The 144,179-nt window shown below is 42.7% G+C and overlaps 2 protein-coding genes and 2 pseudogenes across 6 annotated transcripts; 1 reads left to right on the forward strand and 3 right to left on the reverse strand.

The window, feature by feature from the left end:
- The first annotated feature begins 1,441 nt into the window (after positions 1-1,441).
- C14H2orf42 (chromosome 14 C2orf42 homolog) lies at positions 1,442-43,959 on the forward strand. 5 transcript variants are annotated; one of them, XM_073791278.1, is made up of 11 exons: positions 1,476-1,492; positions 14,120-14,415; positions 19,143-19,420; positions 20,219-21,053; positions 21,768-21,878; positions 23,839-23,943; positions 26,565-26,669; positions 29,659-29,766; positions 33,332-33,432; positions 34,757-34,919; positions 42,807-43,959. In XM_073791278.1, the coding sequence occupies exons 4-11, from the start codon at positions 20,231-20,233 to the stop codon at positions 43,013-43,015; spliced, it is 1,725 nt and encodes a 574-aa protein (XP_073647379.1). In that variant the 5' UTR covers positions 1,476-1,492; positions 14,120-14,415; positions 19,143-19,420; positions 20,219-20,230; the 3' UTR covers positions 43,016-43,959. The 5 variants fall into 5 exon arrangements, with proteins under 5 accessions (XP_019798768.1, XP_073647379.1, XP_019798767.1 ...); XM_019943208.3 differs by lacking the exon at positions 1,476-1,492 and adding an exon at positions 10,680-11,329; XM_019943209.3 differs by lacking the exon at positions 14,120-14,415 and having other exon boundaries at positions 1,442-1,492.
- LOC117307849 (small ubiquitin-related modifier 1-like) lies at positions 16,256-16,594 on the reverse strand (annotated as a pseudogene).
- Positions 43,960-96,815: 52,856 nt separating the features above from the next.
- On the reverse strand, positions 96,816-98,496 carry PCBP1 (poly(rC) binding protein 1). The gene has a single exon (XM_004324089.4). The coding sequence runs from the start codon at positions 98,266-98,268 to the stop codon at positions 97,198-97,200; it is 1,071 nt and encodes a 356-aa protein (XP_004324137.1). The 5' UTR covers positions 98,269-98,496; the 3' UTR covers positions 96,816-97,197.
- An 18,977-nt stretch (positions 98,497-117,473) lies between these two features.
- LOC101328117 (histone H3.3-like) lies at positions 117,474-118,563 on the reverse strand (annotated as a pseudogene).
- Between the last annotated feature and the right edge of the window lie 25,616 nt (positions 118,564-144,179).

Consider the following 144,179-nt stretch of genomic DNA (forward strand, 5'->3'; position numbering starts at 1 on the left):
ATCACTTGGTACTTAAACAATCATAAACACAACCAGGCATTGAAACCCCACAGTATTACTAGGTGATCATCTAGATGATACAGGATATACTGATGATCATTTAAAACCTTATAATTGAAATGGAAAGACAAAATTGGAAAAATTTTCTGGAAAAAAATGTGCCCGTCTCCCCCTACCTCCAGTTTAAGAAACAACATAGCAAACCTTAATCATGAAAGGGACCACTTCTCTTATTAACAGTTGAGAAGACTACGGTTCTACCAGCTAAAGAATGTCACTCACCTTCTGGCTCAACAAGGATTAAGTCATTAGCCACTGCAGTCACTGACCTTCAACACACCCTGAAAGGAGTTCAGGGTGGAGATCAGAAATGGGGCACTCCATGCTCTGGGAAAACTGGCAGAATAGGACTTCATATAGATATTTTCGGGAGATTTTATGAACCCAGTTTCTTGCATCTTCCCATACTTAGAAAAACACTGAAATCATTATCTGTGCCTTGTGACCAGCAGCAATCTTCTACCAAGCTGTGTGCTTGATTACACATACCCCTTCTCCAAAATCACAGATGTACTAACCTCTCCCCATACCTCTTCAGATCACTTCTTCAAAGCTATCTGAGAGGTTGTCTCCCTGACTATAGTCCTAAGTAAGTCCCTGAATAAAACTGAAACTCACAGCTCTCACATTTTTTTTAATTTTAAATATTTTTATTATTTCCGTTGACAGTTCTCAGGCAACCAGCCCACAGTGCCACCACTAATAAGTATCAGGATGAAAGCTAAAGGTGCAGGAAATCTCATTCCAGAGTTTTCCAACACACACACACAGGCCTCACCCTTAACATATTTGTACTCAGGAGCACAAATTTATTTATTTGATTAGACTTATTTATTAGACTTATTCTGTGCGATTCCAAGGACCAAAACTAGGTCATACCAGAACCCAATTCCAACGCCTAATACGGGAAAACGTTCAAGTAATATGTCAGAGTATAATTAAGGGAGAAAAAGATAACTTGATGCAAACACACAAGTGATAGAAGCAGCAAATACTTTGGTGGACAAGATCCCCTTGACAAAACACTAAATCGCAGCCGGCATCTGCTAATAATGTAGAAAATCTAAGTTGATTTTTGCATCAATGACCAATGGAATTCTACTCAGAAATAGGACTCACTCAGGCCTGAAACAGTGATGACCAGCCCTAGAGTTGTCTGTGCCTTCCAGTACCAGCAGGGTTGGCCAGAAGCACTCTTTCCACAGCAAAGAACCTAAGTAGTACTACCGCCAGGTAGACGCAAATTCCACCACGGGATTCCCCAATTGTCAGCCGCCTCCAGGAGGAGGAAACTACAACTCCCGTCAGACAACGCTAGCTGAGGTGGGCGGGCTCTCGCCGCGCGTGGGCGGCTCTGACCAATAACGACTGTCGTTACAGAGAACAGTTTGGCCGCGTTTGTAAAAGGCCGTGGCAGGCGAAGAGAGAGGAGGTGAGGGCGGTCATCAGCTGGGGGCCTGGGACGGCGGGGTGGGGGGCGCAGGGCAGGTAAGGGGGCTGTGTTGACAGAAGGCGGGGGCGGCAATGGGACAAGGGCGTAGAGCTGGGAATCCCGGCGGATAGCGTTTCCCAAGAGCAGGGTGCCAGGCAGGTGATGCTTCTGCTTGGGCCTACTTAGGACCGGAAGTGAGCGGTCGCGCGGGGAGGATGCCGGGAAGCAGGTCCCCGGGTGGGTGCGTCCGGGGGCTGGCCGCATCCCGGAAGCCAGGTGGGAGGTGCGGGTCCCGCAGGCCGGATGACAGGGGTCTTGTCTGCGTGGCCCCGGAGGCCTTTCTCCACTCTTCCGAGGCAGTGCGGGGCAATGGAAGCACCCTGGACCTGGAGTTGAGAGTCCTGGCTTCTAGTCCTGCCCCTTCCTCTCACTTGTGGTTTGACGGAATCCAGCAGATTCCAAACTCACGTTAGATTATCTAGAGGCCGGCTGAGAGACATTAATCAAATCACTACTTTCTCTGAGCCAGTTTCTTCATCTCTAAGATAAAATAATACCTACTTCACAGGATCGTGGTGAGCATACATGAGTAAATGCATGGGAAAAGCTTACTTGTACTCAGTAAACGTTAGCAAGTTTATGTTTTATTTATGGTGATCGTTCTCTTCACTTACTGTGCTTCACAAGCCTTAAACAGCATTCACCAAACTGTATATAGCTCTACAGCCGAATAGTACGGGGCTGAAAACCCAGCACTACAGGGAGTGTTCGTGGGGTAGCTCTTCCAGCACCAGTCCGTTTACACCATCTGAGGAGGCTGTTGAGTAAACTTGCCAGGGAGAGGAGACGCTTTCCTAGGCAGGATTCAAAAATACAGGTTCTTTATGAAACTGCACTCCTTCTTGGGTGGGACCCAACCAAAACTCAGACCAGGACTCCAACCCCCCTGCACCTCACATTGGGAATTGAACCCACAATCCCTGACTTAGGAGGGGACTCGAACCCACTGTCTTTTAGTTGAAACTGCTCACCTGGTGTCAGGACTTACTGAAGCTCAGAGAATTCAGCGTGAGGCAAAGTGGCAGGTGAAGAGTGAGTTTATTAGCATAGGAGGCTTGTGAGAGATACGAGCTGGACAGCAGGGGAGCACAGCCCTGAGAACAAAGAGGGCTATATTTTTATAATCAAAGAAAAAGTGGGGAGAGGAGACCACCACCTTCTTCCTCAGTCTTGGGCAGACGTCAAGGCTTACATCATCGGTTCCTCCTTTGACCCTATCTGGTCTAACCCGGACTGCCTTGGCGCTATTTAAATCATATGTATATTAGCAAAAGGGTGGTAAATTATACTAAGATATGGTAATCCATCTCAAGTTTTTGTATAATGTCCCCTCTCACCTAGTTTCTTTCCCCTTTCATCTATATTCCTGTCTTGGCTACATGCAGAAATGCTACTCTTCAAGGATCATTAACTCCCTGACTTCATGTAACAAGATTCAGACCCCATATCTATTGTCTTGTGTTGTAACTACCAGGATTTGTGGCTTGAGTGTGTCTGGTGTTTGGATGCACCTGGTCTTCCTTCAAGATAGTGTGGACTGTTGCTAGGTTACTGGATTCTTTTCTTGAGTGGTCATTAGCTTACATCAGTCTCCCAAACTCCCTTAAAATTCCCTTTCTCTCTTTAATCCCCTAGTGGGATTTCTAAACTAACTAATCCTACTCTATCCCTGTCACTTACAAGTTGTGTTACTTGTTTATGTATGCTTTCAATATAGAATCTGTAATAAGTGATACTAGTACAAGTTTAAAATTCAAATCGTATGGAACAGTGAAATGTGTATCTCCTTCCCACTTTCTGTTTCTCAAGTCCCCAGTCCCTTCCTCTGAGGCAACATATTCTGTATGTGTGTATCTCCCCTGTCTTTTTTCTTTTTTAAACCAAGAGTATCACATTGTACACGAAGTATTATACCTTTTTTTACTCCACAGTATATCTTGATATTTGTTCCTTATCAATACATATAAATCTGATTCGTTTTAGGGGCTCTATAGTAGCATATTGTATGGTTACACCATGATTTATTTAGTTAGCTCTTAGGCTGCTTCTGTTCTTGTGCAGTTATGGACAGCCTTGCATGGAGTACCCCTGTACATATTTTGTGTTCATGTGAGACTAGAACTCATGAAATCTTAAAAGTGGAATTGCTAAGTCAAAGTGTGTTTTAAGTTTTTTATTTACATCCCTTTAAAGACGATATTGCAGTTTACACGCCCACAATAGTGTACAGTGCCTATTTCTCCACATCCTCATGTGATAACATTTACCTTTTGTGTCACTTTGCTGAAGTCTTGTTTTCATTTGCCTCTTGCTTATTGTAAGGTTGAATTTGGGACGTTTAAAATCGTTTTTCGGGAATTCCCTGGGAGTCCAGTGGTTAGGACTCCGTTCTTCCATTGCTGGGGGCCTGGGTTTGATCCCTGGTTGGGGAAATATCTCACAAGCCACATCGCCAAAAAAATCATTTTTTTTTTTTCATAAGCTGTCTTTTTATGCACTTTGCTCATTTTTTCTAGTGGGTTTGCTTTTTTCTTATTGTAAAAATTCTTATTTTAGGAAATTAACCCTTTGTTATTTGTGTTCCAAATATTTTCCCTTTATTTTTAATGACAGATTTATTGAAACATAAATCACATAACATAAAATTCACCCTTTTAAAATGTTACAATTCAGCGATTTTTAGTATATTCACAGAGTAGTGCAACCTTTCATTACCCCAGAAAGAAACATCACACTCAATGGCAGTCACTCCCAGTCCCGCCTTTCAACCCTAGCAACCACTCCTCTTTCTGTCTCTGTGCATTTGCTTATCCTAGATGTTTCATTTAAACGGAAGGTAAGGCTTTTTATGTCTGGCTTCTTTCACTTAGCCTAATATATCAAGGCTCATTCATCCATGCTGTAGCATGTATCAGAACTTCATTCCCTTTTACGGCCAAATAATATTTCATTGTATGGATATATCATATTTTGTTTACCCATTCATCAGTTGTTGGACATTTGGATTGATTCTACTTTCTGACTTTTATGAATACTACTACAGTGAACACCAGTACAAATTTTTGTATGTTTTCAATTCCATTGGGCATATATAGATATAAATATAGATATAGATAGATATAGATAAAGATTCTCTTGGGAGTCATATGGTAACTCTGACATTTTGAAGAACGATCAGTTTTCCAAAGTGGCTGCACCATTTTGTAATACCATCAACAATGTATGAAGGTTCCAGTTTTTCTATACCCTTGTTATTGTCTATCTTTTCTTAGTCATCTTAGTGGCTGTGAAGTGGCATCTCACTGACATTTTGATTTGCATTTCCTTAGTGACGTGATATTGAATATCTTTTCGTGTGTTTATTGGCTATCTGTATATCTTCTTTGGAGACGTATCCATTCAGATCATTGGCCCATTTTTATTTTTTTGAATTTTATTTTATTTTTTTATACAGCAGGTTCTTGTTAGTTATCCATTTTATACATATTACTGTATACATGTAAATCCCAGTCGCCCAATTCATCACACCACCACCACCACCCCCGCCACTTTCCCCCCTTGGTGTCCATACGTTTGTTCTCTGCATCTGTGTCTCTATTTCTGTCCTGCAAACCGGTTCATCTGTACCATTTTTGTAGGTTCCACATATATGCATTAATATACGATATTTGCTTTTCTCTTTCTGACTTACTTCACTCTGTATGACAGTCTCTAGATCCATCCGCGTCTCTACAAATGACCCAATTTCATTCCTTTCTATGGGTGAGTAATATTCCATTGTATATATGTACCACATCTTCTTTATCCATTCATCTGTCGTTGGGCATTTAGGTTGCTTCCATGACCTGGCTATTGTAAATAGTGCTGCAATGAACACTGGAGTGCATGTGTCTTTTTGAATTATGGTTTTCTCTGGGTATATGCCCAGTAGTGAGACTGCTGGGTCATATGGTAATTCTATTTTTAGTTTTTTAAGGAACCTCCATACTGTTCTCCATAGTGGCTGTATCAATTTACATTCCCACCAACAGTGCAAGAGGGTTCCCTTTTCTCCACACCCTCTCCAACATTTGTTGTTTGTAGATTTTCTGATGATGGCCATTCTAACTGGTGTGAGGTGATACCTCATTGCAGTTTTGATTTACATTTCTCTAATAATTAGTGATGTTGAGCAGCTTTTCATGTGCTTCTTGGCCATCTGTATGTCTTCTTTGGAGAAATGTCTATTTAGGTCTTCTGCCCATTTTTTGATTGGGTTGTTTGTTTTTTTAATATTGAGCTGCATGAGCTGTTTATATATTTTGGAGATTAATCCTTTGTTGATTCACTTGCAAATATTTTCTCCCATTCTGAGGGTTGTCTTTTCATCTTGTTTGTAGTCTCCTTTGCTTTGCAAAAGCTTTTAATTTTCATTAGGCCCCATTTGTTTATTTTTGTTTTTATTTCCATTACTCTAGGAGGTGGATGAAAAAAGATCTTGCTGTGATTTATGTCAAAGAGTGTTCTTCCTGTGTTTTCCTCTTTTTTTTTTCTATAGTGTCCAGTTTTACATTTAGGTCTCTAATCTATTTTGAGTTTACTTTTGTGTATGGTGTTAGGGAGTGTTCTAATTTCATTCTTTAACATGTAGCTGTCCAGTTTTCCCAGCACCACTTATTGAAGAGGCTGTCTTTTCTCCATTGTATATCCTTGCCTCTTTTGTTATAGATTAGTTGACCGTAGGTGCGTGGTTTTATCTCTGGGCTTTTTATCCTGTTCCATTGATCGATATTTCTTTTTTTTGTGCCAGTACCATGTTGTCTTGTTTTAAAAAATTTATTCATTTGTTTATTTATTTTTGACTGTGTTGGATCTTCATTGCTGCGCACCAGCTTTCTCTAGTAGTGGCGAGCGGGGGCTACTCTTTCTCATTGCGGTGGCTTCTCGTTGTGGAGCACGGGCTCTAGAGCACAGGCTCAGTAGTTGTGGCTCACGGGCTTAGTTGCTCCGAGGCATCTGGGATCTTCCCGGACCAGGGCTCAAACCCGTGTCGCCTGCATTGGCAGGGGGATTCTTAACCACTGTGCCACCAGGGAAGTCCATATTGTCTTGATTAGTGTAGCTTTGTAGTATAGTCTAATGTCAGGAAGTCTGATTCCTCCAGCTCCATTTTTTTCCCTCAAGACTGCTTTGACTATTCGGGGTCTTTTGTGTCTCCATATAAATTTTAAGGTTTTTTTAAGACACAGACCTACTAGAGAATGGACTTGAGGATATGGGGGGGAGGAACGGTAAGCTGGGACAAAGTGAGAGAATAGCATGGACATATATATATTACCAAACCTAAAATAAATAGCTAGTGGGAAGCAACCGCATAGCACAGGCAGATCAGCTCAGTGCTTTGTGATGACCTAGAGGGGTGGGATAGGGAGGGTGGGAGGGAGGGAGACGCAAGATGGAAGAGATATGGGGACATATATATATGTATAGCTGATTCACTTTGTTATAAAGCAGAAACTAACACACCACTGTAAAGCAATTATACTCCAATAAAGATGTTTAAAAAAAAGATATTTTGTTCTAGTTCTGTAAATAAAACACCATTGGTAATTTGATAGGGATTGCATTGAATCTGTTGATTGATTTGGGTAGTATAGTCATTTTCACAATATTGATTCTTCCAATCCAAGAACATGGTATATCTCTCCACCTGTTTGTATCATCTTTAATTTCTTTCATCAGTGTCTTATACTTTTCTGCATACAGGTCTTTTGTCTCCCTAGGTAGGTTTATTCCTAGGTATTTTATTCTTTTTGTTGCAATGGTAAATGGGAGTGTTTCCTTAATTTCTCTTTCAGATTTTTCATCATTAGTGTATAGGAATGCAAGAGATTTCTGTGCATTAATTTTGTATCCTGCAACTTTACCAGATTCATTGATTAGCTCTAGTAGTTTTCTGATGGCATCTTTAGGATTCTCTATGTATAGTATCATGTCATCTGCAAACAGTGACAGTTTTACTTCTTCTTTTCCAATTTCTATTCCTTTTATTTCTTTTTCTTCTCTGATTGCTGTGGCTAGGACTTCCAAAACTGTGTTGAATAACAGTGGTAAGAGTGGACATCCTTGTCTTTTTCCTCATCTTAGAGGAAATGGTTTCAGTTTTTCACCATTGAGAATGATGTTTTCTGTGGTTTGTCATATCTGGCCTTTATAATGTTGAGGTAGGTTCCCTCTATGCCCACTTTCTGGAGAGATTTTATCATAAATGGGTGTTGAATTTTGTCAAAAGCTTTTTCTGCATCTATTGAGATCATCATATGGTTTTTATTCTTCAATTTGTTAATATGGTGTATCACATTGATTGATTTGTGTATATTGAAGAATCCTTGAATCCCTGGGGTAAATCCCACTTGATCATGGTGTATGATCTTTTTAATGTGCTGTTGGATTCTCTTTGCTAGTATTTTGTTGAGGATTTTTACATCTATGTTCATCAGTGATATTGGTCTGTAATTTTCTTTTTTTGTAGTATCTTTGTCTGGTTTTGGTATCAGGGTGATGGTGGCCTCATAGAATGAGTCTGGGAGTGTGCCTTCCTCTGCAGTTTTTTGGAAGAGTTTGAGAAGGATGGGTGTTAGCTCTTCTCTAAATGTTTGTTAAAATTCACCTGCGAAGGCATCTTGTCCTGGACTTTTGTTTGTTGGAATATTTTTAATCACAGTTTTAATTTCATTACTTGTGATTGGTCTGTTCATATTTTCTATTTCTTCCTGGTTCAGTCTTGGAAGATTTTGCCTTTCTAAGAATTTGTCCATTTCTTCCAGGTTGTCCATTTTATTGGCATAGAGTTGCTTGTAGTAGTCTCTTAGGATGCTTTGTATTTCTGCAGTGTCTGTTGTAACTTTTCTTTTTTTCATTTCTAATTTTATTGATTTGAGCCCTCTCCCTCTTTTTCTTGATGAGTCTGGTTAATGGTTTATTAATTTTGTTTATCTTCTCAAAAAACCAACTTTTAGTTTTATTGATCCTTGCTATTGTTTTCTTTGTTTCTGTTTCATTTATTTCTGCTCTGATCATTATGATTTCTTTCCTTCCACTAACTTTGGGTTTTGTTTGTTCTTCTTTCTCTAGTTCCTTTAGCTGTAAGGTTAGATTGTTTATTTGAGATTTTTCTTGTTTCTTGAGGTAGGCTTGTATTGCTATAAACTTCACTCTTAGAACTGCTTTTGCTGCATCCCATAGGTTTTGGATCTTTGTGTTTTCGTTGTAATTTGTCTCTAGGTATTTTTTTATTTCCTCTTTGTTTTCTTCAGTGATCTCTTGGTTATTTAGAATGTACTGTTTAGACTACATGTATTTATGTTTTTTATGTTTTTCTCCCTGTAATTGATTTCTAATCTCATAGCGTTATGGTGAGAAAAGATGCTTGATATGATTTCAATTTTCTTAAATTTACTGAGGCTTGATTTGTGGCCCAAGATGTGATCTATCCTGGAGAATGTTCCGTGCACGCTTGAGAAGAAATTGTAATCTGCTGTTTTTGGATGGAATGTCCTATAGATATCAAATAAATCTATCTGGTCTATTGTGTCATTTAAAGATTGTGTTTCCTTATTAATTTTCTGTTTGGATGATCTGTCCATTGGTGTAAGTGAGCCGTTAAAGTTACCCACTATTATTATGTTACTGTCGATTTCCTCTTTTATAGCTGTTAGCTGTTGCCTTATGTATTGAGGTGCTCCTATGTTGGGTGCATATATATTTATAATTGTTATATCTTCTTCTTGGATTGATCCCTTGATCATTCATTATGTAGTGTCCTTCCTTGTCTTTTGTAACATTCTTTTTTGTTTTTTAAAGAAGATGTTGGGGGTAGGAGTTTATTAATTAATTAATTAATTTTTGCTGTGGGGTCTTCGTTTCTGTGCGAGGGCTTTCTCTAGTTGTGGCAAGCGGGGGTCACTCTTCATCGTGGTGCACAGGCCTCTCACTATTGCGGCCTCTCTTGTTGCGGAGCACAGGCTCCAGATGCACAGGCTGAGTAGTTGTGGCTCACGGGCCTAGTTGCTCCACGGCATGTGGGATCCTCCCAGACCAGGGCTCGAACCCATGTCCCCTGCATTAGCAGGCAGACTCTCAACCACTGTGCCACCAGGGAAGCCCATCTTGTAACATTCTTTATTTTAAAGTCTATTTTATCTGATATGAGTATTGCTACTCCAGCTTTTTTTTGATTTCCATTTGCATGGAATATCTTTTTCCATCTCCTCACTTTCAGTCTATATGTGTCCCTAGGTCTGAGGTGGGTCTCTTGTAGACAGCATATATATGGGTCTTGATTTTGTATCCATTCAGCGAGCCTGTGTCTTTTGGTTGGAGCATTTAATCCATTCACATTTAAGGTAATTATCGATATGTATGTTCCTATTACCATTTTCTTAATTGTTATGGGTTTGTTTTTGTAGGTCCTTTTCTTCTCTTGTGTTTCCCACTTAGAGAAGTTCCTTTAGCATTTGTTGTAGAGCTAGTTTGGTGGTGCTGAATTCTCTTAGCTTTTCCGTCAAATCTGAATGAGATCTTTGCCAGGTAGAGTAATCTTGGTTGTAGGTTCTTCCCTTTCATCACTTTAAATGTATCATGCCACTCCCTTCTGGCTTGTAGAGTTTCTGCTGAGAGATAAGCTGTTAACATATGGGAGTTCCCTTGTATGTTATTTGTTGTTTTTCCCTTGTTGCTTTCAATCATTTTTCTTTGTCTTTAATTTTTGTCAATTTGATTACTCTGTGTCTCGGTGTGTTTCTCCTTGGATTTATCCTGCCTGGTACTCTCTGCACTTCCTGGACTTGGGTGGCTATTTCCTTTCCCATGTTAGGGAAGTTTTCGACTATAATCTCTTCAAATATTTTCTCGGGTCCTTTCTCTCTCTCTTCTCCTTCTGGGACCCCTATAATGCGAATGTTGTTGTGTTTAATGTTGTCCCAGAGATCTCTTAGGCTGTCTTCATTTCTTCTCGTTCTTTTTTCTTTATTCTGTTCCATGGCAGTGAATTCCACCATTCTGTCTTCCAGGTCACTTATCTGTTCTTCTGCCTCAGTTATTCTGCTATTGATTCCTTCTAGTGTATTTTTCATTTCAGTTATTGTATTTTTCATCTCTGTTCTTTAATTCTTCTGGTATCTGTTCTTTAATTCTTCTAGGTCTTTGTTAAACATTTCTTGCATCTTCTCGATCTTTGCGTCCGTTCTTTTTCCGAGGTCCTGGATCATCTTCACTATCATTCTGAATTCTTTTTCTGGAAGATTGCCTATCTCCACTTCAATTAGTTGTTTTTCTGGGGTTTTATCTTGTTCCTTTATCTGGTACATAGCCCTCTGCCTTTTCATCTTGTCTATCTTTCTGTGAATGTGGGTTTTGTTCCACAGGCGGCAGGATTGTAGCTCTTCTTGCTTCTACTGTCTGCCCTATGTTGGATGGAGCTAAGAGGCTTGTGCAAGTTTCCTGATGGGAGGGACTGGTGGTGGTAGATCTGGGTGTTGCTCTGGTGGACAGAGCTCAGTAAAACTTTAATCTGCTTGTCTGCTAATAGGTGGGTCTGGGTTCCCTCCCAGTTGGTTGGTTTGGCCTGAGGTGACCCAACACTGGAGCCTACCCGGGCTCTTTGGTGGGGCTAATGGCGGACTCTGGGAGGGCTCATGCCAAGGAGTACTTCCCAGAACTTCTGCTGCCAGTGTCCTTGTCCTCACGGTGAGCCACAGCCACCTCCCGCCTCAGCAGGAGACCCTCCAACACTAGCAGGTAGGTCTGGTTCAGTCTCTTATGGGGTCACTGTTCCTTCCCCTGGGTCCTGAAGCTCACACTACTTTGTGTGTGCCCTCCAAGAGTGGAGTTTCTGTTTCCTGCAGTCCTGTCAAAGTCCTGCAATTGAATCCCATTAGCCTTCAAAGTCTGATCCTCTAGGAATTCTTCCTCCCATTGCCAGACCCCCTGGTTGGGACCCCTGACGTGGGGCTGAGAACCTTCACTCCAGTTGGTGGACTTCTGTGGTATAAGTGTTCTCTAGTTTGTAAGTCACCTCCCCAGCAGTTACAGGATTTGATTTTATTGTGATTGCGCCCCTCCTACCGTCTCACTGTGGCTTCTCCTTTGTCTTTGGATGTGGGGTATCTTTTATGGTGAGTTCCAGCGTCTTCCTTTCGATGATTGTTCAGCAGTTAGTTGTGAATCTGGTGCTCTCGTGAGGGGGAGTCTCATTGGCCCATTTTTAAATTGGGTTGTTTGTCTTTTTATTGTTAACTTATAAGTCCCTTATCATATATATGACTTGCAAATATTTTCTCCCATTCTGTAGGTTATCTTTTCAGTTTCTTTTCTTTTTTTTTAATTTTATTTATTTTTTGGTTGCATTAGGTCTTCATTACTGTGTGCGGGCTTTCTCTAGTTGTGGCGAGCGGGGGCTACTCTTTGTTGCAATGCACAGGATTCTCATTGCGGAGGCTTCTCTTGTTTCGGAGCATAGGCTCTAGGCACGCAGGCTCCAGTAGGTGCAGCACGCGGGCTCAGTAGTTGTGGCATGTGGGCCCTAGAGTGTGCGGGCTTCAGTAGTTGTGGTGCTTGTGCTCAGTAGTTGCGGCTTACGGGATTAGTTGCTCCACGGCATGTGGGATCTTCCCAGACCAGGGATCAAACCCATGTCCCCTGCATTGGCAGGCAGATTCTTAACCACGGTGCCACCAGGGAAGTCCCTATCTTTTCACTTTCTTGATGTGTACTTTGAAACACAAATGTTTTTAATTTTGACGAAGACCAATTTTTCTATTTTTTTTCTTTTGCGACTTATGCTTTTGGTGTTATATCTAAGAAACCATTGCCTAATCCAAGGTCTCGAGGTTTATTTGTTTATTTATTTATTTAAAAAAATTTTTTTTTAATTTGTTTATACATTTTGGCTGCGCTGGGTGTCAGGTGCGGCATGCGGGATCCTTTAGTTGCGGCACTGTTTTTAGTTGTGGCATATGAACTCCCAGTTGTGGCATGCGTGCAGGATCTAGTTCCCCAACCAGGGATTGAACTCGGGCCCCCCACATGGGGAGCGTGGAGTCCTCCCCACTGGATTACCAAGGAAGTCCCAGTCACGAAGATTTATGCCTGTGTTTCTCCCTAAGAGTTTTAGCTCTTACATTGATGTCTATGATCCACTTTGTTAATTTTTATATACAGTGTGAGGCAGGGGTCCAACTTCATTTTTTTGCAGGTGGCTATTCAGTTGTTCCAGCACCATTTGTTGACAGGACTGTTATTTTCCCATTAAATGATCTTGGTGTCCTTGTTGAACATCAATTGACCATAAATGTGAGGGTTCACTTTTGAACTCTCAGTTCTCTTTCACTGATTTGTATATCTGTATGTCTAAGTCACATTGTCTTTTTTTCCTCCAGCTTTTTTGAGATGTAATTGACATATAACATTGTGTAAAGTTTAAAGTGTGATATGCTTATATTGCAAAATGATTACCACCATAGCATTAACTAACGCTTCCATCACATCACATAATTACCATTTCTTGTTTGTGGTAAGAACATGTAAGATCTACTCTTAGCAACTTTCAAGTATAAATGCAGTATTGCTAACTATAATAACTATGCTGTATATTAGATCCCCAGAACTTATTCATCTTATAACTAGAAGAGTTTGTACCCTTTCACTAACATCTCCCCATTTCTCCAATCCCCTAGTCCCCTGGCAACTACCATTCTATTCTGCTTCTATGAGTTTGGCTTTTTTAGGTCCTACATATAAGTGATGTAATACAGTATTTGTCCTTCTCTGTCCACATTGTCTTAATTTGCTTTGTAGTAAATTTTGAAATCAGGAAGTGTAACTCCTTCTACTTTGTTCTTTCTCAAGATTGTTCTGGCTCTTCCAGGTCCCTTGCATTTCCCTATGAATTTTAGAATCATCTTGTCAATTTCTGCAAAAAACGGTATCTGGGCTTTTGACAGGGATACATTACATTGTATCTGTAGATCAATTTGAGGAATAGTGCCTCTTAACAATATCAAGTCTTCTGGTTCATGAACATGAAAAGATGTTTTTCCATTTTTTAGGTCTTTAATTTCTTTCAATTATGGTTTGTAGTTTTCATCATACAAGTGTTGCACTGCTTTTGTTGCTTAGTTTCTTTTCATCTTCGGACTTAGTTTAAGGTACCTTTTTCCATGCAGAAAAATTTCATTTTTATGTAATCAAATATAATGAGTCATAATTTTTAAATGGGCCAAATATTTGAATAGTTATTTCCCCAAAGAGATAGACATATGGCTAAGTAAGCACGTGAAATTTTGCCAACATCATTATTCATTAGGGAAATGCAATAAAAACCAAGTGAGATACCACTTCACACCCACTATAGGCAAATGGCTATAACCAAGGAGACAGTAACACGTGTTGGCCAGGAAATGGAGAAAGGAACCCTCATGTGTTGCTGGTGTAAATGTATAATGGCACAATCACTTTGGAAAACAGTTTGGCGGTTTCTTAAAATCTTGTACGTAAACTTACCCTACCACCCAGTAATTCTAATTCTAGGTATCTACCCAAGAGAAATGAAGACATTTGTCTACACAAAGACTTGCATGTTAATGTTCTCAACAGTGTTCGTGATAGCCCTGAAGTGGAAACAATCCAAGTATCTATAAGGTGGTAAATGGATAAACAAAATGATACAACCATACAGTGGAATACTGTTCAGCAATATAAAGGAATGCAGTACTGATATATGCTACAATGTGGTCGCACCTTGAAAACATCATGTTGAATGAAAGAAGGCAGACATAAAAGGCCACATATCGTATGATTCCATGTATATGAAGTGTCCAGAAAAGGTAAATCTATAGCAACAGAAAGTAGATTAGTGATTGCCTAAGGGTGGGCATGGTGATTGACTCCAGAAGGCAAGAGGGATCTTTCTGGGGTGATGGAAGTGTTCTAAAACTTAATTGTAGGGATGGATACCTAACTCTATAAATTTTATAAATATTATTGAATTATACACTTAAAATGGGTGAATTTTATTGTATGTAAAATATACCTCAAAAAAGAAGTTTAAAATAAAACCACTGAAATAAATAGGAAAAAATTAATCATTTCTGGATTTAATATTTTCTGGATTCTGGGTTTTGTGTCATTTAGGCCATCCTCAATCTGATATCCTTAAAAAATATTTTAAGAAAAAAATTCTCTCCTTTTTTTTGTTCTACTGCTTTAGCAGTTCCATCTTTTGTAGTTGAATGTTTTATCTGCCTGGACTGTATTTGAGTATAGAAAGTGAGATAGGATGAAGAAGATATATTTAATGATGATAATATTTTTAGAAGTAGAACTTTTTTCTCCCAATAAAATCTTATTCTGTACCCAATAAATTAAGAAAACTAAAAACAATGTTCAGAATCTTTTCTACTGAAATATTTGCATCTATGTACTGAGGTCAATGTTTAGGATGTTCATTGCAGCATTGTCTAGAACTAAAAACCCACTGGTAGAGCTGGTTCAACTATGGTCTATTCACACTACAGATTACTGTTCAGCAGCTAAAGATGGTGTTAAAGCCATTTGTGCTGACATGGGAAGAAATCTATGGAAAAATGTTAAGAAGGCAAACTTCAGAACAATGAGTATAATATAATTCAATTTTTATAAAAACAAAAACCCACATCCATACATATATGTATTTATTTATTTATAAAGAAAATAATCTGATGGATATATGGCAGCCTGTATTACTGCCAAATAACTGTATTTACTCTTGAAAAGTGAGGATTTTGGGGGGCATGTAGGGATAGTGGTAGTGATAATAGTGGGGCATAAAAGGGTCTTTAGCTTTCTAGTTTGCTTTTGCACCGTTATTTTGTAAGATGACTTGTCTTTTAACATTTTTTTCAATTTGCATTTTTGAAAAGATCATAGATTTACATGATTTTTTTGTTGTTGTTTTTTTTACAAATACTTTATTTATTTTAATGAAGCTGGTACAATGTCCATTTAAAACCCATATCCCAGGCCAAAAAGTATAAATAAAGTCAAAAAGAGCAGCACTCTGCTGTATACACTTCTGCATGAATAACTTTAACTCCTAATGAAAATTAGAACTTTTCTGGGATCTTCTGACAAGATTTTTCTTTCATCTTAAAATGCTTTCTCTTCAGTGAAGCCATCTTTGGAGTTAGTCATTATTTTCACCACCTTGACTCCAACCTGCTATTCCTCTTCTTTTGGTCCAGACCCTCAGATTTTAAAAGTAGCTTCAAGTTAAGGAAAGGTCATTTTTCCACAGTTCAGTTCTCTGAAAAACTTCCATCTCCCACGGAAAATCACAGTCCAGGAGTGAAGCGATCACATGCTAGAACTTCAGGGCCAATTGGAAAGTCATTATGAGCACTCGCATTAGTCAATCTTATTTATCACAAGCCTGTAAATGCACAGTCCTGGAAAAGGCGGGCTCTCTGTGCACACATGTAATTTTTAAAAAGGAGAGGGCGTTATGAACTGGGCTGAGGTTTGATCACCAAAAATCAGCACAATGAAAACAAACAATAATGAATAATGGGCACTAGAATTCAAATTATCAGATGTTCTAAAGAGATGGGGTGCCAGTTTTCAATTCTGTTTTGAACACCACATTACAAACGAACTATTTTTAAAAATAAAAAGGATTAAGGGAAAAGAAAAAAATAAAAATATCTAAATCGTTGAACGACCCCCTGCTTGTTCCTGATAAACTTCAATCACATCTTCTTCCTCCATTCCCAGTTCTTTTGGAGTGTTATTATCAGCAATTCAAAGAGAAACCTGAGTGAATTCATGGGAACTCCCTGTCTTTGACAGTATGATTCTTTGAGTTTCTTGAGATGTGTTGTCATTTTCACTTTGAAGTGAATCTCACAGCTATCCTGTCTGATGACTTTGAGTTTAATATATTCTCCTTCCTTCTTATCCCCCAAGTCCTCAGTTGAAGGTTTTGCCTCCTGGTCAGACATGGTGACTGTGGTTTCCCCTGGGGTCTCCGCATAGCAGCGGCCTCGGGTAGGCAGAACCTTGCTCTGGGGTCTACAAATCCGTCTCCCTTCCCCACAGCACAACACAGCGGCTCTACATGATTTATTTACAAAATAAACTATAACTGGCAAATAATTCCTCCCTTAATGAGCAAAGTTGTTCTGTTTTTACACTTTAATGATGATATGACATCATCATCATCAGTGTAATTTTAAAATTGAATTATATGGACTTCCCTCGTGGTCCAGTGGTAAAGAATCTGCCTTACAATGCAGGGGACGTGGCTTCAATCCCTGGTCGGTGAACTAAGATCCCACATGCCACAGGGCAACTAAGCCCACGCGCCACAACTACTGAACTCGTGTGCCTCAACTAGAGAGCCTGCTGTGCCGCAAACTACAGAGCCCGTGCACTCTGGAGCCCGCGCCACAACTTGAAAAGAGAAAACGCCATAACGAGAGAGAAGCCCATGCGCCGCAACGAAAGATCCCACATGCCACAACGAAGATCCCATGTGCCACGACAAAGACCCGACTCGGCCAAAATAAAATAAATATTAAAAATAAAAAGGGTTTTAAAAAATTGATTTATATATAAAACAATCTGAAGCTCAGAAGTTAAAAGACTTGGTCACAGAGATAATTGACTTTGGAACAGCATTTTCTTCTAAGAACTCATGTTTGGCTGAGTGACAGTACCTATCAAAGAAGTTTATTGACCTAAGAAGGAAATGCTGTGTAAACAGGCTAATGTCTCTAGGTCAGTGGTTTTTAACAGGTGATTTTGCCCCCAGGAGGACATTTAGCAATATTTGGAGACATTTTTGTTTTTTTACAACTTGGGGAAAGTGTGTTGACTGCTACTGGCATCTGGTGGTGGAGACCCGGGATGCTACTAAACATCCTGTGATGCATAGGATAGCCCCCTGCAACAAAGAGTTACCCAGCCCTACATGTCTGTAGTGCCACGGTGCAGAACCCTGCTGTAAATCATATTTCACAAAGCTTTATTCACTCAGCAGATATTACAGTTGGGGGATTAGTTCATAGCCAATGAGAAGGTGGGCCTTCTTAGGCTTTTTTTATTTGTACTTTCCAGTTTGTTAATCAGTGGACTATAGAAGACGTGAAGGGAGAGTCTTTTATCAAGACCATTCTTGGGACTTCCCTGGTGGCGCAGTGGTTAAGAATCTGCCTGCCAATGCAGGGGACAAGGGTTTTGTTGTGGTTTTTTTTGCGGTACGCGGCCTCAGTGTTTTGGCCTCTCCCGTTGCGGAGCACAGGCTCCGGACGCGCAGGCTCAGCGGCCATGGCTCACGGGCCCAGCCGCTCCGCGGCACGTGGGATCCTCACGGACCGGGGCACGAACCCATGTCCCCAGCAAGAGAAGCCACCACAATGAGAAACCTGCACGCCGCAACGGAGAGTAGCGCCCGCTCACCGCAACCAGAGAAAGCCCGTGCGCAGCAACGAAGACCCAACGCAGCCATAGGTAAATGAATGAATGAATGAATGGAATCCGCCTGCCAATGCAAGTTCGAGCCCGGGTCCGGGAAGATCCCACGTGCCGCGGAGCAACTAAGCCCGTGCACCACCGCTGCTGAGCCCGCGTGCTGCAACTACTGAAGTCCACACGCCTAGAGCCCATGCTCCGCAACGAGAGAAGCCACCGCCATGCGAAGCCCGCGCATCACAACGATGAGTAGCCCCCACTCTCCGCAACTAGAGAAAGCTCGCGTGCAGCAACGAAGACCCAACGCAGCGGAAAAAAAAAAAAAAAAAAGACCATTCTTTGGGGTCAGGGAGGAAAAGCAAAGCTTTTCCCTACTTCAAAATCACAAGCAGATTTACCTTTCTAAAAAGCATTAAAACTATTAAACTTTAGTTAATAATATGCATGTCGATCTGATACCTGTAACTTACTTTGAAAGGCATTAAAATATGAAAGGGATTGATAGATGGAGAAAGGGTTGGATAGGTATGTAATAAAGCAAATATAGTAAAATGTTAATTGTAGAATCTAGTGGGTGGGTATATGAAGGTTGTATAATTCAATTTTTTTATATGTTTGAAAATTTTCGTAATATTGGGGGAAATCAAAAACAGATTCGCACTCTTTTTAGCAGACACTGGGTTAGTAGGAACCACATTGCTGATTTTGCTGGGTGGCCTCAGGCAAGTTACTTAACTTTTTGATTTTCATCTGAAGAGCAATTGTTTGGCTCAAATAAGATACTAATATGGCGAGATTCAAATGAAATAATGAATGTGAAATCACTTTGAAAAGCATAAAGTACTCTAAAAATGCAGTGCATTACTATTAGGAAGGATGAGTGTTCAACCAATTATATACCATGGCTCTAGGTGTTCTTGACAACTCCCTGTGTAATGACATTAACACTGTTTTACCTTCTTGCGATTCAAAGTATAAAGCAACTATAACAATTTCTATCAAATATTTCTCAAGTATTCTTGAAAGACTTAGATTCCTTTTCTGGGAGGAAAGAATCATCCTGTCTTTGTATAACTTTAATATTTTTTTCCTGTTTTACTTATAGACTGCCAAGGTCTCCACTTAGGGCAGTGAGAATCTTTGACTGTGGAACATTGGACATGAGCTTTGCCATTGGCTGGTTGAGAAGGAGAAGGCAGAATGTCTGCACTGTTACAACACAGAGCTCAAACTTCAGAAGACTTTGAGTTAAGCAGTGTCATTTACCATGCACATGATTATGTCTTCGTCTGTCCTATATGATCATCACAAACTAATGAAACACCTTTTAGGTCTTATGAATTCAGCTCACACTTTTTCTGGATGCTCGGGCAACTGATAGAGGTAGGATTGGGCCGGGTTTTGTGGGGAATGGTGGAAGGGAAAGAACTCATCTTTCCCATTCTCCAGTCTTTGCTCAAGTCAAACATCTGTGCATGTAAAGATTAGGTTAACTAGGGAATTCCCTGGTGGTCCAGTGGTTAGGACTCTGCGCTTTCACCGCTGAGGATCCCCGCAAGACACGTGGCGTGGCCAAAAAAAAAAAAAAAAGATGTAGGTTAACTAATCTAGGTTGTTGTATAGAACAGGACTGAATCTAGAAAAATGCTTCAGTTATTACATTAGGACTTAAAAAATAGAGAGAGAGGGCTTCCCTGGTGGTCCAGTGGTTAAGACTCCGTGCTTCCACTGCAGGGTCAGCGCAAATTCGATCCCTGGTCAGGAAAGTTCCACATGCCATGAGATGTGGCCCCCCCCAAAAAAATTATATATATATATATATATATATATATATGTAGAGAGAGAGAGAGAGAGAGAGAGCGATGTGAAATGTGAAAGGCAAAGTTTCCTCCACTTTTTTTTTTTAAACAACTTTATTGGAGTATAATTGCTTTACAATGGTGTGTTAGTTTCTGCTTTTATAACAGAGTGTATCAGCTATACATATACATATATCCCCGTATCTCCTCCCATTTTTATTTTGCTTGAGGGTTTAAGTGGATGTTCTCTTTGAGGGTACAATTTGAGAATAGTGGATAGCTTCTTACATTTTACTTTGTATACTAAATATCATAAGTGATTTTAACTTCATGTGTGTGTGTGCATGTATACTCATGCTGATGGGCTTATTGCCTTTTCTAGGACCTGTGAAAAATGGAACCAAACTCTCTAAGGACAAAGGTCCCAGCTTTCTTATCTGACTTGGGGAAGGCCACATTGAGGGGAATCAGGAAGTGTCCCCGCTGTGGCACATACAATGGAACCCGGGGACTGAGCTGTAAGAACAAGACATGTGGAACCATATTCCGGTATGGTGCACGGAAGCAGCCTAGTGTTGAAGCTGTCAAAATCATAACAGGCTCTGATCTGCAAGTCTACTCGGTGCGGCAAAGAGACCGGGGCCCTGATTACCGATGCTTTGTGGAGCTAGGTGTTTCAGAGACGACCATCCAGACAGTGGATGGGACGCTGATCACTCAGCTGAGCTCTGGACGGTGTTACGTCCCCGCATGCTTGAAAGCTGCCACCCAGGGTGTTGTGGAAAACCAGTGCCAGCACATCAAGCTGGCCGTGAACTGCCAGGCAGAGGCCACCCCTCTGACACTAAAGAGCTCGGTCCTGAATGCAGTGCAGGCCTCCCCAGAAACCAAGCAAACCATCTGGCAGTTGGCCACGGAACCCACAGGTCCCCTTGTACAGAGGATTACTAAAAACATTTTGGTGGTGAAATGCAAGGCAAGCCAGAAGCATAGTTTGGGGTATTTGCATACATCGTTTGTGCAGAAAATCAGTGCCAAAAGCTTGCCTGAGCGCCGTTTCTTCTGCTCCTGCCAGACTCTGAAATCACAGAAGTCGAATGCCTCCAAGGATGAGGCGGTCCAGAGATGCATTCATTTCTTTGCTTGCATCTGTGCCTTTGCCAGTGACGAGACATTGGCTCAGGAATTCTCAGACTTCCTAAATTTTGATTCCAGCGGTAGGTGGTGTCGTTGACACAGTTACTCTGTTTTTCTAAAATGGCAATGAAAGTGTCCCACTGGTGGCATTTGGAGATTGTCCTAGCAACCTTCAGAAGCAGTTGCTAGATAAATCAAATGAAAAGCATTCCTTCTTTTAATCCCAGTGAGCATACTTGCATAAAGTTTGGTTGGTTGGTTAGTTGAAATTAATGATCAAGAGACTACTTGTGCATTTTCATTGAAACAATGAATCTAGCAAAGTTAGCTTTGCTTTGATTTTTTTACTCCACAGATGCCCCATGTTAGTAAAAACAAAGAAAAAACAAACAAAATCCCTTTTATTTTGTCTTGCTTGCTTGTTTCTTATCTTTGAAGATGGGGAAAACTAGTACCTTGCTCAAAAGATCTTTAAATGTTTCTACATCATCTTATGTTTTTAACATTTTTATCTTGTAGATGCTTTTCGTTTTCATTTCTGAACGATCTTTAGTTGGCAGCAGCTCCCAACTTTTTAGTTTTACATTTCTCTGTAGAGCCTTTTATCGTATTAATGGTCTATGAACAAAAACATATGTTTGGGAGAGTTCTTTAAAGGAACTGATTTTAAAGCAGACAGTCACTCTATAATTTGTTTTGGGGATTTGGATTTTTAGAAATTAATTTTCTCTAGATAGGGACCCATACTTACTCTTGGGTAGTATTAATAATTCAGATATTTTCTTATATTTTAGGTCTAAAGGAGGTTATTGTGCCCCAGCTAGGTTGCCACTCAGAACCAACAGTATCAGCTTGTGAGTCTTCTGCCTCTAAGCCAAAGAAGAGGAAGAAGGAGGAAGTATCTGGTGAGAAGCTGTTTGGTTTGTTTGTTTGGTGGTGTTACCTTTAGAGGTGGTTTTGCTGTGTTTTATGTGTTTCACTGAATCTCAGCAAGTATAAGAAATAATGTTGTTGTTTCCTGAAAAAAGTTTTACTCTCCCTTGATGATTCTTTCTCAAGTGAAGCTAAGAGTCGGTTCTACTGGCCAAGTATAAGATCTGACCAAACTCCACTTTTAGTTTGCTCATCCCTTAATCAATCAGACTAGTCTTACACCTTACTCTGCCTTAGGACAGTGTTATGAAATTTTCATCAATAGATATATTTTTTTAAATTTGTGACAATGGTTAATTATATTTTCCACGATAGTTTAGCAATATAGTTTGTTATCTGCATCTTCAGCAGGTCGCTCCATATACGTATCTTTTTTCTTTTTAAATTCAAATATATCAGTGTCAGTTAAAGACTCATATAAATCAGTATGAAAATGCTGACGTGTCCTAGTCGGTAAGTGTTAAAAGACCTAGGCTCTAGGGACTTCTCTGGTGGTCCAGTGGCTAAGCCTCCACGCTCTCAATGCAGGGGCCCTGAGTTCGATCCCTGGTCAGGGAACTAGATCCCACATGCCTCAACTAAGAATTAGCATGCCACAGCTAAAGATCCCACACGTGGCAACGAAGATCCCACATGCCACAACTAAGACCCAGCGCAACCAAATAAATAAATCTTTTAAAAAATAATTTTAAAAAACGACCTAGGCTGTAAACAAAAGGAAAATATTACCAGTCCGCACCTGAGGACCAAACTCCAAATATACTAGTGAAGAGAGAAATGCAAGCATTTTATAAATGCAGAGTTAAAACAAGATACTTTGGGATACCAAATCAGCAAAGATATTTAAGCGATGAGACCACAGGCAAAGGTAAAATCGGTGTTCTTCAGCATGGCTAGTGTAGTGTAAGTTGCTTTAATCATTTGTAGTATCTGTTAAGAACCTTACAAAATGTTCCTACCCATAGAGGGAGTATTGCTGCAGGTGGGTCAGATGGTCAGGCACAGGCGTTCAGGTGCTGGGAAGCTGGAGAAAGATGGAGAAACGAAGCGACGTGGTTATTTCTGTGTTTTTGAGGGGTAATTCTGGCAGCAATAAAGAGCAGAGATCATGGTTAAATGTTTGATTATGGGTCTTTCCGAGGAAAATTTGAAATTAAAAAAAAATTTTTTTTACCCTCTAACTCAGTAATCCCACTTCTAAATAATCTTTTTTTAAGGAAATAATCCTTTGTACAGGAAAAGCATTTTGTCCAGAGATGCCTATTGTGTAGTTATTTATAATATTGAAAAATTAGAAACAACTAAGGGCCAGCCACTGGGGATAGTTAAATGACCCGTGATAAACCACTTGATAGAATACCAGGCAGCCATGAAAAATGACTCTGAAGGGTTTGGAGAAATGTTAGCTCACTCGGGTAGCCAGATAGAGTACATAATGCCCAGTCCAATTTGAATTTCAGATAAACAGTGAATAATTTTTTGGTATCAGTACTTCCCATGCAATCTTTGCAACATATTTATACTAAAAAATTATTTGTTTGTTTCAAGTTCAAAAAAATTTTTTTTTGCTAAATCTGACAATCCCAGTATATTTAGAGCTACTTAAAGCACAAAACCAGCAAAATAAACTATTTACAAACAAGAAAATGGACAGTAGTTCACCAGAAAATTAATAGTGATTGTCTGAAAGGTGGGAACAAAGGGTGAAGTTTTTTCTTCCTTTCACTTCTAGTCCCCCCACCAACTTCCTGTAAAGAGTGTGAGACATTTAAAATGTTATGTATAAAGGCTAATGCTAATTCTTTCTAGAAACTGAAGCTAACTTAGAAATTAGCAAAGACTTTTTATATGTTTTAGACTTCAGAAATTAATATTGAATCGATTTATATTCTGTAGACATTTTATTAAACACTATAATGATTTGTGGTTTAGGTGCACAGACGAACAGTTCACTGCTGCCTCAAGATGCAGTGAGCAGTAATCTAAGGAAAAGTGGCCTGAAAAAGCCTGTGGTTGCTTCTTCATTAAAAAGGCAGGGTAAGTTTCTCTTCCCCAGGATAGGCTAAAGAGTTGGAAAATCATCCTGAAGAAGCCCAAAGAGGGGACTTCCCTGGTGGTCCAGTGGTTAAGACTCTGCGCTACCAATGCAAGGGACATGGGTTGGATCCCTGGTCAGATCCCACAGGCTGAGCAGAGTGGCAAAAAAAAAAAAAAAAAAAAATGATGCCCAAAGCAATATAATCAAAAGAAATGCTGCATATTGTCCCCCTAGATAAATACTAGCAGGCACTGAGGCCAAGATCTGTGCTGTCAGTCCCACTGGTCTCAAATCAGTCTCAAAACCAAATTGTCTTTTTTTTTTAAAGATTTACTTATTTTATTTATTTTTGGCTGCATCGGGCCTTAGTTGCGGCACCTGGGATCTTCGTTGAGGTGTGCGGATCTTTCGTGGCAGCGCGCGGGCTCTTCGTTGTGGTGTGCAGGCTTCTCTCTATCTGTGGCGCACAGGCTCCAGGGCGCGTGGGCTCTGTAGTTGTGGCATGTAGGTTCCAGAATGCATGGGCTCTGTAGTTTGCGGCGCACGGGCTCCCTAGTTGACGCTCGCGAAGTCAGTAGTTGTGGCACCTGGTCTTAGCTGCCCCGTGGCATGGGGTATCTTAGTTCCCCAACCAGGGACCAAACCTGCGTCTGCTCCATTGTAAGGTGATTTCTTTACCACTGGACCACCAGGGAAGTCTCCCAATTTTTTAATTTTTTTAAAAAAATTTTTTGGCTGTATTAGGTCTTCGTTGCTGCACACAGGCTTTCCCTAGTTGCGGCGAGCGGGGCTACTCTTCATTTTGGTGCGCGAGCTTCTCATTGCGGTGGCTTCTCTTGTTGCAGAGCATAGGCTCTAGGCGCACGGGCTTCAGGAGTTGTGGTGCACGGGCTTAGCTGCTCCGCGGCATGTGGGATCTTCCCGGACCCGGGCTGGAACCTGTGTCCCCTGCATTGGCAGGCGGATTCTTAACCACTGCGCCACGAGGGAAGCCCCCCCCGCCCCAAATTGTCTTTAAATAACAAATGCAACAAAAATTACTGACATATTTTGGCAGCACGTATTTTGTAAAATATTTTCCTTTTGTTGCTGATTACGCATATGCAATTTGGTATAGGGGTTCCAAATTGAAGAAGAAACATATCTTACAATTATACTGATAAATATTTGTTGAGAAAGACAAATATAGTCTGTTCTCCAAAGTTAGTGAACTTTGAAAACACCTAAAAGCAGTAACATTTAAGAGACAGAATGACTTAATTTGAATATAACTTATAAATTTATATATGTCAATTTTCTACTCAGAATAGTTAAGCTTGTATGTTTGGGGGTCGACATTTTCTTAACTTTCATATAATATGGCTGGGTGATTAAAAATTAGACATTATTCCTGCCCTCATACTCTGGTTTTGAAGACAAGACCGATACATAAATAGCAAACAATACAAGACCAAATCTTAATTAATTAATTAAGAACTTACACAGTTCAAGAATAAATGTTTTTGGAAGGTCAGGAAGTAAACAAATCAAAAGTATCTGGTAGGGCTTCCGTGGTGGCGCAGTGGTTGAGAGTCTGCCTGCCGATGCAGAGGACGCGGGTTCGTGCCCCGGTTCGGGAGGATCCCACATGCCGCAGAGCAGCTGGGCCCGTGAGCCATGGCCGCTGAGCCCGTGCGTCCGGAGCCTGTGCTCCGCAGTGGGAGAGGCCACAACAGTGAGAGGCCCGCATACCGCAAAAAAAAAAAAAGTATCTGGTAGAAGATTTTAAACAAATTTTTATCACTTTGGTGCAAAGAAAAAAGAAAATAGCTTTTAATCCAAATTAGCACTATATGCATTTGTTTACAGACAGTTAGAATTGTAACTTAAATGAATAGTAGTTTTGGCATCATTAGCTCTTCATAAAAAGGGATAGGGCTTCCCTGGTGGCACAGTAGTTAAGAATCCGCCTGCCAATGCAGGGGACACGGGTTCGAGCCCTGGTCTGGGAAGATCCCACATGCCGCGGAGCAACTAAGCTTGTGTGCCACAACTACTGAGGCTGCGCTCTAGAGCCTGCGAGCCACAACTACTAAAGCCTGTGCGCCTAGCGCCTGTGCTCCGCAACAAGAGAGGCCCCCGCAATGAGAAGCCCACGCACCACAACAAAGACCCAACGCAGCCAAAAATAAAATAAATAAATTTATTTTTAAAAAAATAATAATAAAAGCGGATATATACTTCAGTCATATGAAAACATTTCAGGAGAAGAAATAGAATAGAATGGTAGGTCATTGGGTATATAGGCATATTCATCAGGAATAGGGCCAATTAATGGCTCTAAAACAGCCATTCTACAGGCCATTCTTCAATTTGCAGTTTGATGTGAAAGGCTGCAAATTTTTTGTGGTTAATAATCTTAAACCCATTAGTCTCTCAGAGCTTTCTATTCCTTTTTTTTTCTAGTTGGATTCTTTAAAAGAATCCTGCGATATTCCATTTCACTTATTGTATCTACTTTCTTTGAATTTCAGCTTGTTCCTCTTTTATGTATAAACTCCTTAGCTTTTTCAAACTTCAATTAACTGTTAAGTTCTGTAAGAAAAACGTTAATGAAGAGTTTTGTTTTGTTTTTCCCTAGGCTGTAGTCAGCTGTTAGATGAGGCACAAGTGACCTTATCCTTCCAAGACTGGCTGGCCAGTGTCACAGAACGCATCCATCAAACCATGCACTATCAGTTTGATGGTAAGTATTGGTCATCCAACTGGGCTATTGCTGAAAGTCGGAGAAATTAAAGTAATTGCGTTATAGTTCTACTCTGTTTTGATAGAAAAAGTAATTGGGCTTTAGTCTAGAGTGCACCGGGCCGCAAGAGAGTAGAAATCGAAATGAAATAAAGGAATGATCACATAATCAAAATGCAGGAACAGCAAAATGAATTTAGAGATGGAAGAGAAAAACCACAGCAAATAATAAGTAAAGGTAGAGAGCCTTGGTCTTGGGGTATGCATGGGTGTGTATTTGGTAAGGGAGATACCAAAGCCTTAGAAGATCATTCTAATCCTCAAACTTAAAGCAAGGGAGGAAATAGTTTAGAAAAAATCTAAGCCTGTGAGACTAAGACAGTCATATAAAATTACACAGACATGCTACGGAAGATTGGAGAACACAAGCTGGATTTGGGTTGATCGTGATAGCCTCATAGAACCTCAGCAGTTTCAGAGGTGGATCATCCACCCAAGCCTTGCCCATTGCCTTAAAAGCATCCCTGATGGGTGGTTTTCCAGGCTTTGTGCAGCGATGAGCAGCTCACTGCTTTTGGAGGCAGCTCATGACATTGTTAGACAGTGAGAACTGTGAGGAAGGTCTTCCTCATACTAAGTGGAAATGTTTGCTGATAATACTTCCTGTTGGTTCTAGTTCTGTGCTCTAGTCACATGGAATAAGTCTGTTCCTGTTTTCAAATAACAGTCCCTGCCCCTGCACACACCCTTTGCTCTGCCTGACAGGTCTTCTGTTTTCCAAGCGATACATCTCAGGTCTTCAAACACTCCTCGTGGCATATTTACAAACCTCACATCATTTTGATGTTCTTTGCTGAATATGTTGAAGTTTATGAATATCATTTTAAAAATAAAGCACCCCAAACTGAATAGTAGCCCAACAGCAGACACTCAGTAGGAGGACATGAGTTTTGAAGGATTAGATCAGTTGTGGCTTCATGGTGAAGAAAGGGACAAGAATGGAGGTGTTGAAATACATGCTTAGTTTTATTTATATTAATTCAAAATAAATAAAACTTCAGAAGTTACTTTTTAGAAAAACAAAATAAGCTAGGGAAGGTTAAAGAGAAAGTCTATGTTTTTCTTTTCTTTTCAAAATTTATTTATATATTGTTTTAAATAATATAATAAATACCTACTAACCCACCTCCCAGAATTTAAAATAGAACATTGACAATAATGTAAGCTATAAACTGTGGTCCTTTTTCATCCCATTCCTTGTAACACCCCCTCTCACCATCTCCATTACCACCACCTTTGTCAAAGTCACCATCAGCTCTCTCCTGGACTGTGATTCTGTGTCTTTTACAAGGGCTTTTCAAGAATAATTTACCTAAACCCTAGCATCCCATCAGCTGAGTTGTGGTAAGTTAGCAGTTTTAGAGTTGTAATGATCTCTGCAGATAGCCCATAATCTAATTTCAAGATGAAAGATTTTAAAAACCTTTCTGTAGTGACTTCTCTAAACTGCCCCGATATTAATATTTTAGTGGCTTGGGACTTCCCTGGTAGTCCAGTGGTAAAGAATCTGCCTTCCAATGCAGGGGATGCTGGTTCGATCCCTGGTCGGGGAACTAAGAACCCACATGCCGTGAGGCAACTAAGGCCCGAGCCCCTCAACTAGAGAGCCCACACGCTCTGGATCCCGGGCGCCACAACTACAGATCCCACACGCTCTGGAACCCATGCGCCACAACTAGAGAGAGAAAACCCGCACGCCACCACTAGAGAGAAGCCTGCACACTGCAATGAAGAGACCGCGCGCCGCAACGAAAGATCCCGCGTGCCGCAACTAAGACCCGATGCAGTCAAAAATAAATAAATAAAAATTAAAAAATAATTTTAGTGGCTCAAAAGCAGTGACAGTTTTGTCATTGGCATTCTGCATTCAATTAAGTAGGTAAAATCAATTGATAGAATGTAAAACCTTAATATGGAATTCTAGAAAGCCTTTCATTTTCATTTTTCTTGGCTTGATCTTTATTTCAGAAAGGCAGGTGAACTGTCTTTAAGAACTACACCTTCTACACGCAGGTGGAAGTTACATGTTAAGCCATGTGGTTCTGGATGTTTTCCCTCTGTTGGAGCTTGCTTCTTGGGCAGAGTTTTTAAGGAAAACTCTGAACTCTTTCACCCTCTCCCCTGAACACTCTTTCTGTTGACCTAGTGTCTTGCAACTTTTTTTTTTCTTGCTACTTTTTAAAAGAGATTTGTTACGTATTTTCAAACAGTTTGCCTGTCTTCACATCAGAGAGGAGACTGATGCTTATTGGATAAAGTGTCCTAACTTTGCAGTCTCTGGCATTGGCAGTCCTGACCATCTGAGAAAATGAATGCAAACAGCAGGTGCCTGGGATAGTGAGCAGCAGTGAATCAAGTTTACCTTCTCATCTCAGCCTCAATGTTCTCATCTCATTTCATGTCCTCTTTAAAGGGAGAAGTCTGTGCTGTGGCAGTGTTTACAAAATTAGGGATTTGAAAAGTTATCTTTGGTAGATGACAAGAGTGTGCTGTATTTGTTATAACTGCAAGGGATCAAGAGCAGGGCAGGCGACAGTGCTTGACTCATAAAGGTCAATCAAAGCCTTCTTTTGCCTCTGTATAAAGTAATCTCAGGGCTTCCCTGGTGGCACAGTGGTTGAGAGTCCGCCTGCCGATGCAGGGGACGCGGGTTCGTGCCCCGGTCCGGGAGGATCCCACGTGCCGTGGAGCGGCTGGGCCCGTGAGACATGGCCGCTGAGCCTGCACGTCTGGAGCCTGTACTGCGCAACAGGAGAGGCCACAACAGTGAGAGGCCCGCGTACCGCAAAAAAAAAAAGAAAAAAAAAAAAAAGAAATCTCAGTGGTATCTTTAGTTATTACTACCCATCAATTCCATTTCTTCCACCTTCCCCTACACACCAGAAAGCCCACTGAGCTTCTTTAAATGAGCTTCTTCTTATTTCCTATAGGCAAACCAGAGCCACTGGTGTTCCACATTCCTCAGTCCTTTTTCGATGCCCTGCAACAGAGAATATCCATAGGAAGTGCAAAAAAACGGCTTCCCAACTCTACCACAGGTATGGGATGTTTCCTCTGGAATAGCAATAGATGTCTTGACCTTAGAGAATAATGTTTGGAAAAATTGTGTGGAATTTTCATGATTAGGACTTCTAGTTACATGCTCAGAGCATGAAGCCTTAGCCCATCAGCTCTTAGAATAATGATCACACTCTTCAAAGGCCCCACGCTTATGCTAGTAAGAGTTGATGGAAAGATTCCGGAAGCAAAATGTTGGTAAAAGGATCACCGATGAAGCACAATGAAGGTGCCCACCAAGAAGTTGGATATTTTCTAGATATGAACCAATTTCAACAAAAGCATTGCAGTCTCCAGTTGTTGTTTGGGCTGGCTTCTTGGAAGCATATTACAGTATGTGTCAAAAACTAAAACTTGTTTTTCATGATTCCCCATTTATGATGAAGGGAGATTTTATTTTTAGAGTGATTCTCAGGCTTCGAACATTTTATAATTACAGTATTCTGATACTTATTTCTTGGTTTTATATAATATCTTTCTACTAGAGATCTCAAGATACTTATTTGGTAGTGTAAGGAAATAAGGGAGAGAAAAGGAGAAGGAAAAGATTGCTCAGGGACAAATAGCCCAAGAGTATCTACAGCTAGAAATCAGAGCTATTTCTTCAGTAAATTGTTATTTGATGATGTAATAGGGACTGAAGTGTTTCTGTTTGTTTGTTTTTTGGCTGAGCCATTCAGCATGCGGGATCTTAGTTTTTGACCAGGGATCGAACCTGTGCCCCTGCAGTGGAAGCTCAGAGACCTAACCACGGAACCTCCAGGGAATTCCCAGGACTGATGTTTAATTCTGTCTTTTAATAGTACAAGCTGTGAATCTCTCTGTTTAGGGCCATAAAAATCTCTGTCTTTACACCTTATCTTATCTATCTGACTTTTGAGACAGAATTTTTTTTTAAAATAAATTTATTTATCTTTTTTTTTTTTTTGACTATGTTGGGTCTTCGTTGCTGCACACGGGCTTTCTCTAGTTGCGGCGAGCAGGGGCTGGTGGCTTCTCTTGTTGCCGAGCATGGGCCCTAGGCGCGTGGGCTTCATTAATTGTGACACATGGGCTCAATAGTTGTGGCTCACAAGGTCTAGAGCACAGGTTCAGTAGTTGTGGTGCACAGGCTTGGTTGCTCCGCAGCATGTGAGATCTTCCCGGACTAGGGTTCGAACCCGTGTCCCCTGCATTGGCAGGTGGATTCTTAACCACTGTGCCACCAGGGAAGTCCCTTGAGACAGTGTTGATGCTTCCAGTTTAAACTTTAGGCCTGGAATTTCCTAGCAGTCCAGTGGTTAGGACTCCACACTTCCACTGAAGGGGCATGGGTTCGATCCCTGGTCGGGGAACTAAGATCCCGCATGCTGAGTAGTGCAGCCAAAACAAAAACAAAAACAAACCATTTTAGGCCTAATACATTAATTTTAACCCATTGCTTACATCTTTTTGGGTCCTTCAGTGGAACCCCTTTATAATCTGGGAGGCAGGGCAATAGATTGGCAACCATGTGAGCAGGCTTAAACTCTATGTAGTTATTTTAAGGACTATGATTTGACCTCTGACTTATCTAAAGTTGTAAGAGGCTGTTTTATAATAGAGTCCTCTGTGTGTAGACTTACCAAACAAACAAGTTGCCAAGATGTCAAAAATCAGTAGTATCTCAAAAGAAGCATCAGAGACTTTTTATAGCAGAAATCCTTATCATTTGATTCATCACATTTCTGCCAAAACTCTATTATAGATTTGCTTCTAGAATTCCTTTTTTAGGGAATTCCCTGGCGGTCCAGTGGTTAGGACTCAGCACTTTCACTGCTGGGGCTAGGTTCGATCCCTGGTGGGGTAACTAAGATCCCTCAAGCTGCACAGCACGGCCAAAAAATGTATATATTGGGTTGGCCAAAAAGTTCCTTCGTTTTTAAAATAAAAATAAAAGACACATTTTTCATTTTCACCAAGAACTTTATTGAACAATATATTCACCCTTTTGTTCCACTACCTTCTGCCATTTTTCAGGCAACTTCATAATCCCACATCTTCCCAAAATTTTTACCTTTTTGAGCAAAGAACTGTTCTAGGTGTCTTTTACAGTCTTCCAGGGAATTGAAATTTTTTCCATTAAGAGAATTCTGTAAAGACCGAAATAAATGGAAATCCGAAGGTGCAACGTCTGGTGAATACGGCAGATGAGTCAGAACTTCCCAGCCAAGCTCTAACAGTTTTTGCCTGGTCATCAAAGAAACATGCGGTCTTGCGTTATCCTGATGGAAGATGAAGCGTTTTCTGTTGACTAATTCCGGACACTTTTCACTGAGTGCTGCTTTCAGTTGGTCTAATTGGGAGCAGTACTTGTTGGAATTAATTGTCTGATTTTCCAGAAGGAGTTCATAATAGAGGACTCCCTTCCAATTCCATCACATACACAACGTCACCTTCTTTGGATGAAGACCGGCCTTTGGTGTCGTTGGTGGTGGTTCATTTCACTTGCCCCATGATCTCTTCCGTTCCACATTATTGTACACTACCCACTTCTCATCACCCATCACAATTTGTTTTAAAAACAGAACATTTTCATTACGTTTCAGTAGAGAATTGCATGAGGAAATACAGTCAAGAAGGTTTTTTTCACTTAACTTATGTGGAACCCAAACATCAAAGCAATTAACATAACCAAGCTGCTGCAAATGATTTTCAACGCTTAATTTAGATATTTTGAGTATGTCGACTATCTCCCGCGTGGTATAATGTTGATTGTTCTCAATTAATGTCTCGATTTGATCGCTATCAACTTCAACTGGTCTACCCAACTGTGGAGCATCGTCCAGCAAGAGATCTCCAGCACAAAACTTCGCAAACCACTTTTGACATGTTCGATCAGTCACAGCACCTTCTCCATACACTGCACAAATCTTTTTTTGTGTTTCAGTTGCATGTTTACCTTTCTTGAAATAATAAAGCATAATATAAAGAAAATGTTGCTTTTTTTCTTCCATCTTCAATATTAAAATGGATACACAGAAATTCACCAATTTTGATAAGTTTTTTTTAAATGCAACTGATATGACAGTTGTCACAATACAATCTAACAAGATTGTTTCAAATGAAGTTAAAGACCACTAAGCAGGGCTTCCCTGGTGGCGCAGTGGTTGAGAGTCCACCTGCCAATGCAGGGGACGCGGGTTCATGCCCCAGTCCGGGAGGATCCCACGTGCCGCAAAGCGGCTGGGCCCGTGGGCCATGGCTGCTGAGCCTGCGCGTCCGGAGCCTGTGCTCCGCAAAAGGAGAGGCTGCAGCAGTGAGAGGCCCGTGTACCACAAAAAAAAGACCAGTAAGCAATACTAGAGCCATCTTATGGAAAAAAACGAACAAACATTTTGGCCAACCCAAAACGTGTGTGTGTGTGTGTGTGTGTGTGTGTGTGTATAAAATACCTTTTTTAGAGGACTGAGATTCTATAAGGCAGGAATATCACTTCACTGAACTCTCCAGAAACTGGATAACAAATTCAGTGAAAGAGCATGTTATTTTTCGATAGTCTAATTTTACCCCCTTTTTACCTTGAAGCTTTTGTTCGCAAAGATGCTTTGCCACTGGGAACCTTTTCCAAGTATACCTGGCATATCACGAATATCCTGCAAGTTAAACAAATCTTAGATACCCCAGAGGTAAGAGTTTATTTCTACAATAGTGGGAGGGCAGAGAGGGGAAGAGAGGGAAGCAAGTGCGGGAAGTATGTTTGCACCAGCTCCTTGAGTCATGGATACCAAAGAGTATTCCTTTTTTTCATACTAAGAGATTATTCAGAAATATTCATGGCTTTATTGTTCCAACTCTGATTTTAATAGGTATTCCCTGTAGCTGGAGGATGTATCTTAAATTGGAGTATCCTTTTTTCTTTGCCTTTGGGATCAGAAAACAGGGATGCTCTTTCTTGTAAATTAAATAATGATCCCCTACTAGCCATGGTGAGCCCTAGGTTAACTGGCAAGCAGCTAGAAAGTATATATATAATTTGAGATGATATACTATTTGTGAAGTCCGTGGGTCCAGCACAATTCAGTGTTCCTCTCCAAACTGCAATTTAGCTCTCACTAGAGAAATGATTCTTAAGTAGTTTGTGTCCTTTCTCACAGGGGCAATATTAGACATTTTTTTCAAGCAGATCCTAAAAATGTGAGGATTTTCCCTTCCTATGATAACGGAATAGTGTGGAAAACTCAGCATCATGTGATTTAATACATTAAGATTAGCTGAATTGCAAGGCACTGTTACGTTCAGAAAAATAAATTGTTTGGTAACTATAGAACTTACATGGGAACTTTAGGAAAGGCCTATGTTCACACTTGAGGAACTTCTTTAAATGGAGGATGTCGCAGAAACGGCTTCTAGCCTGAAAAGGGCGGGGTTCAGGGAGGCACTGCAGCAGCCCCAGAGCAAAGTCAAGTCGTGGAGCCTCTGTGATGCACGTTACTTACCTGTATCACCCCATTCAATCTCACAACCATGGACTGGTATTAACAGTATTTTGCAGATGAGAAACAGGCTATGAGAAGCTCAGCCTGCTGTTTAGTGGCAAAGGCAAAATTCAGTTCAAGCTCTGGCTTAGTCTCAAGGGTGGTGGAAGCACACAGGATGTGAGGTCAGCTATAGGTGCTGTTGGTAGGGTTTTTAGGAGAAGATTGCTGCCAGCAGAGCAGTAGGGGAGGGAATAAAACTGATTTTAGAGCAGGTCTGTGCCAGTAGCAGTCAGGTAGCCATGAAGGTATTAGGCGTTCAGTTCAGTATGGTTTGGTAAGGGTTCAAATGAAAGTTACAGAGAGAAAAGGAAAGGCAGAACTGTTGAAAAAATTTACTTGAAAATACAAGGGGAAATTTTAGTTAATTTGAGTGTACTTAGAAAAGAATGACTAAAATCTGTTGTCATCCAATGTTCGTCTACTTTGAAAGTTTTTCCTTTCTCACCTTTCTTGGTATTGTCTCCATATGCAGATGCCTTTGGAAATCACCCGGAGTTTTATCCAGAACCGGGATGGGACTTATGAGCTGTTTAAATGCCCTAAAGTAGAAGTAGAGAGCATAGCAGAAACCTATGGCCGTATAGAAAAGCAACCAGTGCTGCGACCCTTGGAACTAAAAACTTTTCTCAAAGTTGGTAAGTAAATTGGTGGTTTCAATAGCACACCTTCCTTTGAGGGTCACCTGTGTGTATTACGCTGTCCTCAACTTTGGGGCTTGACCTTGAACAAAGAAGACACATTCACACATTTTGTAAAGGCAGTCATGGGATAAGTTGTTTTGTTTCATCTGAGCCAGTACTTTAAAAATAAAATTAGAGGGCTTCCCTGGTGGCACAGTGGTTAAGAATCTGCCTGCCAATGCAAGGGACATGGGTTCAAGCCCTGGCCTGGAAGATGCCACATGCCACAGAGCAGCTAAGCCCATGTGCCACAACTACTGAGCCTGAGCTCTAGAACCCGCAAACCACAACTATTGAGGCCATGTGCCACAACTACTGAAGCCTGCACACCTAGAGCCCGTGCTCCGCAACAAGAGAAGCCACCGCTATGAGAAGCCCACGCACCGCAACGAAGAGTAGCCCCAGCTCGCCGCAACTAGAGGAAGCCCACGCGCAGCAATGAAGAGTAGCCCCCGCTCGCCGCAACTAGAGAAAGCCCGTGCACAGCAACGAAGACCCAACACAGCCAAAAATAAATAAATTTATTTTTAAAAAAATAAAATTAGAGAAGTAATACCTGTTCATTATACAGAAATCATAGATTTCATTATAGAGCATAAAGGAGGAGAAAAATAAAAACCACCTGTAATCCCACCCACTATAGATGACATCATCATTAAGATTTTGGTGTATACCCTTTCAGACTTTTTTTTCTGTGCATGAAAAGGGTTTCTAGGGGCTTTCCTGGTGGCGCAGTGGTTAAGAATCTGCCTGCCAATGCAAGGGACACGGGATTGAGCCCTGGCCCGGGAAGATCCCACATGCTGCAGAGCAACTGAGCCCGTGCACCACAACTACTGAGCCTGCACTCTAGAGCCCGCAAGCCACAACTGCTGAGCCCGCGTGCCACAACTGCTGAAGCCTGCGTGCCTAGAGCCCGTGCTCTGCAACAAGAGAAGCTACTGCAATGAGAAGCCTGCGCACCTCAACGAAGAGTAGCCCCCACTCACCGCTCAACTAGAGAAAGCCTATGCACAGCAACAAAGACCCAACGCAGCCAAAACTAAAAACAAACAAATAAATAAATTTAAAAAAGAAAAGAAAAGAAAAGAAGAAGAGTTTCTAAAACATGGGATCATATCTTAGCAGCTTTTTTCACTTAAAAATATATCATGAACAGCTTTCCATGTCTGTCTTCAACATTATTTTTTAAACTTTTTTTATTATTATAAAACATGTAATATAAAACTTAACATTTTAAGCATAAGGTTTTCTGGCATTAAGTACTTTTGCATTGTTGTGCAACCATCACCACCATCCATCTCCAGAACTTTTTCATCTTTCTCAACTGAAACTACCCATCAAATACTAACTCTGCATTCCTGCCTCCCCCCAGACCTGGTTGCCATTCTACTTTCTGTCTGTATGAATTTGACGACTCAAATTAGAATCATACAATCTTCGTCCTTTTGTGACTGGCTTATTTCACTTAGCATAATCTCTTCAAGGTTCATCCACGTTGTAGCATGTGACAAATTTTCTTTCCTTTCTAAGGCTGAACAATATTTCATTATATGTATCTACTACATTTTGTGTATCCATTCATCTGTTTGGATACTTGGATTGCTTCAACCTTTTGGCTATTGTGAATACAACATTTTTAAACAGCTTCATAAAATTCATTCATTAAGTTATCTCACTCTAGTCAATCCTGAATTTAAGTTGTTTCAAACTTTTTGCTATTATGAACAATGCTTCCTTTTATAATTAACTTCCTTTTAGACAAACCTTTTATAACCTTAATTATTTCCTAATTTATTTAGGATATTCTTTCGGGTAAATTCTTAAAAGTTAAACTGGAGGGTCAAAGATTATGTACATTTTTAGGACTTTTGATTGTTTTTGTCACACTGCCCTCCAGAAAGATTGTAATATTTCTGCAGTTTACTCCTGCTAGCCATGCATGAAAGAGTTTCTCTTTTTTATTTTTTTATTTTTTACTTTTGGCTGTGTTGGGTCTTCATTGCTGCCCATGTGCTTTCTCTAGTTGTGGCAAGCAGGGGGCTATTCTTCATTGCAGGGGGCTACCCTTCATTGCGGTGCATGGGCTTATCATTGCGGTGACTTCTCTTGTTGTGGAGCATGGGCTCTAGGTGCGCGGGCTTCAGTAGTTGTGGCATGTGGGCTCAGTAGTTGTGGTGCACGGGCTTAGTTGCTCCGTGGCATGTGGGATCTTCCCGGACCAGGGATCGAACCCATGTCCCTTGCATTGGCAGGCGGATTCTTAACCACTGCATCACCAGGGAAGTCCCCAAGAGTGTCTTTTTTTAATCTTTATTGATTTGATAGCCAAAAAATGTTCTATCATTCTTTTAATTTGCATTACCCTCAAATGTTAATGAGAGTAAATTTTCATATTAGTCATTTGTATTTGATGAATTGCTTTTTCTTTGTCTATTTTTAACTTGGGTATAATAATTTAATAATAATAATGACAACTATAACAAGTAGCACTTAATGAGCACCTACTCTGTGCCAGCTGTTATTTTAAGTTCTTTACCTAGATTAATCCATTTAATGCTCATCAGCCCACTCAGAGGTAGATTCTGTGATCCCCATTTACAGATGAATAAACTGAGGTGAAGATAGGTGCAGTAACCTGTCCAGAGTTACACAGCTAGTAAAGTGGTAGAGCTGGTCCTCAACTCCAGGCAGTTTTGGACTCCAGAGCCTTCACTCCTAGCCATCCAACACTCACCTGTCTTTCCACTGACTAGGCTATAAGCACTGTCAGGGCAGTGAACTGTGTCACCAAGAAATTTAGAATTTATAATTATTTTGTCAAATTCTTGTGAAATATATTTTTGGCTGCTCTTGGGAATAAGATATTTATCATGTGTTTAACTTGTTACTGCCAATGTATGGAAAGCTCTTGATTTTGATATAGTTACTATCAAATTGCCCTCCTTAATGAGTTCCTAGTAGCGATGATAGTTGTTTACCTATTGTTTCTGGGAAATCAATTATATCACTTGAAAAATAATGATAATTTTGTTTCCTATCAAATGTTTATATCTCATTTTTTTTTCTTGTTAAATTAGCTACAACTTCAAGAGCAACAATGAATAATAGTAAAGCTAGCAGCTGAGATTTTCATTTTACTATAGTAAAACTATCATTTTTACTATAGTAAAAACTCCTCCAGCATAGCATTTTCCAACTCTGTCTTGAAGAAGAGATAGTGATAAGTATGCTGTGAAAAAAGTGTTCCATGATCTGATAAGTTTGAGAAATGCTACATACTGTATTTCTTTGATTCTAAGACTCTTGATTCTAAGACTCCCTGAACCCTTGTTCAGTCAATTTTGTAATAACTTTTTTGCTGGGAAAAGAAACTTGGCCACATGAGAACTTCCCTGGTTGTATGATATACTCAGATCGCAGATAATGTTACAACTGGAGTAGGGAGGCAGTAGGGAGTAGTGTCTTAGAATATAATGTATCCCTCTTAGTAACTCATCCTATAAATTTGCATATTAAAAAGATCCTGAAATTAAAATACGTGTTGAACTTTATTTAACTTAAGTTTTCCCCCGGCTTATTTGACCGGTCAACACTTTTCAGGGGAATACCATTAGCATTTCATAGAATTTTTCTGGGAAAAGCTGCTCTGTGTTTCACTATTAAATAATGAACTATTGGTTATTGATTTCAGATAAAATTTTTTATTATAACAGCATATCATATTCTTGGTTTATTAAGTATTTTTATTAGGAAATAGAATTGATTTTTTTTAAGGTAGTTGTTTTTTAAATTATTTTTATTTATGTATGTATTATTTTTTGGCCTCACCACATGGCTTGCGGGAGTTCCCCAACCAGAGATTAAACCTGGGCCACAGCAGTGAAAGCACCGAATCCTAACCACTAGACCACCAGGGAACTCCCTAGAATTTAATTTTTTGAAATACCTTTTTTTTTTTTTTTAATTTTTGGCCACACCCCGCAGCACGTGGGAACTTAGTTCCCCGACCAGGGATCAAACCTGTATCCCTGCATTGGAAGGGGGAGTCTTAACTACTGGACCACTGGGGAAGTCCCTTGAAATCCCTTTTTACCATCTTTTGAGAAACCTCAAAAGATGAACTGTTTTGACCCAAGTGCAATGAAATTTATTTATTTTATTTAAGTATAATTGATTTACAATGTGAGTTTTATGAATAAATGTCTAATATTGAAGTAATCTTGCCTTTCTGGAATAAATCCTGTGTGGTCTTTTTTATTTTGATATGTATTATGTAGAGTCTATTTGCTAATACTTTATTTAGGATTTTTTATTATTGATTCATAAGTATTAACTGCCTACAGTTTCTTTTTTGGAGGCTATCTTTTTTGGGGTTTTGTAATAGTTATATAGAAAATGATTTTAGAAAGCTTTGGACCAAATTAAATATCTTGGGGGGAAGGGTAAATTGGGATTTGGGGATTGACATATACACACTACTATATATAAAATAGATAACTAATAAGAACCTACTGTATAGCACAGGGAACTCTACTCAATTCTCTGTAATGACCTATATGGGAAAAGAACCTAAAAAAGAGTGGATATGTGTATATGTATAACTGATTCACTTTGCTGTACAGCAGAAACTAACACATTGTAAATCAACTATACTCCAATAAAAATTAATTTAAAAAAATAGCTTAGGAAATATCTGTTCCTTGAATGTTTGAAAGAATTTATTCTCTTGGACCTAAACTTTACTTGCAGGCAGTTCTCTAAAAACTTGTTTAATTTCTTCTGATTTATATTTGTACTCACGGTCTCTACCTCTTCTTTAGAAAATTTTAATTGTTTTTTTCCCAAAAAATTCTCCTGTTTTCATCCAAAATTTAAATTGTGTACATTTTTATAATTTTTGGTATAGAGGATGATCACATAACTTTTAAAACCTAGGTCTATAGTTATATACTCCAAGAATTTTTTGTCTTTTTCAAGGAACTGGCTCTTGTATTTGTCTGAATGTCTGTTTTAAACTATTTTATGCTTTTGTCTGTAAAAATTTCTCCTAACTCTTTAAAATTTTTTTCTAACACTTTCTTGGAATTTTTAAATTTTTATACCTTTTGAAATTATCAGTTAATTTTTAAAATTCATATTTGATAATAAGAACATTTAAGGTTCTTCTTCTTATTAATATCTAAATAGTCTCTAATCATAGTTTAGTTTCTCTGTGTCCCCAACACTTTGTATTTAAAATTTCCAGTTGGTTGAGTTGGTTTGATTTTTATATTCTTAGCTATCAATTTCTACTTTTATTATTTTGAGGTCAGAAGATGTGCCTTTTCAATTTCTATTTATTTTAGGGATTTAAAAATATTTTCTCACTAACCTAATGTATGATATTACTTTGTGCTAGCAAAGATGTTATTATTTATCCAATGTAAAGTCTTGTATAGCTTTAAGACTTATACAACTTAGCAGAGTTGTGAGACAATTTCCTACTACAGTTATGTTTCTCTAAATGTCTTCTGATATTGCAAAAAGCCTTTGAGTATTGTAATGCAATGTTTTTGGTACATCAGAGTTATTGACAGATGTCAATGTAAATATATTGTCTAGTCCATTTGGGCTGCTATAACAGAATACCATAAACTGGGTGGCTTACAAACAACAGAAATTTATTTCTCACAGTTCTGCGGGGTGGGAAATCCAAGATAAAGGCACCAACAGATTCGATGTCTGGTGAGGGCCTGCTTCCCGGCTCAAAGACGGCCATCGGCAGTCTTCACTTTGTGTCCTCACATTACAGAAAGGGCAAGGATGTCTCTGGGGTCTAAAATAAGGGCACTCATCTCATTCATCTGCCCTCATGACCTAATCACCTCTCAAAGCCCCCACCTCCAAGTACTATCACATCAGGGATTAGGTTTTCAATTTATGAATCTTGGGAGGATACAAAATTTGGGAGAAATTTTGGGAGAATGTAGATTCAGTATATAGCAATACTTTATCAATGTAAAAATAACATTTGCCCTAAATTCATCTTTGTTCAATATTACAACAGTGACACCAGCTTTCTTTTGTTTTACATTTTTCTGATGTTTGCCATCCTTTTAACTTTTTTGTGACACTTTGTTCTTATTGAATCTCTTATCAATATTATATTGTTGGTTTTGATTTTTCTCCAATTTCAATAGTTTTTCCCCTTTATTATAATTGATAGAGTTGGTCTTCTGTCTCCTTGTTTTGTTCTTCTGTTTTTTGCTAAATGGACTATGTTTTCTATGCTTAATTGTCTCCATAGTTTTGAAGGTGATACCATATGCTTATTTTTAATTCTGCTAGTATTTTACATTTTTTCAAAAGCATTCTTTAACCTGAGTTTTTCACGTTTAAATCTTTGATCTTCTGGACTTTATCTTGATGTAAGTTATGAGGTAAGATTCTGCCTTTTATTTTCTTCCAGATAATTATGTAGTTGATGCACACCATTTGTTATAAGAAACACTCGTGGGTTTCCCTGGTGGCGCAGTGGTTGAGGGTCCGCCTGCCGATGCAGGGGACGCAGGCTCATGCCCCGGTCCGGGAGGATCCCACATGCCGCGGAGCGGCTGGGCCCGTTGAGCCATGGCTGCTGAGCTTGCGGGTCCGGAGCCTGTGCTCCGCGGCGAGAGAGGCCACGGCAGTGAGAGTCCCGCGTACCGCAAAACAAACAAACAAACAAACAAAAACACTTGTATTTCTTGTACTAATTGAAAATGCCATTTTTACCTTATTTTAAATTCCTGTTCTTTTTGTATCCATTTTGGATCTTTCTGTTTTGTTCTGTTAATCTGTGTAGACATATGCCAGTACCATACTTTTTTTTTTTTTTTTTTTTTTTTTTAGCGGTACGCGGGCCTCTCACTGTTGTGGCCTCTCCCGCTGCGGAGCACAGGCTCCGGACGCGCAGACTCAGCGGCCATGGCTCACGGGCCTAGCCGCTCCGCAGCATGTGGGATCTTCCCGGATCGGGGCACGAACCCGCATCCCCTGCATCGGCAGGCGGACTCTCAACCACTGCGCCACCAGGGAAGCCCCACACTCTTTTGTTACTATGGATTTGTAATATGTTTTAGAACCATGTAGATTTTAAGTCTGTTTCTTTCTAGTTTCCTTGAAACCTTGACCTTTTCTTGATAGTCTCCCTTTTTAACCTCATCCAGCTGTCTTTTCCTCTTAGTCTGGCTGGGCTCTCCTTGTGATTCTTTTGGCCCTATTTTCATAAAAGCTGGGTCTTATTTTATTTGAGGATGCCAGACAGCTCCCTGAAACTTTGTTTTGGATAGGTACAGCAGTGGTCACTTTTCCCTTCCCTTGATTCTTCTTGTTGGCCCCCCGCGCCTTTTTTTTCCTCATATAGTTTTTTTTTTTAACTTCTTTTTCATTTCCTTTTAAAATTTGTGAACAGGGTAAGATCTGTCCAGACTCAATTTTTTAAAAATTTTATTTATTTATTTTTGGCTGCATTGGGTCTTTGTTGCTACGCGCGGGCTTTCTGTAGTTGTGGCGAGCGGGGGCTACTCTTCATTGCAGTGCGCGGGCTTCTCGTTGTGGTGGCTTCTCTTGTGGCGGAACACGGGCTCTAGGCACACGGGCTTCAGTATTTGTGGCACGAGGGCTTAAGTAGTTGTGGCACACGGGCTTAGTTGCTCCACGGCATGTGGGACCTTCCCGGACCAGGGCTCGAACCCATGTCCCCTGCATTGGCAGGCAGATTCTTAACCATTGTGCCACCAGGGAAGTCCTGTCCAGACTCAAATTTATTTTGGAATTGTACTAATCAGTCTTTTTTCTTTTCTTTTTTTTTTTCTTCAGGCAACACTTCCCCAGATCAAAAGGAGCCAACACCTTTCATCATTGAGTGGATTCCAGATATTCTTCCCCAATCCAAGATTGGCGAGCTGCGGATCAAGTTTGAGTATGGTCACCACCGCAATGGGCATGTGGCGGAGTACCAAGAACAGCGGCCCCCCCTGGACCAGCCCTTGGAACTGGCCCCTCTGACCACCATCACTTTCCCTTGAGGCAAAACAAGAGAGTCTTTCGCTGCTAAATTTGCACATCCCCACCCTTTGACAACTTTAAATACTAGTTAGGCACTTAGATGGCTCTGTTCCTTAGTGAACTACTCTTAGCTAAGATGCGGTTTCTCAACACATTCAAGTGGATTCTGTTGAAGAAAAACTCTTCTTGTACATATAGCCCTTTTGGTGCTGCTGTGTATAGTCTTCATTATAAATTGGGTGGTATTCCTGGCTAGTTTTTGAAGGAACAAAAAGAAAACCAGCCCACATACCTTCTCGAAGGACTCACCTTTAGAGTTTGTTTCAACCTTTTCCTAATTCTCTAAGAAGTTAGCAGCACTTGCCTTACACCAACAGTGTTGGAAAGTTAATATTACCCTGGTTAGGGCAGAATGTTGATGATCATCCTGGCAGAATTCCAGTCATGCCCTTTTATTCTCTTCTCAAAGCACAGTGTCACTAGTTTTTCCAAATTATATCTCATGTTGGCCTAATTATAAAATTATAAACCTTTCGGGAGATTCAGGTGATAGTAAAACAGGAAAAAGAGATCCAGGTGTCAAGGCAGTATTTGACATTTCAAACTAATGCTTGTAATTGCTTGCTTTCTTGATATTTCTTTCCTTCTTTACTCTCCAAAAAGTTTAACAGGTGGTAGAATTCAATTCCTATTTTTTTAATTCATTGATCACAGAATGGAGATACACTGAAAGACACAGAATGAAAGCCTGCCTTTAAGGAGAAAAGAAGGGAATGAACATTTCCTGTTTGCCTACTACATCCCAGGCATTTTCATTTAGATTCTCATTTGATCATTTTTCTCATTTAGTCCTCATCATTCTTTGAGTTTAGCCATCACCCCTTCTTTTATGAATTTAAACAGTCTCTTTGAGATTAAGTATCTTGCTGGAAACAGCATTAAAAATGTTTCATTTTATTCCAAAGTGCATGTTCTTTCCACTGTGTCATGTTGCCTTATAATATAAATTCCTTATAATTCACTGTCCTTGGGAAGACAAGAAAAGTCCTTAGGTAGGCTTTTTGTTTGCACATAACAAAAACCCAACTCTAACCAGCTCAGGCAAAATGCGAACGAATGACTGGTTCATGGACATTAAAATAGGGCTAGACAACCATCCTGGGGTGGAGCTGGGGTGTGGCTAGGCCTCAGAACCCCTGCAGCCAGGGTCTATCTGACCCATCTCCACCTCTCCTGAGGCTTCACTCTCAGCACAGAGCATCTCCTTCTGGTAGGAATTCTGGCTCCTAATGCACCTGAAAGTATGGCTTTCACTTCCACACTATAGAGCAGGACTGACTGCTCTACTCTCCCTGATCCAACGTCCAAAATCCCCAAAAGAAAGGCTCTGCTGGGCCTAACTGGGGTGGGGGTGGGGGAGTCTGTGATCATTTTTGGTGAAAGGGGGAGCTGTGCCCCTACAAGAGGGGGATGGGTAGGGAAATTAAGGGTTGTCTATCTACGATTGAAGAGCTAGCCTGTGTGGAGAGCTCCCAAGTGCTTCTGACAATGGGGAAAATCCTTGAGGACAGTCCGGAGGTCCATGGAGAATTAGACCTGTGCTGGGCTTTAAAGGAGAGGAAGGTGGGGATTCCCTGGCAGTCCAGTGGTTAGGACTCCACGCTTCCATTGCAGGGGGCATGGGTTTGATCCCTGGTCGGGGAACTAAGATCCCACAAACCGTGCCACATGGACAAAATAAAATAAAATAAAGGAGAGGAAGGGCTTGGATAGGTATAGAGAAGAGGAGAAATTAAAACTAGGTGCGGCAGAGTGTTTGCTTTAAAAGCAAAAACACCCGAGGAAACACAGTGGTTGGCCTATTCTGAGAAGTCTTTCAACCTCAGTACTTTGAGGACATCAGTCACAGCTTTTTGATCAAGCCAAACCTGTGAGTGACAGGCAAATCCTGGCTGGGTCTAGCAGTACTTGACTCCAACCACAGGGGCCAGAAGAACCACAGGAGCCATAAGACACATGCCTGGGGCAAATAATTCACCAAGAGGCCCCCGCTCAAGCGCCAAGATCTTCCACCCAGGACCACCCCAGCCCACCAACACAGTTCATCAAAATCTGAAATGGGGTTCAGAGTTACATTGACCTTTTCTACATTGATACCCTCTCTACCAGGTCAAGCATGGTCCTAGGAGTACCAGTAGGGTCGCTACACCCACTCCCAGCATCCAGACACCTTTGGGACACCATCAGTATTGACCTCATTTCAGACTTGCCCCATGCCAGAAGAGTAGAGTGGTCCTAGCTACTCCCAACGGTCCAGTGTTCTTCAAACCCTGCACCCACCCATACATGCTCCCATCTGTACCATCCACTGCACACCTCCATTAGGCGTTGGAATCTCCCAGCTCTGAGGGCTGCCCACCTGCTGCTTTCCCACGCTGCAGCCACTATTTGTGTTCTGGAGTGAGCAGCGCAAGACCCTCCAGGTCCACACAGCCTCCTGTCTACTGCACAGACAGACGGACCGTCCTCAGACTGAGTGTATTGATGGGTCTGAGATGGATGGCATCTTAACTCCCCCTCCAGGCAACATGGCGGGGGGCCCTAACATGATGGGCATCATGAGAGCAGCTTGCTATTCCTACACCCAGAACACTTTGGTTCACACCTGCCTCTACCAGAACTGCTATCATCTCAACAGCTTGCTACTTACTATTTAGAGGAGCGATAGGCCACTCAGAGGCCTCCAGAAAATCTGACTCCAAGAAGCACCCAAGTGGAGTTCTGTAGGCCTGCCACCTGGCTCTCTCAAGGTACCAGATGTCATCAGCTCTGTGACTCTCTGGGCCTAGCAATTTCCAGTCGCATATGTCCACCCCATCTTTCACTGATTCTTGTCATGTCTGATCTGCCAATCACTTCCCTTCCCTCCAGCCCACATGTGCATACACATGCACCCACACCAGCCCCCAGGCCTGGCCGCTTACAGAGTACAACCTGTATATGTCATCCAAGAAGCACTCTGCTGTCACTGCCTGGTGTCCCATGTCAGAAACAGGCCAAAATTTGCCCTCCACTAGAATTCAGAGAAATCCCACTCTATGTGCTGAAGGTGAGGGAATGGGCAGGGACTGCCCTCCTCCAGCCCTTCGAGTGAATGGACCCTCTCAGGCAAAAGTCACAGACAACATAGAAAAGTCAGTCACAGAGAACAGCCCTTGTGTCTATTTTTTTGGTGCATTTTCCCAAGATGGACCTGCTTCCCCCCTCAACATACTCTTTTTTGTTTTTTAATCTCCCAGATTCTGATTTCCTAGTTTTCTTCCTTCACATCTTGTGAGATTTGCTGATACTCCGTATTTGATCCTCTTTTTAGACCCCCTTACAGGGAGTTCCCTGGTGGCCTAGTGGTTAGGATTCCAGGTTTTCACTGCCGTGCCTTGGGTTCAATCCCTGGTCGGGGAACTGAGATCCCACAGGGCACGTGGCACAGCCAAAACAGAAAACCAAAACCTCCTCCCTATCCCAGCCCTCCCACCATCCAGCGCCACAAGCTCCCTTCACATCTTTCTACCATCCCACCTGTATCACCAAGGGAGCAGGGTGACATGATAACAACAGTTCTTTAGTGTGCATAGGAATCACCCAGGGATCTAGTTAGAAAGCATATTCTCATTCAGAAGTTCCAGGGTAGGGTCCAAGACTCCGCATTTGTAACATCAAGCTGAATAAAGAAAGTTGATGGACTGAAGAAACACTGCTGGACTGCAAGCCTCACTTTGAGTTGCAGGACCTAATACCTGAGCAGGTGCTGACCCCCACCTTTCATTGGCAGTGCTGGAGGTCGGTGACACTCTGCAACTAGTGGCCCTTGCATATAGCCAGGTGTTTCAAGGCAGCATATTAGTCTGGGCTGCTTTACGGCACGCTCCTGCAAACCTGATCCAACTGATGGAGGCAGTAGCCATGTTCCTAGGAACTAGTTCCCATCGACAGTTACAGAAGTACAAAGCCAGTCTGCTACCATATATGTTCCCTGCCGTTTTTCGCCCTTCTCCCTAGACCACCATCTTAAGGTTCAGATTTTAACCCCTGGGTTCAAACTCCCACTCTGCTACCCGCTTATTAACAGTGCAACCTTGGGCAAATTATTTAACTCTCTGAGCCCCAGTTTCCTCGTCTGGATGATGTGCAGAGTAAATAAGATAGTCTGTTAAACGCTTATTAAATACTATTACCCTTTCGTCTCGCCTATTCTGCACTTCTCTCTTCTACCGTGTTTTCTTATTTATTTACTTTTGGCTGCATGGGGTCTCCATTGCTGTGCGCAGGTTTTTTCTAGTTGTGGTGAGCGGACGCTACTCTGTAGCCGTGCACGGGCTTCTCACTGCAGTAGCTTCTCTTGTTGCGGAGCACAGACTGTAGGTAAGGCAGGCTCAGTAGTTGTGGCTGGCAGGCTTAGTTGTGGCGCACAGGCTTAGTTGCTCCGCAGCATGTGGGATCTTCCCGGATCAGGGCTCGAACCCGTGTCCCCTGCGTTGGCCGGTGGATTCTTGACCACTGCCCCCACCAGGGAAGTCTCTACAGTGTTTTTCTAACTTGGCTTTGCTGCTTTTTGTCCCTCCTTAAGAGCTTTTGTACTTACACTGACATACAGCAAGATTAAAGTAAAAGAAAGTCTGGGAGTAAATATGAAAAGGGGTACTGCTATTCCTTATCTTCATATCTTTTCCTTTATTTTTCCCCCCCAAATTTTCTATAGCAATATAACTTATGTTGATAAGTTTGAGAAAAGGCGAGGTTTTAACCTTAAAAGAAGGGGCATAATAATCAAGCTTCCACACTGTACTAAAAAAAAAGAGAAAGAGAAAGGCTCCCGGTGCCGAGGGCGGGGGCTGGTCACGCGGCAGCCGCCCCCTCGGCTCCGCGAGCTGATGTCAGTCACGTTCTCCTCTCGCCCGCTCCGCCTTTTCCGGCGGGTTTGGTGCTTTTCTTCCACCAGGCGGCGCCGCAGGACGTTCTGTTGCGGACGTCTCTTGCGCAGCCGCATTAAACCCCAGGACACGTCACCACCTTCGCGTCTTTTCTGGAGAGCGCGGGAAGGCGAGAGCTGGAGGACGGTGACGTCACCGGGGTTCCCCGCGTGGCTCGCGGGGGCGGGGCCGGGGACGTGGCGCGCGCCGGGCGGCGGCGGGGGCGGGGGTTGGCGCCGAGCGCTGGCCCGGCCGGGACTGACCGGGCCGCACCCGGCGACGAAGCTCAGGCGCTGCCTCGTGACCCACTGTGGGGCTGGGGTGGGCCGGGCTGCGGGAAAGGTGCTGACGAGGCGAGCTGGGAGGGGAGGGGTGCCGGCGGTCCGGCGCGAGGCCTTCCCGAGGTCGTTAGCCGGCCGGGCCCCCAGGCGTGCCCCAGGTGCCTTCAGATCAGCTCTGAGGTCGGGCACCGACTTCCTGGCACCCTCGCGCGGGCGGGGCCGATCCTGGACTCCTGCCCACGGGTCCGCCGGGGCGGCGGGGCACGTGGGGCCGGGCCGCACCCTGAGCTGCAGACCGCGCGGCTCTGCAGGGAACGAGCAGCTGCGCCCGGGGACCCGGGCCCCTCCCGTTTTCCCGGTATTGGCCGAGCCTCACCCTGGCTGTCTTGCCAGGTGGGGAACGAGAGGGAGCGTGGGCTCTAGCCAGCCTGTTTGCCCTGAGCGAGTCGTTCATATCTCTGTCGCTTTTCTCCTTTGCAAAATATCCACTCCACAGACTCACTAGTCTGGTCTAGCACGTGGTAGTCGGTCAGTCAAAATATAAAAATTGCTTTTCCACTTTTTCTCACCGGGTCCTTAGAGCCACTTTTCAGGGCCATTAATCCCAGGGTAGTCCTTAAAACAAAAGGCTTTGTGTGGTTCCCTGTACTGATTTTTAATGGACAGAAGCTTCCCTTTTCCTAGCATTAGCTCCACAGCCTGCCCAGTGCGTTTGGAGGAAAAGGCAGAGGGTTCATCCATGATCTGATGAGTTGAACCTGGGGTCTGGTCAGAATTTAGGGAAGGGTGGTTGGGGGGATTTTCTCTGGGCCCAAGCATCTGTGATACTGCTGAAGTGAGAAGCCGCAGGATTTCCTGCTGGGAGCCCTGTCTAGGGCACACTCTGCCTTGTGGCACCCTTCTGTTGTCTTTCTCCTCTAGCTGCCCCTTCCTGGAATTTTTCATCTCGTGTTACACTGTTATGGTCAAGACATCTTTCCTGGAATGGCCCGAGCCCTGGGGACAAGCTAGCCTCCAGTAGTTTATAGGAAGTTGGTCTGAGTAAACAGAATGCAAGACTATCTCCTGGAAAGAAGAAAACTAATGTATCCTGGAGTGCTTATTTAGCATGTATCGGAGGCTGTATTTGCCTTTTCACACAAGTTATCTCATTAGATTCCCACAGCTGGTCGTGTGAGCTAGGTGGAATTATCTCTTTATATAGAGGAGGTTCAGCAGGGTAAATGGCATCACATCTTACAGCAAGAATGCATCACATCTTACAGCAAGAATATGGTAGACGAAGTGCTCTCAGAGGCCATACTAAAGTTCCACTGCAGGACTCCGACAGGAAAGCGGCAGTACCTAGTCAGCCCTTTTCTGGGGTATGAGAAGCTCAGGACCATCTAGAAGGTATGAGTGAAGGCATATTACACTAAAGGCTTCCTCTCTATATCCCCTGTCTCTTGGCCACCCCTGCCATTTGTATCAAGGCAAAACCAGGTTAAGCAATGGAACACTTAAGGTACCCTTTGAGACTCTAGAAGCCCCAAAAGTCAGAGAAAGACCAACCCCACCCACACACTTTGCCTTGGTCATGGATGGGTTAATGGAAGGACTCTTGTGTATCAGACTTGGGCCTTTTTTTAGCACCATCTGGCAGGAGCCACCTCTCCTGCACCTGCTCTATCTACAAACCATTGCTCATTTGCCAGTCAATGGTGCGAAGGGCAGAAATGTGGTGCCTGTGTAAGTTAGATTCACTGTTACCTCCAGGGGGGTCTGTGTTCTCTGTGTTATGTCCTGAGAATGGCAGCCCATACTCACTGCTAAGTTGTATGTGAAACTGCAAGAGACAAAAGAAAGACAACAAACACGGAAGTCCCCTTTCCATTTTCTTTTCTTTTCTTTCTTTTTGTAAATTCTTGAACTTGGCTAGAGCAAAAGATAGAGAAATTCCCAAGATAAGGTAAACTAATAAGGGCCCAGGTATTTTGGAGTCATTCCTCAAAACCCAGCACTTTGTAGGTACATACTCTTTGGTTTTGAGCAAGGCAGATAGCTTTTGTGTTTTAGATCAAGAGAGCAGATGGGGGCTTCCCTGGTGGCGCAGTGGCTGAGAATCTGCCTGCCAATGCAGCGGACACGGGTTCAAGCCCTGGTCTGGGAAGATCCCACATGCTGCGGAGCAACTGGGCCCGTGAGCCACAATTACTGAGCCTGCGCGGCTGGAGCCTGTGCTCCGCAGCAAGAGAGGCCGCGATAGTGAGAGGCCCGTGCACAGTGATGAAGGGTGGTCCCTGCTTGCCACAACTAGAGAAAGCCCTTGTACAGAAACGAAGACCCAACATAGCCATAAATTAATTAATTAATTAATTAATTTTTTTAAAAAAAGCAGATGAGCCTTGTTAGTTCACCCTGGGCCACTTTAAATGGAGGGTGTTTTTTTTCTTCCTCTTTGCTGCCAAAGCAGTCCTTTCTATACTATCACAGGAACTTGCTGAAATCTACAAGGCATGGGCCCTCAGGTGCTTATTTGGAGAAATGTCTTCTATTTTGTCAATGTAGCTTGTATACCTAAGTGAAAGGAAATAAGTTTGCTTTCAGACCAGTAAAACCCACATGTAATGGATGATTAGCTCTCCATGAAAGTAAACCTAGAACGTGTCTGTAAATTTGTTGCCCAAATGTTGGAGGACACTCTGAACACTAATCAGGTGTCTGGGAGCAATCTCAGGAAAGAAGGGCTGGAAAGTGGTTGTAATTTAGGTTAAGTTATAAAGCAGTTTGGAGAACTGAGCAGAAGGGACTTGGCCATCCTCTGAAGTAAAGAAGTGGGCCTGGTACTGCCTGAGGAAGGGCAGGTCTTGACTAAGGGGACTTGAGCGCTGTGATTGCCTTGGTCAGACTGCTCCTGTAGCAGGGAAGGGGGGCCCTGCCGTAAAGGAGAGAGGTGACTTTAGGTCGGTTACTTTTGTTCTGAGTCCCTGTTAACCAAGCACTCTTTAGCCCATGAGGAACAGATCAGCTAGTCAGGCTAATTCAAGCATTCTAGTCCATAGAATGTCCATTGTTCCTTGGTATGCATCAGTACACTGGCATTTGGTTTATATGCCCTGCGACCTCTGTGTGTACTTGGTTAATAGGTGTTTGAGAGGTGGGTCCCTTCACATGGGCCAGCCTGAAAGTGTAAGGCCCAGATCTGGGTCCTTGTTCAATTCAGCAAGATAAGCACTGCTAAGTGGGGATCTGTGGGAAAGAGGTAGAAGGAAGGGGAGCAGGGGCAGGAAGCCAGCTTTGCCAAGGAAATACTACCCTTGTCTTATTGTTGACCTTCCTGTTGCAGTCACATTCAGGAAAATTATATTATCAGCATAAGGCAGAAGGTGCTAAATTCTAGATGAGTGATGCAGGCATTGAGTGCTGTGGTTTCAGAGGCAGGGGAGATTACTGTAGGAGGTTAAAGGATGGTGCTACAGAAGAGTTCGGTAGGACTTGACAAATGGATACGATTTCAATAGGTGGAGATGTTGGAGGTGGAGAAGACATACCCACTGCCGTTTCAGTGAAGTTCCCCTCTAGAGCTGATATAAAGTACATGGTCATCTGATCTCTTAGCTGTTAGATAAAAAACACTGTTGTGGCAGAAGAGGGAGTGGTAGGCTCCAGAGAAAAGGAAGGAAAATCAACTGTTCATTCAACAGTTTGTTCGTTTAACATTCATCGAGTTTCTACTATGTGCCAGGCGCTGAGCTGTGTCCTAGGGATATAGAAATGAACAAAACAGACAAAAGCCCTACCTTCAAAAAGTTTACATTCTAGTGAGGAGAAAGAAAGACTATGAAAGGAAGGAAGGAAAGAAGAGAAGGAAGGAGGGAGGGAAAGAAGGAGGGTTAGATGAAGGGCTATACAGTATGTCAGATGTGCTGTGGAGAAAATTAAAGCAAGGGGTGGGGAGGTTGGAGGATGTGCTGAGGTGTTTTTCTTCTAAATTTTTAATGAATTATGTGCAAGCTAATATAAAAGTAAAAGTACACATAGTCTTTGATCATTTTCTGTGAGTTGGGGGAGCTGACCAAGTTGTGACCGAGGAGATAAAATTTGTCTGTGAATATGACCCACCGCCTGCGGAAAAATAAGCCACGATCTGTGAATGGGACACTTCTTCTGAAAGCCAGAAAAACCAGGTGCAATGATAGAGGAAAACAGAATTGTACCCTAAACCCCTAAATATGGTTCTAAGAACATAGGTGTTGACCTCGTGAGACGTGATAGAGCTAAGTGGGGAAGAGGAAAGAGCTAAAGAAGCACCTTCTCTGCTCTTTTTCCTGCTCAGGGGTTGGGGGAGGGGAGGGGGGGAAGTCAGGTCTTGAGACAGGGTGGCTGTGGAATCTGCAGAGACCACATGTGTTTCCTCAGGAGGTTCCTTGTTCACAGATGGGGCTGTGAGGCTGGAGATACGAAGTTGAGGAGGGATCTCAGCCTGCCCACCTTGTGTGTCACAGCACTGTTTTCTGACCGAGGCTTTCAGAGCTATAAAGTTTATCATACTCCTTCTTGGTGCCACGTGTGAAATTGGGACGAAAATATTGGCATTCTGAAAATGTTTTGATGAGCATGATAAGACAGAATAGTCAAGGAAGTAGAAGCTTGTGGTTGAGGAGGGAGAGCTCAAAGGTGGATAGTGTGACTACGAGTGTTAACAGACAGTACCCACTGGAACAAGGCTGAGGGATGTACAACAGGGCCTCAAAAGTCTGCACCGACCTGCAAGTGTCAAAGTCCGTAGTCATCTCTGTTCTCTTTGAAGCTGGGGAAGTGGGTGTGGCCCGTAACTGAACTTGGCTCAGCTTATGTTCCTGGCTTCACCTCTCCCCTCCTCTTCCCCCCTCTGTTAATGATAAGGTTGGGGGAAAGTTAAAGGACTTCCTCTATTGGGCGGGGGGGGGCCGAATGGGGATGACACTTGTGTTCTTGGCTATCTCTGTTCCTCTCTAGCTCTGGCCTTGGGCAAGTGTCTCTCCCTCTTGGAGTTCTGGCTTCCTCTTCTGTGCGAGAAGGACTTGAATTGATCCCTGTTGTTCCCTTAGACATTCTGTAAAGAGATGGAGGCCTCTTCATTTATAACCCAACCTCTTCATGTGGACAGAGGTTGGTCACTTAAAGATAATTAGGTGTTCTTCTTTTCTGAACAGTGTTTTCCCTTTTTGCTTCCTCTGCACAGAAGAGGCAGTGGGTATAAGCACAAGAGAAGTTCTGTGGGGACCTGAGAAGTGGCATCTCACCCAGACACAGCAATGGGCAGTGGACACCACCAGCTTTATAGTCTCAGTCTCTGGTTTTGAAGAATCTTCAGGTTGACCAATGATTTCTGCATGTGGTCTGGCAGTGCCCATGAGACAAGATAAATATATCCATACTCTTTGATCTAAAACCGGCAGCCCCCTCTCTCCTGTATGATGTACCCATCCTGTGTCCACCCATTTCTTTCCACTCCCACTGGTATTACCTTAGTTCAGCCCATTTTCGTCTCTTACCTCAGTCACTGCAGGTGCGTCCATGGTCTTCCTGCCTCCACTCTAAGCCTCTTCAGGTCTTCCCCGGAGATGCCTGTCTCCTATGCAGACCTGGTCATGTTACTCCCCTGCTTAAAACCCATCAGCGGCCCCTCATTGTCTTCAGATATTTATTGGCAACTAATATGTATCTACCAGTGTCTCTGAGCCCCATGGGGGACAAAACAAACGTGAGACCCAGCCTCTGCCTAAGCATGACAGCAAGAGCCTTGGTCACCTGGTTCTAATTTCCTCATCCACCCTCGTCTCTTCCACCCCACCCTCTCTTCTCCTTGCACACAGCCATGCCTACTCTCTCTCTTCTACCTTTGCACATGTTGGTCTCACTGCCTGAACATTCTTTCCTTCCCTTGCTTCCCACGGCTGGCTCGTATTTACTCTTCAGGTTTTCAGCTCGAGCATCGCAGTCTCTGATCACTCTTTCCTAACTCTCTTTGTGCCACCACGTTTGGAACAGGGCAGGCACACTCTGTGCAAACATCCACATACTGCCTTACTGTTAAGTGTTGGTGTTCTTGGCTCTCCACCATTTAACCGTAAACTTCTCAAAGACAGGGATCTGGGTCTTATGCACCTTTGCATTCCCAGTACCTAGCATAGTGCTTGCAACCTCAGAGGTGTTCTATAAATGTTTGTTGAATGAGTAACTGAATAAATTAATTAACGTATGAGTGCCCTGTGTAATCCGGAGCTTGACAAACCTGGAGTACAGGGCCCTGGCCTACGCTCTCCTTTTAATGGATCCTTTTTTATCTTGCAGTTCTCCCGGGGAAATGGCTTATAGTGTTCAATATATAGCCTTATACTGTTATGCTGAACTGAACTGTTCAATGCGGGTAGCAAAGTCCATGGGGCAATGGGGAATTCACAGGTGATCTTCAGAATCACAAGCAAAATGGGGCCTACCACCTTATGCTGTAATGCTTGTACCCTGAGTTTGTCAAATCTTTTTTATTTTTTAACAATTTCTTTTCTTTTTTTCTTTTTACCTTTTTGACTGCGTCCGGTCTTAGTTGCAGCACACAGGATCTTTGTTGAGGCGTGTGGGATCTTTTGTTGTGGTACACAGGCTTCTCTCTAGTTGTGGCGTGTGGGCTCAGTAGTTGTGGCGCTTGGGCTTGGTTTCCCCGCAGCATGTGGGATCTTATTTCCCCAACCAAGGATCAAACCCACATCCCCTGCATTGGAAGGCGGATTCTTTACCACTGGACCACCAGGGAAGTCCCTGAGTTTGTCAAATATTATTGTAAATTTGGTCCAAGGCTGTTTAAGTCAGGGCCCTGGGAATTCCCTGGTGGTTCAGTAGTTGGGACTCTGTGCTTCCACTGCAGGGGACGCAGGTTCGATCCCTGGCCGGGGAACTAAGATCCCAGAAGCCTTGAGGCACAGCCAAAAAAAAAAAAAACCGACAGGGCCCTGCTGCTCAGGATCCATACATGGAACCTTCCCCAAGCCATATTCCTTGAATCAATTCATACCCCCCATGTTCCCATGTTCTTCTTTACCTGGAAGAAAATCTACCTGTTATTAATGGAAATGGGTGATTTTCATACGTGCTTTTGAGCTGTCTTTTGCAAGCTGACAGATTTCTGAGATTCTCAAGGACACAATCTGGCAGTTTCCCATCTGTCGATTAGCTTATATTTTTCAGTGACAAACTGTGTTTCAAGCCAGGATGTCCTGACAGGAAACCTGAGAAACACAACACTCCTTCCTGCCAGTGTGTTTTGTATGTATCTGTGGAAGCCACAGTGGTGCAGTAGCTTCTGGCTGCTGCTTTCGGTCTGTGGCGTTCCTTATTCTCAATCTGGTTGGGGTTTTCCTCTGAGAATAAGCCAGCACAGAATGAATCTCATGGTAGCATTCGTGGTGATGCTGTACACCGTGTAATAGGGAGCGGTCCTGCAGTCTCCGTAGGGCCTTCTGCCCCGTGTTCCCAGCAAATTTAGCATCACTCGCTCGATGGCAGCGTTCTGGCCCAGCACCCTCAGGGGAGGTATATGGTATGGTTCTAGACACCTGACTCCCTGCCAAGCTCAGTGTCACTGAGAATGACTTGCTTTTAGACTCACATTTGATTTGAGCAGAACCTTTCATTGAATGCACCTGACATATGTCTCAAATTTCCTGCATATGAGCCAAGGAATTATAGCTAATGAAAGCTGAACGCTCTGACACTGTTACAACTAATTAACACCCTAAAAGGTTAGAGAATCTTGTGTGGAGTACATTACCTAGAGTTTGAACTCTGACTCTGATCTTTGTAATGTAAAAGCTATTTCCCCAAAATCTTAAAAAAGGGAGAGGCTGGAGAAAGCCATTCTTGTACATCATATTTCTGACACACAGCTAACCATGAAAATGTCCACAACTTAGTGGTATAGTCGTTACCTTGCAAATGGATTTAAAGAACAAAACGAACGAGTCCAGACACATTAATGAACTGAAGGTGCCCTAACAGGGTTATTAGAGATTGAGGGCTGGAGCTGAGTGTCATGTTTGTTTTTGTCCCCAGCCCAGGGCCTCGGACAGCCATGGATACATATTAGGTGTCGATTGACAGTCACTGAATTACTAAATGGAAATTTACTGGGGCCCTCTGCTCTGCTAAACTCCACACACAAATAGACCTGCCCCGTGGGATTCTTAGCAAGAGCAGATATTTTATGAGAGCTGTCGCTCCAAGTTGATTGGATAGACAAAGTGGAACCAAGGGATTGTGTTTTTAAAACCAAATACATTTACTCTGCTAAATTTTACAGCTGGGATGTTCTACTTCGGATGAAGTTGAACATAATGACCTCTAACTTGAGGTTTGTAGGTTCAGGGAAATATAGTTGGGTTTTTTTTTGGTTTTGTTTTTTTTTTTAAGACACTGAAATGAACCCAGCAGGCGAACTGGCAGGAAGTCAGACTGCAGCCCTTGCCTGAGAGGATGACACAGGCCAAAGGAGAGAAGGAAAACAACAAGGCAGCCAGAGCTAGTAAGTCCTTTTACAAAGTTTTGCAGAGCTTTCCAGGTTTTTCTGGAAAAAGGAAGAAAAGAAAGAGTAAAGGGCAGGAAGAGGATTGGTTAACAGCTGGCTACAGAAATGCTGATGAGAGGATTTGTGTATTGGTTTTGTTTTTCTAAGTCAGGGATAAGGAAAGAGGTTGTGCTTGGCTTGGCGCAGTTTGCTGGCCAGGCGGTCTTCCTGGTCTGTGTGCTGACGCTGTTGTTCTAGCCACCGGAGGAGTGCAGAGGCCTGCTGCCCTGCGTGTCTCATTGAAAAGCGGATGCAGACTGCCTTCCAAAGATGTCTAAGGCATGTGGAAGAGCAGAAAGGACAGGAGTTTTTTTAAATTTTATTCTGCTTTTAAAATGTTTATATGTATTTACTTTTTTGGATTGGTAATTCATATACATGGCTCAAAACTAAAATAGTATAAAAAGGTAAATAGTGAAAAGTCTCTCTCCTGTTCCTGTGCCCCATCTGTCCATTTCCCCCATCCCAAATAGATAACTCTGTTACTAGGTTTTTGTTGATCCCTCTAATGATGTTTTTATGCATATACAATCTAAAACAGGCATATACTCTTCTTTACTCCATTCTAACATAAATGGTGCCATGCTGTGCACACCTCCTGCACCTTGCTGGGTTTTCCCCTGACTTAACACTTATGTCTTGGAAACATTTCCTTATAAGTGTATAGAGAGCATTCGCATTTTTATTTTTATGGCTGCAGAGTTTTACATTGTATGAATGTACTGTAATTTAACTGGTTCACCTGATGGACAGTTAGGTTATTTCCAGTCTTTTGGTATTACAAATGACGGCATGGACCTTAAAAACAGACGTACCGGGCTTCCCTGGTGGCACAGTGGTTAAGAATCAGCCTGCCAATTCAGGGGAAACGGGTTTGAGCCCTAGTCCAGGAAGATCCCACATGCTGCGGAGCAACTAAGCCCGTGCGCCACAACTACTGAGCCTGCGCTCTAGAGCCCACGAGACACAACTACTGAGCTCGCGTGCCACAACTACTGAAGCCTGCACACCTAGAGCCTGTGCTCCGCTACAAGAGAAGCCACCACAATAAGAAGCTGCGCACCGCAACGAAGAGTAGCCCCTGCTCTCCGCAACTAGAGAAAGCCCGTGAGCAGCAACGAAGACCCAACGCAGGCAAAAATTAATTAATTAATTTTTTAAAAGCAAAAAAAACAGATGTGCCTTCAAATCCTAGTCTGATGCTTGATTTTAGGCCTTCAATGCCTCATCCATAAAATGGGGATTATTTTATATTTTTATTACCTGTCCCATAACATTATTGTGAAAGATTAAATAATATACAAAGAACTTGAGAGATAGTAGGTGCTCAGTGAAAAAATATACCTTACAACTGGGCATATTAGAATTTAATCTTGAAAAAGAAGATACTTTGATTGTTCCTAATTAAATAATCACATAAATTTAAATACTGTTTTTCAGAACCAATGCACGTTTATTGTTTAAAAAAAATCCAGATGAGTAAAAAGAAGAAAATATAGATAGCCTATAATTGTACCACTGAAAAAAATTACTGCTAACTTTTGATCTGTCTTTCAAGTTATTTCTCTAACCAAATGTGCATATAATATACAATTCTGAATGGAATGGTACCGTACATGCTTTTTTGTTGCAATCATCTCTCCGTGTCATAAAATATTTTTCTCATTGTTTTAAATGACTGCCTAGTATGTCATCCTTTGGATTTACAATAATTTATTAAAAATTCTCTCTGGGTAGATATTTTTACACATAAATATTTAGTCTTTCTGGAATTAATGGTGATACATGGTATGAGGTAAGTAATCTAAATTATTATTTTTTTTTTACAAATGGGTAGTTAGCAAATTGCCCAGCATCACATCCTTTACTGAACAAGCCACACTTACCCCACCAGTTTGAAATGCTGTCTTCATCATATTCTGAATCCTTATATATGTATAGATGGATTTGACTTTAGACTTTATTCTGTTCTGCAGATTGGCTTCTCTATTCTCATGTAGTAATCACAATTTCATTAACGTACACTTAAATATCTACTGGTATAAGTCCTTCTTCATTACAGTTCTTTTTTCAAGAATGTATTGGCCATTTTGATTTTCTTATTCTCTCAGAATGTTAGAATAATTTTTCCAGATTCCAGAAAAATGGAATTGGATGAAAAATTGAATTATATTTAATTTATACATCCATTTGAGGATGTATTTGTTTCCTATGGCTGCTATAACAAATTACCACAGACTTTATGGCTTAACAACAACGATGAGAAATTAATTCTCATCGTTCTGGAGGCCAGAAGTCTGAAATCAGTGTCACTGGGTAGAACTGAAGGTGTCAACAATACCACACTCCATCTGGAGGCTGTAGAGGAGAATCAGTCCATTCATTGCCTCTTGTTTCTGGTGGCTACTGGCCTTCCTTGACTTTGAAGATACTTTGATTGCTCCTAATTAAATAGAATAATCACATAAATTTAAATACTTTTTTTTAGAACCAATGCATGTTTATTGTTTTTAAAAAAAATCCAGGTAAGTAAAAAAGAAGAAAATATAGATAGCCCATACTCGTCCCACTGCAAAAAATTACTGCTAACTTTTGATCTGTCTTTCAAGTTATTTCTCTAACCAGATGTACATATAACATAAAATTCTGCATCACCCTGATCTCCGTGGTCACATCATCCCCTCCTCAGTGTGTGCCAAATCTCCCTCTGCCTCTATGTCATAAGGGCACCTGCGATGGCATTTGGGGCTCACTTGGAGAATCCAGGACAGTCCCCTCATCTCAAAATCCTTAATTTAATCACATCTGCAAGGACTGTTTTTCCAAATAAGGTAACATTTACAAGTTCCAGAGATTAGGACGTGTATATCCTTTGAGGGCACCATTTCTCAGTTTACCACAGAGAAAAATTGACATCTTTGTAATTGGGTTATTGTGATTTATAATAAAAAAATATATTTGTCTTCATCCCATTTCTAAAATGCTTGGAATTTTTTTCTAAATGATAAGAGCAAAAAAGTGTCTTGTTATTCATAACAATCCCCTTTGAACCACACTGGAGTTTATGTGTATTTGTTTTTTTTTTTTTAAGATTTTTTTGATGTAGACCATTTTTAAAGTCTTTATTGAGTTTGTTACAATATTGCTTCTGTTTTATGTTTCGGTTGGTTTGTTTGTTTTTTTTGGCTGTGAGGCATGCGGGATCTTAGCTCCCCGACAGGGGATCGAACCCACACCCCCTGCATTGGAAGGAGAAGTCTTAACCACTGGACTACTAGGGAAGTCCCCTGGAGTTTATGTTAATGAGGTGACTTTTGGAAAGCATCTAAGGATGAGGGCTGGTTGCCAGGGGAACCAACCGAGTTATTAGAAGGTTGGAACTTTCAGTCCCACCCACCAGGAAGGGGAGAGGGGCTGGAGGTTAAGTCAATCACCAATGGCCAATGATTTAATCAGTCACACCTATGTAATGAAACCTCCATAAAAAGTCCAAAAGGATGAGATTTAGAGAGCTTCCAATTTGCTTAATCAGAATGTATCTATTTGCCAGGAGGGTGGCATATGCCAAACTCCACGGGCACAGAAGTTTCTGTGTTCTGGACCCTTCCAAACCTTGCCCCATGCATCTCTTCATCTGACTGTTCATTCCTATCCTTTAATATCCTTTGTAATAAACTAGTAATCTAGTAAGTGAATTGTTTTCCTGCATTCTGTGACCCACTGTAGCAAACTAATTGAACCCAAGGAGGGGGTCATGAGAGCCTCCCAATTTATAGCTGGTCACTCAGAAGCACAGGTAGCAACCTGGACTTGCAATTGGTGTCTGAAGTGGGAGCAGTCTTGTGGGACTGAGCCCTTAACCTGAGGGATCTGATACCACCTCCAGGAAGATAGTGTCAGAATTGAGTTAAATTGTAGTCAGTGTCCACTAAGAATTAGAGAAGTATTTGGTGGTATTGGAAACACACACATTGGAATAATATTTAGTTTTTCCATGCAAATCAGAATGTTTCTCTAGTTATTCTTTTAAGTCTTTAGGTAATGTTTGATAGTTTTCTTCACATAGGCTCTGCATGTTTCTGAGGGTTTTGGGTTTTTTTTTACCATTGTATTTTCTAACTATATTATTGGCATATAGAAAATCTATCACTTGTGTATGTTTATTTTGTAGATATTTTGTAATTGGGATATACATAATCAAGAATTTGCCTATTAATGCTAGTGGTTTTTCAGAAATTTTTCTAATATTTTCAGGTAAAGTAGCATATCATCTGAAAATATTGACACTTCTGTCTTCTTTCAAATATCTTATTTCTTTTTCTTACTGCAGTGGCTAGAATTTCTAGAACAGTGTTTTAAAATAGTGAGCATTCTTTCCTTGTTCTAGCCTTTAAAGGAATAACTCTAGAATTACTCCATTGAGTATCATCAAACTATTGGTTTGCAAACTTTTACAAGACAATTCTATGATCTTTCAGGCATAAAAAAAGAGGTCTTCTGTCAATGCCTTTGCTTCTAGATTTGAAATTAATTAGACCAGTGCTAAACAAACAAACAAACAAAACCCAACTAATTCACTCTTTCCTGCTTTGTTACTGAATTGTAACAAATTGTTACTTTTAGAGCTTAGACTAAAGCAAGAAGTGCCTACTCTGTAACCTATACTTTAGAGGACCCCATGTATCACAAACACATAAAATAATAAATTATTTAAAGAACTCACAGGAATCTCTGTCACTCAGGATCCTGTATTCAGTTCCAGTCCAGTCCCTCTCATAACCCTAAACACCTACTCCTATGACTAACTGTATTCAGGCCTTTGGAAACACTCTTCTCCACCTGTTAACCTGTGTCCTCAACACAAAAGGGGATTGCATCCAGATGCTCTGAAGGTTGTGGGTTGTGTGCCTCTGTGTTGGAAGATTGCTTTGGGGTTCAGGGAAGATATGAGGAACAGACCACTTTATTATGAGAAAAAACAAATTAATTGTTGGATCCTTCTCAGCTAGCAGGAGTATTAGTTTCCTATTGCGGCTGTAACAAATTACCGCAAATTTAATGGCTTAAAACAACACAAGTTTATTATCCTACAGTTCTGGAGATCAGAAGTCCTGAAACTGAGGTGTCAGCTGGTCTCGGTTCCTTCTGGAAGCTCTAGAGGAGAATCTGTTTCCTTGCCTTTTCTAGCTTCTAAAGGCCACTTGTATTTCTTGGCTTATGGCCCCATCCTCCATATTCAAAGCCAGTGATGTATAATCTTCCAATCTATCTTTCTCTCTCTGACCTTCCTGCCTTCTCCTCATAAGGACCCTTGTGATTACATTGGGCCCACAAAGATGATCCCCCCACTCAGGATCCTTACCTTAGCCACACTTGTAAAGTTTCTCTTGCCATAAAAGACAACATATTCACAAATTCTGGGGATTAGGATAAGGCCTTCTCTACCATCAACATACCATAGCAGAGATACAACAGATTCTTGCAAAATAAAGTACGGTTTCCCAGTAGTGCAGATTATCAATTTTCTTTCTTTGTGTTCTAGTTCATGGTTACAGACATAGTCATGACTTACCAAATATTCACAGCATTGCATATGACACCTTAGGAAATGAACTTTTGCAATATTAAAAGACTCATATTACTCTTAAATTTACATAAATGTATTTGTAACATGCATAATTCTTTGTAAGTCAATATGTATATATTCCTAGAATTATAAATAGTTCTGGTTTTATAGAAATATGTCATTATGTTTAAACTTTTAAAAAATTAAATAAAATTTTGAATTCATTTAAATAATTTTGACTTCAGTGTTTGATATTCATTAATTATAATTTATATTTTTCCTTTTAATTTTAATATTTTTCAATATCTTAGAAGAAATATTTGTAAAAACATGAAAAATAATTTTTAATATTTTACATTAGTTTAAAATTTTATGAATTATTCAAATTTTATACACTTCAAATACATTTTAATTTCTAATCCTTAGGTCAGCACTATGCAACAGAAATATAACACAAGCTAAAAACATAACTTTAAATTTTCTGTAGCACATCTTAAAAAGTAAAAGATATAGGTGAAATTAATTTTAATAATATATTTTATTTAACCCAGTGTATCCAAAATATTATCATTTCAATACGTAAACAATACAAAAATTATCAATGCGATATTTTGCTTTTTTTTTTTGTAAATGAGTCTTCAAAATCCATGTGTATATTTTACACTTATAACACATCTTTAGAGGTTTTGCCAAAATGAGTACAAGAAAAATAATTTTATGGAACGTATGATAATTTAAGAATTAAGTTTCTGTTTATTACTTTATATTACCAGTCTATCAAAGTATACTCCAATATATGTAAAAGTAATTAAATTCAGTCGACTTTGGTGAGACTTTCAATTGTATAAAACCATAGTTTCACTCATATTTTGCAACTTTGTTGTCATGAAGGTATGTGGCATATGCTATATGGGCCTCCATTTACATGCTTGTCCCAAGCCCCACACATGCTAGGAGTGGGCCTGATGACTTTGTCTCCACCATGTGACCAGGTGCAATCGGAGGGGAGAATCTTTAGGCAACTTAGTAGAAGCCCTCTATGATAATGCTTACCACTGTGCTTTCTTATTCCTGAATTATCTTCCCATGTTCCCTTAACCTTTTCCCTTTCAATGAAATAAATATTGATATTATTGACGAAATAAATTCATGTAGGTTATTTTTGCTATCTAGAAAGCCTTTCACATATATATCTACTTGATGTACAGTAAACCCCATGAGGTAGGAAATAGCAGATAAGGAAACAGGCTGAGAAAGATTAGGTGACGTGACCTAAGTTTAACGGTTAGTAACCAGGCCTTCTCATTCTAAGCTCCTGCTCTTTCTACTTCATTTTTTTTGCTACTCTATATAAGGCTCTGTGCTAGGCCCTGGAAGATGCAGCCAGGGGAAATCAACTCTTCTTGCCTCAAGATTCTGCTTCATTAGGAGAGTTAAGACAAAACAAGATGAGTGGCTCAGGTACACATTGAGGGCTGTGATTCTTTAGAGAAGAAAAAACAATTCAACTATTTGGGAGAAAAGAAAGTCTTCATGGAATAGGAAGGATCTGAGTTGGGCTTTGATTTAGACTGGGAGAAATAGGAGTTAGGAAAGCATGTTAAGTGGAACAAACAGTATGAGCCAAAAAAGAGAAAATAGTGGTTCATTTTGGCTGAAGCTCAGGGCCTGTGTTGAGGAAAAGTAGGATATGTGGGAAAGGACAGGGCTGTTTTGATGAGGCCTTGGATGTCAGGTTTGGGATTCTGCATTTTATTCTGGTGATAGTGGTGAACCCCTGAAGACTTTGCAGATAAGAAAAAGGCATGCTGGGAGCTCTGCATTAAAAAGAGGAAACGCCAGAAGCATGGAAACCAGATAGAAGGCCTTTTAGCAGTCCAGGAGAGACTCAGCCAGGGTGGAGGTGGGAATGAAAATAAAGAGACATCTGTGGGACACAGCCTGGCTGTAGAATCTATAGAAACTGACCACTGATTGGCTATGGAAAGGCAGGGCCATGGGTAATGAGTCAAACAAACCATACTTTTTATCCTGGGAAAGAGTGTTTATGCTCACATAAGCATTCAAGTCAGGAGGATAAGGTGGTCAGGAGGCATGAGGCAGGATGGGGTGGGAGTGATGGAAAGTTAGAGAATTGTTTTCTTGGACCATATTAATTGAGTTACTGTAGGACATCCAGGATAACTGGTCAGTTGTTGGAAAATCAATTATGTAAGCCAGGAGAGAGTTTTAAACTGGGGGTAGGATTTCAGAGACTTTTGCACTGTGGTGGCATTGGACTTATGGGAGTGAAGGAAGGCACGCAGGAGAAAAGAAGAGGACCAAAGGAAAAAGCCTCAGGAGATGTCATCTTTAAGCACTGAGAGGAGGAAGAGGAGGAAGTGGGGAGGTGGAAAAGTAGCCAGGGAAAGGGGAGATCCTTTGTGAGTGATGAACCTGAAGACAGACACCAGGAGTCTTACCTTTTGTCCCCATATCCATTACTATGCCTGGCATACAACAGGCACGATTGAGTGAATAAACAAATGAATGAACCAGAATACAGATAATATATCCTCACCCCCTGAAAAAGAGGAAAAAGGCTTTTCAGAAGATGGTTAATAATATAAATGCTGCCAACAGGAAAAGAGTGATGTTGACTAATAAGCAGCCCTCAACTTTCTCACTCTTTTTCTCAAAGCCCAAGTGGTCACAGGAACATGGTCCAGGTGGGGCAGAGGGTCACCATAACGACCAGACAGGAGGGAGCTCTTCCAGGGAAGAGTTGAACCCTAAGGACACTGCAGGGGTCGGGGGAGTTGTCAGAAAGGACACCAAATGAGGTCAGCTTCGTGCTTTCCCGCCCCCCCCCCCCCCGCCGGCTTCCTCTTTGGTTCATGTAGTTGCCAGTGTTGGGGTGTTAGGCCCATCCCTCTGAGTCAGGAAAGAATCATTTCTTATCCTTTGGCTGACTAACGTGAGAGACCTGCATTGATTTCTTTTAATGCTGGACTTCCAGGGAGTGGGGGAGGCAGGGAACACACGTGTAGAAACTGGCTTTACAGGAAGTGGGAGCAACGTGTCCCACTGAACTGTAACTGAAGGCATCCTCCGCCCTGGCTTCCTACATAACTATCTTTTACTGAATGTACAGAAGGCTTTTCCCTCCAAAGTAGGGGCCTGGAAGTGCCTGAAGAGAGGCCTCTTGTGATGCAATAAAACAGGATTTTAGCTAACTGTCCTCTCTCCTATTTGAGCCCCTGAACAGTCTAGGAACTTCGTAGAAGTGTGTGAAGGGAGGCAGAATGGGGTCACCACTGTAAAGACTGGCCGGCCATCCACAGAGATTCCCCGTGGTGTCAACTCACCTCAGAGCTTAGTCTGACTGGCCCTCAGCCTTGCCTGGCTCAAGACCTGATTTATTAACACGCGAAGAGTAGATCAGCTCTCCGGGGGCTGACTCATTAATCCAACTCTCAGACACTGATGGACGCGCAGGGATAATATTTTGACCTCCTAACCGACATATTTTTTTCTCTGTTTCCTGTTACCCTGTAACCCTCCCTCCCTTTGAGATGACTGCACCATGAGGCACCTTTCACCTCCATGTACGGCTGTAGAGCAGAATACAGAGAGCAGAAGACCGACTTAGATCAGTCTGAGTTCGTTTCTTCCCCTACCAGAAGATCAAGTTTTCCCAGACTGAGAATGCAGGGCCCCAGGCACCTGTGAGGGTCTGCATTTGCCCCCTGAGTATTCCCATGCCTGAGAGTGCCACAAAAAAAGAGCAAATAAAAAACACAAAATAGCAAAATAAATAGCAAAAAATAGCAAAATAAAAACCTGTTATGACAGGTTGAGAGAGAGACTGCAGAAGAAAGGGAAAAGCATTTTTTCCTTCTTTTATGAAGAAGGGGTCCCACGTTTTCATTTCACACGGGGCCCCGCAAATATGTAGCTGAACCTGCTGGCAGATAAAGCATTCCTGAAGGAGTTAGCCGAAGCCTAAGAATATTCTGGGGGTTTTGTGGCTTAAGTAGGAATGTCAGTTAGCCCTGCCCAAATGTGGAATAATGTTGGGGCTATTTCAAGCCACGTGAAATGTCAACAACAGTGGTAAAGGACTATTAGCGAAGCAAATATGAAGTGTGCACATGTGATAAAGAAACATAAATCAAGCTTGCTTGTGTTTGCGGCTGTTCAGTTTCACCTGGAAGAGGGAAAATGTGGGTAGAAAAGGGTGTCTGGCTAGCGCCCCCTTGAAGCCAGAACTCAGCTTGTTCACCCTGGCAATCTAGGATCAGATCTGAGGATGGAAACTTCAGAAAATCTTGATTTGAATAGAGAGTTGATCTCCTCACACCGTCTTCAATGTTAGGTGCCACCAGATTCTGGTTGTTGCCATTTGTTACTGAACAATGGTATTATGTGTTTATTTTCATCCAGTCCCTAGGATAGTTGAACTTAACTTCAAATGTGTCTCCCTTTAAAAAACAAAAAAACTTCGGATGTTTGTGTCCTTTTTTGTTTTTGTGTGTGTGTATGTTTTGTTTTGTTTGCGGTACACGGGCGTCTCACTGTTGGGGCCTCTCCCGCTGCGGAGCACAGGCTCCGGACGCGCAAGCTCAGCGGCCATGGCTCACGGGCCCAAGCCGCTCTGCGGCATTTGGGATCTTCCCGGACCGGGACACGCACCCGTGTCCCCTGCATCAGCAGGCGGACTCTCAACCACTGCACCACCAGGGAAGCCCTGTGTCCTTTTTTCGAATTCCCCGGTCATATTCCTCATTTTATTTGCAAGCACTTCCTACATATCGAAAATAACATATTGCTTATCATATATGTTGCAAATAAGTTTTCCCAGTTTGTCCATTTCTTTTAACTTTGTCCCTCTGGACTGTCTCCAAAGCACAGCATCTGATGGGAATGAATGAGGTCACGCTAACAGTAACACCAAAATCTCATTAATTCAAATTAATAATCACCTAATTTCCCACTAATAATAATCAACATTTACTGAGCACATACTAAGTGCTTCATGTGCCATTAATCCTCATAATTACCCTGTAGGGTGGGTACTGTTGTTAGTTCCATTTTATAGATGAAGAAACAGCTAAGAGAAAACAAGTAATTTGTGATTACACAACCTTAGTAAGGGGTGGAATATGGGTCTTGATATCTGTCTGACACCCATCCCAGGTTCCAGCCGTGCCCGGTCCAGTACAGTAGCCATATGTGGCTACTGAACACCTGAAATGTGGCCAGCCTAATTTTGAAGCTCAAGTATGAAAGAATGGGAGAGATCTCATGATTAATTTTTAAATCGATTATATGCTGAAATAATAATTTTTAATACATTGGGCTAAGTAAAATGTTTTACTGCTTAAAAAAATTTTTTGATGTGGCTACTAGAAAATTTTATTTTATTTTATATATTTTTTTTTTTGGCCACGCCACATGGCTTGCAGGATCTTAGTTCCCTGACCAGGGATCGAACCCGTGCCCTCGGCAGCGATAGCACAGAGTCCTAACCACTGGACTTCCAGGGAATTCCCTATTTTATTTTATTGTTTTCCTCTTTTTTTTATTTTTAGAAAATTTTAAATATGAATCACTTTATATTTTTATTGACAGGACAGTTCTAACCATTTTCCTCCACTGCCATCCTTCACTTGGGTGAAGAGTCTTTGTGGTCCCTTGAGTCTTTTCCAGTCACATCACATTGTTGGCTTTTTTTTTTTTTTTTTTGATGATGTAAACAACAAACTTTTATTTCTCAGTTTTGGAGACTGAGAAATCCAAGATCAAGGTGCTAGCAGATTTACTGTCTAGTGACAACCCTCTTCCTGGCTTGCAGATGGCGAACCATCTTCTTGCTATGTCCTCAGGTGAAGGAAAGGGAGCCTGTTGTTGGCTTTTAAAAAATTTGTTGTTAACGTAAAACCTCCAGGGTTTTGAGGGTTTTTTTAAATGTCTGCCGTCCTTTTATTTATTTATTTTTAAAACATGAATTAAAATCATCCTAGGACCTCACTTTCTTGAATATTCTTAGTTTCCTCCACTCTTTCTTATATATGCTTTCTCCTATGACCAGGTTTTTCATCCTCGTTATCCACATCTGGATATTCTCCAGTGTATGGCTTTGTCCCCCTCAAACCCCCAAAGAGGGAACACGGGCAATTGCAGATACCCCACAAAGGTGATGGATGCCCTAAATTCACAGAGACTAATTAGAATGGTGGTTGCCAGGGGTTGGAGGACTTACTGTTTAATGGGTACATAGTTTCAGTTTGGGATGATGGAAGAATCCTGGAGATGGACAGTGGCGACGGTTGCGCATCCATGTGAATGTACTTAGTGTCACTGAACCGTACACTTAAATTTGGTTAAAATGGTAAATTTCAGGTCCTGTACATTCTACTGCAAAAAATAAAATAAAATAAAAAATAAAAGGAATGAGGGGCTTCCCTGGTGGCGCAGTGGTTAAGACCGCCTGCCAATGCAGGGGATACGGGTTCGAGCCCTGGTCTGGGAATATCCCACATGCCACGGAGCAACTAAGCCCGCGTGCCACAACTACTGAGCCTGCACGCCGCAACTATTTAAGACTGTGCGCCTAGAGTGCGTGCTCCACGAGAGAAGCCACCGCAATGAAAAACCCGCGCACCATATGGAAGAGTAGTCCCTGCTCGCTGCAACTAGAGAAAGCCCTGGCACAGCAACGAAGACCCAACACAGCCAAAAATAAATAAATTAAATAAATAAATTTTAAAAAATAAAAAATAAAAGGAATGAAATCCTCATATACGTTACAATATGAGTGAATCTTGAAAACATTATGCTAAGCAAAATAAATCTGACGCAAAAGGCGAAATATTGTGCGATTCCTTACAGGAGATACCTAGAACGGGCAAATTTGTAGAGATGGAGAGAGTAGATAAGAGGTTACCGGGAGCTGAGGGGCGGAAGGGAGAGATTAAAAAAAGAAAAGGGGGGGAGAGATTTTAAAAAAAGGGGTGCGGAGCAAAGGGCCGGTCGGAGGGAAGCGGGGCGGCGGGCGGCGGGCGGCGGCAGGAAGAGGGGGACAGAGGGCCGGCGGGGGTGCATGCGGGGCCCCGGGGCTCCGCGCCCGGCGCAGGCATCTTTGTCTGAGCAGGAGGCGGCAGCTGCCCGGCGGCGGCGGGGCGCGGGGCGGCCCAGGCAGGGGAGCGCCGCCCGCGGGGAAACGCTAAACCGGGCACAGGGCCCGGCCGACGGACAGCGGGGCGAGGCCCGGCAGGGTCCCGGACTCCGCCCGCGCACCCTCCCCTGCCCTTCCCCGGGCGCAGGCGGCGCGGCACGCCCTCCCCTCTTCACGTCCTCCTTAACAAAGAGCAGGGAGGAAGCCGGCACAGCCGCCCACGAATTGGAAACGACGCTGCCGGGCGCTTCCACTGCTCTGGTGCTCCTCTGACTGCGCCCCGACCCTTGGCCTCAGGGTCTTTATCGCCGATCTCGGGTCCTCGGTAGTTTCTGCTTTTGTTTTGCACTTGCTTCTTTTACTGTGTAAGTTGGAAGGATTTTCCCCCTCTCCCTTCCTCATCTTCCACTATCCCAATTTTAACCTATATACTTACGTGATTTTTCCCCATGACCACGTAAAATCAGACGCGCGCGGGCGCGCGCGCGCGCACACACACACACACACACACACACACACACACACACACTCTCTACTTCCTTTTGTTTTCCAAAATGGCTTCATATAATCTACACTACTCTGCGTCTTGCTTTTCTAGTACCTCATGGAAACCCCAAATCCCAGTTGGGATTCACTCTAATAATGGCTGAATATTAATCCACGGTATGAAAGCACCTCGGTTTGCTTAATAATTCTGTTGTTTATGCTCTTCCCTTTGTTTCCTGTGTTTTACCACCATAAACGGTGCTGTCTTGAATATCCAGCCCCCAGAGCCGGAGCAATTCCCGTTTTCACCAGTGAGGTCTGAGAGGTCGTTCTCCCCAGGCCCATGAACGTTTTGCCGGCCCGCCGGGTGTCAGTGTCACCTCATCACGACTGCTTTCTGAGATGGAATCCGCCGGCAACGTTCCTTCCATTTCCCTCCCTTCCACCCTGCTCGTCCTGAAGGTCTTTTCTCGTCCCTGCCAAGACTGACTTCCTCCTGGGCCTCGGAGCTCTCTCCCCCCACTCCACTCCCGGGCCCTTGTTCACCTCCCCCTCCCCCTCCCATTTTCAATTTCATCTTCCAAAGGTGCTCAAGTCTCCCTTTCCTTCGGAAAAAAGAAGCTGTTACTCCTTTGTGTTATCGTCCTACTTCTTTCCTTCCATTTTCTACACAACTTGAAAACCTTTTTCTAATTTATTTTGCTGTTAGATATTACATGCCCATGGCTCATTGTCCAACGGTATAATCTAAAAGGGACAGACTACAGACCCCTGTCTGTTAACCACCCATTTTTCTCCCAAGGCCCCGAGTGATACCACTTCCTTGCGTATTTTTCCAGAAGAATTATAGCAACATATCTATCTTTCACAAACAGTAGCCAGAGGCACAGACTGCTCGACAATGCTGCAGGATTTCTTGGCAGTCTACCTCTTCTCTCTGGCTTCTCACCTGACTTCTCACCCCCTCTCCGCTTCTGGTCTCCTCACACCACCGAAGCTTCCTTCTCTGAGGGGCTGGAAACTCAGGTCTAGTCCCTTGCTCTGGATTGCCTCCCTTATCAGATTAGGTGCTGGGTCCTGGCAGCGTGACCTTTGCAATATTTATTTCTCTGATCCCTCCTCTTTGTTCCTCTAACTCCTCCTTCTTCGGGCCTCATCTGTCACCCTGCCAGGCCACTGCAGTAGCCTCCTGGCCGTCTCCTCCCGAGCTCTGGTGCTGTGTTCCCTCATCCTGCTGCGGGCCGTTGATCCATCGCAAAGACTATGCCATGGAAACGACCCCTTAGTTTCTGGAGATTGATAAACGTCTCTTGCATGGAAGGAGCACTGGCCTGGGTGACCAGAGACCAGGGTAGAAGCGAGACCCTGCCCTTTCCTTGCCTGTTACTGCCTTCAGCAAATTCCTCCCCATCTCTGATTTGCTCACCAGATGAGCTCCAAGGCCTTTCTGTCTCTAGCCTCTGTGAGGCTACAATTACCATTCCATTCCTCCATCCCCACCCCATCTTCCACTCCCTGTGCTGGTCCTTTCCACAATCAGCCACACTTTCCTTTCCCTCTCACTGTGCCCCTAGAAAGCCCCCTTCTTATTCTAAATATCCAGATCCTAATCATCCTTGAAGACCTGACTTTTAGTCGTTTTTCTCTAAAGGCCTCTATAATGTCCCCCAGTGAGAGGAACCGCTTTGTCCTTGCAAGGCCGCAGTTGGTAGCACTTTATCTGTATCTCATCAATGGCACTGACCACTCTGTTTTGTACAGTTGTGCCATGCCTGTCCTTCTTGTACTGCTGTCTACCTCTCCCCCACGACCCCCAGCATAATACTTTGTATATCGTAGAGGATATGGTTTTAGGAGTCCCAAGACCTGGACCCAAGTCTCAGCTCTGACACTCAATAATTGTTATCTTCAACAGGTCACATAGCGTTTCCGAGCGTCAGTTTCTCCAAATGTAAAGTGGGAGTAACAACCTGTTTCATAGTGTTGGTGCGTCGATTAGATGACGTGTGAAAAAGTGCTTTGTGAACCGTAAAGCTATATACAGATCTAAATAATAATAGTAAAGATGATATTACTCGGATGCTGGCAAGAGTGATTGCCTTTCTAAAGCAGAAAAAAAAAGTGGGGAAATCTTTGGAAAATGAAAGAGCTTCGTTGCAGTCTGCTCTCGGTTGCAGTCTCAAAATTTGGGGACGGCATTCTAATTCTTCCTTTTAGATCAAATATATGGTATTAAATATTGTAGTAAAAGCTAGAAATAATCTAAATTTTATTTCTTTTTATTTCTTTCTTTTTCATTTCTTTTTTATTTCCCCCCCTCCCAGAATAACCTAAATTTTAAACAATGGGGGAATGACTAAAGGATGGTTAGGTAGTGGGAATAATATGTAGTCATCAAAATTATATTTCTGAAGAATGTTTAATGACATGGGAAACTAGTCATAATTTGACATGAAAGTTTAAAAAGCAGGATACTAAATAGTGCATGTGGAGAAGAGGTGTAAGAGGGTAAGAGGCTTTCCCTACCTCTTTTCTAGGCCTCCAAATTGGGCGCCTGGTGCCGGAGAACTTGGGATACATTCCAGGGCCAGAGTCTTACACAAATAGCTCACTCCCTGCCTCCCCAGAGTTAGGGATTCAGGACAGATGAACCTGGAGCCAAGTGCCTCAGGGGAGGCCACAGCCTGTCCCAGATCCAGGGCCGGCCTTCAGCCTGCCTGTGTCCCCCTGCTGATATTCCAGGTCATCTCTCCACCACTTCTTCCAGTGGGATGGTGGCCTTCAGACAAATAGAACCCCTCAGGGCCTGCTTTCACAGCTTCCAGACTGGGTTTACAAGACCACTCCCTCTAGCCAAAACGCAGACTCCGTGCGCACAAACACTAGTGAACTAAGCTCCAAGAGGAAGGGCCACGGGCCACAGGAATGGGCAAAATTAGCCGTCACAGGGGATTGGGGAAGCTCAAGGGACTCCAGAGAGAAGGTAGCATTTATGTTGGTCGTGGAAGGGTGGTAGCAATTTGGCAAATGGAGATATCATTAAAATAAAGCCCTATGGTTGTTATTTTACCCACATTTTATATCCCAGAGTGGGGGAAGAGAGATGTTTCGTTTAAAATCTCTTACCCCCTTATTACAACTTTTATTGTAGAAAATAAAGATTAAAAAAGAACAAAAGTCTCCTATTACCTATACCAACTTAGAGCAGTGGTTTTCAACCCTGGTTAGAATCTCCTGGGGAACTTTCAGGAAATATCATGAACTATCTGCATACAGACGATCTGATTCACTTGAGATGAGGGGCGGTCCCAATGTAGACACACACACGCACACACAGACACACATAAGCCCACATGTCTCACCTCATCCATTAGCAAATCCTGCCAGTCTACCTTCAAAATATATCTAGGATATGAATACTTCTTACCACCTCCTCTGCCGTCACCCTGGTCCAAGCCACTGCCTTCTGCCTGGGTTATTGCTGTAGCCTTCTAACTAGTTTTCAGCTTCTATCTTTAGCCCTCACACCTGACCCCTAAGTCTATTATCTACATTGCATTCTCTAGAGCGATCCTTTAAAAGCGTAAGTCAGGTCATGACCCTTCTCTACCCAAAATCCCACCGTAGCTCCCCAACTCACTCAGAGTAAAAGGCAAATCCTTAGAATAGCTACAATGTCCTACTCTCTCACTCTCCCCTTGGCTCACTGCACTCCAGCCATACTGCCTCTTTGCTGGTCCTCAAATACAGCAAGTGTGTTGCTGCCTCAGGGACTTTGCACTTGCTGTTCCCTCTGCCTAGACTCCTTTGGTAGTTCTCACCTTTCCTTCAGGTCTCTGACAAATGTCAATCCATTAGAGGGGTCTTCCCTGACCACCCTAAATAAACCTGCAAAGTCCCGCATCGCCCATACTCCCTATACTCTCTTATCTGCTTTACTTTTTTCCAGAAGAGTTTTCACCACCACACCTATGATATCTTTTTCGTTCATCCCAGGCAACAGTTTAAAGTCTCACAAAGTCCCTCATGAAAACAGCTTTTCTGCTTCTGTCTCAAATCTCTCTTTCCATTGATATTCAACAGTCCCATTGTCTGCCTTTCCTGACCCCCAATCCTGTGTTCCCCAAACTCCTCCTTCCTCCTGCCTTCACCTGTCAGCTCAGGAAAATGAACTCCCAGAGGAGTTACCAGCCTTCCAGCCCCACAAATGGCCCAAACTCTAAGCCCAGGCTGGGCTTAGCTAGGAGTCTCTGCTATGTGTGTATTTATTTATTTATTTATTCAAGTTTTACACAAGGGAGATCATAACATTCCTATTATTGGATAGTTAGGGTGTTTTCCCAGTTTTTACTATTGTCGGTAACCTTGAACACACCCATGATTGTTTCCTTGAGATAAATTATTTGAAGAGGAATTATTGAGTCAAAGGGTACACGATTTTGAAGGCTTCTGGTGTGGATTGCCAATTTTTCCTCCAGTTTATCTAATTATAGTCCCACCAGCTGTATGTGATGCCTTTTATATTCTTACATCTTTGACAAAACTGGCTATTTAAAAAACACTGGGAGGTGAAAAAATGATATTTTGTTTTAATTAACATTATTGGTGAAGTTGTACATATTTTCATTTATTTCCCTTTTTTAAATGGTTTGCCTCTGCCCTTTTTCCTTCTATTGGGTATTTAGACTTTTTTTTTGATTTATAATCATTTTTAAACATTTATTTTATTGAAGTATAGTTGATTTGCAATGTTGTGTTAGTATAGTCATTTTTATATTAAGAACGTTTACTCTGAAATTTGTGTGCAAGTATTCTTTTTTCAGTTTGTTTTTTACCTTTCAATTCTGTTTTACACCTTTTAACGTAGAAAATTTAGACATATTTTCAAAACCAAGTTTCTAAATCTTTTCTTTGCAGCTTTTGGTTTTGGTTTCATGCTTCTAGGTGGCAGATTTGAAATAGCCCCCATGATGTTCCCTGACAGCTGAGACCTAGTATTAAGTGGAGAGGATTATAAACCTAGGCATTCCAGCTCAGTCCGCCTAGCCAGTGGCTTTCAAACTTTTTTTTTTAACCGTGACTCGTAAAAAATAAATTCTACATTGCAAGCCACTACCCACAAAAATGTTTATTTTAAAAAATTATTTTAGTGAATTCCCTGACAGTCCAGTGGTTAGGACTTGGTGCTTTCATTGCTGGGGCCCAGGTTGGATCCCTGGTCGGGGAACTAAGATCCCACAAGCCGCAAGCCACAGCCAAAAAAAAAAAAAAATTTAATTAATTAAAAAAAAAATTGGATTTTAAAAAAAGTATATATTTTAAAGTGTTTCATGAAACATTACTTACCCTGACTACATGTGATATAGTCTATTTCCTGTTTGACTAATTCTATTCTATTTCATTTAAAAAAGGTGTCAGTCTTGACTCAGTAAATTGACTTAACCCATCAGTGGAGCCTGACCTAGAGTTTGCAAAACACAGATCAGAACCATGAAGAGGCTGATTTTCACTCTCCCCAAATCTTACCGACTTCCATGCCACTTTCACTCATCTCCCACACCCAGGGGTGATGGAGAGGCCAGACAATCATCAATCCATAGAGAACACTGAAGACCTTGTGTTTAAGCACTGAAGCTGAACTAAGCTTTGATTGACATCTAACAGGCAAAAGCAAAAACTGGTTTTGGATTTCAATCCTGAGGTTTAGAATAAAGTTCTTTCTAGTTCCATGGTCCTGAAATCCTCACCCTAACGATACTCACTTTAGTCCTAGAAAACTCCTCTTGTCTGCAGTGTAATCCGGGATTTGGCAACAAATGGTCAACAGGATCTGCTCCAGCTCAGCTGTTCTTGCAATTAGAGCCCAAGAAAAGGGTGACACTATTTTCTTGGGCAGAGAAGCTAATCCAATGCATTCTTTAAAGGTACCCTGGCATGGAGAAGCCAGTCCCTCTGTGTAAAGGTGAAGTATCATTAGGTAACATACTCTGGTGTTAGAAGACCTGAATTCAAGTCCTCAGTCTATCTGGGGTTCCCCAATATGCTGTTCTAGGGCCAAGTCAAAACTCCTCTGTGCCTCCTCATTTTTCTCATCCATAAATAGTTGTAATAATAGCTTTCTCGGGATCGCAGAGGCATGAAATTGAACTAGCAGTAATGCTGTGTATTCACATACAGGCCTTCCTGACTTTGAGAGGCTGGCTGAACTACTGGCCATTTAATGTGGTTACTGGTTTGTGCCTATAAGCTGAACTTGAGTTAGGGCTAATGGTTTTAATAGCCTTAAATGAGTTTTAGAATTTAGGCCAGGCTTGGTTATTGCTTGATGAGACTGTCTGTGTGGGGCAGGTTTCTATGCAATGAGCCCAAACACACAGTTAAATGGAGTCAAAAGCATGACATACATATTAATTGTCTTTTTTAGAGAGCCCTCAGGGGGTCCTGGAGAGTGAGCACAGCCTGCCACCCAGGCAGCTCTGAGCTTTCTGGATTGTAGGCCTTCATTTCTTCCTGCCCTGAACAGCTCTCTGACCCACTAAACCCCCTACGGTTACTTTGGAAGGCAAGCTCCAGGACAGCCACCTTGGCACAGGTAAGATGAATGTTAACACTTTAAATCCGCTGAGGTCAAAATTGCAGATATGCTGCCAAAGTCTGTAACTCCGGATAATGATGAAACTGTGAATGGAATGATATGCAAAGCTTAGGCTAAATTTATAGCTCAGAGCATTTCCACAGGGGCCTCTCGGGGTGCCAGGGTACTCCTGTTGCCTTCTTACCTCCCCCAGGAAATTTCCTTCTGAAGACACACCTCGGGGTCTGCCTGGCCCACAGGGACTCCCCCCGTTCTCTGAGAAGAGCCAACACCCAGGATGAGCCCCAGTGGCCAAGACTGGTGTCCAGTCCTCCACTTCCCTGGGCAGAGCTGATTAATAGGGCTGTAGACACCTAACCCAGGCAGGGAAACCGATTCTCCCTCCTGGGAATTTGAAACCTGAACAGAGAGTCTCTGAGCCCGGCAAGCTCAGGTGTGTGTCACATGAACTGCCACATTCTAGAGAGAAGGTCCCCCAGCTGCCCGGTTCCTGCCAGTCTGGCCCCGTTTGCTAACTGTTCCTTCAGTTCTCTGAGCCCACAGTCTCCTTCCAATAAAGTCCCATTTGGAGCGGGTAGTCAAAGTTATTTTGGGAGGACTCAAAACAAAAACAAAAATAAAAACCACACAAACTACTATGTATAAAATAAATAAGCTACAAGGATATATTGTCCAGGGAATGTAGCCAATATTTTATAATAACTTTATTTATTTATTTTATTTTTGGCTGCGTTGGGTCTTCGTTGCTGCACGCGGGCTTTCTCTAGTTACCGCGAACGGGGGCTACTCTTTGTTGCGGTGCGCGGCCTTCTCATTTCCGTGGCTTCTCTTCTTCCCGGACCAGGGATCGAACCCATGTCCCATGAATTGGCAAGTGGATGCTTAACCACTGCGCCACCAGGGAAGTCCTTATGATAAGTTTAAATGGAATATAATCTGTAAACATTTTGAATCACTATGTTGTACACGTGAAACTAATATAATATTGTAAATCAACTATATCTCAATAAAAACGACACAAAACAAAACAAAAACCAAACCAAGCGAAACAAGAAAGACATTATAAATATTATAGCATCCAAGAAGTAGAGGCATGGTGAAGTAGAAAGAGCATGAACTTGGGGTTTTTTTCTTTTTAAAATCTTTCCACGTCCAGAGTAGTCTTGAATCTTGGTTCTTCAACTGGCCAGCTGTATAAATGTAGGCAAGTTACCCTTTCTAAGCCCCAATTTCCTTGATCATGGAGTGGAGATGATCACCTACCTCATAAAATCGGCTCTTTAATTAGTCTAGTGACGTTTACTGTGGCCACTCAGAGGCTATTTTTGCTTATTTCTTAGTCCTGGCCTCCGTGATAGATAGTTGAAGCTTCTGGAAATGTGTGATATTAGGGTACTTTGAGTATCACTGTATTTGAACATTTTATTAAACCAGGAATCCTCTCTTTCTCCATTTTCTTTAAGAATAAAGGTTTTAATACCTTTCCTACTCAAAGGGGTTTTTGTTTGATCCCCTTGAAATCTCACTAGACAGAAGGGCTAGGGGCATTGTGGTAGAAACTGAACATTCAGAGAGGTCCTTTTTCAAAGTGGTGGTGAAAAACACGTAACATAAAGTTTACTGTCTTAACCATTTTTAAGTGTACAGTTCAGTGGCATTAAGTACGTTCACGTTGTTAGGCAACCATAGGACTTACTAAAAATTTTTATGATTTACTAAAAATAAACAAAAACTTTTAAACCCTTTGTCAGACCACTTGTCTCTATTTTTCTGGATTGGAAACTGCAGTGACCGTTTTTGAGCTCGGCCCTGAGGAACAGTTCTCAGAAGCTAGTGCCAGAAGAGAATTTAGGAATTGTCCAGTACAAGGGCCTTCATTTACATGGTTGCTCATTTAGTTGGTCATTCAGGCATCGAACCTTAACTGAGCCTGTGTCCCAGGAACTGGGATGGGTGCTGGAGGATGGACATGGCCAGAGGGGCCCAGCCACTGCCCTTCCTGGTGGAGCTCATGGCTGTACAGAGGCGGATATGACACACAGGATGGTAGGGCAACAGGTTCAGTGGTCTGGAGAGCAGGAGAAAGGGCGCAGATCTGCAGATGAGATAAAAAATGCATCCTGGGACCAGATTTTGAAGGGCTTCAAAGGACATAGAGAAGAGTTTAGATTTTTTTTTCCTGCTGGTCATGGAGGCCGCAGGGTAGGAGTCGAGCTGGAGACTGATCCTAAACTAGGGAGGAACATGGTCAGATGTGCATTTCAGAGCAAGCATTGGCAGCCGTGCAGACAGATGGTGGGCTGGAGGGACTCAGGGGCTCAGTGAGAGGCCTGTTGCAGTTAGTAGCTTGGAAACTTGAAATGTCTTTTTTTTAATGATACAGTGAGAGAGCCAAATCCATAGCCCAGTCCCAGGTTCTTTCTGAGTGACTGATGTAAAGGATTTTTCAAATCTTTGCATATCAGAACTCACTGATGTTTCCTTTCAAAGAAGACTCCCTCCTACCCTGTCCTTGTTCTTCCGTACATTCCATCACCAGTTTCCCCAGGGCCTTGCTCAAGCAGGAAGGTCCCTTCTCTGAGAATACAGTAGCAGTGAAACTTGCCAGAAGAATGTGAAGCATTCCGAACCATGCCACCTCCACACCAGCATCAGGCTTTGCAATGCTATCTTTGTGCCTTCAGATAAAGAGATCAAAGTTTCTCCAAGATCTGATTCCCCAGGCTGATTTACATGAGGAGGGTGGGAGTGGGGAGGGTGGGGTAAGCAAGATAGGATGCAGAAGAAAATTTCTTTTTCAAAAGTGAAATCTCGGGGCTTCCCTGGTGGTGCAGTGGTTGAGAGTCCGCCTGCCGACGCAGGGGACGCGGGTTCGTGCCCCGGTCCGGGAAGATCCCACATGCCACGGAGCAGCTGGGCCCGTGAGCCATGGCCGCTGAGCCTGCACGTCCGGAGCCTGTGCTCCGCAACGGGAGAGGCCACAACAGTGAGAGGCCTACCAGAAAATAATAATAATAATAATAATAAAAAACAAAATAAAATATGCTCAGCCTTTAAGAAGCTCTATGATCTTGCCCCCTTCCTTGTACTGAGCTCTGTTCACCCCAGCAGCCCCTCGTAATGAGTTCGGGACATGAGCACACCTTCAGCTGATCAGGTGGGCAGAATGAATCAGAAGAGAGCAAATGAGGGAGTCTGGGGTTGGGGGATCCAATCTCCATATGGACCAGTTAACGTTTTACTCCAATGATTCTCATCCATGACTGCACATTAGAACCACCCCCTCCCTGGTTTAAAAATCCCCAAACCCAGGCCCCAAACCAGACTAATTACATCAGAATCTCTAAGGATGGGGCCCAGACATCAACATTTCCCCAAGCTCCCCAGCTGATTACACTGGGTAGCCGAGGTGGAGAACCACTGTTCTCTCCCCAGGTCACATCCTGAACCTCAGAGAAACTGACCAGCATGTCAAAAAAGTTTGGCAATCTTTGTAAAAAAAATTGGGAAAGAGAATGCAGATAGATGGCTGTGTGTTTCAATCATGTTAAAAAAACATTTAAAGTGTATGTGTTCCTGAGGGTTGGTTTTTAACTTGGGTGTTCTCGGCTTCACACAGCCCTTCTATTATGTTGGGGCAGGCATCTGTGATGCACCCCAACTATACCCCAAGGTCTTTGCCACCAGGAAGGCAGTTTGGCCAATTGGTTAATAATGGGGATTTGGGAAGCCAGTGTACTTTCTTAACTAGGGCAAGTTACTAAATCAGTGCAAAGTGCCTGGCAAGTAGTCAGCCTGATAAAAGCTGGAGCCATTATTAATATTATATGGCTTCCTTGGGCAAAGTGGGTGTCCAATAAAAGTTCACTGGGTGAAGGGCATAGGGCAACACTGTCCAACAGAAACATCATGGAAGCCACAGATGTGATTTCAACTTTTCTAATAGCAACAATTTAAAAAGTAAAATGAAACAGATGAAATTAATTTTAATGAAAGCGGTTACTTCATACGTTCAAGTATTATAATTTCAATGTGTAGTCAGTATAAAAAAAAGTATCAATACGTTATTAATGAGCTATTTTACGCTTTTTTCTCCCCCTGTATTATATCTTTGAAATCTGTTGTGCTTTGTACATCTAATTCAGACCAGTCACATTTCACGTGCTCAACAGCCACACGTGGCAAGGGGCTCTGTGTTGAGCAGTTTCCTTCATGTCCCAAAACCTGCACATTGAAAATGTCCATTAAATGTGCTCCTCTAGGGACTTCCCTGGTGGCGCAGTGGTTAAGAATCCGCCTGTCAATGCAGGGGACACGGGTTTGATCCATGGACTGGGAAGATCCCACATGCCGCGGAGCAACTAAGCCCGTGCGCCACAACTACTGAGCCTGAGCTCTAGAGCCCATGAGCCATAGCTACTGAGCCCACGTGCCACAACTCCTGAAGCCTGCGCACCTCGAGCCCGTGCTCCGCAACAAGAGAAGCCACTGCAATGAGAAGCCCGCGCACGGCAATGAAGAGTAGCCTCTACTCGCCGCAACTAGAGAAAGCCCGCGCACAGCAATGAAGACCCAACGCAGCCAAAAATAAATAAGTAAACAAATTAATTTTTTTTAAAAAAAGGACTCCTCTGGGCCATTTCTACCTCCTGACCCCTCCTCACAGGGGCATCCATGCCCTGCAGCCCTTCTCTTGTTCCAACCTGAGCCTGTTTTGAAAAGGTCACAGTTTTCGGCCTAATATTGTAAACCCGACCCTTGTGCGAACATCCCAGGGCTTTGCAAGATCACTGGCCTCATCCTTGCTTCAGCTTGTCTGCTTGCACCAGAAATTTGTGGCCATAAGCAGAAAGTTACATTTTCTGTCTTAGTTTTTACAAAAATATTTGCTTGACCCAAAAGGCAGCCTGCCCAGGGGCAGGGTGGAAAGTTCACAGGAACTGCTGTACCTGCTGCTCTTCCCACCCAGGCCCCACCCCACTGGGAGTGGCAGCCTCCTGGTCTTTGCAGCCAAGCAGCATGACTCATCCTGGTCACTTGTTCAACCTCCCCTCCAGTCTCAGAGCCGCTTTTGTATTTCAGTTGAATAGGACGCCTGAAACACACACACACATACAGGCACACACACTAGCAGTGAGCCTGGCCGAGGGCTTGGTTCTTAAGTGGGAAAGCGTATTGTTCGCCATAATTACCGTCATATTCCTCAACCTGGCCCTCCACTGCCATTCCAGGGCTCCCTGGGTCTCTCTGTCAGGGAAACTTTCTGTGGTTTAACTTCAGGCAAGAGGTTGGAGAGGAATTCAGATCCTGACCAAAGGGCAGAACAAGTCAGGAATCTGTCCTCTTGTGACTGGGGGGATGCCCGCAGCCCCACAGGACATTGAGGCTTCAGCCAGGGTAGCTGAGCCTCTCCTTGTCCTCCCCGCTAGGTTTGGAGTCTCTATATGCACAAAGGTACATTTTTGGGTTTTTTTGCCATGCCGCGTGGCTTGCAGGATCTTAGTTCCCAGACTAGGCATTGAACCCTTGCCCCCTGCAATGGAAGTGCAGACTCCTAACCACTGGACTGACAGGGAATTCCCACAAATGTACTTTTTGACCCCAGCATTTCTCAACCATGGTTGCATGTTAAAATCACTGGAGCAGCTTTTCATTTTTAAGTTATTATTTTTCTTTTATTTATAAATTTTTAATTTTTATTCTATTGAAGTATAGTTGATTTACAATGTGCTAATTTCTGCTGTTCGGCAAAGTGACTCAATTATATATATATATATAATTTAAATTTTTTTTTAAATTTATTTTTGGCTGCATTGGGTCTTCGTTGCTGCGCACGGGCTTTCTCTAGTTGCAGCAAGCGGGGACTACTCTTTGCTGTGGTGTGCAGGCTTCTCACTGCGGTGGCTTCTCTTGTTGCCGAGCACAGGCTCTAGGCACGCAGGCTTCAGTAGTTGTGGTGCTTGGGCTCAGTAGTTATGGCTCGCGGGCTCTAGAGCACAGGCTTAGTAGCTGTGGTGCACGGGCTTAGTTGTCCCGTGGCATGTGGGATCTTTCCGGGCCAGGGATCGAACCCATGTCCCCTGAATTGGCAGGCAGATTCTTAACCACTGCGCCACCAGGGAAGTCTCTATACTTTCTTTTTTATATTGTTTTCCATTATGGTTTATCTCAGGATATTGAATATAGCTCCCTGTGCTGTACAGTAGGACCTTGTTGTTTAACCGGGGCAGCCTTTTAAATTCCGATGCCCAGGCCCAAAACCAGACCAATTAAACTGGAATTTCTTGAAGCTTTTACTCTGTGACCAGGTGGGTTTATGATTTCCAGTTTGAGCTGGAACCCTAAGTTCTGCCCAGCAGCCCCTCAGGCCTCCCTAGTCAGCAGGCCCAGGCTATGATTCCACACCTCCACTGCCCTCTGGACTCCCATTCTCCTTCCTCTGCCAGTCTAAGTGGGAAAGGACAGAGGTGGGAAGTTACTGTCTCGGGAGGCACCAATCCTCACCCATCTTATGTCCTTCCCACTTCAGAGAAAGCAGAGACCGAGGCTAACAGGGTCCCCACCACGGGAGTCCAGCCCTTCCACACCCTCTGCGTTTTGCTCACCTTTATTTTTCCTCTGTCTCTTTCTCAGACTTTTAGTCTGCTTCACTGTCTTTTCATTTTCAGCTTATAAACATCCTCGTGTCACTACCACCTGAAAAATTGGAATCCCTTCCTCAATTCTGCCTCTCTTTCAATTTAGTACTCTATCTCTTTGTTCCTCTTCCTCGCTAAGCTTCTTGAAGGAGTCCTCTTCCTCATGGTGGTCTGCACTCTCTCACTTCTCCCCAACCCCCCACAGGTGAGCTCAGCTCCATCACAATGCTGACACTCGCTAAGGTCACAGGTGACCTCCTAGACACTAAATCCTTGGCCTATTTTCCATCTTCCCCTTCTCACTCTTTGGCTGTGTTGATCACCTCCTCTCCCTTGAAATTCATCTTTGGTATCCTGTGACTCCTTTACTGATTTCCTCTCATCTCTTTGATGGTTTCCTGTTCCTCTACCCAGCCTTGAGATTGGTGTTCCCCAGTTCTATCCTTGACCTTCTCTCTATGTGACTTTATCTATCCCAAGGCTTCAGCTCCTACCTATATGATGTTAACTCCCAAATCTTTGTCTCTAGCCCAGATTTCTTTCTTTTTCTAAAAAAAAAAAAAACCTCTTTATTTATTTTTTGGCCATGCCGCACAGCATGTGGGATCTTAGTTCCCTGACCAGGGATCGAACCCATCTCCCCTGCATTGGAAGGGCAGAGTCTTAACCACTGGATGGCCAGGGAAGTCCCTCTAACCCAGATTTCCTTTTTTTTTTTTTTAATTTTTAAATTTTTTTGGCTGCGTTGGATCTTTGTTGCTGCATGCGGGCTTTCTCTAGTTGCGGTGAGCTGGGGCTACTCTTCGTTGTGGTACGTGGGCTTCTCATTGCGGTGGCTTCTCTTGTTGCAGAGCATGGGCCCTAGAATGTGCAGACTTCCATAGTTGTGGCACGTGGGCTCAGTAGTTGTGGTGCGCGGGCTGTAAGGCATGTGGGCTTCAGTAGTTGTGGCACATGGGTTTAGCTGCTCCGCAGCATGTGGGATATTCCCAGATCAGGGACCGAACCTGTGTCCCCTGCATTGGCAGACAGATTCTTAACCACTGCACCACTAGGGAAGTCCCTAGCCCAGATTTCTTTTCTTTTCTTTTCTTTTTTTTTTCTTTTGCGGTGCACGGGCCTCTCACTGTTGTGGCCTCTCCTGTTGCAGAGCACAGGCTCCGGATGCACAGGCTCAGCAGCCGTGGCTCACGGGCCCAGCAGCTCCACGGCATGTGGGATCTTCCCGGACCGGGGCACGAACCTACATCCCCTGCATTGGCAGGAGGACTCTCAACCACTGCGCCACCAGGGAAGCCCCCAGATTTCTTATATGTCCAGCTGTCTACTGGGCATCTCCACACTAATACACCTCTGAACACGTCCAGAATGGGACTCATTATATTCTTTCCATCAAATTTGCTTTTACTCTAGTAGTCATACTTAACAGTGAAATACTAGAAGTATTACCATAAAAGTTAGGAACACGAAAAAGGTGCCCACCGCCATCACTATTATTTAGGATTGTTCTGAAAGAACAATAGAAACCTGAATAGAAAGATCTGTTCAGTTCAATAAGTCTTAGAAGAAAAGTCAATAAGAACAATACAGGTTGGAAAGAAAACAATTATCAATATTTGCAAATGTGGAAAATTCCAGAGAATCACTTGGAAAACAAAGCTAATCAATAATTCAGCAAAGTTCCTGTTACAAATTAATGACACACTAAGACAATAGCATTGCTTTATGTTCACTTACTTAGAAACGTATAGGGCCTACGATGTGGAGCCACTGTTTCTTAAGCTGTAGCGCTACAGTTATGAATGAAAGATATGTAGTCTCTGCTCCCATGAGGTTTTCATTCAGGTAATGAGAAGTTAGATATTGTATTAGAAAAAAGGTCTCACCACAAATATAAAATATCTAGGAATAAACTTAATCAGTAATGTGTAGGACTTAGAATAAAACTATTCAGAAACACAAAGGGAGTCTTTAAAAATGGAATGAAATACTATGTATCTAGATTGGAAAATCTAACATGAATTTTAAGTTTTAATTAATTTATTTTGGAGGTACTTTGATTCAATAAACTTGCAAGTTTAAATGAGAGAAAATATTCAAGAATGTGTTGCAAAGGGTGTAAGCCTTGTGCTACCAGTTATTACCGTTTAGTGCATAGAAGTAATAAGCAAAGAGGGTGGAGAAGGCACAGGAAAAGACAGGCATATAGATAAGGCAGAAAGGAAAGTCTAGAATAAAAAAGAATGTATTTTCTAATAAAGGCCTCTCACGTCAATGGGGAAGAGGAAGGATTAGTCTAGAGAATGATAGAGTTTCATCTTGATACTAAATGTCACAGGTAGGAGTAGGAGGTGGCTGCCTGAAGTTCTAGGAGGGCTGTGAGGCCTAGTCTAGGCTTAGCCAGGAGTTCTGCGTTTGATTAGAAATGTCTTCTAGGGGCCCAGGAACAGAAGACTACACTCAGGCCACATATTTGTCATTCCTGGATTATTCAAGAAATATCATTGGGACAACTAGCCAGCAATTTTGGGGAAAAAAATCATTAGCTTTTCCTACCATATATACCAAAATAAATTTCAGATGGATTAGATTTAAATGTAAAAAGTGAAAACATAAAATACTAGAAGAAAAAAGAGGATTTTTTTTTTTATAATTGTGGTGAGGAAAGGACTTCCGAAGCGTGACGCTAAAGACAGAAACCATAAAGTTAAAGATTGATAGATTTAGCTTCTTAGTCATTAGAAACTTCTGCAGAGCAGAAGCTGAAAGGAAACTGACAAACTGAGGGAAAAAATGCAGTATATATGATGAAGTGTTAATATTTTACCATATAATGAGCTCCTCAGTCAATAAGAAAAATACGAACACCCCAACAGAAAAAGGTGAAAAATGTGTTTAATAGGTAATTCACCAAAGGAGAAATGCAAACAGCTGAGAAATGTATAATTTTTTTTTTTTTTTTTACTCACCAGTAATCTAAGGAATGAAAATTAACACAATGCCATGACATTTGTTTTCACCTGCCAGATTGGCAAAGAAAAATCTCTAGTGTGCTTAAGAACATGGGAAACAATCCTGGGAAAATCCCTGCTCACTGGGCTTAGTCATCTTGGATGCAAAAATCCACTTTGTAATGGTTTCTGATTACTTTTTTCAGAGAGCAGTCAAGCTCTAGAAGGTAGCATTTACTGGAGAGATTTGCAAAAAGTTGCAAAAGGAGATCTCTGTAGCTAAGCTATAATTCTGTAAATTTGTGGTTAGCTAGAATATCCTGTCAGACTGTTAAGTTCTAGTTTCCTTTTCTTATTTTCAAATGGCTCTTCCTAAGAAATGGGTCATGAGTGCTTTAGCTATTGTCCCCTAATAAAGCTTTAACTTCCGGAGACCCGAATCCCTTGCTAAATTTTTGGGTATAAATTGGCCCCATCTCGGGTACGTTGAGACAGCCCCCTGCTGGGCACCACAGCGTTGGCATGAGGCCAGGAGCCCACCCAGATGGGCCACCTCCTCCCCTGGGAGGAACAGGAGACTCACAAGTCTCCAGACTTCTGAGCAGGTGAGACCCACCTTATCAGACACGCAAACAATAAAACTTATTTCTGTCACCTTGTTCTGGGTGAGCAGGAGTTTTCTCCCCAAGGACACTTGGTTGGGAGATGTCCTGGCATGATGACATCAAAGGTCATCTTCGTTCTGGCTCAAATGTGATTTCACGTTCATGGTGTAATACCCACATAATCAATAGAATAAAAATAAGAAGATGCTATTAATACTATAAAAGTGCTAATCTGGTACTTCCTGATGCCTTCCTAGGCCAAACAGGCACATTCACACTGCTGGTGGGAAATTAAATTAGAGGATAATTTATTTGACTTTAGGTAGGGCAAAAGGAGAGGACAAAACCATGAAAAATACTGGTAAGTTTGCCTATATAAAACAAAACAGGGCCTTCCCTGGTGGCGCAGTGGTTGAGAGTCCGCCTGCCGATGCAGGGGACACGGGTTCGTGCCCCGGTCCGGGAGGATCCCACGTGCTGCGGAGCGGCTGGGCCCGTGAGCCATGGCCGCTGAGTCTGCGCGTCCAGAGCCTATGCTCCGCAACGGGAGAGGCCACAACAGTGAGAGGCCCGCGTACCAAAAAAAACAAAACAAAACAAAACAAAACTCAGGCACATCAAAAACACTTCCAACTTTCATGACAAGGGGCTAATATCCTAAATATAGAGAATGCTCTTACAATCATTAAGATAGAAGATGTTCATCTCAGGAAGAAAACGTGCAAAGGATATGAAAAGGCAATCTATAAAAGAAAAATATAAATTATAAAAATCATGAAAAGAGTTTCAACATTATGAGAAATTACAGAGTGCAAATGCAAATCATAAAGACAGCCTGCTTTTTGCTTAACAAATTAGCAAATGTTAAAAAAAATGTGTAAAACAATTATACTCCAATAAAGATATTTTAAAAAATGATGTAAAATAGATAACTAACAAGGACCTACTGTATAGCACAAGGAACTCTACTCAATATTCTGTAATACCCTAAATGGGAAAAGGATTTGAAAAAGAATAGATACATGTGCGTGCATAACTGCATCACTCTGCTGTACACCTGAAACTAACACAAAAAATAAAAATTAAAAAAAGAATAAATAAAAATTTTTAAAAAAAGTGATGATGCCCACTGTTGGTGGAGGTGCAGGGAAAAAGGTACAGTCATAAGAATATACTTGGTAAAATCTTTCCACAGAGCAGCATTTCTCAAAGAGTGGTCAGGGACACCTAGCACTCCTTGAGACTCTTTAGGGATCTAAGAGGTCAAAACTATTTTTATGATATTACTGAGATATTATTTGCCCTTTTCATTATCATTCTCTCATTAGTGTGGAGTGCAGTTTTCCAGAGGCTAGATGATGTGGGATATCTCAGCCAGCCTGATATAGAAACAGATAATGAGACTCCAGCATATTCTATTAAAACAGATACTAAAAGTGTCTGCACAAACGTCAAACAGCCGCTTTTGTCACTAAATGTTTTTTGTTGTGGAAAATGCTATTTTTAATAAAAAAAGTATCATGTATGTTAGCACTTAATGGGTTCATGATAGTTATTTTGCAATGAATATATAAATGTTTAAATCTGTTTAATGTTTTAATTTCTAAGACAGTTAATATGAATAGAATAACCCACACAAACAAAAGCCTGTTGGGAAACGCAATAATTTTTGAGTGTAAAGGGATCCCCAGACCAAAAAGTTTGAGAACTGCTGCTCTAAAGTAAGGTGATGGTATGCATCTAAAGCCTTGAAAATAAAGCTGCCCTTTAATCCTTTCCTCTTTTGAATAATTTATCCTAAGAAAATAATCAGAGATGTATCTCAAGATACTTTTCTAAGCATATTCACCACTTTATTTAAGACAGTAAAATGTAAAAACAATTTAAATGTCTGTAAATAGGAGATTAGTTAAATAAATTACATGAGTGTAATGGAGCACATATGGCTAATAAAAAATGCTACTACAAAATAGTATTTATTGATTTATCACAGTGGAAAATATTCACAGTTTATTAAGTTAAAAAATAGGATATAATGAGAAAGTTTTTCAACCAGTGGTGCTGGGACAACTGGATATCCACACACAAAAGAATGAATTTGGATCCCTACTCAGACCATAAATAAGAATTAGTTCAAAATGGATCAAAGGCTTAAATCTAAGGTCATGAAGATTTATACTTATGTTTTAAGAGTTTTATAGTGTAAGACGTAGAACTATAAAACTCTTAGAAGAAAACATTAGTATAATTCTTTATGACCTTAGATTAAGCAATGGTTTCTTAGATATGACACCCAAAAGCACAACAAAGAAAAAAATAAACTGGACTTCATCAAAATTAAAAACATTTTGGGAATTCCCTGGAGGTCCAGTGGTTAGGACTCAGAGCTTTCACTGCCAGGGCCTGGGTTCGAGCCCTGGAACTAAGATCCCACAAGCCATGTGAGGTGCGGCCTAAAAAAAAAAAATTAAACAAAATTAAAAACTTTTATGCTTCAAAGGACACTATCAAGAAAGTTAAGAGACAACCCACAGAATGGGAGAAAATATTTGTGGTCATCTATGAGATAAGAACCTAGTATATAAAATATATAAAGAACTCTTACCGGACTTCCCTGGTGGTGCAGTGGTTAAGAATCTGCCTGCCAATGCAGGGGGCACGGGTTTGTGCCCCGGTCCGGGAAGATCCCACATGCTGTGGAGCAACTAAGCCCGAACACTGCAACTACTGAGCCTGTGCTTTAGAGCCCGCGAGCCACAACTACGGAAGCCCGTGTGCCACAACTACTGAAGCCTGCATGCCTAGAGCCCGTGCTCAGCAACAAGAGAAGCCACCGTAGTGAGAAGCCCGTGCACCACAATGAAGAGTAGCCCCCACTCACCGCAACTAGCGAAAAAGCCCGCACACAGCAACAAAGACCCAACACAGCCAAAAAAAAAAAGAAATCTTACAACTCAACAAGAAGATAACCTAACTTTTTAAATGCACAAAGTATTTGAATAAACATTTCTCCAAAGAAGATATTCAAATGACTGATAAGCACAAGAAAAAATTCTCAGTGAAGGAAATGCAAATCATTAAGGAAATCCAAACCAAAATCACAATGAGGTATCACTTCATGTCCACTAGGATGACTCAAAAAAAAAAAAAAAATGAAACTAACAAGCATTAGCAAGAAGGTAGAAAAACTGGAACCCTCATACACTGCTGGCAGGAACGTAAAATGGTGCAGCCCCCATGGAAAACTATTTGGCAGTGCCTCAAAAAGTTAAACAGATTTACCACATAACCCACCAGTTCTACTCCTAGGTATATACTCAAGAGGAATGAAAACCTATGTCCACACAAAAACTTATACAGGAATGTTCATGACAGCATTATTAATAATAGCCAAAAAGTGGAAACAACTCAAATGCCTATCAACTGATGAATGGACAAACAACTTGTGTTATAGCCATACAGTGGAATATATTCAGTCATAAAAAGGAACAAAGTTTTTTTTTTTTTTTTTTTTCCGGTACGCGGGCCTCTCACTGCTGTGGCCTCTCCTGCTGCGGAGCACAGGCTCCGGACGCGCAGGCTCAGCGGCCACGGCTCATGGGCCCAGCTGCTACGCGGCACGCGGGATCCTCCCGGAACCGGGGCACGAACACGTGTCCTCTGCATAGGCAGGCGGACTCTCCACCACTGCGCCACCAGGGAAGCCCAGGAACAAAGTATTGATATGTGTGACAACATGGACGAAGCTTGAAATCATCATGCTAAGTGAAAGAAGCTAGACACAAAAGGTCACATATTATATAATTCTATCTATATGAAATGTCCAGAATAAGCAAATCCATAGAGTCAGAAAGTAGATTACTGGTTGCCCGGGAATGGGGTAGATGGGGTGTGTGAGGAATGAGGAGTGTCTGGTAACAGGTATGGGTTTCTTTTTGAGGTGGTGAGACGTCTGGCATGAGATAGTGGTGATGAATGCACAGCCTTGTGAACATACTAAAACCCACGAAACCGTACACTTTAAAATGGTGAATTTTATGGTATACGAATGATATCTCAATTTAATAAAAAGGAAAATAGCATACAAGTTAGTGTGTAGAGTATATCCATTTTTAAAAGGGTAGTATATATATGCTACTTTATTTTTTTTATTTTTTAAATAAATTTATTTTATTTATTTTTTGGCTGCATTGGGTCGTCACTGCTGTGCACGGGCTTTCTCTGATTGCGGTGCACGGGCTTATTGCGGTGGCTTCTCTTGTTGCGGAGCACGGGCTCTAGGCGCACGGGCTTCAGTAGCTGTGGTTCACAGGCTCTAGAGCGCAGGCTCAGTAGTTGTGGCGCACGGGCTTAGTTGCTCTATGGCATGTGGGATCTTCCTGGACTGGGGCTTGAACCCGTGTCCCCTGCATTGGCAGGCGGATTCTTAACCACTGAGCCACCAGGGAAACCCCATATTTGCTACTTTAAAAGAGTAGTATGTAAAACAGAAGACTAGAGGATGTTAACTTCTAGTTAGCAATATGTAACAATATGGATTTTCATATGTATTATCTATTTATGTATGTTCTACAAAAATATGTATTGCTGTGTTAACTGAAAGATTGGGCAATAAAAGTTATTAAAGACAAAATGAAACAATTAGGTTCTCCCAGGGCAGTTTTTCTGGCCTTGTGGGACAGTCCAGAATGGTGGTTAGAAAGCAGCTTGGGAGCTACATTACTCATGCTCAAATACTGTCTCTGCCTCCCACTGGCTCTGTAAGCTCGGACAAGTCACCTCACTGCAGTGTGCCTCAGTTTTCTCACCTGTAAAGTGGCATCAGAATAACTGTACCTCATAGGGCCCTGTGGATTCAAGGAGTTAATTCATTTAAAGTGCTTAGAACAGTGCTTTGCACATAGCAAGCTCTTGATAAATGTTAGCCAGTCCTGGAGATGTTGCTCGAGTGGCTCAGGTTGCAGGCTGTGGAATGACCACATCTGACCTCACTGACGTCCTGTCAGGAGCCAGTGGGAGAAGGTTCTCTTAAGGGCTCACTGAGCAAGCCCTGAAAATGTTTTCTGAAATAGAGGTAAACTAACAAATGAAGGCACGGGTTTTCATCTACATGGAGGCAGGTTTAAGAAAGTTCATCTGTCTCCTTGCTATGGTCGAATGGCTCAGGGAGTAAGCAATTTGGGGTCTTCCACCACCTGAGTGACTAACTGGGGAATGTGTTTGCTGTCACTGAAGCAGAGTTAGTTGCCTCAACTCCCCATCAGGGTGGACTCAGCCTCGTGGCAGATGTCTGGAGTCTTAATTGGCTGCTGGGAGGAGAAGGGGGCAGCTATAGTTACCCCCTCCCTACTTTAGTGGACATGGGTCCAGGGGGCACTCAGGGGAGCCAGAGCCATCTCACAGAGCCCTCACTGTTAGGGCCTAAGAGCAGGGGAAGGAGGGGGACAGGGCCTGGGTCTGCTTGGAGGCCTAGCTCCGCCTGCCCGCATGTAACCTTCTCTGGCATGCCCCCTTCACCTTTTCCTCTACTGCCCTCTCCTCTTCCCCAGAAAGTCTAAAGCGGACAGCGCCTTCAGGGATATTCATAGCAAATCTCTCTGGTAGGTTCCTTTCTGCTTCCTCCTCAATCAAGCCCTGGTTGAATAGTTACCCAAAATGCCAAGCTGGGGTTTGCTGTGCCAGTTTTTTGTTAACTTCCGTTTTTCTCTCTTAGAGTGTTTACAGAGGGCCTGTGTGTCAAAAGTCAGCCCTGTCGCAGGAGGCAGAAGCAGGGTTGGGTGCCCACGAAGGCAGTATTTCCCAAGCAGCCATGGATATTATCTTACCCAGTTAGCTCCGAGGGAGGACTGTGACCCGGGAAGGGGGAGCAATTTGTCCCCAGTCACTTAGAGCCAGGACTAGAACTCAGGTCTCTGAACCAAGAACCAGCAGAGTATAACTTTCCTTGCAGAATTTTGATGCTCAAGAGCAGGAACCCCAGAATCCCAGGCAGGTAATGAAGAAGAGGACAGCCAGGGTCAGAATTACGAAGAAGCAATGATTTCCCAAACGCAAGGATGCCCAAACAGAATGACTTTGGGGAACTGCAAGAGACTAGCAGTCTTTGCACTGGTGAGGCTGGTGGGAACAGATCCTGAAAGGTCTGGAAACTCTGCTGAGAAGTTTGGATTTTCTTTTGTAGACCACGGGTAGAGGTGAGACTTGATGGCCTTTACGCAGGGGAGTGACGTGGTCAGATTGGAATCCTCAGGTGGCCAGGCCAAGCAAGGTGGCCAGAGGACTCGGCAGTGGACAGCTTCTCCGGTGGTGACTACCTATGTATATGTTTGGCTGGGTGCTGCCTTTTCGCAGATGACAGGCCCAGCGATGCTGGACCGTATGTGGTTCACTACTTGGGGTAGCCAAGAGAAAGGGGAGGAGTCTTGAAGTGCAAGTCCCCATAAGAGAGGGGACAAAGTGAATTTAACTCTAGTAGTCAAACTGGCCTGGCAACTGATAGTCACTGCTCCAATGCCCTCTTCTATTTACAGTCTTCTTAAACCTGTAGCTTTTATTTTTAGCTTTCTATTGCTTCCTTATTACTCTGCCTTTAGTGAGATTCCTTTCAAAAACAACAACAAAAAACCTTTCCCCCAGTTCTCCCCCAAGTCACTGTCCTGTCTTTCTCTCCTTTGTACCACGTATTTGAGCCATCTATACTCCTGTCTCCATTCCTCAGCCCCCAGGCCCTCCCCTCCTGCTGCAGTCCGGCTTCTCCCCATATTTCTGAAATTCTGCTCCCTAAGGATACTCAGGACGTTGAAATAGTCTTCTCCGGTATCCCCTTTAATCTCTAAAATGAATGGGGGGAAAGGGAGTAAAAAAAAAACTATTAGAAATTAGATTTCAGTTTGTTTTTATCTTAACTGTTAACATTTAAGTTTTAAGTTTTTTATGTTTTCTAATATACATAATATTTAGAATTATGCTTTATATTATGTATATAGTTTATAAAAAGCATGACTATAGACATATGCGTAATTTATAAATAAATGAGCATGTAATAAGGGTATATGCTAAAGACTTTTTACAGAAGGGGTACACTTTAAGAAAATGTTTGGAGATGACTGGTTTTCAAGATAAAGCTTAAACCCTTATTTTGGCATTCAAAGCTGTTTATAATTTAGCCTCAAATGATTCTGCGGCTTCCTCCCCCTCCCCTTCCCTCCCTTTACCAAGTAACATGCTCTAACTACAATGGACTATTACACATCTCCCAACTGTACCAAAACTTCAAGTTTTAGTTCAAATCTATGTTTGCACATAGATGTTCAATCAAACCTGTTAAATCTCACAATTGCTGCATTATTGTCATTCCACTGGCCTTGAAACTTTCCTCCTTGACTACTCTCAAGGGTGCTATCCTGGTTTTTCTTCTGCTGCTTTGACTATTCCTTCTTCATTGGCTGCTTCCTCTATATTTATTCCACAAATACTTATTGAGCCCCTGCTGTATGCCAGGTATGGTGACAGGCACTACAGATACAGTGAACAATTTGACTAGGTCCCTTTACCCCCAGCTTATACCCCAAAGCTCAATCTCTAGCCCTCTCCTCTTGTTACCTGTCTCCCTGTAGCTCTGATTTCTCTTCAGAGTTTGTCTCCTATTTCAAGCTACTTGTTGAATATTTCTGCCTGCAAATACTCCAGTCACCACGTCTGAATTCACTGCTCCCCTTCCTTACAGCTCTTTCTCTGGCCTCCTCATGCAGTTTCAATCTCTCTTGCATTGGTCCCTTTCTATATGCATTTCTATTGATACCGCTTCCCAACCAATATTAGAACCTACTTACCTGAGGTAGTTTTCTAACTGCTGTTCCTGCCTTTATTCTCTCCAAGTTGCCATTCTTCCCATCCTATCCTATCCATCCTTGCTGCCTAAATCATTATTTTACATACTATTGCCGGCTTTGCCTTTTAAGGGGTGGGGATGGGGTTTGAGGAAAATTTGAGGCCTACTTTTTTTTTTGCGGTACGCAGGCCTCTCACTGTTGTGGCCTCTCCTGTTGCAGAGCACAGGATCCGGACGCGCAGGCCCAGCCGCTCCGCGGCATGTGGGATCTTCCCAGACCAGGGCACGAACCCGTGTCCCCTGCATCGGCAGGCGGACCCTCAACCACTGCTCCACCAGGGAAGCCCTGAGGCCTACTTTTTATAGGGTATTGGAACCACTTCCCCCAGCAAGTTTCAAGGATATCTCACAAACCATTCAACGTGGTGTTTGAGGGTCCAACCTAATTATCCCCTTCTGCTCTACTCTACGCAAACTTATTTGTGCTCATTATTTCCAGAAGACATCAAACCCATTGCTGGGTCTTCACTAGTGTCTCCCTTACCTATCCTGGCTCCTCAAGACAACTGTCTTCTCTCAGCTTATCATTTAGTACACATTGCTTTCTTTCAATATTTCTCTGCCCGAAGACATTGGGGGCAGAAATGGGCCTTTGGCTTTTCGCAATCTAAAGTATATTGAAGTTTACTGTGTTATAAGCACTGTTCTGTTTTACACATGCTTTTTTTTTTCTTTCACAAGCCCAGATGCGTACTTCAACACCTCCATTTTATACAGAACTTAATTTGCCCAAGGCCAAGTGGCAGGATTCAAATTTAAATTCAGGTTTAACTTCAGGACTTGGGCTCCCTTCAGGGACTAACTGCCTGACTCTGCAGTGGGTATAAAGCACATGGTAAGCACCAATCTTACCTCCAGGGACCCTCGGAACTAGGTCTGTACCTCCAAAAAAAGAGCAGATGCCCTGTGGAGAAGAAACCTCAACAAATATTTATGGTGGCTAATACTCCCCTCCCACAGGAATTTCTGCTGTTGGTGATCTCCCACAGTGCCTGGTTTGAACAACACACTCTGGCACCTAATCGTCTATTGTCCTAATCTGCTGTTTCTAGTGTTTTTGCCTAATGGTGGAAAAATTTTCTTCTCTCATCAGTTTCAGCCTAGACCCACTGGCTGACATGAGGCTGCTAGGCCTTTACAGCAAGATCTTCCTACTCCACTGGTGAAGAGAATCAGTGGCACTCACATCTAAGGACCTTTTGGAGTTTTGCTGAAAATGCAGTCTTCTGATTAGATTTGGGGTGAGACCCAGGAATCTGCATTTTTTAACACTGAGGTCATTCTTAGGCGGTTGTCAATGATCAGCCTACATTCCTGCCTGTGTGGACTGCCCCGTTTAGGCAGAATTATTTCCTGGCACAATGATTTCTCTAAACATTGCACACAGCAGGAGAATTAGAAGCTGGCCTCCTTTGTTTCTGGGTAGCCACTTGGCAGGTGTAATAACATCCTCTTGACAGGCCGCTTGCCACAGGTGCATGCGCGACACATGCGCCCCGCTGCTACCATCCCCCATTCAGTCTTGCTGCCCAACCAAGCCCCCTATCCCTACCACCACCCTGTAGCAGCTACCCTCTCCCAAGCCCTTAGACCCACCCAGCCCCTTTCCCTTCCCCTTCCCCCACCTCAGCCCCTCCCTTCCCCCCCAGCCCAGCCCTTCCCTCCCCCACCTCTTCTCTGGGTCCCCCAGGCTCCTCCCACCTCAGAACGTTTTTTGTTCCTGGCTAAGAGTTTTGCACGTGAGATTGAGGGCGGGGCGGGTGGGACTAGAGGACACACTGCCATTCATCGGAGGTCCTACCGAGTGGGCATACTTTTCCCATCTGAGAAACCCCTTATGTTTTCTACCAGAGAAATGGGCAGAGGCCTCTCTCTGGAACCTGGCTGGAAGGATGTCACTCTCCAAGAGACCCCCACAGTCTCTGCAAACGTCCCAAAGCAGGCCCAGCCTGCCGTGTTCCTTTGTTGGGATGGAAAGGGAATGGAATCTTACCAGTAAGGTGAAAAGGGCTGGAGAAAATACCAGGGACGGGCCCACCCTTCTCCCTACAAAAGCCTAACACTAGAAGGGAAGAAAAGAAATGCACCAACAAAGAGTTTAAGATAGTAGTTCCCAGCTTTTTCAAATATGAAGCATTTTTTAACCAATCCACTTTTTAATTTTTAAATTCTTGACATTACAGAACTAAACTGAAATTTATTAACATTCCACTCTTACATTTCTTATCGACAAACAGAAATAAAATTCATGACCCAAAAACCCAAAACTAAAAACAGGGAAAAGCTTATAAAACTAAATATGGATCCCAGCATTAACAGCTGAACAGAGAATGTGATTTTTAAATTCTTAGCGGATGATAAAGTTGTGTAGAAACCGAACACTTACAAATTATTTAAAACCTGGAATCACTGACCAGAAATTACACAGTTGGATCATGGGAAAACAGCAGAAAGGGGTTATGAGGGAACCTACACTGTTCTAGCTGCACCCCATGCCCTTCTCAGAAGAAAGCCTGGCATTGATTAGATATTGGGCCAGACTAATACTGGCAGCAGAACCAGTGATAGTAACCTGCCTACCAGAAGAGCCTTCCACTGGGTTAGCAATTTTGATCTGGGCCCCGGACATCTGGCGGATCTCATTAATGTTGGCGCCTTGGCGCCCGATTATGCAGCCAATTAAGTTATTTGGAATGGTGAGTTCATGGGTAGTTTGAGTAGATGCATCCAAACTTGCCCAATAGCCTTTCACCTCTGGAGAGCTGGAGTCAATTCCGGCGAATCCGGTCCCGCCGTGCATCATGGCAAAGTGAGACTGTTGTCTTGCCACCTGGTTCAGCTTGGCCAGATCGAGCGGAGAAATGGTGTGTTGTCCTTGAATCGAGTAGGCATCTAGAGGTGGTCCCTCCAGGTCATGGGTGGCGTGAGGGTAGCCAGCAGCGTCGCTGCACCGATCTTGACCGCCCGCGCAGATCACTGGAGAGCTGGCCGGCATGGGCTGGTACGGAATGGTCATGACTCTCCCTTGCGGAGACTGGGAGAGCGTCTCCAGCATGACCAGGCAGATCTGCTTGACACACTCGGTGACAGACTGCGGCACGCCAGCAATGGTGATGGCCCGCTCGGTGGAGTTGGGCAGCATATCCCCCGCCACCTGGACCTGGGCCCCGGTACTCTCGCGGATCTCTTTGATCTTACACCCGCCTTTCCCAATCAGGGAGCCGCACTGGGTGGCCGGCACCACCAGCCTCAGGGTGACCGGGGGCCTGCTGGCCGCCGTGCTGTTGGTCATGGAGCTGTTGATATCTTCTTCCAGCTTGTCGATAATCATAGCGAAGGCCTTAAAGATGGCATTGGTGGGGCCGGTCAGAGTGATGATTCTCTCCGGGCAATTCCCCTCCGAGATGTTGATCCGCGCGCCACTCTCCTCGCGGATCCTCTTAACCGACTCCCCTTTCTTCCCAATGATGCTTCCTACTTCCTTTCCGTGCATAAGCAGCCGAATGGTGAGAGTCACATTTAGTCCACTTTCAGTCACACCGGCATCCATGGCGAGCGGCGGGCGGCGTTCGGGGGAGTTGGGCTCGTTACGTGGTCAAGTCTTTGGTGGCTGGCTGGGGGAGGGGAGGTGTAGGCCCAAAACTGCCGGCGCGAGGCGAGCGAGGGCCGCGGGAGCGAGCGGGCGAGGGCGGGAGGCCGCGGCGTCGTCGCAGGGGCGGGCGGCGGCGGCGGAGGGGGCGAGCGGGGCCGGGAGCGGCGGGCGGGCGGGTGGGCGAGGGCGCGGCGGTGGCGACTCCGGCGGCAGCCTCGGCGGTCTGGGCGGGGCGGGAAGCCCGCTTTCAACCCCGCGTACCCTCTGACCCCGGAAGTGCTTGCTGCGCAGGACCCCTTGAAAAAAAATGAGGACCCATCCTTTTTAGGTCACAAGATTGCGCCAACCCCCATAGAGTAGTTTTTAAAATACACTTTTAACAGCCTAGCATTGAAAAGAAAGCCCCGGTAGGCAGAAGCTGTGAGTCCGGCAAAGTTTTAAAACGAACATGTATTTTATTAACCCCAGAGGCGCCGGCAGATGTTTGGAAACGGTAGTGTTCTGCGCGGAGGCGACACATTATTTTCCCGCCCTACAAAAGCCGTTTAAGCGCGGAGCGACACGGGCAGCCCCGGCGATAACTGCAGGCGGATGCTAGGACGCCGCGGATTTAAAACATGCGCTCGAGGCGGCCAGAGCGCGTGCGTGAGGGTGTGGGGAGGACGGGAGGGGCTGCCGCGGTCTTCCGGGGGGGAGGGGCGGCGAGGCGAGGCTTGCGGGGCGGGCGCCCGCCCGGGCGGGCACGTGGGGCCCCTTCATGTTCGGCGTCGGGGCGCCCCACGCCAGCCCCCACCCCCGCCTCGGCCCCGTGGCGGTGGTCGGTTGGGAGAAAGACCAAAACCCACCACGCGCCGCTGTCAAAGTCACGGCTCTGCTCATGGTTTCTGGGAAGTGCTAGAAACATGGCCATAAAGAGAATGGCGTCCATTTACATAATGCTTTGTCTGCATTTTGCAACTCTTTCGTTAAACCTGCAGAACCCCCACCTCCTGCGCGGTGTCGTTTTAGTCGCTGCCGCCTCGTCAGACATTTAACACAATGGCGTGCATTTTGGGGGACCGCATTTACCCCTGCTCTGGGGAGCTCCTGCGGTTTTCCCTGCGCGAGTTACTCTCCCGCTGCTGCTTTTCGGCCCTTTCCCCGCTCGGTGCAGCCACGGCGCCCACGCTCTCCGGGGGCGGCCCCCAACAGGGCCCGCCATCTTGGAGGGCCTTTCTTGCCGTGTGTGGAGCCGCGCGTTCCTCCCGGTAAAGAAAGGTCTCTGGGGCTCTTGGGGCGCCAGTTGTGATTTCTGCCCCTTCTCCTTTTCTTCGGCTGAGCCAGACAGAAAAGGCCGAGTGCACGGGGTGCTTTAGGATCCTTCAGGGAAAGCGGCTAACGTGGCGGTCCTTCCCTCCCCCCCTTTCTTCCCCGTGGGGGTGGCCGCCATGTTTCCTGAACACAAAATGGCGACACGTGGCCTATATTCGTCGCCAACGAGTCGGGCCGAAAGCTCTAGAACGCGGCCGCCCCCCCATTCCCCCCTCCCGTCCGTGAGCCGGGGCCTTCCCCGCGCAGCGAGTGCGCTGACCAGATTGGGATGAAACCCCGCAGGCTGGTCGCAGCCTCAGCGGGGGAATTTTAATACATTTCTCTCGTTAATTTGAAACGGGAACGCAAATAACTGTAAAATGTAGTCATCATACCGAGTCTCTCGCTCATTTCGTTTAATAATGGATGGAGGGGGGCAGTACCAATGCATAATTTGGGCACTCAGTACCAAAACATTTAGGAATCACTACTTGTAAAGAATGAGATGGGAAATTATTTCTTTCCTAGACTTCTAGAATAGGCTATTGTGCTAAAGAGGTAAAGAAATGGTATTATAAAGCTTCTTTTAAAAGAAGGCAATTTCCATGAAGCGACTGGGATGCCTATGAGCTGGCCAGTGAACCTCAGTTTGCCGTAGTTGTTGACTTGGAGGCTAGAAGGGACAGACATTTACTGTGCATTTACCAGTGCCAGATCCTGTGTTAGCCATTTTACTGCATAATGTCTTTAATTTTTACAATGACCCTATGAGGTACGTCTTATCTCTCTTTTTTTTTAGCAGATGAAATCACTTAGGCCAGAGAGATGCAGTGACTAATTCAAGGTCACACAGTGTTGAGGATGGAATCCAGACCTGATACAGTTATTGGTGAGCACATTTCCGAATTTTTCTCTAAGTCAGGGTTTTGAATTTAAATGCTATTTGGACGTTTAGGTGGGCTTGTTATTTCAAGGAATCCCTCAGGTAACTTTTTGTTGCATAGTCACCCCCTGTTTGTATCTTTTTGGGGATTCCCAGTTTTTCCTGGTGTGAGCTATGCCTGTGAGGAGCTCAGAGGCTATTTTTTTTTTTTTTTATGAGTTGCCTGGGTGAGGATAGAGAGAAGTGATTCAGCCCTGCATAAAGGCACAGGTATCTGTCAGTCCAGCCTGGTCTGTGGCGCATTTGAGTCTACCTGGCTCTGTGGGAGTAGGCAATTTCTCTGACTCACTTGCGTCCTTCAGCTACCCATGGGCATGACTTTTGCCTTCCCCATCCCAACCTCCACCCAGGTAAAAATAAATAAATTTACTCTGGCACCATGCCTCTATTTCTCTGCAGATATTGACAGAGCATGACAGAGTGGTAGATAAGTCATGGTCTGTGGACTTTTCAGTTCAATGTAACAAATAACTTGTGGACCAAGCAACAAATATGTGCCGAAACAGGGCTATGCTTGTATGGGTATTAAGAGGTGGAGAGAAGGGCTTTTTGCTTCCTTTAACTTACACTAATATTGTATATTAGACTTTCCAAAGTGCTTTCATATTACCTTAGGTAATCCTACAAACAACTTTAACAGGTAGGTACATAACAGCAGCAACGACAGTCATAGCACTAAGTGCTTACTGTGAGGCAGGCACTGTTTGAACCTTTATTTTGTGTGTTAATTCAGTGGTTCTCACATTTTTAAAAGCAAACCACCATGAGAAGTATATTTTATGTAATTGAAACATATATGCACACATATAGATAAACAAAATTTTTGCAAAACAGTACTTATTCATACTACATGCAATGTACTCTGGTAAATTCTGTTGTCTTCTTTACATTAAAAAAAAAAAGAGGCACACATCACACTAAAGGATGAAAAACCCATTATTAGGTTGTGACCAGTATGATTAATCTACACATTTAAACCTCACAAATCCTCCTGAGTTGGGGGTGATGTTATTTCCATTTAAACAGAGGTACAAAGAGAAGGATTTATCTAAGGTCACACAGCTGTTAAGTGGTAAAACGAAGATTTGGATCGAGGCAATTTGAGCCCAGAGCCTATATACTTAACCACTAAGGTAGACCGTCTGTGGTCTCTTGAGAGGGCCTTATCTTGTAGAGAGACAGTTGATCTTAGTAAATGTTAAAAACTTAGGAGACAACAAAAGGACTAAATTGCATATAATCAAGAATTATCCTGATTCAAAGCATTCTGGTCCTCTAAATCTGTCACCTGTTTCTTTTCCCTAAAGAAAATTTTACCCACTGGGTCTGTCTTCCCAAGACTGCAATTTTAAGCCTTTTTTGGCAGGCATATTTTTTTTTTTTAACATCTTTATTGGAGTATAACTGCTTTGCAATGGTGTGTTAGTTTCTGCTTTATAACAAAGCGTATCAGCCATACATATATCCCCATATCTCCTCCCTCTTGCGTCTCCCTCCCACCCTCCCTATCCCACCCCTCTAGGTGGTCACAAAGCACGGAGCTGATCTCCCTGTGCTATGCGGCTTCTTCCCACTAGCTATTGGTATTACATTTGGTAGTGTATATATGTCCATGTCACTCTCTCTCACTTTGTCCCAGCTTACCCTTCCCCCTCCCCGTGTCCTCAAGTCCCTTCTCTAGTAGGTCTGTGTCTTTATTCCCATCCTGCCTCTAGATTCTTCATGATCTTTTTTTTTTTTTTTAGATTCCATATATATGTGTTAGCATACGGTATTTGTTTTTCTCTTTCTGACTTACTTCACTCTGTATGACAGTCTTTAGGTCCATGCACCTCACTACAAATAACTTAGTTTCGTTTCTTTTTATGGGTGAGTAATATTCCATTGTATATATGTGCCACATCGTCTTTATCCATTCATCTGTTGATGGACACATAGGTTGCTTCCATGTCCTGGCTGTTGTGAATAGAGCTGCAGTGAACATTGTGGTACATGACTGTTTTTGAATTATGGTTTTCTCAGGGTATATGCCCAGTAGTGGGATTGCTGGGTAATATGGTAGTTCTATTTTTAGTTCTTTGAGGAACCTCCATACTGTTCTTCATAGTGGCTGTATCAATTTGCATTCCCACCAACAGTGCAAGAGGGTTCCCTTTTCTCCACACCCTCTCCAGCATTTATTGTTTGTAGATTGTTTTTTAATTTTTATTTATTTATTTATTTTATTTTTGGCTGTGTTGGGTCTTCGTTGCTGTGCGCTGGCCTTCTCTAGTTGCAGCGAGTGAGGGCTACTCTTGGTTGCGATGCACGGGCTTCTCATTGCGGTGGCTTCTCTTGTTGCGGAGCACGGGCTCTAGGCTTATGGGCTTCAGTAGTTGAGGCACACGGGATCAGTAGTTGTGGATCACAGGCTCTAGAGCGCAGGCCCAGTAGTTGTGGCACACGGGCATAATTGCTCCGCGGCATGTGGGATCTTCCTGGACCAAGGCCCAAACCTGTGTCCCCTGCATTGGCAGATGGATTCTTAACCACTGCGCCACCAGGGAAGTCTCTAGATTTTTTTGATGATGGCCATTCTGACTGGTGTGAGGTGGTACCTACTGTAGTTTTGATTTGCATTTCTCTAATGATTAGTGATGTTGAGCATCCTTTCATGTGTTTGTTGTCAATCTGCGTATCTTCTTTGGAGAAATGTCTTTTTAGGTCTTCTGCCCATTTTTGGATTGGGTTGCTTGCTTCTTTAATATTGAGCTGCATGAGCTGCTTGTATATTTTGGAGATTAATCCTTTGTCAGTTGCTTCGTTTGCAAATATTTTCTCCCATTCGGAGGATTGTCTTTTCGTGTTGTTTATGGTTTCCTTTGCTGTGCAAAAGCTTTGAAGTTTCATTAGGTCCCATTTGTTTATTTTTGTTTTTATTTCCATTTCTCTAGGAGGTGGGTCAAAAAGGATCTTGCTGTGATTTATGTCACAGAGTGTTCTGCCTATGTTTTCCTCTAAGAGTTTTATAGTGTCTGGCCTTACATTTAGGTCTTTAATCCATTTTGAGTTTATTTTTGAGTTTATTTTTGTATGGTGTTAGGGAGTGTTCTAATTTCATTCTTTTACGTGGAGCTGTTCAGTTTTCCCAGCACCACTTATTGAAGAGGCTGTCTTTTCTCCATTGTACATTCTTGCCTCCTTTATCAAAGATGAGGTGACCATATGTGCGTGGGTTTATCTCCGGGCTTTCTATCCTGTTCCATTGATCTATATTTATGTTTTTTTGCCAATACCATTCTGTCTTCATTACTGTACCTTTGTAGTATAGTCTGAAGTCCGGGAGCCTGATTCCTCCAGCTCCGTTTTTCTTTCTCAAGATTGCTTTGGTTATTTGGGGTCGTTTTGTGTTTACATACAAATTGTGAAATTTTTTTGTTCTAGTTCTGTGAAAAATGCCATTGGTAGTTTGATCGGGATTGCATTGAATCTGTAGATTGCTTTGGGTAGTATAGTCATTTTCACAATCTTGATTCTTCCAATCCAAGAACATGGTATATCTTTCTGTCTGTTTGTATCATCTTTATAATTTCTTTCATCAGTGCCTTATAGTTTTCTGCATACAGGTCTTTTGTCTCCTTAGGTAGGTTTATTCCTAGGTATTTTATTCTTTTTGTTGCAATGGTAAATGGGAGTTTTTCCTTAATTTCTATTTCAGATTTTTCATCATTAGTGTATAGGAAGGCAAGAGATTTCTGTGCATTACTTTTGTATCCTGCTACTTTACCGCATTCATTGATTACCTCTAATAGTTTTCTGGTAGCATCTTTAGGATTCTCTATGTATAGTATCATGTCATCTGCAAACAGTGACAGTTTTACCTCTTCTTTTCCAACTTGTATTCCTTTTATTTCTTTTTTGTCTCTGATTGCTGTGGCTAAAACTTCCAAAACTATGGTGAATAATAGTGGTGAGAGTGGACAACCTTTTCTTGTTCCTGATCTTGGTGGAAATGGTTTCAGTTTTTCACCATTGAGAATGATGTTTGCTGTGGGTTTGTCATATATGGCCTTTATTATGTTGAGGTAGGTTCCCTCTATGCCCACTTTCTGGAGAGTTTTTATCAGAAATGGTTGTTGAATTTTGTTGAAAGCTTTCTCTGCATCTATTGAGATGATCATATGGTTTTTCTCCTTCAGTCTGTTAATATGGTGTATCACATTGATTGATTTGTGTATATTGAAGAATCCTTGATTCCCTGGGAAACCCCCCTTGATCATGGTGTATGATCCGTTTAATGTGCTGTTGGATTCTGTTTGCTAGTATTTTGTTGATGATTTTTGCATTTATGTTCATCAGTGATATTGGCCTCTAGTTTTCTTTCTTTGTGGCATCTTTATCTGGTTTTGGTGTCAGGGTGATGGTGGCCTTGTAGAATGAGTTTGGGAGTGTTCCTCCCTCTGCTATATTTTGGAAGAGTTTGAGAAGGATAGGCGTTAGCTCTTCTCTAAATGTTTGATAGAATTCGCCTGTGAAGCCATCTGGTCCTTGGCTTTTGTTTGTTGGAAGGTTTTTAGTCACAGTTTCAATTTCAGTGCTTGTGATTGGTCTGTTTATATTTTCTATTTCTTCCTGGTTCAGTCTCGGAAGGTTGTGCTTTTCTAAGAATTTGTCCATTTCTTCCAGGTTGTCCACTTTATTGGCATATAGTTGCTTGTAGCAATCTCTCATGATCCTTTGTAATTCTTCAGCGGACATATTTCTTTAATCTCTCTGTGTCTGAGTATCTCCAGGACTCTTCTCACTTTCCCAATGAAGTCTTCTCTTTCCCAGCTCTCAGCACTGCCTGCATCAGTCTTACAGCCCCTCCCTTGGGTAGCCCACATTTAGGCTGTTGATGAAATTGTAATGTGTCTTGGTGTTGATAATGTGTTGTAAGGGCCTCAGGTGCTTTGGGTGACCCTGAGATCTGGCAAAGAGGGTACTGGACTTGAGAATTGGTGGCTCTGGCCCCTAGCTCCAGCTCTGCCACTAACTAGCTTTGAGAGTTCTACAATTCAGTTCATTTATCTGGGCCTCAGTTTTCCCATCTGTAAAACAAGATTAAATGCTCTCTAAGGCCGTTTCTAATTCTGTCCAGGGAGTGATGATATTTGATGATCTTGGTTATTTATCCCTGGTAGGGAGGGTTGGGTAAATGTTTTGCTCACTTATGGTAAATTCTCCACTCCCTTCCTCAGACCTACCTTATCTTGCAGATATGTGAGTGAATTCCACACCACCCATTTTACAGATGAAGCCACTGAGATACAGAGCAACTGACTAAATAGTCACCACCCCACTCCTGGATCCTCACATGACACTTCTCCCAGGTTGGTTAAAGGGTTTAACAAGGTTGGGAAGGTGAGTCAGGCTTACACTTTAGAAGTTGAACCACAGTATTTTTGCTTCCTCTTACCACATTGGCATGTTATATAAAACTTTTCAAAGTGTTATTTAATCATCACAGTCAACTTTGCCAGGGAGATATTATTATGCCCATTTTATGAAAGAACCGTCTTTGGATCAGAGTAGTAGAATGACTTGCCCAAGGTTACACAGCTTGTTAGGACCTGAGCTAGGCTTCTTGACTCCTAGTTGTGGATTGTTCCTTTCCTTGGCTTCTGATGTTTGTGGCACTGACTTTAACACATGGAATAACTTTATCTTAAATTCAAAGAGCTTTCTATCCAGTATTTATTTTTCTGTCCCTGAACATCCAATTCACTTATGTTAGGTTACTGACTCTTTTGGTTCAAGAGACTCTCCTCTCTCTGGTTCTTTAATGTTTACATTTATGGGTTTGGGAAGTGGTAGGAATGAGACTAGGTTCCCTGGGGGCAGGAACCACCTTTTCCCCCCACCCAACCCTACCTGGCCCAGCAATTATCCTGTAGCTTTTGAAATTTGTCCCATCAGCATGCAGCATTTTTCCCCCAAACATGGTTTCTTTTCCTCTTTGCCCTTCATATTTAGCTTCCCATTTCTCTTTTATTTAAAATTATTGTAAATTAAGAGGACCTTTACCCTATTTCCAGGATACTAGAGAGTGAAGTTTAGAAACATGTCTTACCCACTGTGGATAGTAACAATTTGACCTCATATGCTGATAACCCTGTGCTGCTGTTAGGGGGTCGCTACTTGGTTTCCTCAGAAACAGCAGAAATATGTTGGTGTGCTTTACAGAAGTGACCAGGATATACAGCAACATCCTTGGCCTAAGTTCTCCCAGTTGGGCAAAGCATTGCTCATGTATTCCTCAGGGTCATTTTAACTAAAATAAGGCCTGGAGAACAGAGTGCAAAGAAAAGTTAAAAGGAAAATGAGAACAGAATGCAAATGCAAAGTATAAAATGAGAAGAAGTGGGAAAAGGTAAGTAAAGCAAAGAGAAAAGGATAGGGCAGAGGGGACTTCCCTGGTGGTCCAGTGGTTAAGAATCCACCTTCCAATGCAGGGGACCAGAGCTCGATCCCTGATCAGGGAACTAAGAGCCTATATACCGCAGGCCAACTAAGCCCATGTACCATAACTGGAGAGCCTGTGTGCTGCAACTACAGAGCCCACACGTTCTGGAACCTGCGTGCCACAATTAGAAACCTGTGGGCCACAACAAAGTATCCCATGTGCCACAACTAAGACCCGAAGCAGCCAAAAGTAAATAAATAGATATTAAAACAAAACAAACAAAAGAAGAATAGGGCAAAGATGAGAATACAGAATCAGTGGAAGGGAGGTGAAGAGAGCAATCCAGAGGTCCATTAGTTTCTCGTATGGTGTGGGACAAATCAAGGAAGAGCAGCTAGTGTGATAACTCCTCCTGATCTGATTTTGACCAGCACATATCTTTTCTTATCCTCTATTTCCAGTGTCAGGTAGGGGAAATTTCTGTTTCTGCTATCAATTGGGGATGTGAAGAGATGCCAGTAATTTTATTTTATTTTCTTTCTTTCTTTTTTTTTTTTTTGTATTTTGGCCATGCTGAATGGCATTGCGGGATGGTTCCCTGGCCAGGGATCAAACCCAGGCCTCTGCAGTGAAAGCACTGAATCCTAACCCCTAGGCCGCCAGGGCACTCCCTGTTTTATTTTTATTGACGTATAGTTGATTTACAATGTTGTGTTAGTAAGAAACTGGTATAAATATGTATACATTCTTTTTTATATTCTTTTTCGTTATGGTTTATCACAGGTTATTGAATATAGTTCCCTGTGCTATACAGTAGGACCTTGTAGTTTACCCATTCTATATGTAATAGTTGGCATCTGCTAACCCCAAACTCCCAATCCATCCCTCCCCCACCCCCACCCCCCCTTGGCAACCACAAGCCTGTTTTCTGTGTCTGTGAGTCTGTTCCTGTTTTGTAGATAGGTTCATTTGTGTCATATTTTAGATTCCACATATAAGTGATATCATATGGTATTTTTCTTTCTCTTTCTGGCTTACTTCACTTAGTATGATAATCTCTGAGTCCATCCATGTTGCTGCAAATGGCATTATTTCATTCTTTTTTATTGCTGTGTAGTATTCCATTGTGTATATGTACCACATCTTCTTTATCCATTCAGCTGTCGATGGATAGTGACGTTGTTTCCACGTCTTGGCTATTGTGAGTAGTGCTGTTGTGAACATAGGGGTGCATGTATCGTTTCGAATTACAGTTTTGTGTGTGGATATATGCTCAGGAGTGTGATTGCTGGATCATATAGACGCCAGTAATTTTAATATTAGCTTCAGTTCACCTGATTTATCAAGGAAAATATGCTACAAAAATCACGTAAGGTATTCTGGGTCAAGTTTCATGTTATTCTTTCATTCAGCAGACACTTGATTGTTTGATATGTTTCAGACACTGAGGCTATAAAAATTAATGAGATATTGTCCTTGCCCTCAAGATGTCTATGGTCTGGAGAGGTAGACAGAGAAGTAAACAGATTCACAGTATAATGTGTTAAAGTATTGGGATATGAGTAAGCTGTGGTGCTTACCAACCTGTGGTGTTACGGGTTCAGAGGAGGGCCCTTGATTCAGCCTTGGAAGGGATCTGGGAAGGCCGCCTAGAGAAGTTGTCATTCAGGCTGAGTCCCAAGTTGGCAAATTGCACGGTGGAGGGCAGGGAAGGGTATTCCTCCCAAAGGCAGAGAGCTCAGACCTTTCAGAAGTTGTAGCCATTTCATGAAGACATGAAGGATGTTTGCATGATCCAGTTTTTGGTGATTATTGTTCTGCTTCAGAAGTGTAGATTATTGAGACATGACTCTGTTCGCCAGAGCACTGGTCCCCAACCTTTTTGGCACCAGGGACTGGTCTCGTGGAAGACAGTTTTTCTACGGATGGGGTGGGGGGGAATGGTTTCGGGATGATTCAGAAGCATTACATTTATCATGCACTTTATCTCTATTATTATTATATTGAAATATGTAATGAAATAATTATACAACTCACAATAATGCTGACAGGAGGCAGAGCTCAGGCGGTAATGCGAGCGATAGGGAACAGCTGTAGATACATGTGAAGCTTCGCTCTCTTGCCCGCCACTCACCTCCTGCTGTGCTGCCTGGTTCCTAACCAGTACTGGTCTGTGGCCCGGGGGTTGGGGACCCCTGCGCTAGAGCACGGAAGGTTAAAGTACTTATTTTGTAGCAATAATTCTCTTTTAAGGTGAAGACACTAGAAATCGCACTTCCTATCTAGAGATTTTAAGGACAAAATGTAAACAAAGTACAGCCTATGAATTAGCAAATAATTACTAACCCTTTGTACGGTAAAAGCAGCTACGATAGGCAGCATATCCCTTTCTCATCCAACTTTTGGATTTTATTGTGTTCTGCTTTGTTTATAAGGGGGTGTGTGTGGAAATTTAGGGTCTTTGTTTAGCTGCTTAGGATGTTTGAGTTAGGAAGGAGGAAAATGAGTTGAAGAATAATTGCTACTTTATGGCAGAACAAAAGAAATACATTTAAATAGCTCATTTCTCTGATCCCACCTACTGAACACAAGTAAGACTTGGTCGGGGACATTGTTTCAGAGAGACAGTTACTTCAACCAGATAAAGCATTTACTCAACATTATTCACTGTGTAAAGTCTGCTGTGTCCATATTAAGAGCATTGATTTTGTTTTTTGAGATGCAGATATAGCTGCATTAAACAGAAACCTTATGTGTATTCGTTGGACAATACTGGGATTTTACCTAGATTAAAAGAAAAAGTGTTATGTGTGGATTAGGGAGGAATGCTTAGAAAATAGTACATAGATTCAGTGGTCATTTCTTAGTCATCTTCTTGATCTCTCAGTAGTATTTGACACTTCCTCCTCACACACTAGTTTCACTTGGCTTCCGGGATGCCACTCCCTTGGTTCTCCTTCTACCTCAGGAGCCCCTTCTTCTCAAACTCCCACGTACCGCCCTGCCCTTTTGGCTGTTTTCTTATCTCCTCAGCCTCCAATGATGGAGTACTCAAATCAGTCCTTGGATCACTTCTCTGTCTACACTCATTTACTAAGTGCTCTCTTTTAAGAATTTAAATATCATTTATATCCTGAGAATTCTCAAGTATATATTACCAGCTTGAATGTCTTCCTGTGAACTCAGGACTCTTCTATTCAGCTGCCTACGGGATATCTCCACTTGTGTATGTAATAGCTTCTTTTTTTTAATTAATTAATTTATTTTTGGCTGTGTTGGGTCTTCGTTGCTACATGCGGGCTTTCTCTAGTTGTGGTGAACAGGGGCTCCTCTTCGTTGCAGTGCGTGGGCTTCTCATTGCGGTGGCTTCTCTTGTTGAAGAGCATGGGCTCTAGGCACACGGGCTTCAGTAGTTGTGGCTCGCGAGCTCTAGAGCGCAGGCTTGGTAGTTGTGGCACAAGGGCTTAGTTGCTCTGCGGCCTGGGGGATCTTCCTGGACCAGGGCTCAAACTCGTGTCCCCTGCATTGGCAGGCGGATTCTTAACCACTGCGCCATCAGGGAAGTCCTGTAATAGCTTCTTGAACTTAAAATATTCAAAACATTAATCCTGGAACTTCTCCTCTCAAACCTGTACCTCTGGCAGTTTCTCCCCGTCTCAGTTTCAGTTATATTGAAGACTCTCCCTTGACTCTGTTTTTTCTCTTTCTCTCATCATCCAATCCACCAGCCAGTCCTGTGAGCTCTACCTTAAAATGCACCCAGGGTTTGAACACTTCTTACCCCCTTCCCTGCTACTATTGGAACAGCCTTCTAAATGTTCTTCCTCCTTTTGCTCTTGGTCTCCCCCAGTCTAATCTTTTTTTTTAACATCTTTATTGGACTATAATTGCTTTACAATGGTGTGTTAATTTCTGCTTTATAACAAAGTGTATCAGCTATACGTATACATATATCCCCATATCTCTTCCCTCTTGCGTCTCCCTCCCTCCCACCCTCCCTATCCCACCCCTCTAGGTGGTCACAAAGCACGGAGCTGATCTCCCTGTGCTATGCGGCTTCTTCCCACTAGCTATTGGTATTACATTTGGTAGTGTATATATGTCCATGTCACTCTCTCTCACTTTGTCCCAGCTTACCCTTCCCCCTCCCCGTGTCCTCAAGTCCCTTCTCTAGTAGGTCTGTGTCTTTATTCCCATCCTGCCTCTAGGTTCTTCATGACCTTTTTTTTTTTTTTTTTAGATTCCATATATATGTGTTAGCATACGGTATTTGTTTTTCTCTTTCTGACTTACTTCACTCTGTATGACAGTCTTTAGGTCCATGCACCTCACTACAAATAACTTAGTTTCGTTTCTTTTTATGGGTGAGTAATATTCCATTGTATATATGTGCCACATCGTCTTTATCCATTCATCTGTTGATGGACACATAGGTTGCTTCCATGTCCTGGCTATTGTAAATAGAGGTGCAGTGAACATTGTGGTACATGACTCTTTTTGAATTGTGGTTTTCTTAGGGCCCCCAGTCTAATCTTAACAGTGACCAGTATAATCTTGTTACGTGTATATCACATCATACCACTCTGCTGAAAACTATCCACAGGGTCCCAACCAGATTAAAAACTAAAGTCCTTCAAGTGATCTACAAGGCTGCATGGGATCTTCAACATCACCCTCTCCCAGCTGCTCTGACCTCATCATCTATCACTTTCCCTTTGTGCTCTGGCCACACTGGTCTCCTTGCAATTGCTCCAACATGCCAAGCCTTGGGACCTTTGTAGTTGTTTTTTCTGGAACACTTATTCCAGATGTCAATGTGGCCTCCTCTGTTACCTCCTTCAGGTTTCTGCCCAACTGTCACCTAATCTAAGCATTCCTTAGCCATACTATTTAAAGTAAAAGCCATCTCCTGCTCTCTGCCTTCCTTGTTTCCCTTCCCTGCTTTATTTTTCTCCACAGAACTTATTACTATTTGACATACTATTCATTCATTCATTCATTCATTCATTATTTAGATATTTTGAGTGCTGCCTACTGTGTGCCAGGCACTGTTCTAGGAACTCTCTACTATAGTTTATTATTGGTCACCCATGACTAGAATGTAAATTTCATCCACTTTGTTTTGCTCATTGCTATATCCCCACCTCCTAGAACAATACCTAGCACATAGGAGTTGAATGAATAAATTTATTCTTTTTTTTAATTTATTTATTTTTTGGCTGTGTTGGGTCTTAGTGGCAGCATGTGGGATCTTTCTTTGTGGCGAGTGGACTCTTCATTGTGGCGCACAGGCTTTTCCCTAGTTGTGGCACATGGGCTCCAGAGTGCGTGGGCTCAGTAGTTGCAGCATGCGGGCTTAGTTGCCCTGTGGCATGTGGGATCTTAGTTCCCCTACCAGAGATTGAACCCACGTCCCCTGCATTGGAAGGCGGATTCTTAACCAGTGGACCACCAGGGAAGTCCCAAATTTATTCATTTTTAAACAAAAATGTATTGAATAAATAGAAGGTTGTGTACCAGTTAATGAGGGAAAGATCTGTATGAACAAGACATTGTTCCTGCCCTCAAGTTGCTCACTCTAAAAAACACTTACTTTGAACTGTGCTCTCTAGCAGGATAAAGTGATACATCATTTTGGAATTGGGGAGGTAAGAACTGGTGTGCAGGGGTATAGTATGGATATCTTCAGAGATGAAGTCCTGCTTTGTTAGGCTTATCAATAATTTGCACTGTTTCTGGGAGGGCAGGATTGATGATAGCTCACTGCATTACTGGCTTTTTGGGTTACAACATCTCTTCTTACCTTGTTAGAGCAAGAGTTTCTTAAAAATCCCATTATCAGTCTTGGTTCTTTTTAACCTTCAAGGAACCATCTGTCATAACCACTTCCTCTCAGGCTTAGAGAAGAAGTTTACTATCTTTACCTTCCTCCATATCTGAAAGTTCTTTTCCAGAGACCCTGGACATCCACTTACCAGCTGTACGGTCGTGAACTTCTCTGAACCTCAGTTTCTGTGCTTGTCAAATGGAGATAATGATGAATGATACCAATCTTACTTCTTGTGAGGATTAAGTGACTAAATAATCTACTGGTTTTGAGAACAGCAGAGTGGAAAGGGGAAGGAGGTAGAGAACAATTTTTTAAAAATAGTATATATCTGTGCTTTATTTATTTTAAAAAATATTTATTTTTCTTTTTGGCTACGTCAGGTCTTAGTTGCAGCATGCGGGATCTTTGTTGCAGCGTGTGAGCTCTTTAGCTGTGGCGTGTGGGCTCTGTAGTTGTGGCACGTGGGTTCCAGAGCATGTGGGCTCTGTAGTTGGGGCACGTGGGCTCTCTAGTTGTGGCGCGTGGGCTTAGTTGCCCTGCGCCATGTGGGATCTTAGTTCCCCAACCAGGGATCTAACCTGTGTCTCCTGCATTGGAAGGCGGATTCTTTTTTTTTTTTTGGAAGGCAGGACCACCAGGGAAGTCCGATCTGTGCTTTATTTTGAAAAATACAATAAGCGTGTGTTTCTTTTCTAATGAGAGTAGTGAAGATTCTATTTTTTAAAAACAGACTTTAATATATATTTTTTTATAGAGTAGCAGGTTTATAGAAAATATTTCCTTGCCTCTCCACCCAGATACTTACTGCTGTATTACATGAGGGAAATGAAATACTAGAACCTCACTGCAGGCTGCCCAGTGAGCTGGTTGGTATCTAGGTAGGAAAGCAACCATTTCCCTTTAGGTGAAATTAGAACTCAGGAGGTAGTAGTATTTGAGAGTCTCAAAGGGATTGATGATGATGATAATGACAACAACAGTAATAATGGTAATGGGGAACCTTGATGAACAAGGCCCTGCGCTAAGCACCGTATATGGATTGGCTTATTTTTAACAACGTAACCATATGAAGCTGGTACTATGGAGAAGTAGAGCAGCGTGGGAGGAGGGAGCATAGACTCTGAGGTCAGACCTCCTGTATTGACATCTCAGCTTTGCCAGTAACTAGCCATGTGGCCTTGAATAAGAAGACTGTGCCTCATTTTCCTCATCTGTAAAATGGGGGTACTAAGGTACCAGCCTCATAAGGTGTTTGTGATGATTAAGTAATGTAAGCCATGTAAAGTGCTTAATGTTGCGCTTGGCACATAGAAAGTGCTCACCAGATGTCAGCTGTTATCATAATCAAAATACCTGTTATTCTCATTTAACAGATGGAGAAATAAAGGCTTAGAGAGAGGTAAGGTAATTTGCTTAAGTGATACAGCAAATAAATGATGGAACAGGAATTTGCATTTCAGGCCGTCAAACTCCAGAGCTCTTGTTCTTAACCTTTACACTATACCACCCGTCATGGGTTAAGAGGAGGAGACTGGACCCACAAGAATTGCATTTTGGGTTTGGACCTCCCTAGCCTTTATTTGTGATCTTAAATATCTTATCACTATAGCATGTACTTGGTTATTCTCTGAGTTGACTCTTTCCTAGATCCAAAGAAATGAATGAGTGATGGGTTAGTTGTAGTCTTCCCCTGCTAGGGATTGGGTGTTCCTGGCCAGGACAAGGAAATGGAGCTAAACAAATACGCTTGTTCTTCCCAGCGCTCTTTGGACCAGAAGTAGGGGCTTGTCTGGTCTCATTTGTTATTATGATTGTTTCTTCTTAATGCAACTGGTAATGATGAGAAACAGAGGAAGCAGTATACACATCGAGCACTTTCTGTGTGCCATGCATTTTACATGGATTATCTCATCATATCCTTAAAATAACTATAAAGTAGTAACTCTTATCCCTATTTTATAGAAACAGAGAGGTTAGGAAACTTGCTTAAAGTCACGGTAAGTGGTAGAGCTGGGATTTGAATAAGCAGTCTGGCTCCAGAGTCCATGCTCTTAACCTCTGCACTCTACTGCTTCTATTTCTCTTTCACCTGTGTAAAGTACGTAGTGTGGGTCAGTAGCATGGGACTTAGGAGTGCCAGTCCTACTGAAAAATTGGAAAACTTTACTGGGCTAGGAATGAGGAGGCCTGCGATCTTGTCTTGACCCTGCCACCAACTTGCCACATCTAGGACTTCACTTTTCTCAGCCTGTTGTCCTCATTTATTAAACAAAGGGGTCGCTCTACATGGTCTCTGAGATGGTCCTTCTGACTCTGATATTCTGTAATTGATCATATGAAGTGACGAGGATAATACCTGCTCAGCTCCTTGATCTGGAGCATTGGTATTTGTGAGGTTTTAGGGAGCCTGCTTTGTGCAAAGGAAGATGATAGATTTCAGGGCAGAGAATGAGCTGCCTTCCTGAAGAAGGTAGAACTGGGCTTTTTTTTGAGGCTGGTTGCCAAGGGAACCTAGCCTCTGGCCAGCAGCAGCCAGGAATGCTTTGGTTGAGGGTTGGGAACAGATAACTAAAACAAGCAGCACATTTAGGTTTCACTTTCCACCCCCACTCCCATTCACCACAGCTACCTGCTAGTTGTGTACACTTTCTTTGTTAGGCACTGTTTTAAGTACTTTATAAAGTATCATATTATTTAATCTTCATAGTAATCTTATGAGATGGGTACTATTATTGTTCTAAATTTACAGACAATAAGAGTGAGGCAAATAGAGTTAACTAATTTGTCCACATTTACTTAAGTGGAAAGTGGTATCAAACCCACTAAGTTGTACTGGCTTCTTGGTCGGAGCTTGAAAAAAAATGCAGAGGGAAAACTCTTTAGTTATTTATTAGTGGTTTTTGTTTTGTTTATTTGTTTGCATTTTATTTAATAGAATGACAGACACTTGGAATTGGAAAGGGCCTTTGAGGTAATACAATCAATCTCCTTGTCTCCAGACTTCCGTTCAGTTACAGAATTGCTTTATATAGTCCCCTGACAGATGATCATTTAAATCAGGGGTCCCCAACTCCCAGGCTGCGGACTGGTACCAGTCCTCGACCTGTTAGGAACCGGGCTGCACAGCAGGAGGTGAGCAGCGGGCAAGCAAGCGAGCGAACCTTCATCTGCTGCTCACCATCACTTGCATTACTGCCTGAACTATCCCTCTGCCACCTTCCTTTCGTGGAAAAATTGTCTTCCATGAAACTGGTCCCTGGTGCCAAAAAGGTTGGGGACAGCTGATTTAAGTTATTTTTGAATACTTCCATTGCTGGGAAGCTCATCATTTCTTGAGGAATCCCATTATAGTTGTTTTTCTTTTTCTTTTCCATTATGGTTTATTACAGGATACTGAGTATAGTTCCGTGTGCTATACAGTAGGACCGTGTTGTTTATCTGTTTGTTTTTTTGTTTTGTTTTGTTTTGTTTTTTGCGGTACGTGGGCCTCTCACTGTTGTGGCCTCTCCCGTTGCGGAGCACAGGCTGCGGACGCGCAGGCTCAGTGGCCATGACTCATGGGCCCAGCCATTCCGTGGCATGTGGGATCTTCCCGGACCGGGGCACGAACTCGTGTCCCCTGCATCGGCAGGCGGACTCTCAACCACTGCGCCACCAGGGAAGCCCTGTTTGTTTGTTTTTAAATTTGGCTGCGTCAGGTTTAAGTTGTGGCACGCAGGAGCTTTCGTTGCGGTGAGTGGGCTTTTCATTGTGGCATGCGAGCTTCTCTCTAGTTGTGGCGCGTGGGCTCCAGAGTGCGCGGGCTCAGTAGTTGCACCACACGGCACAGTAGTTTAACCCGCGGCCTCTGGGATATTATTAGTTCCCCAACCAGGGATCGAACCCGTGTCCCCTGCGTTGGAAGGTAGATTCTCAACCACTGGACCACCAGGGAAGTACCCTGTGTATCTGTTTTATATATAGTAGTTTGTATCTGCTAATCCCAAACTCCTTATTTATCCCCCTCCACCACCTTTCCCTTTTGGTAACCATGAATTTGTTTTCTATATCTGTGAGTCTTTTTCTGTTTTGTAAATAAGTTCATTGGTATCATATTTTAGATTCCATGTGTAAGTGATATCATGTGGTATTTGTCTTTCTCTTTTTGACTTCACTTAGTATGATAATCTCTAGGTCCATCCATGTTGCCAAAAATGGCATTATTTCTTTTCTTTTTTTTTACAGCTGAGTAATATTCCATTGTGTGTATATGTACCACATCTTCTTTATCTATTCATCTGTGGATGGACATTTAGGTTGCTCCCATGTCTTCGCTACTGTAAATAATGCTGCTATGAACTTTGGGGTGCCTGTATTTTTTTTTCATTGTCCAGAAAAATTTAACAGGTTTATATATAATTGTTATAAAATTGAACTGCTGAAACTTGTTTACTGAAACGTTTTGACTTGCATTAATGCTTTATGTCCCCGCATTTATATGAAAAATTCACACACAAATGAAAATGGAAAAATTGCCAATACCTGATTTCTGCCCCCTATTTTTCCAGTTGCAATCATATACTTAGGTACCTTTTGACCCCATGGGGAAAAAAAATCTAATGTTCAGAACTACCAATAACAGGAAGAAGAGAAATTCTTTTTTTGAAGAAAGAAGTATTTCCCATCAGAGTGAATTCTTAAGGGTGTTTTCCACGTATGCGGCGTGCTAGCTGGATGTCGCTTGGCATAATTGTTACACGTTTGGCATGGATAGCACACAGGTTGGTGTCTTCAAAAAGCCCAGCCAGATAGATCTCACTTTCCTCCTGCAAAGCACCAGTAGCTGCACTCTGGAAGCGCAGATCTGTTTTGAAGTCTTGAGCAATTTTCCGTGCCAGATGCTGGAAGGGAAGTTTGTGAATCAGAAGTTCAGTAGACTTCTGACAACGTCTGATTTCGCTGAGTGCCACGGTACCAGGCCTGTAACGCTGAGGTTTCTTCAGCCTTCCAGTAGAGGGCACACTCTTGCAAGCGGCTTTTGTAGCCAGTTTCTTTCTTCCTTGGTGCTTTACCACGGGTCGATTTGTAGGCAGCCCGCTTTGTACAGACCTCCTTACTTACCCCACTTCTCCTTCAGCTGGAGCTTGGCTGCCTGTATCTTTTCAAATTAGAGTTTTCTCCGGATATATACCCAGGAGTGAGATTGCTGAATCATACGGCAACTCTATTTTTAGTTTTTTAAGGAACCTCCATACTGACTTCCATAGTGGCTGCACCAATTTACATTCCCACCAACAATGTAGGAGGGTTCCCATTTCTTCATACCCTCTCCAGCATTTCTTATTTGTAGACCTTATTAGTGATGGCCATTCTGGCTGGTGTGAGGTGATACTTCATCGCAGCTTTGATTTGCGTTTCTCTAAATAATTAGCGACGTTGAGCATCTTTTCATGTGCCTGTTGGCCATCTGTATGTCATCTTTGGAGAAATGTATGTTTAGGTCTTCTGCCCATTTTTTGATTGGGTTGTTTGTTTTTCTGTTATCGAATTGTATGAGCTGTTTGTGTATTTTGGCAATTAAGCCCTTGTTGATTGTATTGTTTGCAAATATTTTCTCCCATTCTGTAGATTGTCTTTTCATTTTGTTTATGGTTTCTCCCATTATACTGTTGAGTAGCTCTCACTAATAGAAAATTATTTCTTGTTTTGAATTGAAATCTAATTGAGGTATCTTCTCATCAGTTATAGGCCTGTCTCCTGGAACCATACAGGGTAAATGTAATCCATCTTCCACATCCAATCTTGTGAATGTTTGGAGATGTTCTTCCTGTTTATAAGGAGTATTTGCAGTTTTCTCATAGCATCTAAACTTGGCTTTCAGTTCAGATTGGTCTGCACAAAAGCATTCTCTGTCTCTCACTATTTGTAAGTGCAGCCTTGCAACAAATTATGCTTCACTTCTTGTGATTAGTTAGCACAAAGTGTGGACCCTTCCCACATCCTTGGAGAATGGATGGTTAGTGAGCTGAATCTATACAGTTCTATATGAGCCTGGTGGGTTTGCAGTTCCCTACTCAGAATCTCTAAGACATCAGGCTGCTGCCCCGTACACACTGTCAGAGATCACAAAATGGCTGGAAGTTTATCCGGGCACTTGATGAAACTGCATTTACTTCATCAGGCCACTAGGTGATGTACAACTCGCAAACCCAGACTGCCAGGGACGGTTGTGTATAGGACAGTTTCTGTTTGTACGTGGAAATGCCATCAGAAGTCACTTGGTACAATTTCACGAAAAGGTTTTCTTAGGGGGAGGGGAAACATGTCTTGCGTATACTTTGTCTTTCTCAGCTTTGTTCCAGTTTTAAATATTAATTTGACTAGGATACTTTGAGTGATTTTCTTAGACAAAGGGACATGGATGGTCCATTTATTTATTTACTTATTTATTTGTGTGTGTGTGTGTGTGTGTGTGTGTGTGTGTGTGTGTGTGTGTGTGTATCTTCATGTATGAATGATATCTTGGCTGGGTTTAGGATTTTTTCTTTTTTTTCCTTTTTGGCTGTGCCACACGGCTTGTGGGATCTTAGTTCCCCAACCAGGGCTGGAAGCTGGGCCCTCGGCAGTGAAAGCACAGAGTCCTAACCACTGCACCGCCAGGGAATTCCCAAGGATTCTTGAATAGTAGTCCTAGTCTCTACAAAGTATGCAGCCTTGTACTGTCCAGTTTCTAGTAATACAGATGAAAAATCCACTGCCAATAGGTTTCTCTTTCCTCTGTAAGTAATAACCATTTCTCTTTGAAAGTTTGTAAATTTTTTCTTCATGCTTAGTGTTTCATCATGATAGGCTTAGGTTTGATTTAAAAAAAAAACAAAACTCTGCTTGTCACTTGATAAACCTTTTAGACTTAAAAACTTAAGTCTTTTCTCAGTTCAGGGAAGTTTTATTGCTCTCCTTCTGTTTCCAACCTCCTTACTTTATAGATGAGGAAACTGAGCCCAGAAAGATTAAGTGACTTACCTAAGGGTCACTCAGGTAGTTAAAATGAACCTCAAGCAAATAACCTGACTCCTTTAATGAGGTACACTTTCATTGTATTGAATATTGCTCTAGTGAGAGAGCCATTATGAACTAATTAGAAATTTTTTAGTGAGACAGGAATTTTTCCAAGGGGTCATGAAGAAATGAAGAAGGAAGAGGAGATGATAGAATTCGTTAGGATTAAAATATGGCCCATATGAAGGACTGCAAAATTCAGAAGTTCACCCCCACCCCCAGTATCCCAGTTATTGGAGATACCCCAAAGCTCTAAAACTTAATAAAGCCAGGAAGTTGATTGAACATTTGGAGAATTAGATATTTAGTTGTCAGAAGTTGGATAAGTGTGGTCATGCCCTGTTATAAATATTGGAAAATATGTGAATGGCATCTGAAGGCTTGGAGACAGATACCATAAACTGTCTTATCAGTGGTCTGGTTTCTGTTCTGAGTTCCAGCTTGGGACCCTTTTCTGCTGGGAACCACCTGTTCCTGGCTCTGTTGATCTTTGGATTTCCCTAGCCCTTCTGTCCCTTTCAGTTTTGAAATGAAACCTACCCCAGAGGGTGAGGTCAGGTACCGAGAGGACTTTGACAGCTCACACCAGATTGTTTTCTTTCCAGAGCCGCCCAGTATGTGACTGTGTGAGGCATGAGGCGCAGCAGGCTGTGATACAGACTGATGGTGAGTCAGCTGTTGGGTAAGACCTCAGCTAGGCAGTGTCATCTCTTTGGGTAACCAGGAAAACATGTAGACCAAATATGTTGTCTTTCAGGCTCAGAAAGTTGAAAGTTAAGAGCACGGTCACCAGAGATCTACCATGATCTCTCTGCCTTTGGTTTACTGAAGAAGGAAAGGCTTTATTTCAGTGTCTTTTCTCCTCTTTTATAGAACCTTCTTTTCAGGAAGAAGCCAGTTTCTAAACTTTTATACTGTGCCTCCTGGAATTGCTGCTTTGATGTGGAGTGATTCCTCTAGATAATCCCTAGACAACCCCCCACCATGCCCCCAACCCCTTCACAGAATGCAGCTTCCCCTCTTCCTTTTGTTGTAAATGTGGTTTCCACCATATTATGGCACTTCACTTGGAATCTTTATAAGTGGAACTGGCTGTTTCTTCAACTTGCCCGTACCACTTCGCCCAGTTTTGCCTGACTGCCCCCCAGCCTTATCCTCCAGCACTGCAGAGCTGCTTCCAGATCTTTAAATACTTTTTCCCCTTTGAGACTGCTGCTGGCCTGTAAGGCCACCTGATCCCTGTCCTTGAAGCTGGCATCTGTACTTATTCTCCCATATTTGTTTAGGACTTTGGTATTTGACCCCCCTTCCTGGGGTTCTGGCCCAGTCTAGGGGATCTGTGGCCAAACTTGGCCTGGGGCCAAGGATTCAGGATGGAGCTTGGAATTAGGGGGCTTGGTGTTAACTTCTCAGACATGGGCAGATGGCAAGCCAGAAGATCTAAACATCAAGCCAGTCGGGGATGGAAGAAACAGAGAAAATTTACTATCTGAAGTAAAGGATGTCCTTTGTAGCCTCCCTCTTTTCCCACTTTTCAAAATTGAGTTATTTTTTAGAACAGTTTTAGGTTCACAGCAAAACTGAGTAGAAGGTACAGAAATTCCCATTATTTTTTCAAAAATTCATCTTTAATTTTACAGAGAATATAGTAATCTAAAAAAATCAAAACACTGTAGTTTTTTTTTTAAAGTTCTTGAATGTATTTTACTTCAGATTGAAAAATGAACAGCTTCCACGCTGTTCGTTGCAAGATACACAGTATCTTTTACAATGCTGGCCATTTGAGGAAATGTACACACCTCAGTTTCTCCTTCATGCTTCTCTTTTAGAAAGTACTGTTTACCAAAAAGAAACTTCAGCAGTACAGGAAAAACTATTTTCCCAATGTATGAGAAAACCTAAGATTCCCAACGGAATCAAGATTATCTTCCTGCTACCACTACCTTAATATAATCACATGTTTTTTGGAACACTAATATCTGCACCCTCAGAGTCCATTTACTTTCAGCAGTGAGGGTGATTCTTTTTTTTTAAATAAACTTATTTATTTATTTATTTTTGGCTGCATTGGATCTTCGTTGCTGCGTGCGGGCTTTCTCTAGTTGTGGCAAGCGGGGGTTACTCTTCGTTGCGGGTGCGGGCTTCCCATTGCGATGGCTTCTTTTGTTGTGCAGCACAGGCTCTAGGCACGCGGGCTTCAGTAATTGTGGTGCAGGGGCTCAGTAGTTGTGGCTCATAGGCTCTAGAGTCAGTAGCTGTGGCTCACGGGCTTAGTTGCTCCACGGCATGTGGGATCTTCCCGGACCAGGGCTCGACCCGTGTCCCCTGCATTGGCAGGTGGAGCCTCTTTTTTTTTTTTTTTTTTGCAGTACGCGGGCCTCTCACTGTTGTGGCCTCTCCCGTTGCGGAGCACAGGCTCTGGACGCGCAGGCTCAGCGGCCATGGCTCACGGGCCCAGCCGCTCTGCGGCATGTGGGATCTTCCCGGACCGGGCACGAACCCATGTCCCCTGCATCTGCAGGCAGACTCTCAACCACTGCGCCACCAGGGAAGCCCAGCAGGTGGAGTCTTAACCACTGCGCCACCAGGGAAGTCCTGAAGTTTTTTTTTTTTTAAAAGACTCACCCTTGGGACTTCCCTGGTGGTACAGTGGTTAAGAATCCACCTGCCAATACAGGGGACACAGGTTTGATCCCTGGTCCGGGAAGATCCCACACGCCGTGGAGTAACTAAGCCCGTGTGCCACAGCTACGGAACTTTTGCTCTAGAGCCCGCGAGTCACAACTACTGAGCCCGTATGCCACAACTACTGAAGCCTGTGCACCTAGAGCCCGTGCTCCGCAGCAAGAGAAGCCACCGCAATGAGAAGCCCACGCACCACAACGAAGAGTAGCCCCCACTTGCCACAACTAGAGAAAGCCCGTGCGCAGCAACCAAGACCCAACACAGCCAAATAAATTTAAAAAAAAAGCAAACAACCAAAAACTTCAGTGTAGTAAGTGTAACATGGGTCTCTGCAAGTATTAAGTGTCTGAAATAGGCAGCTAATACTGGATTTAATATTATTTTATAAATAATTGTTCCCATAGCAATAAACATAAGTCTACACATTCACAATAGTCCCAGAAAATAAATACTATGATTATGCACAGTATGTATGACAAACTAGTTTCAAACAAACCAGTTTTAGCATCTTGATAAAAATTCAGATCAGAATAAAATGTGACTCTAAAATTTAAAACATTGTCAAGATAACATCACATTTAATCTTCCACGGTTTACACAAGTATTATGGATTTTCAGTTTTGGAACACATTTTTCTGTTGTGAATTAAAATACGAACATACTGACAACTGTTAATTTCAGAACATTGTAGATACTTTGAATACTCCTGCTCCCCGCTCCCCTGTTTCAATTATTTCTGTATTTCCAGAGGCAACCTGTTAGTGGTTTAGAGTGTACCTCCCACACTCTGTGTGTGTTTGCATACATACGTATGAACCCAGAAATTTTTTTTTTTTTATTTTGGCCACACCATACGGCATGTGGAACTTCCCCGACCAGGGGTTAAACCTGTGTCCCCTGCAGTGAAAGCGTGGAGTCTTACCACTGGACCACCAGGGAAGTCCCAGAAAATATTTAAAATGCTATTGCCGTGTTTTATTTATTTACACAAATGGGGTCACATTTTATGTATCATTTTTATATTTCTTTCTTTGATTCAGTAATGTGCCTTGACAGTATTCCATGTTGGTACATAAAGATACTTCTCATTCTTTTTGGCTACTGTATAATATTTCATAGACTAGATATACTGTATTTTATTTATCTGTTTTCCTATTGAGGGACATTAAGGTATTTCCAGTTTTTTGTTGTTGTTAATGATTCTTTTTGTGTTAAAAATTTTTTTAAAATTTTCCTTATGTATTTAAAAAATTTATTTGTTTATTCAACTTCTTGTGTTTTAAATATCAGCAGTCTGTTCCTAGGCTTTTTTTTCTTTCTTTTCTTCCTGCTCCCCGTAGGTGATCTCAACTCCTGTGACAGCTTCAGTTACCATCTATACGTGGATGATGACCAAATCTCTCTCCAGACCAGAATATCCAACTGTTCACATGGACAGCTCCACTGGGATGTTTTGAAGACTCAGCAAAATGCAGCCTTCTGCTCTTCCCCTCTTGCTCTTCCTCCAGTGTCCTGTCACGTGGTAAATAGCACCACCACCCATGCAGTTGCTGGGCCCAAGGCCTAGTAGTCATTCTAAGTCCTACCCCTTCCCTTCCCACAGCCGACAACCAGCCTATCATAGGATTTGTCCTCCCCAATATTTCTTGGATCCAGTTGCTTTTTTCTTCTTCTTCTTCTTTTTATTAATTTATTAATTTATTTTTGGCCGTGTTGGGTCTTCCTCTAGCTGTGGCAACTGGGGGCTACTCTTTCTTGCAGTGTGCGGGCTTCTCTTGTTGCGGAGCGCAGGCTTCAGTAGTTGTGGCACGTGGGCTCAGTAGTTATGGCTCTCGGGTTCTAGAGCACAGGCTCAGTAGTTGTGGTGCATGGGCTTAGTTGCCCCGCAGCATGTGGGATCTTCCTGGACTAGGGCTCAAACCATGTCCCCTGCATTGGCAGGTGGATTCCGTGCCACCAGGGAAGTCCCCAGTTGCTTTCTTCTTCATTGCCACTATCCTCTACCTTAGTTTCCTAATTTATAAGATACAGTATTTGTGAGGTTTAAATGAATTAATATATAAAAAATGCTTAGAACAATGGCTCGGCAGCTAGTATGTGCTATGTGAGTATTAGCTATTATCATCATCCTTGTTACTGTCCCCTTCTTCCTCTTCTTCACGTTAGTCTACATAATCCACTCTCATCTCTGTCTCCAGTCTTAATCTTATTCTCCCCTACCTCCATTCTGTTCTCTACATTGTGGCCAGAGTGATCTTTATAAAATGCAAGAACGATCATGATCTAACTCCTCTGCTTAAAAAAGCTTCAGTGATCTTACCATTGGGCTTTTGTATGTGTGTATTGTTATTAACCCTGCTTAGAATGCTTTTTCCCTTGGTCTTTGAATGGCTGGTTCCTTTTTATTTAGATACCTACTTTTAAATGTCATCTCCTCAGAGAGGCTTTCCCCTGACCACCTAATGATTATAAAGTAACCACCCATATACATATTTTCTAGCATATCACCTATTTTAGTTCTTTGCATAGCACTTATCAATACGTGATATTTTTCTAGTTTAGTCACATACTTGTTTATAGTCTCCTCCAATTAGAACGGGAATTCTCTGAGAACAGGGATATTGTCTATTTCATTTACTGTTATAAAAACATAGGACAATGCCTGGCATATTGTAAGCACTCAGTGAATACTTGTTAAGTGAATGATAAAACAGCTTCATATCTTATGAGACCCTTCTTGGTCTCTCCAGCATCATGTGTGCTGGTATTCTCTCTACCTTGACCTCCCCAGCTCATCTCATCTCTTCAGATATGCTTTCTTGCTGCAGGGCCTTTACATACGCTGTTTCTTCTGCCTAGAACATGCTTCCTTAAATGCTCTGCCACTGCTTGGGTATCTCCTGTTGATCGTTCAAGTTTCATCTTAGGTGTAACTTCACCTGACTGGCCTTCTTAATCTTACAGCTCCGCATGCATTGCCTTTAACTATCATACATGTTGGGATTATTTAATTGTCTTTCTCCTTCATTAAACTGTAAGTTCTATCAGACAAAGGCCTATGTGTTGCTCACCGTGTATTCTTAGTCCTAGCTGCTGTGGGATAGAAGGATCCCTTGAGGTGGAGGTGGTGGGCAGGAGGGATGGAATACTAGGGATATCACCTGAGGGCTAAGAAGGTGTGCCTTAGAATGTCAGGGGGAGGTCTAGACATTTGACCTGGCTCATTGTCATTCTCCTTATTCCACCTTTGGTGATTCCAGTGTTTGCCTGGATGAACCAACTAACATACTTGGGATGAACCATCTAACATGGCTTGTCTCTCTCTGGGACATCTTCATAAAGTAAGGGTAAGCCTGGCAGGGGACTTGGCTATGAAGGGGGCATGAATGCCTAGGATCAAGGTTGAGGATCTGGATAGGCAGATTATTTGTTCCGAGTGGCTGATGGCAGAATAACTGAGTGGAGTGCAGTCCTAAGCAAGGAAGGAAGCAAAAGACCTTAGGGATAAGGTGAGGGAAAGATGAAACAGGAAGCTAAATCATTAGGTCAAAAACCTAGAGAGCCAGGATAGTGGGTGGAGTATAAGAAGGGACAGACAAGCAGTTCAGGATTTTAAGGCCATAAATAATCTTTGGGATTACTAAGATCATCTGCCAGCAGTCTTATTTCTTTAGTGTGGAACCAGCTTTTGGATTATAGGAACAATCAGGTAGTTGACATGTAAGGGTTTGAGCTAAATTTTGTATTGCTTTGTATTTTATGTGCTATTTAAAGTCAAATCCCCAGAAATCCTACCTTACCTCCCCCAATAACCCAATTTAATTTCTGCTCTGAAGAGCCTCCCTTCCCTCCTTTTAAATATACTGGGTTCAACTTGCTCATATTTTTAAAAAGTTTCCCGTACAGAGGCCTGTAGCAGTCTTGGTGCTCCCTTCAGGTAGGCGGAGGATATTCCCTTCAGGTAGGGTAGGCACTCCTTCAGGTTACCTCCTCCCACCAAACTAGGCATGGGAGCTAGCCTCAGAAGTTCAGGACTCCCTGCCTAACCTGAACTTGTGGAATTTCTCTCTGAATTTTGGGGAGGGACATGGGAGTGTAGAATATAGGTCGAGACTCTCTTGGTGAGGCATAGTAAGGAGTAGTAGAAGACTGGCTGGGTATGCATGATGGTAGGATCTGAAGTTTCTGACCTGGAATTGTCCTAGAGTTTATGGCAGCATTAGGGGTCTCTGATGTGCCAAGCAGAGAATCTTGGTGAGTAGGGCCGGTCATTACCCCTTAGAGGTGTTCTGTATGTTTTTCTACTTAGCCTGGTGCTCTTCTACAGACTGACCAGTAGCTGGCATCATGGTGGATGCTGAAGGGGAATCATTGGGATAGAAACAGTACTCACTGAGGAGGAGTGTCATTCTCTTTTTGATGGTTGGATGGAGTGACTGTGTGCACATACTGGGCAGTCAAAGGCCCGGTAACCTGGCCTGTGTGAGGTGAAGCATCTGCACTCCCTTCCTAGTGCTCCACTGGGGAAACCAACCTAAGGCAGCCGGAGATCATGGCCATTGTTAGTGATTTCCCCAGGAGTGCTCCCTGTCTTTGATTCCTCTGCTCTCTAATCCCCATGCTCTGATGTCCTGCCTTCTATTTTCTGCTTTGGAGGCCTTCAAATTTCATAATCCCTTCGGACTCCTTTTTCTAGTTTATTTCATGCCCAGCTTGACTCTTGGTTCTATGTAGTCCCCTAATTTCGACGTTGCCATTCACCCTTAAGTGAGGGCCTTCCTCTATTAGCCCTATTCCTGGAGCTATGGTTTTGAAGCTTTAATACATCAGAATTACCCATGGGGGCAAGTATTGAGGGGCTCGCTACTTATTTAAAATTCAGATTCCTGGTCTTTACTCCTGCTCTCCTGACTGAGTAGGTATGGGTGGTAACCAGGACTCTGCATTTTGATTGGCCTCCAGGTGACTCTCACACCAGTCATCATCTGCAGACCATATTTGAAGAAACTCTGACTTAGAGGACTGTGTTGACCCCCTGCTCCCCTAGAGGGAAGGAAAGGGTTTTTTTTTTTAAAAAATTATTTATTTATTTTTGGCTGCGTTGGGTCTTTGTTGATGTGCACGGCCTTCCTCTAGTTGTGGTGAGTGGGGGCTACTCTTCATTGCAGCGTGCATGCTTATTGTGGTGGCTTCTCTTGTTGCGGAGCACGGGCTCTAGGCTCACGGGCTTCAGTAGTTGTGGCACGCGGGCTCAGTGGTCGTGGCACAGGGGCTTAGTTGCTCCGCGGCATGTGGGATCTTCCTGGACCAGGGCTCGAACCCGTGTCTCCTGCATTGGCAGGTAGATTCATTTTTTTTTTTTTTTTTTTTTGCGGTACACGGGCCTGTCACTGTTGTGGCCTCTCCCGTTGCAGAGCACAGGCTCTGGACGCGCAGGCTCAGCGGCTATGGCTCATGGGCCCAGCCGCTCCGTGGCATGTAGGATCTTCCCGGACCGGGGCACGAACCCATGTCCCCTGCATCGGCAGGTGGACTCTCAACCACTGCCCCACCAGGGAAGCCCAGGAGGCAGATTCTTAACCACTGCACCACCAGGGAAGCCCCAAGGAAAGGGTTTTGAACCCTTTACTTGGATCCTAAGGTCGCAGGAACCTTAATCTGTCACCTGTCTTCCATTGAGGACAGTGGATAACTGTCCCTATGTACTGACAACTCATCTTCTCATTGCCATAGAAGGCAAAGATCCCAGATGAGGTAGAGGGCCTTAATGATTCCCCCTGGCAGGTCAATACTTCTGGAGTATACTGCGGACTTTGACTTTGGACTCAGAAAGCAGGCTAGAACACAGTCTTTGAAGGCTGCCAATTGCACTTCAGATTTGCCTCTGGGATGCCTCTTTTTCTGTACACAGTGACCCTGCCCTAAAGTAGGCTGTTTTTTGGTCTCCAAGCTGTCGTCACTCCCTATTGCAGCTGTCCTCTAAACAACTTCCACTATCCTTCTATAAAACAACCCAGCCCTGACTCTCTCCTTTTCACATCCTCTCTTGTATTCCTGTTACCTGTACAATCAAGTCCAAATGTCTCAGGTTGGAATAAACAGTCTTGCACAATTTGACCCAAATTGTGGCCTACAAGGCCTAGCAAGATCTGGCCCCTGCCTGTATTTTAAGTCTCATTTCAAGCCCCTTTCCTCCTTATCTCCTGCATGCACCCTCACCTGCTTGCAGTTCTTTCAGTTCTCTGGCTTCATGGACTTGGCCTAGAATACTCTCTACCCTGCTCTTCACTTCATTAATTATCACTTGCCTTTAAGTTTCAGTTGAGCATTATCTTGTTTTGGAGGTATTTTCTGGCCTCTCCATACAAAGCAACACCATGTTATTATCTTAGCATCTGTTTGTTTCCGTTAGACCACTTAATGCTTTTTACTGGTTTATCTTTCCCTCTTACTGGATTATAAGCTCCATGAGGGCAAGGACCTTCTTGCTCATAGTTTTGTCTTCAGTGCCTAGTGAGTACATAGAGGTACTCGATAAGGATTTGTTGACTAAATTGCCTTTCACCTTCTTGTCAGTAAGTGTGTTGGTGCTTTGTGGCTCTGCAGAACTCTCACCCTCTGTGCATGTGTTACCTCTGCCAGAGCACCCTTTCTCTCATTGACTGGTCCGATTCCTTCTTGTCCTTTACCACTTCTCTAAGCAGTTCTTTGACTTCCCCAGGCAGTGCTAGTTCAATAGAGATAGCACTTTGGTCCTCTTGAATGGACTTTTCACCCTGTGTGGCGATCTTCCCTATGCAAGAGATAGATGGTATTGCCCTTGGTTTACAGATGACAAGACACAGGCTCTGGGAGATGGACTAACTTGGAAATGGCAGAAACGGGATTCAAACCCTGATTCAGGTGGTCTGTACAGCCCTCACTCATTCTATTTCACTGTGCTTTCTCTAAAAGAAACCAAATAGCAGACCCAGACACATTGGGTGAAAGAGGTGTTTTTTATTTTTTTATTATTATTTTTTTGCGGTACGTGGGCCTCTCACTGCTGTGGCCTCTCCCGTTGCGGAGCACAGGCTCCGGACGCGCAGGCTCAGCGGCCATGGCTCACGGGCCCAGCCGCTCCGCGGTCTTCCCGGACCGGGGCACGAACCCGTGTCCCCTGCATCGGCAGGCGGGCTCTCAACCACTGCACCACCAGGGAAGCCCGAAAGAGGTGTTTTTTTAAAAAAATTTCTTAAATAATGAAAGTATGTGTGTGTGTGTATATATTTTTAATTTTCTCAGAGTTAAACACAGTAAAGGGTAGACAGTAGTTCCTCCTTATCTGAGGTTTTGCTTTCCACAGTTTCAATACTTGAGGTCTGAAAATATTAAATGGAAAATTCCAGGAATAAACAATTCATAAGTTTTAAATTGCACACCGTTCTGAGCAGTGTGATGAAATCTTGTGCCATCCTGCTCCTTCCCATCCAGGACGTGAATCATCCTTTGTTCAGCATACCCATGCTGTGTATGCTATAGGAAAAAACAGTATATATAGGTTTCAGTACTATCCATGGTTCCAGGATTTGGAACGTATCCCACGTGGATAAAGGAGGACGGCTGTACTATTGACAAACCATTTATAAGGATGATGGAGTAAAGGGTGACCATAATATTCAGAGGATGGTGTGTATTTCATGTGCTCCCTTGATCATACTGTTGGTGACTCCTTGTGACAATGACAAATCAACATACAACCTAGTAGAAATGAGCCAAGGCGAAACACTATTAAATTCAAACTAAAGCAAATGTCAGTCATCATTTATAGTTGCTTGGAAGTATTATGAAGAGTGAAATCTAAACATTTTTGTTGAGGGGGAAAAATGTGCAAAATCAGTGTGCAAAGCCTTTAACACATTTTGCTTAAAAATACATCTTACTATATTGATAAGGGACTAGTTGAGTAAATTATGGTGGATAGCACCGTATTAATTCAGCAGTTAAAAAGAATGAGACAGGTACACCCACCCTCACACACACACACTCACACAGTGATATGGAACAATCTCTAAGATCTATTGTTAAGAGAAAACTAAAGCAAGCAAAATAGAGTTTGTGGCATGCTGGTATTAGTATTTGATTGAAAAAAGGGGAGGACTCTATATACTTGTTATACCCAGACTACCCCTGGAGGTTTGTTTTTTTTTTTTTTTTTGATATCTTTTTGTGTTGCTGAAATTTTTTTTAACCCATGTGTGCATTGCCTTTTTAAAAAATTGTGATTAAAAAACACATAAAATTTACTGTCTTAACCATTTTTAAGTTCACAGTCCAGTAGTGTTAAGTATATTCATATTGTTGTCCAACAGATCACCAGAACTTTTTCATCTTGGACAGCTGAAACTCTTATACTCATTAAACAGCAATTCCTCATTTTTCCTTCCCCTTTGCCCCTGAACCACTCTTCTACTTTCTGTTTCTAGGAATTTGACTGTTTTAGATACCTCATATAAGTAGAATCATATACTATTTGTCTTCTTGTGTCTAGCTTATTTCACTTAGCAGAAAGTCCTTGAGGTTCTTGTATGTTGTACCATGTGATAGGACTTCCTCCTCTTTTAGGCTAAATAATATTTCATTTTTTGTTTGTACCACATTTTGTTTATATCTGTTCATCTGTCAATATATTGCCTTTTATAATCTATTTTAAAAAGTACTTTGCTTTACCCTGTGAACCTGAAAAGTTGAACGTAAACGTTGTGTGTATATGGGGCAACAGGAACATGTGTTGGGGGCAGGTTAAATGGTATCTCCCTAAACTTGACAGCAAAGAGATCGGTTTTTTCTAGTGAATGATTGCCAACTTTATGTATTGAATTTTTGCATTTGAGATTTTTCTTGAAGTGAAACATATTTCTACTAAGAATAGAACAAAAAAAGAGGAGATTGTGTTGAAATTGAAGATACCTATGTGTACCGTGTGTCTAACATCATTTATCCCTCCATTTGTGTTACTAGCACCACTCTTGCACTAGAAATCTTAGAGCCCCTCCACCTTTATTGAAGTATAGTTGATTTACAATATTACATTAGTTTCAGTGTATAGCAAAGTGATTCAGTGATTTTTGCAGATTATACTCCATTGTAAGATAATGGCTATAATTCCCTGTGCTATGCAATATATCGTTGTTGCTTATCTATTTTATACATGGTAGTTTGTATCTGTAATCCCTAATTTGTCCCTCTCCTCTTTGGTAATCACTAGTTTGTCTTCTGTATCTGTGAGTCTGTTTCAGTTTTACATATACATTGGAGTCCCCCTTTTCAATAACATGTTTCCTGTGCGTTGATTTTGTCTTCCTAAACAGAGTAAATTCTTGAGGGCAGGAGGCATGTCTTATGATTATATCCTATAGTGATAAGCATAATAGAAGTTGCTCAATAACTACATATTCAAGAAAGACAAGAGAGAAATGGATAAAGAGAGAAAGAGACTTCTCTGCCGAAGAGATGATTGCTTTGGTTTTTCTCTGATTCACCTTGTACTCTTCCCTACTGAAGAATTTCTTCCACTTGCAGACTAAGGGCATTGGAGGATTTGTGTGTGTGGGTGTGTGTGTGTGTGTGTGTGTGTGTGTGTGTGTGTGTGTGTGTGTTTGTGTGTTTTTGTGTGTGTTGTTCCCTGCTGAAAGCCCAGGAGAGAAAGCAGAAGCTGGAATGGGGCCTTGAGGCTGTGGCCTGATAGTATGCAGTGAGACTTCTGTGTCGTAGCCTCAAGGGAAGTCTTAGATTTCTACCCTCTACCTAATTTCAAGCTTGGGTATTCAGCTGTCAGCAGGGCAGCTGGACCTGTACGTGCCTTAGGTGTCTTAAATTCAGTAGCACATAATAGGAATGTTTGATAAAAGTAATTTGTCTATTTTGGTGTAAGTATATGAAAGCACTTAACACGAGGCCTGGCATATAGTAGGTATCCAAGAGGTGACAGAGAGTGTTTGAGAAATATTTTGACATAGTCAAATCTTTCCCTAGGTCCCCTACCTCTATTTGTGTGCCTCCACTGCTCCCTCAGGCTAAAGAAATAGGGAATAGCAACATGGATTCTACCTTTATGAAGTTGCCAATTTCTTGTGTGTGGCTTTATGCTCAAGCAAGAAGTGTGTTCTGCTCCCACATACTTGAGAGCAAATATATCTGGATCTAGGGATCTACTTGAAACTGCGTCGCAGCTGAAAATGTTTCAGTGTACACTAGCATGGCTGGTCACTTTGGGCAACTTTCTTGGTAGGGACCTAGCCTGAGAATCTTAGTGGGGAAATCCGAATCTCTAGGGTAGTCATGGTATAGCCAAGGACAGCTTGTTGGGTGCAGGCATGGAGGAAGGGATAAGGTAAGGGGCAAAAAGGGCTCATCTCTGTGTCATTTTCTGCTCAAAGGAAGATGTAGGCACTCATGTACCAGGGGTAGTGTTCTGGCCTGCTGTAGCTTGTCACCTCCCTGTGAATGAGTCAGTCTTGCTCCTGGCTGCCCCGTAAGGCATTTGGGGTTTAGTAGGAGATACAATAGGGAATCTAAATCAGATAGCCTTGCTTCAAATCTTACAGATCTGCATGGAGGAAGTATGCCTCCCAGGATGTTTCCCATGTGCTGCAATAAGAGGAATCCCATCCAGATCTGTGGGGGTGTCCCTCCATCCGTCTTATGTCCACTCAGCTTATCACGATCTTAAGCTTTTATCCCTTTCATCCTGTCACTGTCCTGCCTTCTGGGAAGAGCAGGGAAAAGGGTGAGGGAGGATGGGAAGAGTTAAAGAACTTGCGGTGTATGTAGATTTGCTGTCGTTAAATCCTTTCTGGAACAAAGTGTAGATGTGGAGAGGGGGATGAGTGAGCAGGTAGGAGAACAAACACATGCTGCCTGTACCACTTACCTGGCACTCAGCCTGGACCCTTGCTTGGTATTATCAGTCTCTTTCTGTGTTGTTTCTCTTTCCCATGTAAAGCATAAGCATGTATACACATGTAATTTCAAATCAATGGACCCATAACTTAATACTGTTTTTTTAAAAATAAATTTATTTATTTTATTTTTATTTATTTTTGGCTGCGTTGGGTCTTTGTTGCTGCGTGCAGGCTTTCTCTAGTTGCGGCGAGCAGGGGCTGCTGTTTGTTGTGGTGCGTGGGCTTCTCATTGCGGTGGCTCCTCTTGTTGCAGAGCACGGGCTCTAGGAGTGCAGGCTTCAGTAGTTATGGTGTACAGGCTCAGTAGTTGTGGTGCAGGGGCTTAGTTGCTCCGCAGCATGTGGGATCTTCCTGGACCAAGGCTCGAACCTGTGTCCCCTGCATTGGCAGGCAGACTCTTAACTGCTGCGCCACCAGGGAAGCCCTGGTTTTTTCTTTAATACTGTTTTGTAATCTTTTTTCACCTTTTTTCCCAGCTTCATTGAGATATAATTGATGTGAACATTGTGTAAGTTTAAGGTGTACAGTGTGATGATTTGATACATATATGTATTGTTAACTGATTACCACAATGTGGTTAACACATCCATTACCTCACATAGTTACCTATTTTTTGTGTGTAGTGAGAATCCTTTTTCATTGGATTATGTGTTATAGACATCTTTTCAGTAAATACAGAATTAATGGCTGAATTATACTTCCATGTGTGGATATACCATAATGCATTTTATTCTCTTAGTGTATAATCTGTTTATCTCATCTCTAATCAATGATGCCTTCCCCGACCCTCTTACTTAAAGTTGTGACAACCTTCCTTTCCTATCTTCCTTCTCTCCTTTACTTTTCTTTATAGCATTTAGCCCCACATGCCATACTACATATTTTTCTTATTTGTTTATTGCCTAACACGCTTCATTAGAATGTAGGCTCCATGAAAATAGGGATTTTTTTTTTTTTTTTTTTTTACTCTGCTTCTCTGTAACTAGAGCTTAGTACCAGTTCCTGGTACCTAGGTGGTGCTCAATAAATATTTGTTGAATGAATGAATTTGTTGGATTTTTGGTGTGCCTGTTGGGATTTTTATTTGTAACATATTTGTTATTATGTATATTCTATAGTAAATACCTTGGTAAATAATCTTTATACACTTGTCTATGTATCTCCTTAGGATAAGTTTCAAGAAATGGAATGGCTGAGATAAAGGATATATGCACAGTTAGAATGTTGATTCATGAAGCCAAACTACCCTTAAGAATGTTAACTTATACTAACAGTGCATGAGATTGCCTGTTTCTCCATATCATCAGTAACACTGGCTTGTGTGTTTTTTGTGTTCCTCATCTGACAGGTGAAACATTGTCTTGTCACTGTATAACATGGTAGTTGAGAATGTGACTCTGGAGCTAGCCTGATGGGACCTGAATTCTGACTCAGCCACTTACTATGTGACCTTGGGTACGTCATTTAACTTCTCTGTACCTCAGTTTCATCTTTGGTAAAGTAGGGATAATGATAGCACCTATTTCATGAGAAATAAATCAGTTAATCCAAGTAAAATGCTTTGAATAGTAACTGAGACATAGCAATTATGATTTAATTTACATCATATTTAGTCATTAAATATGATTTAATTTACATTTCTTTGAATATTAAAGATTAAACATCTTTTCAAATGTATTTTGGACAGATGTATGTATTTTTTGAATCACTTATTCGTGTCATGTCCTTTGCACATTTTCCCAGTAATATTTTCTTAATAATTTGTAAGAGCTAAAGTGTTGATGGTTGTATATAGTGCAGAATTGTTCCCAGTTTGTCATTTGTTTTTCACCTTTGTTTATACAATTTTTTATCTGTCTGCAAGTTTGACATTTTTAAGTAGTCAAGATAATCTTTTCCGTTATAGTTTTTGCTACTAGTTCAATGTTTAGAAAAGGCATGCTTCCCTACCTCAAAATTATAAAAATAGTTACCCATTCTTGTTGAGTACTTTGCGTGGGTGTGTATTTTTCAATCTTTAAATTTAAATCTTTGATTCATCTGGAATTTATTTCAATATGAAGATAGCAGTTGAGATCTGGTTCTGTTTCTTTTTAGTATGTCCCAAACCCCTTTATTGAAGGAGCAAGAGCAGGAGCCTTGAATCTATTCTCCCCTCCCCCAATTTGAAAGTAAGCTATCCTAGCTATAGCAAGTAGCAAATCTCCATTTTAGAGAATGAACTTAATATTTGGACTCAGTCAGTAGTCATTCATTTGTTAAACTATGGGATGAATATGCTGTGTAAAGCAGTTTGGGATCAGAACTCACAGTTGATTCTAAATGATGAGGCTGCTGGGCTCACTGGTGCAGCTTCTCTCCTGGCTCTGGAAGCTCCTCCTAAGTGGGTCCTAATTTGAGGACTTCTTTGATGGGGCCATTGTTAGTTTGGAGTGATAAGTTCTCTGTTGTTCAAAAAACAAATGATGTGACTGTAGCAGATATTTCCTCACTCCAGCCTAGGTGTATTGATAGGGTATTGGTAGAGGGAGTGTTGAATGGTAATAAACCCATTGTGTTCTAGCTCTGTCCTCATCTTCTCTTTTTGGAACTCTAGTCCCACCCAGTTTTTTGCCTCTGACTCAAGATGGAGGGAGGATGATTCTTATACAACAGAGCATCCACATATTTCATGGCAGCTACTATCTGCCAGAGATAATGAAGAAAGGTAGCTAACTCATACATGGCATATATTATCTACCAGGAACTGTTCTAAGCATCTTATATATATCAACTCTTTATGGGGTAGGTGCTCTATACTGGGTTGCATAGTGTCCCCCTAAAAATTCATATCCACCTAGAATCTATGAATGTGATCGTATTTGGAAATAAGGTCTTTGTAAGGTATAATCAAGTTATGATGAAGTCATAACTTGATTGGGCCCTAATCCAATGCCTGGTGTTCTTATAAGAAGGGGGAGACACTCACAGAGGAAAGATGACCATGTAGAGATGGAGGCAGAGATAGGAGATACGCTGCCATATACAAAGAATGGCAGGGATTACTGGCGACCACCAGAAGCTGGAAGAGGCAAGGAAGGGTTCTTTCCTAGAACTTTCAGAGGGAGCATAGCCCTGCTGACACCTTTATTTTTGAATTCTAGCTTCCAGAACTGTGAGAGAGTAAATTTCTGTTGTTTAAAGCCACCTAGTTTGTAGTATTTGCTACAGCAACCCTAGGAAACCAGTGCACGCTATTGATTATCATCTCTGTTTTCACATAAGAAACTGAGGCCCAGAGAGGTCAAATACTTGGAAAGCTCTTTAGGCCACTGCTCTGCTGGCTGGGCACTCACTCTGAAGCTCTTGCTATTATTCTTATCAGCTCTTCACCTTTACCACAGCCTTCCCACTTCTGGTAGTGCTGAGGCTGAGCTGCTCAAATAGCTCCTTTCTCTAACACAGCAGGCTGCAGCATTTCCCCGTCCTTGCCCACTTTACACCCTAAAGCAGAAATGCCTCTCAGGAGGCTTCTGGTTGTAGCCCGATCATTTCAGCAGGTCTCTTCCTGACCCCACCCCTCCAGGTGAAATCAGGCGTTTTTTTTCATTCCCTTGTAATGTCAGAAGTGTCAGTGACAATTCAGGGGAGGGTCACCAAGTTTCTTCTGGCGACTGTTTTTATGCTTCCCATTTCTGGCCCACTATATTTCCTAGAATTCCTGTCAGTAGACAGCTCAAGTCTTGTTTTCCTTTGGAGATTTCAGGATCTCACACATAGCTCACATGGCACATGTCACAGTTCATGGCTGTGAGCAGAGAAGGAACAGCTTCATGGTAGCATTGGCTGCGAGGGCCCTGGTCACTTGTTCTCGATTAACTCAACCCACAGCAGTGGCTCTCTCCCCTGCCAAAAAGAATGGGAGGATAAGGGTATTATTTGACCCAGCTCATCTCCCTGAACAGCACCTTGTCAGCCGTGGTCTCTTCTGCTGGCATCCCAGAAGAGGTTTCCTCCCTCTGCATCCCATTGCTGGCTACAGAATCTTGCCTGTTTTCTAATATAGACCTTTTGCTTTGGATCCTGATCTTATTCTCAACTCCTCTCACTAAACTGTAGCTCCGGGAACTCAGGAACCATATCTGTTTTGTTTGCTGCTGTATCCCAGGACTGAGTAAAGACTTGGCACTTATTGGCCCCTGAAGAAATGTTTATTGAATGGAAAAATGAATATTGACCATGAAGCTTTGGAATCCTGGTTTTTCTTGCTTCATGCTGAAGTCAAGAACCAGATTAAGACCTTTAGAGGCCTCGGGGCTTCCCTGGTGGCACAGTGGTTAAGAGTCCACCCGCCAATGCGGGGGACACAGGTTCGTGCCCTGATCCGGGAAGATCAGTTGCCGCGGAGCAACTAAGCCCGTGCGCCACAACTACTGAGCCTGCGCTCTAGAGCCCGCGAGCCACGGCTACTGAGCCCATGTGCCACAACTACTGAAGCCCGCACGCCTAGAGCCTATGCTCCACAACAAGAGAAGCCACCAGAACGAGAAGCCCACACACCACAACCAAGAGTATCCCCTGCTCACCACAACTAGAGAAAGCCTGCGCACAGCAACGAAGACCCAACGCAGCCAAAAATAAATAATAAATAAATAAATTTATAAAAAAAAACAGAAAAGAACTTTAGAGGCCTAAGCAATAGGAAGATTATGATGTTCCTCGTAATTTTAGCCCTCAGTATATATTTCAAAAACAATATTAAACACAAAATAAGTGTAAGGAAATCTAGCAAAGTATAAGGAAAACCCAGCAAAATTTTGATATTTACCATGGTGACTACCTGGATAAATATAAAATAATTTAAAACATTTGTTATTATTGTTTCTGCTTTGCGAGTTCCCTGAGCATGTGCTGTCAGATAATCCTGCCTGGACCAGCCCCTTCCTTACCTTGGACTTCACCTTCATTTCCTCTTAACTCCATCTGCTGAAGCTGCCAGCCAGCCCCTTTCACCCCGCAGTGGTGTCCAGACCACTGAGAGCCCAGCCTGGGCTATGCTCCGGGCTCCCTGGGGCCTTGCCAAGAAGGTCAAGTAGAACATGCGCACTGCTAAAGAGTCCCTCACAATGAGAACTCCCATGCTGAGTTGTGATTTATAGTCAGCATAGCATTTTGTGCCGCGTGATTACACTTCAGCCGTTTTTAGTTGTAGTAATCTGCTTCAGTGATCCTGGATGTGGAAAGTCCAGAAATTTTCCTGTGTTCCTCCTTCCTAGATCACTGAGAGAGAAGTCAAGATGCAGGCCCACTTTGCTTCCTGTATTAACATGGGCCTTGTTGAGACCATTCAGTGAGGTAAGGTATGATTCTGGAAGTGAGCCCAGGCCTCAAATAGGCTGTTCCAAGGCTGTGACCCATAATTAAATCCTATTACTGCTTGTTTCCATAGAGTTTAAAATAGTGTTGGAAACCTCCTAGGGAAAAAAGCACCACCGTAACTTCTTGGCTAAGGAAGTAGTGTGTGCTGGCCAGAGCAGAAGAGGTAGCCAAGGCTCCCAGGTTCTATTCTGGACCTGTTGATTTGAGGTGTGACATTCAGCAATCTGAGATGGTGTCCTGTATCTCTGATGGTTTCTCATCTTTACCACAGAGACTGTGCTTGCAGGGAGAGAGGCCAACACACGGATCCCCTGTCCTGTAGGAGAGTTTCATCATTAGAAGTCTTTTCTTTCATTTGAATTTCCACACACACCCCTTTCCCCCCCCTTTTTTTAAAATGAAGAAATATCTCCCACAGAGTTAATATAGGAACCTAGCAATATCGTCCACGTTTTACTTGACTTCATTTTATCAGAATTGCTTTCCTTTTAGCAGTGTGATTAGATTAGCTTTTGTAAGGGATGGGAACTTTGATAGGGTTTAGGAAAAGGAAGGGAAAGTTTGTGTGTGGCACACACCTTGGACAACCAGAGCGTAACATGAGGGGACCAGGTACACGATAAACTAGATTGGGAAGAACAAACTTACATCCCTGGAGAGCCAGGCATATATTAGATGTCTTTGCATATTTTCTTATTTAATATCATAATACAAATCAATAAGTTATCATTTCTATTTTTGCACGTGGGCAAGCTGAAAAAGAAATTATGTAACTTGCCCAAGGTCAGACAGCTAATACAAGGCTGAGCTATGATTTATTTCTCCTCAGGTCTGTCCAATTCCAAAGCCCATGCGGTTTTTATAGAGCTCTTCTGTCTCTGACAAGATGTAAGAAAGGAGGGTGGGGAAAGAAGAGAAGATGGGGAGATACCATCTTTCTTTATCTCACAGTTTTGCTTGTTTAGACGTGTTTAGCCAGAGCGTCCTGTTTATAGACTAGTACTAGGTTCTATATATAGATATGGTGCAACAACATATGTGGGAAAGATAACCAATTGACTGTAGGGGAGGATTAAAAAAAGTCTTTGTTCTTTACCTCTAGGTCTTCATTGTAGTGTAACTCACACTATCAAAACACCACTGGTAACTCTGGTGTACTGTTTAAGAGGCCCTGTCATATCATCCAAATAAAACCTGTTGATGTGTTCCAAGGAATAAGCCATGATGGCGGCAGAGGTGAGGGTGTGGTGTGGCCTTACTGCGTGAACTGGGAGGTGGTGGCACCTGTTATGTGGCTATTACAGTGAATTATTACTGAGTAAACAAGAGATGTCTCCCTTTTGCTTTTTCAAGGGAGACCAGATGGCAGTGGGTGTTGGCCCAGATCCAGGGGAGCCTGGCCCCTGGCTGGCAGAGGAGACAGCTTAAGGGTGTCAGGTGATGGAATAAGAAGAGACAGGGCTGGTCTGTTAAGTGGTATAATTTCAGGGGGCACCAAGAATATGTCTTGACCCTCAAAGACTTGCCTTAGCTATTTGCTGTTGCTTGGAATTCCACAAGTGAAATTTCTTCCCCTTAAGTCTTTTGAAACCCTATTAAAAATGAAGAAACTCCAGGAAAGGGTTTGATTATGTAAGGGTTTGGTCATGTAAGTAGAAGTATGAATGAGTTTATGAGATTGATTTCTGAGAACTAGACTAAGGCAGGGACAGAGAGGAGAAAGCATTGTGCCCCCAGTCATAGTGACGGGAAGGAGACACCACTGAGATTGAGATAATGGCCCTGAGAAGAGAAGTTGGGTTCCTAAAGAAACACCTTGTTTTTTTTTTTGTTTTTTTGTTTTTATTTATTTATTTATTTATTTTTGCGGTACGCAGGCCTCTCAGTGTTGTGGCCTCTCCCGTTGTGGAGCACAGGCTCCGGACGCGCACGCTCAACGGCCATGGCTCACGGGCCCAGCCGCTCCACGGCATGTGGGATCTTTCCGGACCGGGGCACAAACCCGTGTCCCCTGCATTGGCAGGCGGACTCTCAACCACTGCGCCACCAGGGAAGACCCAGAAACACCTTGTTTTCTTCACAGTTTTGCCTGAGGAAAGATAAGGAGCTGAGAGTGGGGGGAATGGAGGCTCTTGAACTCCAGAGGGGGTGCTGGGTAGAGACATTTCCCCACCAGTGTGCTGGATATGCAGTCATGGTGTTATCTGGAGAACAGCTGACAGGCAGAATGTAATAAGGAGTGTAGAACCTTTGAGTCTGTGGTTTGCTCTGATGTCCTCAGACAAGACCATCACAGATCTTAGGAAGCAGGAGGCAGCTTCCCATAAATGATGTAAAATGGTGGCGCAAAAGAGGCCACCGATGACAACATGGGCAGGGTACTTCCTCAGTGGCCGCTGGTCACAGACAGCTTTTGGTCTTGATTTCCCAATGAGCTGTGCTGCGATAGGGCTTTACCAGAAAGTAAATAAGCCTTGTCCAAAGCAGTGACAAAGCACTTGGGGTATCCATGCAAAGTGCAGTTCCCTCTTGTTCTCTATCTTTGTGGAGCCAAAATAACTAAGCCAGAGGTGCCAGCATAGCACCTGGGATTCAATCTTCAACTTTTGTGGATTAAATTCGCTACTGGTTGACTGTTCATCTTTCATTTAGCAGTGCTCCCAAACTGCCTTTGTGATCTGAATTCTCACATCTTTCCTCCCTCAGGGAGTCTGACAGAGACAGCTCAAATCTCAGTGCCTTTCCCAGCTCCTCACAGTTGGGTTCATGGATGTCCTTTACCCTCAGGCTTCAACTTCTACTTTGTCCACATTTCTACCCTAAGTCTGGAGCATTTTCTTTGGATCAGACTTTCGGCTTCATTCAGGCCTCTAAGGCTCTCACTTCTTTCAGCACATTTTCCTAGAGAACTACCTGAAGAATGGTCTCTACCCCTCACCTCCTAAAGTTTGACATAATGTGGACCTCCTTCCTTACTGGAATCAGCACAGTTCTTTGGAAATTTCTGGATATACCACACCCCTACCTCTCTTCCCAACCACCTTAGCCTCATACACAAGATCTAGTGATGTAGCTGGATCTGCTGATCACCAGGATTTTGGAGCCAGTGCCCCCAGCAGGGAGGAACTCCTGGGCATGTGCCCTGAGTGACAGTTCTGTCCACCAGTCTCTGCCTCTCCTCCATCTCACCTTTTTTTTGGCTTTTCCCTGAGAGGACCCCCTAGCCCTGTCCAGGAGTGTAACCCTGCTGTCAACCCCTTATCAGGGGCTGTGACCTTTGCTTTCCAATCTCTTCTGGGCCAGGTCCCTTCTCCGATACTAGAGACTTTTCCTACAGCTACGCTTTGGTAAGTAGAGTTCTGCCCATGCACTGATATCCCAGTGTTGACCACCTTGAACTCTGTCTACTGCTCTTTGGGCTGATTGGCTGTCTTGCTGGTCTGTACAGCTATGCTTCTGGAACAAGGCTCTTAGGCTTAGTTGAGCCCCTGTCCTGAATTTCATGTTAGCTCTCCAACTGCCTCTGCCTCAAAAAGAGCTTTTAATATGCATTTATAAAGCTCCAAAAGGGAGATAGAGAATATAACATTTCCTAGACTTATTTAACTAGAAAACCTTTTTTTTTTTCTGGCTGAAGAAAATTGTTAAGATCTGACAGAGTATGGTGCTTGGTGGAGCACAGTTTTGGGAAGTACAAGGCTTTATCCTAAAGGAATGGACATCAAATGGAGTAATTCCAGGTAAAGGTAATGTGACAGTCAGTGAAAAAAATTCTTTGGGGATAGGAAATGTCTCCTGTGGCTCCTCATTCAACAAGTGCCCACTGAGCGCCTGCTGTTTATGTCTTTGCTGGAATCACACCATGTGTGTGACTACTTAACTGTGTGTCTGCAGAAGGCCGGCTCTGATCTGGAGTGGAGCCCAAGGTGGAGAAGGAGGTAGGGTTGCTACATTCTTTCTCCCATGTTTAGGTCCTCTTCCCCTTTCCTCCAGTGGAAACAGGAAATGGTGAATGGGGTGATGCCATCATGGCCACAGATACATCAGCTTTTGGATCCAAGGAAGGAGGGCTTCTCTGAGGCTTCTTTCCCTAGGTTTGACCTCTTCCAGGATTTCTCTAGTACTTTTGGGCACCCCATCTCTCCCACTCTGGGACTGTTCATCTCCACGTTAGTCCCAGTTCTCACTGCTGGTTCAAGATTTTGATTTTACATATGGGCATCAGTGCCAAGTGGTGTGGAGGTCATTTTTATGGAATGGGTGTGACATTATAAATTTTCTACTTTGCCTATGAAATCCCTCTTCTTTTATAGCTCATGGGCAGTCCAGACTAATTTTTTTCAGTCCTTCAGTGAAGATAAACCCATGTCTGGGAAGGGCAGTCTTGCAGCCATTTAAATCTGTCAGGGTGGGTGACTAAGTGCCAAGGGCATAGCGGGTAACCAAAGTGGAAGCCATCACTTCCTCTGAATGTCATTCTCAACCAGGACAGGAACAGATCCCTTGAAGCAGATAGAAGTCACTAAGGCTCTTGACTAAGGCCTTTTGAGACCCTGGTATATGGATCTTTCCTGTCATGAGTGAGATCTTTGTTTGGCTGATCTTAACTCAGTTGGCTTGAGCTAATCATAGAACAAACTAGATGGAAAGGCTCAGCGTTGAACTTTCCCTTAGGTATGGTGTTCTCTGAACATCAGCAAATAGCATCCTCCCACCTTAGGGGCCTTGGCCTGTGACAATTGTCCATTTCTGCCACTTCCTCTGAAAGACCATGGTTTTAACTGTGAAGATCAGTGAGTGAGTTCACTTGCAGGAAGGTGGAAAGAGGGCTTGAAATGGGCATTTAGAGATCTTAAATAGAGCCAGCCAGTTACTTGTTCATTCTATAGGTGTTTATAATTATTAGTTTGTCTATAACTGCAGAAGGCTTACTTTCCCCAACTAGTCTTTCCTAACAGGCTCCCTACATGAAGACATTTCCTAAGATTCTTTCCTTAGACCTGTTCTCTCCTCCCTCTATAAACTGTCCCTGGGTGATGTCATCTGTGCTTATCAAAAACTCTCAGATCTCCATCTCCAACCTAAATCTCTCTTCTAGTTCCTGACTCATGATGACCATACACTATTGATATTATAACCTGGGTGTCTTAAGCCAGATTACGTTCTTCATCAGCCCATCCTCTTCTCCCTATTCCTGCATTCCTTCCTGTTTTTATTCCTCTCACTTTGTTCCTTGATTCAGGAGCATCACCATCTAGGTTGATTAGTAAACTTGCTTCTGCATCAGTGTCTTGCACTGTTCCACCACCAAGAATGTAATAGGCTCTGAGTGTAATATAAGATGTTTAGGATGTGTGT

Source organism: Tursiops truncatus, chromosome 14, assembly GCF_011762595.2.
Source record: "Tursiops truncatus isolate mTurTru1 chromosome 14, mTurTru1.mat.Y, whole genome shotgun sequence".
Classification (NCBI taxonomy): domain Eukaryota; kingdom Metazoa; phylum Chordata; class Mammalia; order Artiodactyla; family Delphinidae; genus Tursiops; species Tursiops truncatus.

Excerpts from the sequence above, each read along its gene's own strand:
- C14H2orf42 (XM_019943209.3), top strand. The coding sequence starts at position 20,231 with ATGGAACCAAACTCTCTAAGGACAAAGGTCCCAGCTTTCTTATCTGAC. Across the intron at positions 23,944-26,564 it reads TTCTTCATTAAAAAGGCAGG|GCTGTAGTCAGCTGTTAGAT; the intron begins GTAAGTTTCTCT and ends GTTTTTCCCTAG. Across the intron at positions 29,767-33,331 it reads GCTTCCCAACTCTACCACAG|CTTTTGTTCGCAAAGATGCT; the intron begins GTATGGGATGTT and ends TTTACCTTGAAG.
- PCBP1 (XM_004324089.4), bottom strand. The coding sequence starts at position 98,268 with ATGGATGCCGGTGTGACTGAAAGTGGACTAAATGTGACTCTCACCATT.